At 44.4% G+C, this 144,179-nt stretch overlaps 1 protein-coding gene across 1 annotated transcript; it reads left to right on the forward strand.

The window, feature by feature from the left end:
- The first annotated feature begins 52,842 nt into the window (after positions 1-52,842).
- On the forward strand, positions 52,843-121,495 carry GABRA2 (gamma-aminobutyric acid type A receptor subunit alpha2). The gene is made up of 9 exons (XM_075422045.1): positions 52,843-53,132; positions 55,623-55,738; positions 81,484-81,551; positions 92,863-93,083; positions 95,424-95,506; positions 98,614-98,757; positions 100,144-100,296; positions 110,093-110,295; positions 114,386-121,495. The coding sequence occupies exons 1-9, from the start codon at positions 53,062-53,064 to the stop codon at positions 114,692-114,694; spliced, it is 1,368 nt and encodes a 455-aa protein (XP_075278160.1). The 5' UTR covers positions 52,843-53,061; the 3' UTR covers positions 114,695-121,495.
- Positions 121,496-144,179: the final 22,684 nt, after the last annotated feature.

Raw genomic sequence — 144,179 nt, forward strand, 5'->3', positions numbered from 1 at the left:
GGGGTAGAGCAATACTGGACATTGTGCAGCTTGTCTTCTTGTTGTGTTTATTATTAATTGAGAATGCAGGCAGGAAAAAAGCTCTTTCTCAGAAATAACCCACAGTTCATTTCTGGTAAGACAGAGTTAACAGGAGAAGAGTAAGAGTAGTGGTGTCTGTGCATTAGGATCATGTTATTCCTCACAGGCTGTGATCTTGCCCGCAGGAGACCCGTAGCTGCTCCGTTGTTCCAAGCCAGCTGCTGAAGAGCAGGCTTGGCCAAAACGTAGTTGCTGCTGCTCACGATGGGTAGCCCCGTCTGTCTGTCTGTCTGATCTCACAGAGTCCCAGCGTCAGAGATGCTGGCCACCAGGACAATCGCAGCTTTTGACTTGGCTGTGCTTCTCTCACCAAAACACGCAAGTGCTCGCTGGTGAGTTTGGAAGAACATGGTGTTGACCGGGTGACCAGGTGGCCAGGCCTTGCGGCCACTCCAGCCGCTGCCTTGGGTGGCCGATTGCCGGCTGTCTTCACACTGAAGTACTTCACCTGCGAACCCGTGCTGCTGGTGGCTTGACCCACTCTCCTCCACCAAACAAGTTGTGGAGGCATGACGTGTCCTCCTCACCATGGAACACCTAGGCTGCATCTGACTGGGTAAAATGAGCAGGGTGCTGCTGAGGTATCTCCTTTCTTGCTGGTGTTCTGAGCGTAGCAGCAGAAAATTGGCCTTGACTGTTTGCCTCTCACTGTCCCTTCACAGTGTCACCTCTGTCACTTGCCTCACCGGTTTTCATAGCTCCTTGTTCCAGTGAGTCAGTCCACAAAGCATTTCACTTGGGTCCATCTGCATTAAATCAGGGAGAGAAAGCAGCTGCTATAATTAAGAGAGATCAATTTTTTAAGATTGCTTTTTCACCAGTCTTTTCACTTAAGCTCTGCTGAACTCCTTCCAGAAGATGGACATTTCCTGGAAAGTAGGGAGAAAGGATGAAAGAGAGAAAAAAAGAACCAGTATTTTTAAAAAATGTGCTCTAGGGGATGCCAGTGACAACTTGAGGAGTTGGAAACCGTGCTGGGGAGTGCAACAGAATGGGAAGGTTGTGCTGAGAGACCTGAGACCCAGGGAGAGGTTGTGCAAAATAAACATCATAAGAAGAACGTCAGATTATTTTTTCATGGTGCATCTTCCACTGACAATCTTCACATGAGCTTGAGAAACAATGTCAAGGCTATGATGTTTGATGCTGGCACTACATGTTCCTGCTGATATCTCTATTCCCTTTGTATTTGGTGTTGATGAGGTTGCTGAAAGAATGCTACGTTCAGTTGCGAAGTCAATAATTTACCAAAAAAAGAAAAAAGTATTGGAGAAGGTTCAGGGGAGAAACAGTGAGAGAGTGACTAGAAAATAGGCTTTTAATGAGTTCCTGAAGAATCGCAGTCTGTTTAACTTATCAAAGAGAAACTTAAGGGCTGAAAAGTCTATTTATAACAGTGAGAACAAACTTTGATAAGAGATGTTCGGTATCTGACTTGTGAAAAAAGAAATATTCAAGCTGGAAAGAAGTGAAAATTCTTACTAAAAGTGACTATTGCAGCAGCTTGTCAGAGTGGAGCAGAGCCCTCAGCTCTGGAAGGTCTCTAGGGGTGTTTGGACAGGTTGTGTGCGTGTTGTGTTTGTTTGGTTTGGCTTTTTTTCTTTTTTTAACTATAATTTTACCCTAGCATCTTAATGTCAGTCCTAAATGTTAAACAAATCTTAATTAAGCAGATACTTGCTGTTTCAACCTATCGGTGCTAGAAAACAAAACCTTTCTTTTTCAGCACGCGGGGTCCAAAAGCAAAGCGGTGCTGCCCTCCTGCCGTGTGCTCCTCGCGGATCTGCAGAAACCTCTGCTGGCTGTTGGCTACACTGGAATCTCTGTGAGTGACAGGACTCAAAATGTTACCTATAAACTGTCTGGGGGTGTTTCAGACCAGAGCAGCACCATCTGACGCTGTATGTGTGCGTGTCACTCGAGCCTCCTCTGTCATTGCGGTTTGGAAGCAGCTCACACGTCCACGCTGCTGATGTAACCCTCCACGAATCGGTGAGACGGGGAGGGGGTGAGCAGCGTGGTGTGACAGACCGTTCTGCGTGGGAACAGCTTGTGGCATTTATCTGGAGTCCACGCAGAGAGCAGAGGACAGGACATAAAAGCACATATTGGGTGCTGTTCGTGCCGTGAAGGTGTAACGGCTTTCACCTCTGGAGCAGGAAAGGTCTTGGAACATCGCTTGAACGTTTCTTGTGCCATCTTTTTCTTAAGGATCTGTTTTATCTGTTTATCAGAGTTAAGAGGTTTCTTTTTTCCTCCTCTGCAGTGGCCACAACATGGAGCAGGAAAATATAATTCATTTCTCTAAATTACTTTCTGTTCAGCTTAGAGTTTGGCTGTGTTTTGCCTTCTCCAAACACCAACGCTTAGTGTTAGGACCGATAGCTTTACATGCCTGTTACGGAAAGGCAGTGCTAGGAAGAGCCGGGCGTAAGGGGGCTCTGAGGGAGTTACAACCACGAGCCCCCCGCACGTGCCCTCCCGGTTATCTGATGTGATTTTAGCCAGGCAGCTGTGCAAAACGACTCTCCTCCCTTCCACATGCTGTGGCTTTGCAACACACGCCACACAACAAAGTACTTCCTTACACACCTTAAACTGAGATCACAGAATCACAGAATGGTCAGGGTTGGAAGAGCCCTCTGTGGGTCACCCAGCCCAACCCCCTGCCCAAGCAGGGTCACCCAGAGCAGGCTGCACAGGACCACGTCCAGGTGGGGCTGGAATATCTCCAGAGAGGGAGAATCCACAGCCTCCCTGGGCAGCCTGGGCCAGAGCTCCGGCACCCTCAGAGGGAAGAAGTTCTTCCTCGGGTTCAGCTGGAGCTTCCTCTGCTTCAGTTTGTGCCCATTGCCCCTTGTCCTGTCGCTGGGCACCACTGGAAAGAGTCTGGCCCCATCCTCCTGACACCCACCCTGCAGATATTTAGAGGCATTTCTAAGGTCCCCTCTCAGCCTTCTCTTCTCCAGGCTGAACAAGCCCAGCGCCCTCAGCCTCTCCTCGTAGTGGAGATGCTCCAGTCCCCTCCTCATCCTCGCAGCCCTCCGCTGGACTCTCTCCAGTAGCTCCTCATCTTTCTTGAACTGGGGAGCCCAGCACTGGACAGAGTACTCCAGATGGGGCCTCACCAGGGCAGAGCAGAGGGGAAGGAGAACCTCCGTCGCCCTGCTGCCCACACTCCTCCTAATGCACCCCAGGATCCCATGGCCTTCTTGGCAACCAGGGCAGATATTTTTCTACATGGTAATACTTCCTTTCCTTGCTGCTTTACCTTAGAAAACAGCAGTAAGGTGACATACAAAGACTGAATACAGCAATTCTAGGCAGTCAAATAACCCTCTACTGAAGTTAATATGAAAGGTTTTTTCTTCTGTTACAGCTATTTATGTAGATAGAGTTGCCTTGGTAGAATATCATCGTTTTCTACATAAATGTCAGATCTGTCTCAGCAATTTCAAAGTCAGTATGTCTGCCAGACAGGAGCCATTAAGCACTCCAGAAGTCTGAGAGCAAGCTAGCAGAAATGTTCTTTATATCCTTTCTGATTACGAGGATTAACTGTATGCCTCCTTTCCTTTATCTCCTCCAGTCATACCACCTTGCTGTGTGTTGTATGGATTAGAGCAACCGCAGAGTCTCCGAGGAACTGTGCTTCGCTGCTGGGTGGGAGGTGAGACACACACTGCGGTCTTTGCCGGTGGTCTCCTTCCACTCGTTTGTACTGAGGTGAGATGAAGCACCCAAGTGGCCCCTGGGTGCCTGATGCTGGAAGGGTCCACTCCTGGTTTGTGCCAGGTGACACCACTGCTTTGGGGATTTTCTTTTTAATTTTTTTTTTTTTTTTTTGTCTGCATCAGGGGAAAACCCAAGTTATGAAACTGCATGCAGCTTGCTTGTAGAGACCAGCCCAAAGCAGTCCAACGAGCTGCGAGCACATCGGCGGTGAAACACAGCAACCTGAAACTCCTAAAAGCAGTAGGGGAGTGGGAGGTTGCACTGGGTAACAATCTGTTCTACTTAAAAGAGATCCAGTTATCTATATTGCATAAATAATGGAAAGAAAATGAGAAATATATGTGGAAAGTATAGTAAATGTTAATGATAGAGATGGCTGATGAGATTGTTTAAAGGAATAATCAAATATCATTGTGGTTACATTGGCTGAACACCATACAACGATTCTCTGATGTATCTGAGGGACAAAAGGGCTTCAGTCAGGAACAGCTATGATTAAAAGTCAACTAGAAACAATAACGCAGAGAGGCAAACGGTTCAGTAGCCAGTCCTCTTCTGAAGCAGGGTGATGGCTTATCATATACGGTGTGGTAGGTAGGTCACCAAGGGTAGTAAAGGGACCTGTGAGGCATTATCTACTAAAATTAAGCATTTTCAAATCTGCAGGTTTTGACGACATATTAAAGGTTATGACAACATTTAAAGGTCAGACCTTTCAAAGGGACTCAGTGAGGATGTATATACATTTTTTTTTAATTTCAAACTATACTTCTGCAGGCACAAACCCATGAGGGTGTTAAAACAATACAGCCGGCTAATATTAAAAAAAAATGCCAAACAAACAGAGCCCCCAAACTCCACATTCAGAAATGTCTGTGACCTGATCAAGAAGAAAGCAAAACATACCATTGTTGAGAACACTATTCCAGTCTCCACCAACGGGCCTCCAAGCTGGAAAGCATTCCCCATCAAAATCCAGAAGAAGTAGGCTGAAGTTAGAAATCTCCAGTTTCAAAGAGACAGGCTCCTTCATGTGAGGATAATTCAGCGTTTCAAAAGCGTAGTGCTGGGGGTATGATACTGCTCCACTTTCTGAAACCTTAAAAAGGAGGCAAAATATTTCCTGGAAGCATTTTGTTTGTGCTGGTCTAGATCATTATACAATTTGGGGGGCTTTGAAACCTGTGGGTTTATGATTTCTATTTCTCTTTTTTGAGGACCTACAGGAAGGACACGTATTGCACGCAGCATTGCTTTTCGCGTTTGCAGCTACACAACAACACAGTAAGTAGAACCGAATGTCCTGCTTCAGCCAAAGCTCCAGCTTCAGCTCGTTGCTTAGGAGGTTCTGCAGAATTTACACATTTTATCTATTTATTTGTCTGAATTTGGCCAGATGACAGGGTAAGTTAGGAAGGTTGTATTCAGGTTGTTAAGTAAACCTGAGAACCCTCTGCTTGGTGTCCTTACAGGTTAAGGGTCACGGCAACCATCACAAGCATCTGGGAAGCTGGAGATTACAATGAACCATGACAGTGGTTACCCAAGTTTTGAACACATGCATGACTGAAGCTTTAGATTTACTTGTGCTCTACCATGAAAGTCATTAAAAAATGAAGAATTTCTACATTCCGTGGTTTAGTAAGCTGTAGATCAGCAATGATCTGCAGGACAAACTCTAGCTGTAGATAATGCAGTGGCTTCATCTTTTTTTAAGCTCTGAGAACACTGTATTAAATTGGAGTCTTCTTTCTGTCTCTTGTTTAGCCAGTTACATTTTTATTAGTTGGCCACTTTCTACTCCTATTTCAGTCTTCTTTATTACCCTTCTTGCCATCGCAAGAGATTTCTGCGTAGATAACTAAATCAAAATTGCTATTGCTAAGAAAATTTTACTGCTCAAGGACATGCTCTCAAATACTTCTGCTATGTTCATAGAGAGCAAAGCAAAGTGACTGCCTGAAATAAATTCATTTGATTTCTTGACATCTTGTAGAAAAACCAGTACTGAACCATCTCTGATCCTAAGGGCTCAGTTTTCAACTTAGCTGTAGTGTGTGGGGGAAGGCATTGTGAAAGATTTATTGCCCGAGAGACAAGAAAATACAGAGAAAGCTGTGATCTAGCGTGATAGTAGGGAACACGAATCATGGTGGTTTTGGTTGGTTTTTTCCCCAATCTAGTATGAAATAAGAGAAACCAGACAGTCTTCTTGTTGGAGCCTTTGGATAAGCTTACTCTGAGTGCCAGGCTTCTGGGTAATTCTGTAAAAAATCACTGCAGCTGGAAGAGTGTGTAGAAACACTGCTCGAGTATTTGCGTATCTCACTTGGCACAGGAGAGAAAGATCTCCCAGAATGACTTCACATCAGCTACTGGTTATTGAGACATTGTTCCAGTTAAAAGAGCTGCCTACAAAAATGGGTTTGTCATTAGAAGAAAATATTGTCCTTTCTCCTTACTTTCACTGTTCACTGAAGTATGTGAAAGTTATGAATTTTTTTTTTTCCTGTTGAAGGTGATATTTGACGTACCAAATTACGTGGACGATCTTTAGATGGTGTGATTGAGTGTTTTGTCAAAAAGAACTCTGCCCACTGTATACAAGCTGCTTTACCTTGCATGCTTGATCCAGATATATTTTAATTTAGGTACAGCTAAGGGTAACTGCTTGACTACATAAACTCTAATTGATTGATGCATGTATTTATCTTCCTGGAACACTGATCAAGGGCAGTTAATTAACAAGACAAAAGTCTTGCCTAATTTGAGTCGGAGAGTCTGAACCATGTGGTGATGGCAAGCCCTGCCCTCCCCTGTGGCTCAGCGTGTGGCTGCAGCTGGGGGGTTTGCAGCCGCTATGCAGGGGGTTGGAGACCCTCATTAGAGACATACACTTGAACCAGAAGAGAGGCAAATTTTTCAGCAATTTTGGAAGAAATCTAACATAGGAGGGAAGCTACGACTTGTCCGAAGCAATTTTTTGTCTGCAAAATGTACAGCATACTTGGTGCTTTAGTGGCTTGGGTGGTAAATTTTTTTTTTGTAATAGTAGATAAAGACCTGTTTTATGACACCAGCTCCTGTGAGGCTGATGGGAAGGATGTGATTGTGGTATCATAGTACAAGAACAGTTTTGGTGATGTTCAGCACAGTGTGGACTGAAGCATCTCTCCTAAGAGGAGAGGCTGAGGGAGCTGGGCTTGTTCAGCCTGAAGAAGAGAAGGCTGAGAGGGGACCTTAGAAATGCTTATAAATATCTGCAGGGTGGGTGTCAGGAGGATGGGGCCAGACTCTTTCCAGTGGTGCCCAGCGACAGGACAAGGGGCAACGGGCACAGACTGAAGCAGAGGAAGTTCCAGCCGAACATGAGGAAGAACTTCTTCCCTCTGAGGGTGACGGAGCCCTGGCCCAGGCTGCCCAGGGAGGCTGTGGAGTCTCCTTCTCTGGAGATATTCAAGCCCCGCCTAGACAAGGTCCTGTGCAGCCTGCTGTGGGTGACCCTGCTTGGGCAGGGGGTTGGGCTGGGTGACCCCCAGAGGTCCCTTCCAACCCCGACCATTCTGTGATTCTGTGATTCTGTTACAGTCCTGATGCAATGACGTTAGCGGCATGAACTTGGCTTTGGGGCTCGTAGATGGGTGGAGCTCATTCTGCAAAGCAGTCTTCTTCATGAGGAGACCTCGCCTTTGGCAGAGTGGTTGCGCCTGTGAGACTCTGCTGAGCTCGGGGGGAAAATCAGAGCTTTTCTGTACTGATCTCCTTCGGAAGTTTGCCTTATTCTCTTCACCGGCAGATTTAATTTTAAAGAAAATGTCTGTTACAAATGCTTATTTCTCCTCCCCACTTTTAAGCACCAAAGAAGGGATCCAGAGGAAACATACACTAAACTAACATGAAGGGGCTGATTAAACTTGGGAAATGCAGGGGTAAGACTCGATCAAGCAATCCTCATGTTTGTGCTGAAACTTTGTACCTCATTTGGTGGGCAAGATTTTCCTCCCTGACAGACCATACCAGCTGCGATCGCAAACCTTGGATGAGGTAAGGACTGGTTTAGCCTTGGATGTAAATAATGCTTACGCTATGCTCCTCTGCATCAGCTATGTCCTTGAGATGCATCCTTTCATATAAAAGAGGTTTAGAGAGTAGAATGAAAAAGGACAAGCTAAAATGTATAGAAGAACAGGACTTTAAATTTCAGCCTCAACAGTTTTGCTAGTATTGTGGTTGACGGAAAATTACACTTGAGCACTCTCACCACAAAAATGTTTTTTGACTAAACAGAGTTTTTGTATGAAAATAGGTGCTTTCCCCAGGAGGAGAGACTGGCATGCAAAAGTCAGCTAAAGAATCAGGCACACAAATTATGCTGGAAAAGCAGTGTTTCCAAACTTTGACCGGAACATTTAGATTTTTATATTCTCTTTGTCCATGTGTACGACCCAGCATTTTGGTTATGGCTATCACATACAAATGAATTTACAGATTTATTGGAAAACTTAAGAATGAAATAAAATAATGCATATACCTCCCCAGAACCCAGGCAGCCACTCATTCCACTGGAAGTGACTGCTGTGCACCGTACTCCGGGCATCGCTCAGAGAGGCTGGTGGAGGGCAGATCAGATACGGCAGTGGAAAGCTGGAATTGCTCCGAGTGACGAAGCTACCCATCATGACGATGAAGTTCTGGGTATGTGCATTGGTCTGACCTAATAAACGGTGCCAGACTATGAAACTCGCTCCTGCAGGGGCTGTGATTTGTCTCAGACTTCAGTTTGCTTGGGCACAAACATATGGGGAGATTTGCTTAACAGCTCCTGATAACCCAGGGCTTGTTCGTCTTGTTAGACCAGCAAGGAAAGTGGCATCTCCCTGGTGCTGAATGGGCTTTGACCCAGCAAGTCACCTGCGATTCAAAGGCTGTTTAAACACTGAAATGGAGCTATGCTCAAACTCACAGTCTGTTATCTTTGTCTTACCTGATGTCCTACCAGAGATTTTCCTAGGAAGGTTTTTTTTGCTCTTCTTGAGGCCAGCCCTGTCCTTCTGGCATTCTTTTGTAGAAAAGCCAGCAAAAATTTTCTACACATAGCAGGAATTTGTCCCTTACGAAGAATCGTAGTAATGACTTCAAAGATGTCAGAATCAGGAGCTGACATCGTGCTTAGCGACAGCCAGGAATCGTGGAGTGGCACGGTTGGTGTTGCAAAGGTGAGGGATAGCTTCTGTTTGCTGTAACGGCCCACTTGTGCAATAATAAGCTTAATAGGCAATATTTAATGCTTCCTGAATTAAAGAAAAGATTTCATTTTTTTTCAAAAAAGGATTTTTTTAGCGAGTGGTGTTTGCTCACTGTATACAACTTAAAACTGAAAAGTCACTGACTATGGAGCCATTCTAGCTGAGGTTCGTGGTATTTATGCTGCCATGGGTCTCTGAGAGGCAGATTAATCTAGATGGGGGTCTCTTCTGCTCCTGCATGCTCACAGTTCCTCGATGCTGACAGCAAGAGAGCTTTCAATCAGCTGAACATGAAGCTGAGTGACAACAAAATATATGCTTTTTTGCAATGGATAATTAGCATCTTTCATGCATTGCCCCAAGATATCATCGCAGACAGGTGGTAAACAGGAGTCTAAAAAGTCTTCAGCTTTCAAACTAGGTCTCTTCACAATATTTACAGCTGCATTAGAAGTGGGAATTATCACAGGGATATAAACATTCATACTGCCACTTCTTTACAAGATGGGAAGACGAAATAAAATCGGTTAGTTTCAAATTGTCTTTTTTTAGAAAACCATACATCATTCTATACGAGACAAATGCTCAAGGTCTGCGTGCCAAATTCTGCGCTTCTTCACTGAGCGATGGCTTTTGCCTGACAAAGGCCTATGGAATGCAGCCCAGTTACGCTGGGGTTTTTTTCATGTGCTGCTGTGTGCTGTAAATTGGGACGCAGTAGTACGACAATGCAAGTCCTAAAAAATGCATCTGTTTTCACGGAAAGGAAATGATATCTCTCACCCGTCATTAACCAGCAAACAGCCGCTCCCGGTCAGTACCCAATCGCCGCCGAATAGTTCGACACGTCTTTAAACAGCCATTTTAGCGTGTTGGGTTTGAAAGGCTCCGTGTTGCTGACGGAGCAGTTGCACAGCTGGCTGGCTGGCTGTAGCTGGAGCACAGCTGCGGTGAAGTAAGTCACGCAAAAATACTGACTTTTCCCTCTGAGGGTGACGGAGCCCTGGCCCAGGCTGCCCAGGGAGGCTGTGGAGTCTCCTTCTCTGGAGATATTCCAGCCCCGCCTGGACGCGGTGCTGTGCAGCCTGCTCTGGGTGACTCTGCTTCGGCAGGGGGGTTGGACTGGGTGACCCACAGAGGTCCCTTCCAACTCCTACTATTCTGTGATTCTGTGATTCTGTGATTAAGGATAGTCTGCGTTGGGATAGAATGAAGAACATGTTCCCATAAGTTTAGGAAGACAGAGATTTGTATTGCTACAATAATGAAACAGTACTAGAGTTCATGGAAGATCCATGAAAATCTTCCGTGATGAATGCTTTCAAAGACTTCGTTCTGAATGTTGCTGATATAAATATCTGCAGGGTGGGGGTCAGGAGGACGGGGCCAGACTCTTTCCAGTGGTGCCCAGCAACAGGACAAGGGGCAACGGGCACAAACTGAAGCAGAGGAAACTCCAGCTGAACCCGAGGAAGAACTTCTTCCCTCTGAGGGTGACGGAGCCCTGGCCCAGGCTGCCCAGGGAGGCTGTGGAGTCTCCTTCTCTGGAGATATTCCAGCCCCGCCTGGACGCGGTGCTGTGCAGCCTGCTCTGGGTGACCCTGCTTGGGCAGGGGGTTGGACTGGGTGACCCACAGAGGGCCCTGCCAACCCCGACCAGTCTGTGATTCTGTGATTCTGTGATCAAATTTAGAGGTGTCTTGTACATACACTACCCGTAGCGTATCCGAGTGCTGCGTGTGCCGAGTGACAAATTCCACCAAGGACATCACTGCACTGCTTCTCGGCGAGATGTTTCGCGTTGAGGGGAACACACACTGCTGAGAGAAGGATCGTTGCTGTTGTGAGGAATCAACAGGGACAAAGCAGAAGGGAGAAGAACAGATTTTTAGCCCAGGGCTTATTGTAAAGGAAAAAAAAGGAGGCAACTGTTTCTTACTGTACTATTTTGTAACAGAATGTACAATCTGCCTTAGGCTTAAAAAACTTTATATTTTCCAAAGTATGTGATAGTTTTGATGATTTTGATGCGTTCCCAGCATTTTAGGTAACTAAACTGCTAGAATCTTTTTTAAATCCCTCAGGGCTCTTCCATCAACTCAGTGACTATCCCACGAATCAGTCAGGGAACGTGTGAAAATAGACCCAGATTTTGGAACAGAGAGAAGGTCCCACTGTAATTTCAGAAATCCCCTTCGGATCTGGGGAACTATTCTTGAGTCTGAACCAAGCCCTTTTGACTTTTTGCAACCTCATATCGTATTTGGACGTTTTTTTTTTTTTTTTTATTGTGTTGTAGATGACCCAAAAGCAATAGAAATGCAAGGAGGTCTGTTACGAGGATGACATACGACTCACTGGGCTGAGGATGGCATGGCACTGAAATCTGGTTAGAAAGCAGAAAAGTGCCCCAGAGGGCTCTAAACAGGTAATAAAATCAATATTTTTAAAGTGGAGAAAAAGCAAAAAGTTTGTGTTTCAGTTTTCAGCTCCTGTAGGAGTACTTCAGCTGTAGAAAAACAAATGGCTTTTTTCAAAATACGACGTGAAGTCTTAGTCTTGTTCTGCAGCATGCATAGAACTCCCAGCAGAAGTGGTTCAAGCAGAGATGATACATTGCCAGCCCATACCCGCCCAACCATGAGAACAGGATGGCATTTGAGTTGTTATTTCTCCAGCTATAATGTCTTAATTAGATATAAGTGATGAACTGATTTATACGTGGAAAACTTAAAATGCTGACTTGTTCCACATATCACTTGAACTGCCAGCACTTCATATTTTCACGTTTAATGTTTTCATACAAAGTAGTAACGTTTTCAGTAATCCCTACTGAATTTCTTTAATAGCTATATAGAAGAAAAATAAAAACATTGCATCAGAAAGAACTGAAAAAGCACTACTCTGCGGTTCGGGTTTGAAACTTTCCATCTAGGAACAATGAAATTTGTTTAACGACCACATAACTGGACTTTGTTCTGGTAACAAACCGTGCTTGGCAGGAAAATGCTGCCATCACCCTAGCAATGTGTGGTACACAAAGGCTGTCCCTTCTTGGCTGCTTCCTGAAGCCCTCAGAAGAGCTGGAAGCAGCAACGTGTCCCTTTGGTTTTGCTGCTAGGTCTACGCAAACTCGGGCCGGTGCATATTTCCATGCCCTTTTCTTGCCTTATCCTAAAATATAAGATGAAGCAGAGACAGTGAATTAGTTGCAGGGACAGCACAAAACCGGAGGGACCTCAACAGCAGGCTCCAAGGAAGGCTGTGTGCGAGTACCACATGAACAAGAATAGGAGGAAGGGGGATTTCAGTTGTTTTCTTCCATGGACAGCAAAAGTGGGAAGGCAGCCTGCTCATGAGATGGTTGAAGTGCAGTCTATAGTGGTAATCTCATGGAAACCAACCAAAAATGCTGGGGTTTGGTGTCTCTGTTCCTCAAAAATTACCAAAAGTTGGGGGAAAAGAGGTACTGCACTTGCAATACCTTGCTTGCACTTACGCGCTTGATTTTCTACAGGAATGGGCTCACGTTCCTCATCAATTTATTTCTTATATCCTTTCTTGACTTCAACACTGAGGAAATAACAAAGTTTCCTTCAAACACATTAGCACGATTGATGGTTTCCTGCTCTAGGTAGATACAAATAAAGACCCATTGACAATTGTAAGTATGAATTGACTCGAATCTTAATATAATTCTAATTTAAAATGTGGATTTCAGGGCACAGTAACTTGTTTCTTTACCAGTGCTCCACTCTGAACACAACTGCAGCATTCTGCTCTTATACTCCAGGCTTTGATTATAACACTGATTCCATCTTTGTGTCGTCTCCCTCCTATATTAATGTGTCAATTCAAGTACTCTTTACTCTTGTCCTACATTTGATTAAAAAAAGAAAAGAAAAAAGAACCATCTGGGCTACATAATTTTAGAATAGGCTCCATTAGTAAAGATGACCTTGGTTGATCTTATTTTTGTTTTATAAATGTGCATGCCACACAGTCGAGTGAGCTAAAGACCTATTTTCCAAGAGAACACAGAAACGAGAAGGTAATGTCAGCGAAAGAAGGGTGAGGGTAATTTGAAATCAGTGTGTGGCATGCCGTCACCGGAGAGAGCAGGGACAGCAGGAGGCATGGTAACCCAGTAGTTGTGCCTGATGACACGCAATATTCAAAAACTTCTCTGAAAGAGGTATGAATCACAGAATGTTAGGGGTTGGAAGGGACCTCTGTGGGTCACCCAGCCCAACCCCCTGCCCAAGCAGGGTCACCCACAGCAGGCTGCACAGCACCGCGTCCAGGCAGGTCTTGAATATCTCCAGAGAAGGAGACTCCACAGCCTCCCTGGGCAGCCTGGGCCAGGGCTCCGTCACCCTCAGAGGGAAGAAGTTCTTCCTCATGTTCAGACGGAACTTCCTGTGCCTCAGTTTGTGCCCGTTGCCCCTTGTCCTGTCGCTGGGCACCACTGGAAAGAGTCTGGCCCCGTCCTCCTGACACCCACCCTGCAGATATTTGGAGGCATTTCTAAGGTCCCCTCGCAGCCTTCTCTTCTCCAGGCTGAACAAGCCCAGCTCCCTCAGCCTCTCCTTGTAGGAGAGATGCTCCAGTCCCCTCATCACCCTCGTAGCCCTCTGCTGGACTCTCTCCAGTAGCTCTTCATCTTTCTTGAACTGGGAAGCCCAGAACTGGACAGAGTACTCCAGATGAGGCCTCACTAGGGCAGAGTAGAGGGGGAGGAGAACCTCCCTCGACCTGCTGCCCACACTCCTCTTGATGCACCCCAGGTTCCCATTGGCCTTCTTGGCACCCAGGCCACGCTGCTGGCTCATGGTCACCCTGTCATCCCCCAGGACACCCAGGTCCCTCTCCGCAGAGCTGCTCTCCAGCAGGTCAGCCGCAGCCTGTACTGGTGCATGGGGCTGATCCTGCCCAGGTGCAGGACCCTGCCCTTGCCCTTATTGAACTTCATCAGGTTCCTCTTTGCCCAGCTCTCCAGCCTGTCCAGGTCACGCTGAATGGCAGCACAGCCTGCCAGTGTATCCCCTGCTTCTCCCAGCTCTGTGTCATCAGCAAACTTGCTGAGGGTACATTCTAACTCTTCATCCAGGTCGTTGATGAAGAAGTTGAACAAGACTGGGCCGAGTGCTGATCCCCGGGGGACAACACTAGTTACCAGCCTCCAACTAGACTCAGCACCGCTGACGACAATGTATGGATAGATTGTCTTCACTTACCTGTGTTTCCCCTCAGCCTGCAATATATTGCCCGTAGGACTCAAAGTGTAGCTCAACGTCGTGATGAGACTGTACAGCGGATAATTCGGATGCGTACGGTGTGAGCCAAACCTGCACAACTGTGCTGCTCCCACGTGGGATAAGTTGTGCTGGGACATAGGGTCTGCTCCGCCTTTCTGAAATTCCTGCACTCGACCCCTGAAATCCTGAGCTTTCCATTCCAGGATGCTGACGATCAGAAAAGGTAATTTGTATTCGATTGCAAATGATTGCTTTCCTGTTCCTCAGATAATAAATGCTATCCCCAGGTGGGAAGGTGGGAGGCACATCTTCCGAAGCTGTGAAAAACATTTTCTCTGAGGGTGATTACAGAGGAATGGTTGAGGGTTTTATTTTTGTTTTCCTCCTCTAAAGAGACTAATCAGACTGACAGGGCTTGGAAATAAGAGGCAAACGCAAAACCCAAAGCGAATGCCAGGTCCCAGCTTTCCGAAGCGTACGGTGTCTGTTGCTCCTTTCTAGGGTTTGTGGACTCTTCTCGGCAGCAGGCCACCAAAACCTGCTGCTTGACGGGCCGGTGGGGGACCTCCACGTGCTGAAAGAGTTCTGCCTTTTTCCTTTTTGAGTAACTTTAACCTTAGCAAGAAATTAGTTCATTAATAAATGAAGAGGAGGAGTGAATTAATTATGAATTGAAAAGGGCAAAGACTGAGATTTCCTGCCAGATTTCTTTGTCATATGTGCGCACACGAGTTAGGAAGAAGGTAAGGTCATGCAGAAATAATTTCAGGGAAGGACGAGGGAGCAAGCGAGGAAACACTCGAAGGAGCAGAGCCTGGGGGAGCTGCTGCTCTGGAGAATTATGGCACACGGTTTTTGGGGGAACACTCTACCAAACAGACGTATCATGAGCTATTTTTGAGGCCCTCCAGGGGCAACTTCAGCTGTGGACTGGGCATGAGCTTCTCGCTTTGGTATCTCTTTTCCCCTGCCTCTCGCCCCGTGCTGCGGGGTCGTGCGGACCAGGCATCGCCCGCACGTGGTCCCGGGGTCCCAGAACGCGGGAGTGGAAGCGGCTCGGCAGCCACGAGAAGGTGCAGCAGCCCCTGCCACTCGGTTAAAAATGGGAGAAAACACAGCCAGCTGCACCGACTTGTAAGCTGGGAGTAGAGAGGAACGGGGAGGGGGGCAGGGGGGAAGATACGGGACTTTCTTACATTTAACTTCTGCTTCTAGAAGCAGAATAGAATAGTAGGGAAAAATGTGTTTCTAAACCCATAAAAACACTTCGAGCAGGAAGTATCGTGATTCTTATAAAAGCTATTTTTTACTAGGCGTGTTTTTAATTGTGCTTTTACATTGCAAGTGCAACAGAAAATCAGTGGCTGAGCAGACCGCAGCCAATGAAATGTCTTTGGATTTCATTTCAGAGTTTTATCTCACCCTGTGAAGTCAGCTGACAAAAATTAATTCTTATTTACTTGCACAAAAGTAGTTCTGCTTGTTCCAAAAAAAGCGCTGAAAGACTACCAGATGTAATAAAAATAACAACGTGTCAAACAAGGTAGGAGATGTTTAATGAGCTGTCTTAGAGACTAATAATTAGGCAGCTAAAGCAACATATTTCTTAAGGAAAAGGTAAAGCATATCCAGGAGTTTCAAACAGGCAAACTAAATGGCAGAGAAAATACTGATTTCGAGTCAAAAGACTGGATATACAGACAAAAAAAACCCAAGAGCACCAGTGTGGAAATATGCCTGTTAAAATGGGTGGAATAATTCTTCAGTTACTGTAGACACAATAAAGTATAACTTCACCCTCTCAAGAGGGTCTTTAAAAAGGCATAAAGTGCACAGGGGAATGTGGCATGAAGGAAAATCTGTCCGGAAACAGGTTTCTCTCGGCACATTTTTGGCCTTAGGGATTGTATTATTTATTATGTTAAATCCACAGGATTTAGAGGGCTTTTTCCTAGAAGTGGTACACTTAGCAAAAAATATATTTAGGGGAAATTGTGAATTATTCCTCCTCCGAACTGTCTCGCTTAAAGATTTCATCACGGAATCTGTCCTTCTGCGGTCAGAGATGAACCAGACTTTAGTGGAGAGCAAGTCACCAGATATATAATTGGCTTACAGGTGAAGAAAGGCAACAGAAATAGAAGGAGTGACATATGGAAAAAGATAAAATGGCGTTAAAAAATGCATAGCTTGACTTCAGAGATGACTTCAGCTGTGATGGGCTTTGATGATAGTGTGCAGCTATTGAAAAAGTGTGAAATAAAAAGGAGGAAAAGAAATTGTGTGATACTTTGAGTATTTTTGTTTACACCAAGACTGAAATCAGCCATATGTTTTCTGTAGAGGTGGCTGTACGTTCCTTTCAGCCTATATCCACTAGATTTTTAACCAGGCACCTTGCGCTCCATGAATAAAGAGGATATAGAATCACAGAATCATTCAGGTTGGAAAAGACCTCTGAGATCATCAAGTCCAACCATCAACCCAACAACCCCATGCCTGCTGAACCATGTCCTGAACTGCCACATCTACGTTTTTTGAACCCCTCCAGGGATGAGAACTCCACCACTGCCCTGGGCAGCCTGGTCCAATGCCTGACCACGCTTTCAGTGAAGAAACGTTTCCCAATGTCCAATCTAAACCTCCCCTGAAGCAACTTGAGGCCATACAGACCTAATACTTTCCTAGCTCTTTGCTGTCCTTATCTCTGCCCAGATCACATCTTTACAGGACAGGGAAGATTGCTCTCCACATCTCATAGCTGGGAGGGCTTCCAGCGTGGCTGCAGGAGCACGTGCCCATCCCAGCACAGGCTCGCACATCGGCTGCCAAGCCCCATGGAAAGCAGTGCCCCAGCTCTTCGAACCATAGGCTGCTGGAAGGAGCAGGCTTGCCTGAAGCCACTCCTAAAAGTTTACTTCAGAAGCACGTGGCAGGGCAGGGAATTGAGCCTGCTTGCCTTCTCATGGCCCGTGCCAATGATATTCATAGAATTATAGGATCATAGAATGGCAAGGGTAGAAAGGGATCCCAAAGATCATCTGCTTCCAACCCCTGCCATGAGCAGGGACATCTTCCACCAGCCCAGGTTGCTCAGAGCTCCATCCAACCTGGCCTTGAACCCTGCCAGGGAGGGGGCAGCCACAGCTTCTCTGGGCAACCTGGGCCAGGGCCTCCCCACCCTCATGGGGAAGAATTTCTTCCTCATATCTCATCGAAATCTTCCCTCTTTTAGTTTAGAGCCGTCCCCCCTTGTCCTGTCACTGCACACCCTTGAGAAAAGCCCCTCTCCATCCTTCCTGTAGGCCCCTCCAGGCACTGGCAGCTGCTCTAAGGTCACCCCGGAGCCTTCTCTTCTCCAGGCTGAACAGCCCAGCTCCCTCAGCCTGTCCTCGTAGGAGAGGTGCTCCAGCCCTCGGATCATCTCCGTGGCCCTCCTCTGGACCCGCTGGGTCATCCTTCCTTCCTCCTCCTCTTTAGGTAGAGATACAGTTTTATTTGGGACTTGGCATGACGTGAAATAATGCTGTGGTATGAACAGAGTCCCATCCTGTGAGTAGAAATACCACTCAGCTGAGCATTTTTACAAACAGAAATGGGTAAGCAGTTAGTCAGAAGAAGTAAGTGATCCCGTTAATGCGATGATCACTCATTTTCTCCAGCAGGAACAAAGATTATTTAGCACTTGGCAATCAGTCCATCTCCTTGTGAATGCTGCGTTGCAACTATGTGAGGCTGTAGTCAGAACTGAATTCGTTTCGGATAATGACCGTGGTGTGGCCAAGACCTTCCTGCAGCTTTACCTTCAGGCTTCCGCTCTTTCTGCTTGCTCCACTCCTCGATTCTCCTAATTTTGTCAGCATGTGCAGCTGGGTGTTGTTTTCTTTTCAGTGGTGCCAGGTGGTCATCTTAGCTTTGTGGTAGCTTTATTCCAAGCAGCTGGCTTCCCGATAGCTGGGTGTCTTTCCCCATTAGCTGGCTGTTGCTTCTTGGTGATTGAGCTGCTGCTTCTTGTTTACTGCTTTCTCTTCACAGCTCTCAGCTGGTTGCTTCAGTGGACGTGTCAGTAGACTCCGTGACAACATCAGGTATCTCCTTTTGTTACCTCTCTTCCTCCTGCTGCTTCTGCTTTTTGTGATGCCTGGCACTCTGGTTCTTCTTCATCGAGACTATGGTTTGGAATCAAAACCAGCATTTCCTTGCTGATTTTATTTATGAGTTTTTACTGATTTATTACTTTATTTCCTGTTGTATTGTTGGCCTCAAGCTCTAGAATTTTACTGAAGACAGTTGAGCTATTTTGAGTTGTTGTATTGCATATTTATTGTACATACTTAGGCAATAGATAATTCTGGCTACACCACGGTGGTGAGTTTTGGCATGTTCTATAGGTGCACATCCTTTGGACTCTCTAAAATGAGGTTCTGTTCCTAACCAGCTCTCTGTGAATCATGTTGGTTAATGGCATTAACAAAGACTTCAATTTGAGACTGGACTTTACCACCTATTTCCAAAATGCAATATAGGTAACATAATTATGCTTCTTGCTAAAGAACCAAGATCTGTTTTTAATTGAAAGATATAGGTTAATTAGCGTGGAATGTGGATCAGAGGCACTGAACAGCAAGAATTTGTGTTTCAAGCCCTGATCTTCAGAAGCTGATGTGTGCTTTTCTATTGGCTGTGCCAATGGATGGATGGGTAGATGGGGTGTTTTTCAAAACTGGACTTTACAGTAGCCTGCTGGCAATGTTGAACCACTTAGAAAAAAATTGAACCTGGAGTGTTTACCTCGGTGTAGAGCATTAGTTTTGCATTAATAACTTCTCTAAAATGGTGTCTGTGTCACACGGTTCCATTTTTGTCAACAAGGGCTCAGACTGAGAGCTCTGCCTACCCTCTGTTTCTGAGAAAGGTGTCACAAGACTATGACTGCTTCATAGCTGCTTCTAATTATTTCTGTTCAAAAAGGCACATCGTGAATGTTCTCAGGCCACTAACAGTTTTTTGCCTTTGATTTGACCACATTTATGAGATGAAATAATTTACAAATAGCAGCACAAGAGAAAATGCTCTGGATATAGCGAGGTTTATTTTTTTATTTACTTGAATTTCACCAGTATTGTGTGTGTACTTCGTTGTATTGCCACTATTTATGGTAATGATATGCCAGCAATGGCTTATGCTAAGTGCTTACAAACGCCAGGTTTACAAGCTGATCCGCAGTGGCAGGTTGAAATGGAGGACAGGACAGCCTTCACCGTCCGTTGCTTTCCTGATCACCATGACTAAAAGGTTTAAGAGCATAAATCATGTGACACGCAATGTCCACAGCCAGTGCAGCTGGTGGGACCTGGGTGACAAAGCCACCTTCGAATGGCTGAGCCTAACTTTTGAACTGGCTGCTAAGCCAGAAGGAGCCTTGGATTTCTGCTGAGAGGCAGAGTGGTTTTCATCTTGAGTCGGTGGGTACCAGCCCATGACTTGGGTGTTCCAGCGGAGGGCTACGAGGATGGTGAGGGGACTGGAGCATCTCTCCTACGAGGAGAGGCTGAGGGAGCTGGGCTTGTTCAGCCTGGAGAAGAGAAGGCTGAAAGGGGACCTAATATATATTTACAAATATCTGAAGGGTGGGTGTCAGGAGGATGGGGCCAAGCTGTTTTCAGTAGTGCCCAGTGACAGGACAAGGGGCAATGGGCACAAACGGAAGCAGAGGAAGCTCCACCTGAACATGAGGAAGAACTTCTTCCCTCTGAGGGTGACGGAGCACTGGCCCAGGCTGCCCAGGGAGGCTGCGGAGTCTCCTTCTCTGGAGATATTCCAGCCCCGCCTGGACAAGGTCCTCTACAGCCTGCTGTAGGTGACCCTGCTTGGGCAGGAGGTTGGGCTGGGTGACCCACAGAGGTCCCTGCCAACCCCTACCATTCTGTGACTCTCTGTTGGATGGCTGTGTCCCTCTCGCCCTTCTGTGTCCATTCTCATGCTTCAGACCGCTTGGTGTTCCCCACCCTGTGAAAAGTAAAATCCCAGCTACCCTTTCGAGCTGTTCCAGAGCTCTACCAGGACGCAGGAGCTGTCAGAGCTGTCTGCCGGCAGTTGTGTGGGAGGAGTGTGAGGGGACTTGTGCATTAACTGTGCTGAAATAATTTCTGTATTTGACTTGACTAATAATCAAGTGGTATTTGTTGCCAAAAAAAATTTTGGACAGAGGATATAGAGGAGTATTTTACTAATTAAATTCTGTACTCAATAATTCCATAAAGATGAAAATATAAAATGCTTTAATGAAAAGAAGCAATTACTTCTAAAAGGCGTAGGAAGCACTATTTATGAAATAGGCACTGTTTGTTATGATTTTTTTTGTTCAAAGTTTAAACTCGGAATACCCAAGTCTTTGGGGAATAAAATGTTAAGCAATTCTGCAGTCTTAATTTTTTTTAGATGCCGCAGTTTCCCTGTGTTGCCATGGTGACACACTTTCTGTATAATTGCCAGGCTGCCTTACAGTGATGCACAGAAGTAAGATAGCTGTCATATGGCATGACCCGGGATTATATTTGAGTGGAGATTTATTGCCCGCAGAGCAGCAATAACACCACGATATCTGTCGCCGGCAGGGTAAGGAATTACTTACTACTGAAGTGCTGCAGAAACAAATGGCAGTGAAGGTGAAGCGCTGGGCCTAGGTGTTATGCAGGAGGACTAGAAGCCCTCCCCCATATTATTCTACTCATGCTTTCCGTGAGTGGTGGATCAGAACGTCTACAGCTAACATCAGCCCTAAGCACTTTATTTAGAAATGTCATTTGCCTTGGAGGTACAAGAAGTCTGGAGGAACGAGATGGCTGCGCAGACGGCCGTCATCCTCCACAAATGAGCTTTGCAAAAAAAGGGAGTCATAGCTCTGACACTTACCAACAAATTCTGGCCCCTTTTCCAAGAGAAATTTGTGCTGGGATCCAAAGAACTCCTCTCAAAAAAAGGGGAAAAAAAACCCCAAAACAAAACCAAAGTTAAAAAGGAAAAAGAAAAGGGACATTCATGTCTTCCTTAGTCTGAAGAAGGCAGGTGTTATATCTTGCACACTTCTTCGGGACATTTTTGATGTGAACCACAAATGCCAATAGTTCCTGGCAATGCCCACTGCAGAAATCCTTCTCTTGGCCATGCTTTCTCCCCTCCGCCCTCTCTGTATGTTGATGTCTTGCTCCATGAGGAAGAAAGCACCTGGGGTAATTTCTTAGGGATAAGCCCTGGGCACTTCTGACGAGCAACTGGAGAGCAGTCATCACCACATCCAGTTCAGACTGGAAAAGAGAGAAGTATCTTGAAATAAATTTTTAAAATAATTTTTCACTGCCTCGGCATCTCAGCTAGGATGGGTGCTGGGGGATTACCCCATTCTTCCCCGTCAGACTGTTTTTTATTTGTGTGGGTTTTATTCTTTTTAGTAGCTCTTTCTGTAAGACCTTTTTGTTAAAACTATAGTGTCTCTAGCGTGAGTTTCCCTCTTAGCTCTCAGTAGACTTTTCTTGGTTTTCTTAAATCTGGCTTTGAAGTTACTTCCTCCCATGTGAGGCTACCTTGTAGTAAGCAGGATGGATTCTCATCCCTTGCTACCAGGGGCTTGGTTTCATTTCTCCTTCCCTCCAAACTGACCTCTAACTAATTAGAATTGAAGCAACCTCACACAGATATTTCCACTGTCTTCCTTAACTAGTCTTTCTGGCTTCTGGCTCTTTCTGTAAATTATTTTAAGGCTATGACAGAACTTTTTCTTCCCAGATTAGGAGGAGGATTGATTGCTCGTGCACAACAGAGGGCTTATGACATCCATCTTACCATTAGCTTCTTTCTCAGAGACCATATGTGACAAAATAGCAAAAATAAAAAATCTGTCATTCGGAGTCTTGTTTTCCAAACTGACTCTCTCCTGCCTTCTGTCTGTCTGGGAAAGGTCTTGTCGTCGTGATATGTAGCATTGCAAATTGTGAGTTAGTAGGGACAAATCACAACTGGTTTCTCTATATGAAAAGCATCATAGAATAAAATAATAAAAGTGCAAACTGGGGGAGCTGCTATCCATAAAACCACAGGATATATTCAAATTGCTTATAGCCCATAGCCTCATGGGAACCATATTAATCTTCTTTCCCCCCCCCCTTTTTTTTTCTTTTATTTTAGAGGAGAAAACTGTGGTGAGTGAGTGGCTGTATTTCAAATTGTGATTGAATTTCAAGAGTTACTTTTTGCCCTTGCAGTACGGCTGGTCTTTGTTCTGCCCTTCTTGCAGGGATGGATTGCTGGCTGGAAAGGCAGCATACAAAAAGCAATGACTGAACATATCTGATAGAGAATATTACCCAAGAAAAGCTGTTATCCATCACTCCTGCAGCAACAGTGAAAGCATCACTGTAAGCATCCTGAGCATGCAAGCTGAAGTCCATAGACTTCTGCCACTGACACTCATGGCAGGATAATTTAGTTTTTAATATTCAGGATACTCTGCTGTATCAGAATCAGATTCTTCCTATTTACTTGTTCTAGAACTCTCATGTTTACAAAGATGTTACTAATTGTCACTGAATAAAAATGACTAGGTCCATATTCATTCTTTGTTAAGCTTGCTTTAAAATTCTGGTTATTTTAGAGGTAAGAATTAGAAGAAAAAAAATTGTCTTTGAATGTTCTATACATGCCACCATTCAATCAGGAAAAACACTGCAATTCAGAATGGTTCACATTATAAAATTTTACACATCCCATTAAAAAGAACATCTAAGCTGTTTGAAGGAGGAATGATTTTGTTGTCGTCTTTATAATGGCATGTTGGTCTATTACTTCTACCCAACGCTAGTAATAAAAATAATAGTCTATAATTGGGTTGTCCAATAAAATGCTTTTAAATGGGATCACATAAAATTATTTTGTGAAGGCAATAACCTTGGTAAGGCAGATGAAGACTTGCTGGTATGAGTCTGTTGGGGGGGGGGGAAAAGGAGATTGTTTTGAATATATGTGATACAGAAATTTTAAATTACAAGCTAAATTCCTTTTCTTCCCATTCGGTTTTGTCCTTTTTCATATTCTCTCCGTTTTGTTTTCCGTCCTCTGTTGCTCAAATGAACCAGTGACACTCCAGGGACAATGCGAGGCATTTTCAGCTCATGCCATTTCTTGTCTCATCCTCAAAACATGAGCAAACAAATACCCTTCTCTCCTACTATTTCTGGAAGTAAAATAATTTGGTACTTTTTTTTTTTGCTTTGTTTTGTGAAATCAACCTAAATTTCTACTGGTCATAGCATTGAAAATCATGAAGTAAAACTATGGATTTCCAGCCTGACAATCACACCAATGTTTTTCCACATCTCTTTCCCCAGGACTCCAGTGTCTGAGCTCCACTGTTAGGCAACACCATGCCCAGACACACACACTAAAGAAGCACGCGTGCTTCTCTCCCTCATCACTCTGGTTCTGCGATGATGTGAACGCAGAACAGGAATCCAGAACCTCAGGAGCTCCTGCCCTGCTGTTCCCGTCAAAGGGCTCTCTAGTCTTCAGCATATCACAGTGACAGCTTGCTTCCACACTTGTAACCCCTTCCATAAACTGTTTCTTACCAAGCCGTCTCCGTGGGGTGTCCTAAGGATTAATTGCTCTAAGTGCGGTTTCTGGAACGCTTCAAGTTCCCTAGAAGTATCCATTATTAAATGTTATATCCCCTTAAGTACTTATTCACATTAGTTTTCCTTACTTAAGTAGCCCCAGTGACATCTGTTTCCATTAATTATTTTAACTGTTTGCCACTCTTCTCCAACACAAGCTAAATGGCTTTGGCTACGGGAAAGCAAATTCACCAGATGGCTGTTTTCTTCTGTATTTAAAGTATACATGCCACTGTCTTATTCTACTACTTTATTCAATTATATTTCTCTTTACCAATTAACTTTTCACTTTAGTGGTTTTCTGACTCATTTTCCTTATTAGGCAAAGTACCTAAGAATATTGGACATTAAAAAAAATGCACAAGCCAATAGCAGAGAAGCAAAGTAGAAGAGAATCCAGAAGTGTCATACATTCTTCCAACTTGCAGAGGTCTCGCAATTTCCGTAACAGTCTGAAGAACGAGAAAGGAGGAGGTGGCAATGAAGATTTCAGGAAGCTATGACTCGAGCTGGCATGCAAAAAAATAGAGATGTTTTTAAAGCCAATTCCATTCACATCTAATTAGTTTGGCATCCAGTTAAAAAAGTGCTTGGACGGCTGTTCTTAAAACTCGCATTCCTTATCTGCCTTTTTCCTGCTCCTTCCACTCACTGTAGCTGCCTCCTTTATCCATGTGTAGTCTTACCTAGGCAGACATAGAAGTTGTGTACCCTGGAGTCCTGTAGGCAGAGAGCTCCAGCTCCCGCATTATCCCGATTTCCTATGAGCATCCCTCGTGTATTTACAAAGGTGTCTAAACATCATTAATACAGTTGGCAAAAGTGAGTCAACCCGTCCTCTGCTCTCCACCGCCTTTCCACTAAACAAATGTAATGACTCTCTCTATTAAGTAAACAGAATTTAAACTACTCCTTCAGTTTAATCTGCAAGGATAAATAGGTAGAGAGACCCAGTGTGGTGACTTCAATGAATTCTTCACCAACAGAGAAGTCGCTTCATTCTTTCTGCTGATGTGGTTGCATTCCTATCTTAGGGGGTTTCTTTGTTTCATTTTCCATAACAATTTATTTTGTAGCATTAGCAATGTTAGGGTAACTCCAAATTTGGGAATCTTGTCCCTCTCCTTATTAAAATAAATAAATAAATAAGTGCCATCATGGAGCTGGTTAATTACTTAGAACTTTCATGGCTAGGCCAAGATAACCCTGGTTCCTGCTGAGTTTGAAACTTTTCAATCAAAGTGCACTCAATATCTTCCTTGTCTTAAAAAGTGCTTAGCAGTATTAGCTAATTAAGGCTGAATTCTTCATTATGCCTGAGCGTGTTGCTTAGCTGGGAGATACAAGCAGTGCTCTTGACTCCATGTTCTTATTCGTAGGCTTAAATTTGAGTACCTTGCTGATTTAGAACAAATTATGAAGATGGTAAATGGAAAAAAATGTCTTTTGTTCTAAATAAAAGAATATACAACACATTTTTATTCCAGAAAAAATATGCAATCCTCTTCCACTCTGCTGAAAAAACCCAGCATATTATACTTGCCAAGTACCAAAGTGATATTAAGGATTTATTACTTTCAAATTTAAAAGACACCTTTGATTTATCTTAGTTCGAAGCCTTGGATCGGTAATAAATTTTTGAACGCTCTTATCTGGCTTCTGATATGTCCTTAGCAAGGACATACATACCAGGGAGTTTAAAATCTTGGGCTTTTTGTAGGAGAAATCTTGTCCTGGTATACTGTAAATAAAAATCTTTTGTAGGTATTTAAACCTGCCTATACTCATATATCAACCCATTCGTGTACCAGATCTGACAAAATGTTGAGCAGCTGGAGCTGCCCAGAAACTTACTGAAACTATGAGTGTTTGGTACCCCAGGGATCACAACCCACCCTTTTCTGTACAAGCAGGGATACATAATCATGCAACCAATGCCCAAGGCTCAGTATTACAAAGCAGAAGGAGAACCTCCCCACCCCGAAAAAATGGCACAAAATAATCAGAATATCTCAGCAGTTTTCCCCACCCCCCATCCACCGCATAACACTGTTCTTTACCTGAATTCCCTCCCGTTTTTCCATTCAAAATTATCCCGTAGTGTAGCAAGGGCGGTCATCCTCTGGCTCCCAGCAGTAAGGAATGCAAAGCAGATGGAAGCCAGCAAGTTACCAAGGCCAGCAAGCGTTGGCCTGGGTGAAAACAGGCACGGTGTCTCATTTACTACATGCTAAGGTGGCCATGCCAAGAAACCAATTATAGATGTGCAAGATGGAAAACTCTGTGTCCTTCGTGCCTTTTGGAAATCTTACCCACAGCTTTCAAGACTCACATAAGACCGTGAAATTAAGCTTTTAAATTTGTCTGTGATGCTTCCATGAAAGCTGTAAAAATGTCTTACGTGTACAATTTTATTGCTCTTGGATCACCTTATTTGAGCGTGGATGTGGTTCTCCCGTGGCAGGATAGAGGTTGATGAAAAGAGCATGCAATTCACAGTTCTTCCACAAATTTTAAGCTGTAAGTTTAGTGGCAACTCTGGCAAGTTAGGTTTTCCAGTAGGAACCTCTATGGATTCCAAACATGTTCATACTTATTAGCAGAGGTGAAAGATGTTGGATAAAGAGTTTAGCAACGTGAATTTGAATTGCTGCATTATTTCTGAGTGTACAGTTTAAGCCTGTGCCCTCATGCAGATTTACTGAAGAGTATTCCATTGGTTTTGAAGGGCACTGTAATAGGGTGATCTGTTCTCCGTACATCTAACGGCATTTGGGACCAGCCAAACGTGTTCAAGACCTGTCATTTCTAAGAAAACGAATTCTGGGAAGGAGCACCAATCTAGGCTGGTATGGTGCAAGAAAGGGAATACAGGTTTCTCTAATGGCATCATTACCTGGCCATGAAAAGGCATGTTTTTACAGCAGGAGGTAGTTTAAGATCAGGAGAAATCTTGTGATGGCTTTCCCTTTGAAGTACTTCGTGCGTAAGCCACAGTAAAGCTGAGGTCATAGATGATGAATTATCCTGATCCTGCCTAATGTACTTTTTTTAAATTTATTTTGTAAGTTTAGGTATTAGAAACTTCTTTTCCTCTCAGTCTCTGTGACTTAGTCTTCACAGTTGTTCACTAACTGATGGCAATGATTGTCTGTCAATCTTCAGGCACAGAGCCACTCTGGAAATGTGTATTTGCTGGCTTCTTAAGGGAAGACCAATATATTGAAATGGCCAAATAGAGAAGATGGGGTAACGGCTCTTAACAACATTTCTTAGGTTATCGGTAGGAGAGAAATTATGATTCTGAAACTTGGAGTTGGCATCCCAAATAACTTTCTCCTTACAAAGTATTAACTCAGCCTCTGAACTTCTCCCTCTGGGCCACTAATGACTTGCATTAGGATTCTCAGACACTTCCATCACCAGCCTTGCAAGTTCAGTAAACTCAATCATTAGCATTAACCAGAAAGTGCAGACAGATTACATGTGATTGCCCATGAGGCTAAAAATTCCTAAAATTAAGCAAAAAAACCCAGACAGCTGATACTTTTGAATAACTAATAAAGAAGAACTGTGGACTGTGGTGGTCAAACTATGGTCCAGCCATTTACTAAGTCTACAAAAAGTGGATGCCATAGTACTCTTGGGGCACACAATCCCTTCTGGAAAATGGATGTGTTTGCTACTGGCTATGCTAGAAGGCATTCCATCCCATGGTTTTTCTCCTGGCAATAGATAAAATAAGCTCTTACTATCCATGTCTTATTCCTGGCTATTGTGTAAGAAAGGGTTTGCTGCCAGCTTTCCTCAGTCTTGGACGCCATTCACAAATACATTCCCTGGGCCCAATAAATTAAACATAAGATAAACAAAGCCAGCAATGCACACATTCAGGTTATGAATGAATCCTGTTTCTGCAAGGTATGGAGTTCTTTTCTCAAGCTGCCAGTATGCGAGTCAGTGGAAACATAGGATCATCCTAGGTGAGATTCTGTCCTGATATCAGGGTCTTATTTGTCGTTCTAAAGATGAAGTTCACTTTGGCTAGCAATTTGCTAATAAGAAACAAATTCTTTAAATAAAAAGTGAAAAGAATGACTTGGTAAGTATGTTCCTTTTTTACACAACATTTTGTGAACGCATAATTAAACATTTACTTGACTGTGGGCTTGATTTATGGCACACCAGCTCAGGGATATATAATCAACTTCCAGTCCTGACTATTTAACTGATTGATGCAAAGTAACTTGCTGTAATTTACTAAAAATGAAAGCATCAAATGTTTTTCAGTGTTATTTGTCTTGGAAGATTGATTGTATGGTCACATATATGGATTACATATATGGTCACTCTCAAAGAGTTGCAGTCAACAGCTCAATGTCCAACTGGAGACCAGTGATGAGTGGTGTTCCTCAGGGTCGATATTGGGACCGGCGCTGTTCAACACCTCTGTCGGTGACATGGGCGGTGGGATCGAGTGCACGCTCATTGTTTGCTGACAGCACCAAGCTGTGTGGTGCGGTCAACACACTGGTGGAAGGGATGACATCCAGAGGGACCTGGACATGCTTGAGAGGTGGGCCTGCGCAAACCTCATGAGGTTCAACAAGACCAAGTGCAAGGTCCCGTACCTGGGTCAGGGCAATCCCAAGCATAAATACAGGTTGGGCGGAGAATGGATTGAGAGCAGCCTTGAGGAGAAGGACTTGGGGGTGCTGGGTGACGAGAAGCTCAGCATGTGCTCACAGCCCAGAAGGCCAACTGTCCCCTGGGCTTCATCCCCAGCAGAGCGGCCAGCAGGGTGAGGGGGGGGATTCTCCCCCTCTGCCCCGCTCTGCTGAGACCCCCCCGGGAGTCCTGTGTCCAGCTCTGGAGCCCTCAGCACAGGGCAGACCTGGAGCTGTGGGAGCGGGGCCAGAGGAGGCCCCAGCAATGATGCGAGGGCTGGAACCCCTCTGCTGGGAGGAAAGGCTGGGAGAGCTGGGGCTGCTCAGCCTGGGGAAGAGAAGGCTGCAGGGAGACCTTAGAGCAGCTGCCAGTACCTGAATTGGCCTGCAAGAGGCTGGAGAGGGACTTTTGACAAGGGCCTGTAGTGGTAGGACAAGGGGTAATGGCTTTAAATTAAAAGAGGGGAGATCTAGAGACTGGATCAAGGAAGGAATGTTTTACAAGGAGGGTGGTGAAACACTGGCCCAGGTTGCCCAGAGAGGCAGTGGAGGCCCCACCCCTGAAAACCTTCAAGGTCAGGTTGGATGGGGTTCTGAGCAACCTGATCCACTTGAAGATGTCCCTGCTTACTGCAGGGGGGTTGGACCTAGATGACTTTTAAAGGTACCTTCCAACGCAAACCACTCTATGATTCTATGAATATGTAAGATGACCCTCGGTACTTTCTGGATCCAAAGGTCCAAGCTGCCTTTTATCCTTGGCTTTTTTTTTTTTTCCTTCCCCCATAGCACGTCTAAAAGCCTTGTCTTGCTTTCTTTTTCAACAGAGAGGCTTAACAGTTTCTGGCCCGAAGTCTTACACATTGTGAGCACTCAGACTGCTTTATTGTTTTTTTTTCCCCAGGATTCCCATCACTTTCTCTCTCCCCAGAAAAAACAGTATGGCTTCTGATGTCATCTCCCTGCTCTGTCTCTGTGAATCTACTGCTATTACTCTTTCTTGGACCCTCCGTTTCCACTGATCTCTATCTCACCATCCAAAGCAATTCTTTAATGGGAAAAGTAGCAAGGAGAAAAATCATTACTGCTCTTCCTTTCTTCAGATATTTGTAAATGTTAACTTAAATCCTTTGTGCAAGCATTTTATTATATGTGTACGTAAGGCTATGACTAATGAAGAAGTCATTCAGCCGAAAGAACCCTTGGAGCAGAAAATGTGTATCTCTGATGACACAAAAGTCGTCGTGTCTCTTAAGGGAACATGGCACAATATCATTAGGGCTTTATTGCAAAACGTTTCTGTATATTGTTCAGTCATAGAGAAGGAATATAAATACTGTATCTAGAGAGAAGTAGCTGAAGGACATTTTCTGCTTCTTCTTGCTCTTAGAGAAAGGTACAGAGAAATTCGTTTGCTGCCGTCACTGCCTTTTGGAAGGGATTTGGTGCTGAGGTATTATTTTTACATTCTAAATTTCCTCCTTACAACAAATTTCATTGTTAAAATAACATGGTGATAGAGGACAGCCCTCGTGCTGGTGGCTTTCTCAAGTCAGAATGGCTGAGCGTGCCTCATGTGTCTTGGCGGTGAGGATACCCTGCAATCTATGCTGGCATCCAATGGAGAGTTAGCAGCGGCAGAATCTGTGGTGGGAGGTAGTAGAAGTGGGAAGGCAAGACTAGGGAAATGCAACAACCCAATTTCCAGATGAACTGAAATAGCTATTTTAGGGAAAAATCCAAACAAGTGTGACAATAAAATCTCTACCATGAGAGTAGCAAGGATTAGCATTGCCTAGCAGCTATTTGTTTTGGTATTATACAGATAATAGGAATTATAGCTGCGTGGCAAACCATGCACAGAGAGCAATTCGTGCTAAAGATAAAAATAACGTAAATCCAAGAAAGGTGGTTGGAATCCAGTCTTACTTTAGAAAGCATTCTTCTAACCAGCTAAATTGAATCTGCTATGAATAATGCAGCGACCTTCTGAGAGATTCAGCCCATAGATGTGATTTACTCTCCGTGTGCCCAGAAAGCAATGTTCTAAAAGGACAAGCAAAAGTTTCAGACTAAGGGATTTTTGCTGCTTGTGTACTCATGGATGTCTCACTGGAAGAGGGACAGCGGGTATGTGCTGGGATCTTACTTTGATACGAGGTTCGAGGTAAGCCTGGATATACATCAGAACCTGGGAAGTAGAAAGTGCTTCAGTTTCAGACTGACCCGTGTGTCTGAGTCTATTTATTAACCATATTTTCAGGTTTTAAGGATTTAATACTGCTCCCTCTTACAGGTAAAAGAAAAAAAAAAGTATCTATTCCTGCTTGTATAATGATATATGTAATAGTAGAGATTGTTATGTCAAACAAAACTCTGTTGAGTAAAAATCTGGATGGCTGGAAGTACAGCTGAGCCTGCCAGATAGCTGCCAGCTCATGCAAAGGCCAGTCCTGCTCCACTTTCTCTCTCCCAGTTAAGCACCTTCCTTTTTGGGTTCCAACACAGTCTGGGTTCTCGTTCAATGGTGAATTTGCCCAGGGATCTGAGCCAAAAGAAGCGAGTGTGCAGATGTGCCAGGTTAGTGTACGGGACTGGAGATGGCACAAGGAAAATGGTGGGAGTACGTGGCTGCGGCCAGGGGTTCGTTTTCCTTAGCTGCAGTATGAAACTGCACCTTCATCGCTTATAAACGATTTATACATGTATAAATAGATAAGATCTGCTAGCAGACTTTACGGAAACAGCTGTATCACGAGAGCTGGATGTTAGATGGACATAGCTTTTCTGCCTTTACATTTACCGGCATCTGCTGTCATATCCCTTTTGCTGTTTTCTTCCTCTGTGTCCCTGTGACTGGTACATTTGCCAGAGGTATGACCCAAACATTAGAGCAGTGTCCTGAGCCAATTAATCCCTGAACAGTCTGGGGAAAACGAGGGAGCCCTGTCCCATCCACTGCAGAGACGGCCGCTGCAGAAAGGCAGACGTTGGAAGATGGTGGTCCCGTGCAGTGGGCGTACCAGAGTAGTCCTAGCGTGCCTCTGCTTCACCAAAAAAATGCCTAGAGATGGAGATCAGATGTTGGTCTGACTGTCTGCATCACCTAACAGCTCGCTTGCTAGCTGGACCTGTTTCGGACCACCCCTTCTCACTGTCTAAGGCTCTGTCAAAGCATCCTTAGTCATGCGGACACGTGCCTGTCTGGTTCGGTTTAGAGAAAAATCTCCAGGGAAAATTGCTCCACCTATCCCATAGCAGTAATTTAATCCCAGCCCTTTTAAGCGATAATCTCCTTTCATACTCCCTTTGATGAGCCAAGTACTTAGTTCCGCGTGCAGGGCTAGGGAGAAGACCCCCTCCCCCATGTCCTGCAACTGATGCGAGCAGGTCCTGCCCCTGTAGATGCTAGGTCTCGCTTGTCCGTGAAGAGGCTGGGGTCTTGGGTGAGGACCCAAGTCACAGCCAAGACCAGTTGATGTATGCAGAGGAAGAGAATGTTGCTTAGCAATTAGCTAACACTCCTGATGTTGGCATTTAAATTCCATTTACTGTCAGGTCTGTGAATCTGGCTGAAGTCTGGGATCAGATCATGGAGCGTGTTTCCATGCTTACTTTTCTTCAGTCAGATCAGGTACTGATAGACAAGGGAATTTTGCCAAGCCACTGCTGAACAAACCCTCAGGTCACGTTCTGGCACCCCGGCAAAGCAGGTACCTCTGTGCTTGTCCAGCAACCCTATTGCAGTTAGATTAGTAATGAGGACATGACCTCAGGGAAACCAAAAACATCTGGGTGGTTGTGGGTCTTTGGAAGAGCAGTTCTCTGAGATAAAGGCACCACTAAACAGTGAAAGTGCTAAAAACTTTGAAACAGCATTAAAGTGAGTATATTGTCTCTTGTTCCTTTTGTAAACCTCCTGGAAAGGGTTGTGTGAAGAAGCTGACTTTGGTTTAATGGAGACGTAGCAGAAGGCAGTGTTCCTCTGATGTTACGTTAATTATAGCAGAAGGAAAAATAGCAAGAGCAGAAAGTACTTCAGTAGTAGTTTCAGCAGGTGCATCGGCAGTAATAAGAAAACCCATTTTTGCTTATCATTTTCAACAGGGGGGATATTGTTCCTTCAGCCCGTCGCAGTGAATCACCAGATTATCACAAATCAGTCCCTGAGTGCCGTTTCGATAGCATGAACCTAGGAGACCAGCAATTTTCTGATGTACTGTCTGCTCATTTACAAATGGCTCTTTCCAGTGGAGAATATGGGAAATTAACTTCCTACATCCTCCTGGTGCCAGCACAGACACGTTATTTGTGGGGAGAAGTATCTCCCCGACGTACACAGTGCAGCAATGTTCAACCACTGCGTGTCACCATGAAGACTACAGTGCTAGCCATGCTAGTGCCTGTGCGATCGTGAACGTGAAACAGGGAACCTGAGATGTATCTAGAGGTCAGAAATGTTTATTACTTCTTGTCCCATTAAAAGGAGGTTCATTTAGACTGGATAGGTATTGTAGACGGTTGATAGATGTATGATAGGACAGTATTTCTTGAGAAGCTATTTGTTCATTCATTTTCTTGGAGAGGCCAAGGAACATATGTCTGATGAGAGGGAGTTCAGCCTGGTCACCAGCGCTGAGGGTTCAATCACAAGGGCGTGTTCCAGGCTGGCACAGGGTTTAACAACAACTGAGCACAACAAAAGTACAGGCTCATCATATCTTGGCTGACTTTCCTGATTCTTTTAAGAGCTGAAATTAAAATCCCAAAGGATTGGAGTAATTATCCTTTTTAAGCTCAAAAAAAAATGTTAATATGCTTGTGTGAGGAAAAGTAAAGGTTTGCTATTCTTAAGAGTATCCCCACAAAACATACAGCATGGAAAATACTCCAACCGTACACTTGGACCTCTGCATAGCATTTCTGTGTCAGGGCTGTCTAAAATACATTTGAAGAAACAACATTATCAGTTAGACAGCATTTAAGTTTTTAAAAGTATTTTAACAACTACAGTGTCTGGTAGGATCTCTAAGCACCGGGATCCACTGAGGTGAAATGTCTTATCAGAAGTTTCTTTCTTTCTTTTTGAGATAAATTAGTTTCAAGGCAAAAAAGATGATAGCTTATGTCAATAACTCAACGTTCCTATATTCACATCTTTTTTCTGGTGTTAAAGCTAAAGTTATATCTTGCAGAACAGGTAGTGCCTTTTGAGCTGGAAAAGAGCAGTGAACAAGCTATTGATGTATTTCATGGAGCAGCTGATGTTGCTGAAAAAGACAAACTTCTCATTCAAATGAATTCCCCTTCCTCCCCTGTCTTGGTACCCAAATAGTTAATTGACTCAGCCATAGCTATTGTGAAGTGTCAATCAAAAATGCTAAAACGAGATTATTGGAAATGTTCTTTTAGATCTCTGGAACAACAGTGGGCAAGATAACCCAGGCTATGTTTTTCTAGCACAGCATAGTGGTAAAATTTGTCCACATGTATCTCATATTTCTTTAACTTGCATAACTAATGTGACCTCTGCACAGCAATCAGTGACTTATTTGTTCAGTGGTGCCTGCGGGCTGTAACGAATACCGCATACCAGGGCTGAAAAGTGCAGTCCGTATGCAAGAGTTCGCTGGTGAAGATGCCCAAGAGGTGGAAGAGCTGTTGATTGCTCTTGAAACCAAAGAGAGGAAAGTTTCCTGTTGGGCCATGATGGCTGAATCTACTAAACGACTTTTAAGTCTACTTGAATAAATTAATACTAAAGTGACCTTTAAATGTTGAGAAAAGCCCCAAACGAACACAATTTATGAGTGCAGCTGGCTTCAAATAGAATCTGACATATTTGTGTCCCTGGCTTGATGAAATTGAAGAGCGGTTGAAGCTCTAGCTGTCTGTTTAAGCCTTTATTTGGACTGGAACACTTATTAAAAAAAGAGATCTAGTTTCTCTTTGCCTGTCTTAAAAAATTTATATATCACAAATGCACCATAAACATCTTAGAGGTTAATAGCAAAGCTATATATATATTCAGAGCAAGAGGAACACAGCAATTGCTTAGTTTGTCTCTTCCCTCACTTATTTTAAAGGCTGACGATTTAATGCACTCGTTCAACCTTTTTAGGCATATTAAAGCTTTACACAAAGTCATCTGCACGGCATCTTAGGGTATTAAAATAACAAAGGATTAAATCTGTTTGAAATGGCTGGGGAGACATTTGCTTTATATTCTAAAATGAGCTTTTATGAAGTTCCTACGTGGGAATGAGAAGTTGGGTTAACGGCTCTTTTAAGTACTGTGGTGAGCTAGTTTTGAAACCTAGTGCTCACTTTGCAACCACCTCTGTATAAAACTGCTTCCATTTCATGCAACGCCTTCCTCTGTCACGTTGCATAAGCCATGGGTTGTTGTACTTTTACCCCAAAAAATGTTTAGTGTGACTTGGGTAATAGACATTGTTGGCACTAGGAAGAGAATGGTATTTTCCTGCAGCACAAGAAATTAAAACACCACTGCTTGGAGGTTAAGTTCCAGTGAGCATTTACAGATTTTGATGTTTCTGCTTTGCTAGCTGCTTACACATTTTCTGCTCTGCCAAAAATGGAATAGATGCTGAGCTTTTAAGTACAATTGGAGCAACTGTCCCTGAAAATCCACAAAGCCCACCCACCACTCTTCATCCAAATTAGACAATTCTGAAGCATATGGGGAAAACGAAACTGTAACCTAACTTTTCATACAATTTTTTTTCAAAGCAGTTTCTTCAGCAGTGTGGGTGAGAATTACACAGAATAACAATTTTTTTTTTTTCTCCAGAACACATAGTTTCTGGAAATAACTTGTATAAAGTTTCTCCAAGCTCACTTCTGAACTTGTCTTGATCGCAATACTCAGGAACCTTCTTATCATCTCCATCCCTCTTTGGTCCTTCCTTTTGTTTCTACAAAACAGTGTGAGAGCTCATAAATGAGATGGGGTTTGTTCTGTTGTTGTATGGTGAGAAGTTTCCCTAGTGTCAAAGGGACATAGGACAGTGACAGGGGTGCCATCTTGGGAAAGGTGGGTCACAATGTCTTTGGCAGATAAATATCTGCCTACAGAGTAAGAACCAAGTGCCTTGGTATTCTCAAAAAATGGATCCCAGCTTGATTCCTGAAGTAGCTGTAAGCTCAGGAGATGTAAATGTGTAACAACTAGGTGGCTGTTCTGGACGTTATTTGAGATCTCTCTCTCTGCATGCCCTATGTATTGAGGTATGTAACACGGGGTCTAGGCTCTGCGTAAATCCATGTTTGGATAGAGCTTCAAGGCCTAGGACCTGGTGGCTGTGTACACAACAACAACAGGGATGATGAGGTTCAGGCTGGGCCATGACAGGTCCAGTTTCTTCCCAGGCAGCACACCTGAGGTGACAACTGCACATGCAGAGGTGGAGTTTGCTCTCCAGAATACTACTTGTCTGGCGCTAAAGAACATGCATGGAGATAACTTGATACCTGGAGTTTGTTGATATGTCTTCTCTTTCCTGATTGATAGGAACAAAGAGACTCTAGCTGACTGAAGGAAGAAATTCTAATATGTATACCCCTTTAAAATGAATCACCACTGGCAAAGGTCTAAAGATGAAATTCACAATTTTATTCAATATATGTAACCCAATTCTCACAAACTTAAGGTTGTTTAAATGGGAACGATATCCTCCTGCCTCCGGGCAGACCTGTAAAATTGAATGGTGCAATTAGAGCTACAGGACACATTTGCTCTTTGGTTGCAATCAAAATAGGGCTTGGACACTGGTGGTTTGGAATTTGTGAAGCCTATGGATTCCTCCCCTAAGGGTCTGAGAAATGGAACCATGAAAAGCATTCTGTCAGTAGTCTTAAATTCACTCTGTATCTCCAATGGGAGGTTTTTGGAGGTCTGCAAGTTGAAAGAGGTTGAAACCATTATATAAAAGGAGGGAGAGAAGGATGATAAAAATATGTATTTCAAATCTTTATTTGGAAAACCAGGCCCTTCACTTAAAACACAAAAGTGTATAGGTTAGAAAGGTGATCATTGTGTTTTCATGGGTATCAGAAGAACTAGTGGTCCAGTCTGCATTTGTTAAATCAAACGGAGCACGTGTAGACAGGGCCAAAGACTTGCCAGGCAGGTGTGGAGGGAGAGGAAGGGAGATGAAGGCTGGCCACTAGCTGACTACCCATGCCAGCCTACCTACGAACAGCCTGAATGCTGCTGAGATTTAATTGTATTGTAATTGCTGTATAACTAATTAATTTAAGCCTTGAAGAAGTGCCTTTGTCATATTAAATCTAAATAGATCCCTCCATCCACGAGCGGGAAATGCAGTATTTGGGGTGGGTGTGCATTTGTTGAAAGCTTGGACACTTCACAAAGCATGGACAGCCTTCTTGCTGCGAAACAAGCCAAATCCTTGCCCTGGCAGCAGCACTGCCCCAGAGGTGCCTTTTCTGCACAACCGGGGCCGCTTCTGCCGGGCAGAGGTGGCCCAGCCTCCGGCAGTCCTCTCCTGGCCGAGCCTGGGAACATCCATTCTGTCCGCTCCGGGAGACACTCGTCCTTTTTTTCATTCTGATACTTAATCGCTTTTTGCTGCAGAAAGGAATATATTCTAGCTCCAAGCTTTATGAACGCCCTACTGCATTTATCACCAGATTTTCTTCTTTCAGATAAGGGTACTGCGCTTTCTGAAATCTGAGAACACTTTGCACAAACTTTTCTGTATTTTTGGTACTTAATTCTGGATAAGGAACTGGAAGTGAGTTGTTACAAGCTACTCTGCTAACTGCATCCCATATAAATAACAGCCCAAAGTCATTGCAAACTGGTTTGTTCTCTGTACTGTCTTACCTATTTACCTTATTTTAATTAATCAAGGTCAAAAAGAAGGCTGTGGACATCTTTGGGGAACATGTCCCCTTGTATTAGGGGACCTAATAAATGCTTATAAATATCTGAAGGGTGGGTGTCAGGAGGATCGAGCCAAGCTCTTTTCAGTGGTGCCCAGTGACAGGACACGGGGCAATGGGCACAAACGGAGGCACAGGAAATTCCGTCTGAACATGAGGAAGAACTTCTTCCCTCTGAGGGTGACGGAGCCCTGGCCCAGGCTGCCCAGGGAGGTTGTGGAGTCTCCTTCTCTGGAGATATTCCAGACCCGCCTGGACAAGGTCCTGTGCAGCCTGCTGTAGGTGACCCTACTTCGGCAGAAGGGTTGGACTAGATGACCCACAGAGGGCCCTGCCAACCCCTACTATTCTGTGATTCTGTAAGAAAGGAAGACAGAGAAAATTCCTGGCCATTGAGAATGGCTTTATGAGAAGATCACATTGCAGGAAACCTGGAAATGTTAAATCCAGCTTCAATATAGCAGAACAGCAGCATCCAGCCTAGCTAGTAAAGAAGTTTTTTCAATGGGTTAAATACTTCTGTCCCTTTTCCACCTTTGTAAAACCGACTTGCCTCTACTAAAATGCATTTGTGTTCTACATTTGCTTGTTCATGACATACAATTCTACATCCAGGTATCTCTGAACCTCCGGTTTCTACTTTTAGCTTGAGATATCAAAGTTCCTAACTGAATTTATGAGACAATTTTCTTTCCTTATTACAGTCTTCCATTAACCTCTCTCATTTCTCTGAGATTGATTATCTATTCTTTGCTTGCCAGTGGCTGGAATATATTTGCCATTTGCTCTTGAAAGGTCTGGGTTTAGTAAGAGGGATGTGGATTCTAATCACAGCAATTCTTAAATGACTTTTCTAACCTTTTCCATTAATTTTTACTTTCTCGATCCCTTTTGGGATGGAAATGAACAATGCATACCTGCTTAATCAAAATCAGGCTTAATCAATCATAGTTTAGTAGAGTGTGTGTACATATACAAAAATCATGACTCTGATGGAAAAAGACTATATTTGAGGGTGCAGCATTTAAAAGAAATTACAGTGATGTTGTAGGACCAGTAATTCTTACCATACAGCAAAATTATAATTATTATATTGTTTTAAATATACTTTGGCAGTTTTGTAAAAATACTCTCCCATTTGGCAGAAAATCACCACACTTCATCTTCACCCATGCACACATTCTCCTGAAACTTCAGAAACCTCACTTCTGATGTATGTAAGCACTTATTTCACCCTTCTGAGGCATTCAGAATATATATTTTTAGAAAATCTACAACTGTGATGTCACTGAATCCATACCAACCATTAAGGGGCAAATCCTAAGCTTATTAAACAAGGGAATGAGCTGTAGTCTGTTCCCTACATTTTTTGGAAGAAGATAGATTTTGTCTCAAGCAGCTAAGAAATCTTAAAACAAAAAGTCACTCTATGTTTAAAAAACTTTAGAGAAGACACGGTAAATTTTTAGCATAACAAAAGTGCTTACCCAACATATTTTAAAATTGAATCTTTTCCTTACCCACAACAAGCCGACAGTGAGGTTGCTTGGAGAAGGGCAGGTTTCAGCTGCGTGTTTGAGATGGAATCAATACACATTATTTGTTCTACTAAAATACAACTGTCTGCAAAGAGAGCTCTGCCCCAAAACTGGACAGCAGTGGTGTTTAAATATCTCTGCAACAGACATTATCATCGTTGGCAGCCTGACATCCCTCAGAAGTGCCTGTAGGCTCTCACGACAAAGAGACCTCCTCAGTTTTGTACCATGTTTATTTTAATGTGATTGCTATCATTAACTAGTTTTTATCTTTCCTCTACCATGAAGAAATAGTGCTGAAACTTTCAGGGTGTACAGAGGTGGAACACTTGGCTCTGCTCCTGCCCAAAGCTTTCCCAGTCAACCCTCTCATTCCGTACTCCGTACCGCTGAGGATGATGAAGGAGGGGTTCCCAGTGCTGGAAACCCTCTAATGTCCTGGGTACCTCTGTTCAGAACCTGTGGACACCCACCCCTTTTGTCCTTCAGTGGTGATCTCTCTTTTTCACTTCGGTGTTTTCCAGAGACACCGTATCGGAGCTCCCTTTCTCTCTTTGTGCCTCCTTCTTCAGTGTTCACTACAGCAGGCACAAGGAGACAAGTCACAGCTTTCTTCTGCCACACAAGGAGGCCCGTCATCTCAGTGGCCCTTTTGGACACGTGTTCTGAGTTTCAGTTCCTCCTTCTGAAACAGCAATTGAAAAGCTGACCCTTAGGATTCCAGACAGGGTCTCACAAGCGTCTTACACAGAGGTACTCAAGCTTTATTTCTCCAGCAGACAACTTCCCGATGTGTCCTAAGATGGCATCTGCTTTACCGTGCCACTTTACTTCAGTGATTCAGAGCCATCTTTCTTCTCCGCTCCTGACTAACGAACACCGAGATTAGCAACGTTATAAAAGGAGCTGCTTTATGGAGGTGGGACACAGAGTACCCTGAAGACCCCACCGCGGAGAAGCAGCCCCCAGACCCACCACCTGAGGAGAACTCGGCATGCCCGCACGTCTTCCTTCAACCACCCCGCTGTGGCCATGGCCCGGATCGTCGTGCAGCAGTAGTGGTTACTGTCTCCTGAGCAGACTTTGAGGGTCTTCACAGAATCACAGAATAGTAGGGGTTGGAAGGGACCTCTGTGGGTCATCTAGTCCAACCCTCCTGCCAAAGCAGGGTCACCTACAGCAAGCTGCACAGGACCTTGTCCAGGCAGGTCTTGAATATCTCCAGAGAAGGAGACTCCACAACCTCCCTGGGCAGCCTGTTCCAGTGCTCCGTCACCCTCAGAGGGAAGAAGTTCTTCCTCATGTTCAGACGGAACTTCCTCTGCTTCAGTTTGTGCCCATTGCCCCTTGTCCTGTCACTGGGCACCACTGAAAAGAGCTTGGCCCCATCCTCCCGACACCCACCCTTCAGATATTTGTAAGCATTTATAAGGTCCCCTCGCAGCCTTCTCTTCTTCAGGCTGAACAAGCCCAGTTTCCTCAACCTCTCCTCGTAGGGGAGATGTTCCAGTCCCCTCATCATCCTCGTAGCCCTCCACTGGGCTCTCTCCAGTAGCTCTTCATCTTTCTTGATCTGGGGAGCCCAGAACTGGACACAGTACTCTAGATGAGGCCTCACCAGGGCAGTGTAGAGGGGGAGGAGAACCTCCCTCGACCTGCTGCCCACACTCTTCTTGATGCACCCCAGGATCCCATTGGCTTTCTTGGCAGCCAGGGCACGCTGCTGGCTCATGGTTAACCTGTCATCCACCAGGATGCCCAGGTCACTCTCCGCAGAGCTGCTCTCCAGCAGGTCCGCCCCAAGCCTGTACTGGTGCATGAGGTTGTTCCTCCCCAGGTGCAGGACCCTGCATTTGGCTTTGTTGAACCTCATCAGGTTCCTCTCTGCCCAGCTTTCCAGCCTATCCAGGTCAAGCTGAATGGCAGCACAGCCTTCTGGTGTATCTACCACACCTCCCAGTTTGGTGTCATCAGCAAACTTGCTGAGGGTACATCTTGCCCCTCTGTGAATGCAATGAGAACTCTTCCTTCTCATCCCTATCATTTTCTACACACAAATTTATTCTTAAGCCTCGTGCCTTTTATGTTCCGTGCCTTCTGAAAAGAATACAGTCATTCACAAGGTCTTAACTGCTCAAGGCCATAAATGCTGGATTTTAAACCGCTACTCTTGAAGCCTTTGAACTACCTTCAATTCAACATTAATTTTCCTGGGTTACTTGCCTCGAGTTAATTAGTCCTCTGTACTCTCTGCCCACATCTTTGATTTGTTTTAGAGGTTTCCTTACCTGCACAGAAAAAGATTTCTTCTTTCTGCATGTGAGAGCAGTGAAATAATGGTCTTTGGTATTCTGCAGGATTATTAATTCAGGAAGTTGAAAATCATATTGTCATTCTCTATGGGGAAACCTATTATTATATCACCATTAAGTACTGATTAAATATACATTGTCCTTGTATAAATATATTCTGTTAATAGTCCTTCCATGATCTTATAATACTTCAGGATTATTCCAACACCAATACATGTATAAAATGCCATTTTTTTGAATTAATAGTGTTAATTTTCCTCTACATAGTCCATCGTATAAGAGGTGTAGGACAGAGATTGTGGAGCACAGGCTAAACTTTGGATTTTGCAATCTGTTTCATAAAAACTGTATTGGCACCACAAAGTTTTTAGGGGGACTCATCTTGATACAGCCAGTAGAGAGTAATCTGCAGGTGAACCTGAATTAACAGCACCAAAACCAGGGTCAGCTGAAGTTACCTCCCATCGTGTCTTCACCCAGCCATCTCAAAAGTGACAATGCTATTCAGCAATTTTGGTTGTTCCTACTGCCAAATTCTACATTCTGTTAACAGAATCTGAGCCACTTCAAAGCTTCTTCACATTTTTTTCCCAAATCACTGCAGTACAGGGATACCCTCACTCAAACAGAAGTTCATTCAAATATGGGACAGGTATTTGGACGGCGTAATGTGCTGGTCCCCGCTATGCTTCTGTGAAGGTTCTCCAGAGGACTCACCTTAAATCAGCCTCCAAACTGAAAATTCTGGACAAGAATTATGGGCCCTGTGGAAGCCAAGAGTGTTGGTTTCAATGCAATTGGGATTTTAACACTGCAGTCTGGCTTGCTGCATGAGTGGGACGCAGTGATAGGTAAGAACTTGAGGAGGCATAGTAACAATGTGGCATTGGATGCATATTATTAATATTTTATAAAGTGGATTTATGAAAGAGTTGAAATACAAAACATAGAAAGTCATGAAAATCGCAAGCAGGCAGAGTTTATTTAAATAACGTGTGAAAGTAGTATGCAGAATCAGCTTACACTGTGGTTTTCAGCTGAATAAAGCCATGTTGTGTCATCTGAGGAGAGCTACATGGCTTTACGAGTACTGGTCACTCCTTTTGAGACATATGTTTTCAACACTCATGGTGTATTAGTACAAAATTCTTCATTGCAAGAATATTTTTTCAGTATCTTTTAACTGATGGAACATGAAAGACTCATTTCCCATTTAAAATAATGTACACAAAATTAAAAATGTAAAGTGTCGAATAGCATTTAACTTTGAAATATTGTTTTTTCAAAATTATTTGTGATGCAACAAAGGAGCAACTTGAAGCCTGTGATCTCTTTCTTAAGTTGGAACTGGCTGGCAGAAAATTCAGGAAGCTGAGACGGAAACCACCCTGAAGAGGGAAGGCTGTTGGGTAAGAGGGATGTATTTAAAGAAAAAAAAGTCTTTATGGACTCTTTGGATAACTCGACCCATTTGAGTTTTGTTTTGGCTTTTTTTTCTTTGTTTGTTTGGTTTTTGGTATAGTATAAGAATGAATTTGAGGAAACACTATGTTTACACCCAAATTAAAGATAGACCTTCTGCTGTGCAGAAAAACCGGATTTAACATCCCACATTTCCTGAATGTGCTCGAGAGGGCCTGGGTCAAGTGACACCAGACCAGGGACACCAGCTGCTCTCTGCGCTTCAGAGTGACTGGGAGAGCTGCAAGGGTGCCAGACTGGGCGGCTGGTACATCTCTAACAGAATTGGATAAACAGTGCACAAACATGTATTTTCTTCCATTTTTTGCACATAGGCTGTTGGTGGTTTTTGGCAGATCGGTCTCTTAGCTGAGGACTGATTCTACTGTAGTCCTTGGGCTCGGAGCAACAGAAAGGTCTCTGTGCAGAGCCCCCCACTAGTCCTTTAAAATTTCAAATATTAAGTAAGATTCCATCACAGACTCACAGCATGGTCGGGGTTGGCAGGGACCTCTGTAGGTCACCCAGCCCAACCCCCTGCCCAAGCAGGGTCACCCAGAGCAGGCTGCACAGGACCACGTCCAGGCAGGTCTTGAATATCTCCAGAGAAGGAGACTCCACAGCCTCCCTGGGCAGCCTGGGCCAGGGCTCCGTCACCCTCAGAGGGAAGAAGTTCTTCCTCGTGTTCAGCTGGAGCTTCCTCTGCTTCCGTTTGTGCCCGTTGCCCCTTGTCCTGTCGCTGGGCACCACTGGAAAGAGTCTGGCCCCATCCTCCTGACCCCCACCCTGCAGATATTTATAAGCATTTCTAAGGTCCCCTCTCAGCCTTCTCTTCTCCAGGCTGAACAAGCCCAGCTCTCTCAGCCTTTCCTCGTAGAAGAGAGGGGTGGGAGTTAGACGGGAAGGACCATCAGCAGGAGCTCAGAGCACGAAGCCAGCTACCACATAACCAGTTAGAAAGGCCATAACAAGTTCTCTCCTCTCAGATAATCTCAGTGAAGTGGAACAAACTCTTGCCCTGGTCGCTCCACACCGTGTGGCAGATGTGAACAGCACCATCCAGAGCTGGTGGGTAACTCAGGGCTTGCTTTGCAGACAGCAGTGTAATGTTTTCCTAGCAGCCACTCGCTTGCTCTCTCGGGTCAAGCCGTTGCTACCCAGATGTAGAATACAGCGGTGACACAAGTTATCTGCCCTGTGCAACCACGTCTACGTTCTCACTCAGTGAGAGACGTCACCTCCGTTGCGTTGGTGCTGCCTCGCAGGAGGGAGGAGAAGCAAGATCAGGCCTATTCGCACCAAGTGCCATCCCTTCACCTGGTTATTTCTTTATTCCAGCCCAGGGCATTCTCAAAATTACAGATTCCCCGAATATGAAGATTATCTTTCCCCGAAGTGCGGAGCAGTGCGGTAAGGATTCACACCGCCATGTCCCGTGGACTCTAGGACCATTCTGGATTTGTGCATCTCTGGGTACTTCAGCCTCCCCCAGCGGGGCTGAACCCAGCAGTTGGCTTATGCAAATGTTTTTACTCTGATTTAATTTTCATCCTGCACAACATGTCATCTGCAGCATGCAGAAAAGCGAAATTCTTCCCTTAAATGTATAAATATACTGTAATGGCAGTTACTTAACCCAGATATGTTTATAAATAGCTCAATGTTTTTTTGGAAAATGCGAGCACACTGTCGCAGGCTACAGCTCCATCCACAAGCAGTAACGTAGCCCATGGTTTTACCTAGCAAGCCCGGGACACAGCACAACGCTCTTCCTCCTACCTCCTACTGCCGAGACTCCACAGGCAAAAAAAAAGCTACTTTTGTGTCGACTCAGTACGGAGCAACGTGATTTTTCTGTTGTTCTTGTCGAATCGAGGCAAGCTCTTTCGTGTTGGAACTGTCTTTGGATTGCTTGTTGTTAGTGATGGAGGAACACCTTCTCCTGTGTTTTAGCTGACGTTAGTCACCGGCAGGAAACCCTTTGAAGTGCCGGGAGGCAGAATCGTGTTTAAAATGCAGATTTTTTTGCCACCCAAGATAAGGTAATCTTGGATCGGCAACAAAAGCTTTCCTGACACGGAGCAGTTATTGAACAGACTGCTAAACGGGTTCTGGCCGTTCTCTTGAACAGCACTGGAATTGGGACAAGGGTTGAAATTGTTGATCAGGACTGCAGAAAAGCATCCATCTTTTTAAATTCCAATTTTCAATGCAGTCTTAATAGGAGTAATAATAATAAAAAAAACCAAACATGATTTTTTCTGCTCGAAATCTGTCACTGCCAGAACCGCCAATTCCAGCAGTTTTCAGGCAAGCTGACGGTCTGAATTGTGCTTTTTGTTCCAAAATGGCTTGTGCTTGTTCACAAAAGGCAGCACCTTTTAAACCAGTTTGTCTGGGAAACCCATCCCTCAGTAAATCCTTTGTTTGTCATGCTGTATTCCATTTAAATTTCTGCTGGTTTTTACTAATCCTTCCTGCTGCTGACTAGCTAAACGAGGAACTGACCGAATTTATTAATTACCGTAGACACAGAAGGATCACTGCTCAGCTGTGTCATCTGCCTGCAGACGGCACCACGGTGCGGGAAGAAGATGTGTGGAAGCACCTCCTCCCGGGAGTCATCTGAGGCCCCGAGGCTTGGGCAAGGAGTCACTGTGTGCGTTGAACGTCTTTGAGGATGGCCAACATTAGCCAGTGAGGAGGGGAGATGAGGACAGCTCTGGACGAATGATTCCTGGTGTTTCCAGACTGCAGAATCACAGAATCACAGAATGGTCGGGGTTGGCAGGGACCTCTGTGGGTCACCCAGTCCAACCCCCTGCCCAAGCAGGGTCACCCACAGCAGGCTGTAGAGGACCTTGTCCAGGCGGGTCTGGAATATCTCCAGAGAAGGAGACTCCACAGCCTCCCTGGGCAGCCTGGGTCAGGGCTCCGTCACCCTCAGAGGGAAGAAGTTCTTCCTCGTGTTCAGCTGGAGCTTCCTCTGATTCAGTTTGTGCCTTGTCCTGTCGCTGGGCACCACTGGAAAGAGTCTGGCCCCATCCTCCTGACACCCACCCTGCAGATATTTGTAAGTATATATTAGGTCCCCTCTCAGCCTTCTCTTCTTCAGGCTGAACAAGCCCAGCTCCCTCAGTCTCTCCTCGTAGGGGAGATGTTCCAGTCCCCTCACCATCCTGGTAGCCCTCCGCTGGACTCTCTCCAGTAGCTCCTCATCTTTCTTGAACTGGGGAGCCCAGAACTGGACACACTACTCTGGGTGAGGCCTCACTAGGGCAGTGTGGAAAGGAAGGAGAACCTCCCTCGACCTACTGGCCACACTCTTCTTGATGGACCCCAGAATGCCATTGGCCTTCTTGGCAGCCAGGGCACACTGCTGACTCATGATTAACCTGTCACCACACGGCAATTTCATGAGTGGCACGAGGTGGCAGAAGCCCAGTGTCTCTCCTTGCTTTGGATTCCTGGCAGAAAGGTTGGTCGTAACTAACCCTGTATCTGCAGCTTTTTGTCTGAATATCAGTATCGTCGCAGCGATAGAGGAGCATTTGTCCTTGAACTTCAAAATTAATTCAAAGAAAATGAGCCTCAAAGTAGCTCCGTGCTGTCATGCTGACAGTTAGAAAAGCTGGGTATTTCTGTCCCTCTGACAAACAAGCTCTGCTTGCCTGAAGCCGGGCTCCTGGAACACGAAGCATCACAGATCCGCGTTGCTTGACATGAGACAGGCAGTCCAAGGGATACTTGAGCGAAGAGCTGAAAGATAAAATGGACTGTATCTGTACAAGTAGCACAAACGGAAAGACATTTATAAAATTATTCAATATACACTTGCACTTTCTGCATTCTGTCTTGTCTACCCAGAATAAAGGTCTTGTTTTTCTGTAACTCACGTTCAGCCAGTGACAGGACAAGGGGCAATGGGCACAAACTGGAGCAGAGGAAGCTCCAGCTGAACACGAGGAAGAACTCCTTCCCTCTGAGGGTGACGGAGCCCTGGCCCAGGCTGCCCAGGGAGGCTGTGGAGTCTCCTTCTCTGGAGATATTCCAGACCCGCCTGGACGCAGTGCTGTGCAGCCTGCTCTGGGTGACCCTGCTTGGGCAGGGGGTTGGGCTGGGTGACCCACAGAGGTCCCTTTCAACCCAACCCAGTCTGTGATTCTGTGAAGACTAAAAGCCCTCACGTGGGTTTTAAGTTTTAAATTTAGGGGAAGTATAACCCTGGGAAAGAAAACACGAATACGAAAGATGGGAACTTGTGAACACTCCTCTCAACCCCATGTTCTGCAGAGCTTCCCGGCGCATGTCGGGAGGTGACCGGTTACAGGCAGCTGGAATAAAGCCAACACCGGCTGGTCACGTCTCCTTGTCCATCAGGAAGCCTGTAGGATAGTCAGAGCTTTTAGACAAGCAGGATAACTCTTCCCGGTCTCGGGGTGCCGCGGTTTGGTGGAATACCCGAAAGATAAGACGTTGCCCGGGCACGTACAACAGTGGGTACCGCGTCGGGCTGGTAAATTTTTCCGGCTTCCTGGTTTATTCTGCTGGCATCTACTGTTGAATGGTGCACTTCAAAATAGTTTCACCTGTTTGAGGAATCTGGGGAGCAGAAAATCAGTGACTAGAGGGGTTTTGGAGACCTGAGTCCTCGTTTCTTACAGCAATCTTCTTTCCATCCTCCATTCAATGGGACAAAACGCGGAGCTGCTCCTGCAAGGAGCCAGCTCTTCCTTTCTTTTTGGTCTTTTTAGCATTCACGTAGCTGCACGATGAACCAGTCTAGGGACTGACTCGGTCAAAAACGAATTCTCCCATCAACTTTTCCTTTTGCCATTATTCACATTAAAAAAAACCCATACAAAAAATCCCAAAAACCAAACATACGTGTTTAAAAATACCTAGGCATTGTGTCTTGGTTACAGATCTCCAACACTTGCATTTATACATGAATGGTTAACTATGTAATTCATATTAATATATATTTTTAAAGGATAAATAAAATAGTCTTTCCAATAATGAATAGTCTTTCCAATAATGAATATCATATTGATTCAGCGATGTGGTTTATGTCTTTATAGACACCGAAACACTTGTAAAAAGAGCATTTTATACTGAAAAAATCCACTGTTGTTTCACGAATAATAATTTCTAACCTATCACTTTGATTTCCACGCACATGCCTCATACCACTGAACCGCAATGCCTGTCACTGTGTTTATTCTTACACCTAAGAGAGCTGCTGGCCTAGCTGTCAGGGTGAGGAGCACTCTCAAGAAGCACGTAGCACGTGAAGATTACCTCAACTTGCCCAGGTTTTGGTCTGGAGCTGGTCTGCTGCAGCGGGTCCCCCAGCCCAGCACACCGCCTTCAGCACTGCTTGGCGTCACACCACCACGTCCACGACAGCAAATGGTCGCTGCCCCCTCCCCGAGGGCTACAGATGGGAGACATCGTTTCCGAGCCATTCCTTCTGCCTGAAGGATGGGGTGACTTTGTCCTCCAAACCATTCTTTTGAGCAAAACGGTAAAGGAACCACCCGACTTCGTATCCTGCAGCACAGAAGATGACTTGCCTGGGCTTAACCTCCCTTGTGATTCTGTTACCTCCGAACTGGAAGAAGCGCTTTGGAAACGCCACGCACCTGCCCTGCTGTCCCGCTTGTCCTTGCGGAGGAAGGCTTCAAATCTCAACAAAATGTGGTGAAACACCTTTTGTCAGCATCAAATCTCAACAAAATGTGGTGAAACACCTTTTGTCAGCATCTACCGAGCTTTGAGACCCTCCGCAAGGGGGAATGATAGCTTCGCAAGGTCCTTTCTTTCAAGATATTTTTAAATATCAAAGTAGGGATTGAATTCGAGTTATGTGTTTCATAAAATATAGCAGAAAAGAAACAAAACCTTTTGAGCCAAACAATGTGTTTATACGTTGAAAATCCCAACGTGCAGCCCTTTGGTGCCTTCCAGCGGAGCGGCTCAGGTTGGGTCCAGCGCAGTGGCACCGCTCCCCACCTGCCAGTTATATATTTCATAAAATATAGCAGAAAAGAAATAAAACCTTTTGAGCCAAACAATGTGTTTATACGTTGAAAATCCCAAGTTGCAGCCCTCCAGTGCCTTCCAGTGGAGCGGCTCAGGTCGGGTCCAGTGCAGTGGCATGACTCCCCGCCTGCCAGGGCACCTGCGCCGGGACTCCGGCGAGTCCGACGAGCCCAGGCGATGCATCGGACCACGCGTCTGACTCATCACTAAACGAAATTCCTCAATGCGACGTGCGGAAACAAGCTCCACAACTCACGGAGAGTTCTAACACAGATGATCTTCGAGGTCTTTTCCAACCTATGATTCTATGATTCTATGATTCTATATGATTCTATGTTGTATTACGGCGCCGGGTGCGAGGGGGATCGCACCGGGGATCGAGGGGGATCCTCCTGACTTGCACCCCGAGTCACCCAGCGTGCACCTATTTATTACGAAGTTTATCGAAGCGAGATGGATTATTACAATTAGCTCTGGGAATAGGCGTGATCATTATAATCATTTCCAGGAATTCATTACCATATTCCGCCCCTCTTTAGCGCCTGCGCAGTGTCATCTGGTGGTCGTCTGGTGGGGGTCCTCTGGATGAAGGCTCGTAGTCTTCCTCGCTGCGTGCTTTTCACCTTTGGCCCCAAACTGCGGAGTTGTCTGCGCTGGCGGAGTTCCGAGCCACCAAACCCTTTTCAGCTGGGGAGGGGGCTTCTTCCAGACAACAGGGTTAAGCTCAGGAGGTCTGGGCTGGATGAGTGGTTGGTGAGGTGGATTGAGAACTGGCTGAATGGCAGAACTCAGAGGGTTGTCATCAGCGGCCCTGAGTCTAATTGGAGGCTGGTAACTAGCGGTGTCCCTCAGGGGTCAGTACTGGGCCCAGTCTTGTTCAACTTCTTCATCAATGACCTGCATGAAGAGTTAGAGTGTACCCTCAGCAAGTTTGCTGATGACACCAAACTGGGAGGAGTGGTGGATACACCAGAAGGCTGTGCTGCCATTCAGTGTGACCAGGACAGGCTGGAGAGTTGGGCAGAGAGGAACCTGATGAGGTTCAACAAGGGCAAGGGCATGGTCCTGCACCTGGGGAGGAACAACCCCATGCACCAGTACAGGCTGGGGCGGACCTGCTGGAGAGCAGCTCTGCGGAGAGGGACCTGGGTGTCCTAGTGGATGACAGGTTGACCATGAGCCAGCAGTGTGCCCTGGTTGCCAAGAAGGCCAATGGGATCCTGGGGTACATCAAGAGGAGTGTGGCCAGCAGGTCAAGGGAGGTTCTCCTTCCCCTCTACACTGCCCTGGTGAGGCCTCATCTAGAGTACTGTGTCCAGTTCTGGGCTCCCCAGTTCAAGAAAGATGAGGAGCTACTGGAGAGAGCCCAGTGGAGGGCTATGAGGATGATGAGGGGACTGGAGCATCTCCCCTACGAGGAAAGGCTGAGGGCGCTGGGCTTGCTCAGCCTGAAGAAGAGAAGGCTGCGAGGGGACCTTAGAAATGCCTCTAAATATCTGCAGGGTGGGGGCCAGGAGGACGGGGCCAGACTCTTTCCAGTGGTGCCCAGTGACAGGACAAGGGGCAACGGGCACAAACTGAAGCAGAGGAAGGTCCAGCTGAACCCGAGGAAGAACTTCTTCTCTCTGAGGGTGACGGAGCCCTGGCCCAGGCTGCCAAGGGAGGCTGTGGAGTCTCCTTCTCTGGAGATATTCCAGCCCCGCCTGGACGCGGTGCTGTGCAGCCTGCTCTGGGTGACCCTGCTTGGGCAGGGGGTTGGGCTGGGTGACCCACAGAGGGCCCTGCCAACCCCAACCATTCTGTGATTCTGTGGTTTAAAAGGTACTGCCTTTTGTGAACAGGCACGAGCCATTCTAGAGCCCAGCACTGGACACAGCACTGCAGATGGGACCTCCCCAGCTCCCTCAGCCTCTCCTCGTAGGGCAGATGTTCCAGTCCCCTCACCATCCTGGTAGCCCTCCGCTGGACTCTCTCCAGTAGCTCCTCATCTTTCTTGAACTGGGGAGCCCAGCACTGGACACAGGACTCCAGATGGGGCCTCCCCAGGGCAGAGCAGAGGGGGAGGAGAACCTCCCTCGTCCTGCTGGCCACACTCCTCTTGATGCACCCCAGGATCCCATTGGCCTTCTTGGCAGCCAGGGCACATTGCTGGCTCATGGTCACCCTGTCATCTACTAGGACACCCAGCCCGCAGAGCTGCTCTCCAGCAGGTCCGCCCCAGCCTGTACTGGTGCATCTGGACAGCCCAAACACTTCTCCTCCTCCTTCTGCCTCTCCTGCTCCGCCGTGGAGCCGTTCAGCCCCTGGAGATGGGAAACGAGGGGAGCTCCAGCTGCGAGCAGGAGGCGGGAAACTGAGGAAACACAGCAGAAAGGAGGAAAAAGAATCCTCCAGTTTTTCCTTTTGATTCTATAGTTAACTGAAGAAAATAATGATTTTTTTCTTCTTTCCCCCCCTGTTATGTCTGTGCACGCAACTTCGCGTGCTCATGTTGGAGCCGGTGATGATTCAGGAGGAAACTTCAGCCCAAACGCCAGCAGCAGGCGGGCCAGCGGCGGGGGGTTGGGGGTAACCGAGAGCCAGGTTTTCTGCGATCGACGAAATGAAAGGAAAGGAGATGGATGGAGATAGGGTTTTTTTATTTTTTAAAAAAATTAACAGCAGCAATAACATTGCAGCTTTTTTTTTTAAAAAAAAAGAGATTGTTTTTTGTTAAAAAAGTTAACACTAGCAATTACAATTTAGCTTGTTTTTAAAAATAATGGAGATTTTTTTTTTAAATTAACATTGCAGCTTTTTTTTTAAAATGGAGATTTTTTGTGGTTTTTTTTTAAATTAACACTAGCAATAACATTGTAGCTTTTTTTAAAAATAGAGATTGGGTTCTGTTTTTTTTTTTTTAAAAATGAACACATTAAAGCTTTTTTTTTAATGGAGATTGGGGTATTTTTATGTGTGTGTTTTTGTTTTTTTTTAAATTAACACCAGCAATAACAGTGTGGCTTTTTTAAAAAAAAATGGAGATTTTTTTTTTTAAATTAACACATTGCAGCTTGTTTTTTTTTTTTTAAATGGATATTGGGGTTTTTTGGGTTTTTTTTTGGTTTTTTTTTTTGTTTTTATTTTAAATTAACACCAGCAATAACGTTGTAGCTTTTTTTTTAAAAAAAAAATGGAGATTGGGTTTTGTTTTTTGTTTTTTTTAAGTTAACACTTTGCAGCTTGTTTTTATTTTTTAAATGGATATTGGGGTTTTTGGGGGGTTTTTTGTTTGTTTTTTTTTTTTTTTTTTTATTTTAAATTAACACCAGCAATAACGTTGTAGCTTTTTTTTAAAAAAAAATAATGGAGATTGGGTTTTGTTTTTTGTTTTTTTTAAATTAACACATTGCAGCTTTTTTTTTTTTTTTTAATGGATTTTTTGGTTTTGTTTTTTTTCAAATTAACCCCAGCAGTTCCATTGCAGCTTTGTTCAGTGCCGGGATTATTTCATCACTCCCGAGCCGACACTGCGAAACGAGGGGACGCTAAATCCAAACCCCCGGCGTTCATGGCCAAGCCCGCCCTGATCTCCTTGCGCTGGAAAACCCCGAACCGGTGGGAAGGGACCGAAAGCTGCGGGGGTGCGGGGCGGTGCGGGGCAGCCCCCCCCCCGGGCGCGGGGCTCGGTCTGGGGGGGGTGACAGCCCTCCCCTCTCCCCGCGCCCCAATTAGCCGGTGTAATGAGGCACCGCTGATGAGGCAGCCTCGCGCCGCGGGGGGGGGGCTGCTCCCACGGGTGTGTGCGGGGTGGGGTTACGCGGGGGGGGGGTGCGCGTAGGTGCGCTGTCTCCTCCCCCCCCCCCCCCCGCCGCCGTGCGCCGGCGTGAGGGCTGGCCCGACCCCCCCCCCCCCCCCCCCCCCCGCACACGTTTTTGCGGGTTTCGCCGCTTTTTCGCTGGGCAGCGCCGTCGGGGCGTAAGATGGAGGCACAGTGAGCGGCTGGGAGCGGGCCCAGGGACCCAGCCGTGTCCCCCCTCTCCCCCCCCCCCACCCGCGACGTGACATTCCCCCCCCCCCTTCCCCCCCAACCCCCCCCCCCCCCCCCATTCCCTCGGCCAGGTCCTGCGGGGAGCGGCGATGAGGAGGGAGCCGGCGCGCTCCGGGATGCGGCTGGTCCTGCTGGTGTTACTGGTGTGGCTGCCGGCGAGGTGAGGGGACGGGCTGGGGGGGGGGGGGGGGGGGGGTCGCGGTCTGCGGGGGGTGGGCGAGCCCCTGCGAGGGGCTGCGGGAGCCCAGCGTGCGGTCGGGGAAGAAAACCCCGTTTTTTTTGGCTGCTGGGGTGCAGCATCGCAGCAGGGGGTGGTCCGGGGACCGCTGAGCCTCAGCTCTTGTCCCTAAACGTCCAGCGAATTGATCATTTATTTCACCATTTAAAAAAAAATAATAATAATAATTTCTTTAAACGCCTCGCTGGATCTTAAAGATTTGAGTCACTCTGTCGCTGTGCTGCCGGACCGTGCAGCCCGGTGAAGATGGAGAAGCAGGTTATCGCGGAGCCAAATAGCGAACCACGGTCCCTGGAATAACGCTCGCGTATTTTTTTTTAATACGGGCATGCCTTTTATTTTTTTCCCTTGGTCTTCTTTTTTGATCAACAGAATTCAGAATGATGCTTGAGCTGCGAACCTCTAGGTGGAGATAGCATACAACTTCCCAACCACGTCCGCTAAAACAATAGCCTCCTTCAGCCATCAACTTTTCCTACCTTGCTTAAAGTTCTCCATTTCTAAAGGGCCAACGCGAGAGAAAGCGATTTTAATCACGTAATCATTTGGCGTTGCCCACAGCCCCCAAATCCTGCCACTAATTCTAGTTTGCTACTTTGCTTTTACTTGCTTTGCTTCCGACTGCGGTCGATCTCGCCCTAATCTGGTCAGGGCAGCAAGCTAAATAATGCGAATTTCCTGTGATTTAACGAGGCTGCATTTATATCCGTTTCCTAGCGAACAAAATATTCCCTGGAACTGTGCTTCCCGTGTCACTGGATGCTGTGGTGCAGCGTTAGTTGAGTCACAGCGGGCCAGATCCTGCAAACCCGACTCGAGCGAGTAATCCCACCAACGTCAGAAAGGCTCCGTGTGGGGCGAGGGAGTTGATGCCCGAGTAGAGTTGGTGGGGTCCGACCCTCGTTTGATGTAGTTGTGTGATCTAATTTTCTGCTCGCGTCGAGTTCGAAAAACTGTTGTATTTCGGAAAGAAGCTTCAAAAATGGCCGGGACTTACAGTACAGAAATACAGTGTAAAAATGAAAAATGGGCCATCCAGTAATGAAAATCGAGAAAAATCTCGCAGGTCAGTAAAACCACGCGCGACGTGTTGGTGTCTGCTTTAGAAGGGATCCGATCTGGGTCGGCGCCGTGGCTGGCGTGATGGAGGGCGCCGACTGCAATGATTTACATGCAAAAGCTTCCTCCCTGCTGCCGAACCGGGCGCCGAAGCCCGGCGTTTCGTCGCTTTGTAGCTGGCTTTAGAGAAAACGCCACCCAAACCTGCTTTGGGTTTGGAGGAGGAGGAGGAGAACGTGCTTTTTTCACAGCGTTCAGCATGCCTTGATCAGTAGCTCGGTTAGATATGATAAATACTCTGAGATTTCGTGTTAAAAACGTAGGTGGCTGGAAGAGGCGTGGATGGAATTGTGCGTAGCGCGTGGTGCTTGGCTTCCTGGGCGCTGATATTTGGGTGCTGGGCAGGTGAGACCCATGAGCTGCCGCGTTTCACACGCGCTGCTGCAAACTGCTGGCACGGTGACATCTGCCTGGGTGCCCGGGGAGGGGGGGTTTCCCCAGCACGCAGACCCCTCGGGCCGGGCATCCCGGTCCGGACGCCCTGCTCAGCACCGCAGCAGGTTGGTGTGCCAGCCCCAAAGCGTTCCCCGTGGAGGTGGGACCCATACGGGCTCTCATACCTCTTTATTCATCAGGGGGGACAATCTATAGGCTCTTCTTGACCCTTCACGTATGATTTTGATCCTGCCCAACTTTTATAAGGTTTTTCTGCGTCTGGTGGGACATCAGATAGTGCTTTTTCTAACAAAATAGCGTTTCAGAGACGCAAAGTCGATCCCGCAGCCTTGCTAGTCAGCACGGCTGTTCCCACCCACCGCCCGCTGACATCAGAGGACTCCCCGAGCATGATCGCTGGAGCTTTCCCCCCGTTCCCCGCTGCTCATGTGCATCTCATGACCATTGGGTGGAAGCAGATCCACAGGATTTATCCGAAGGTGGGACGGAGCTGGAAGGAGCCAGCTCTGCGTGGGGAGCCCGGGGGGCGTCGCTCCGGGGGTGAAGCTCTCTTGGGCCGTGGCACCTCGCGTGGCTCAAAGTTGGGGTGACGCAGCTTGGGCTGGATGGAGGAGCTGCCGGAAAATGGATGGAGGAGCTGCCAGAAAATGGATGGAGGAGCTGCCAGAAAATGACTCCCTGGAGATTTTAAATAGTGTATCGTCAACTGTCATGTTTCTGGACATGTTTTATATATATATATATATGTATATATAATATACAGTGCACTCACATACTCTACACCCTCCCAGTTAGAGGGCAGCAAGCTAACCAGTCAAGGCCAGCCTGCACAAACTGCGTCTTGAGCGTGCATTGAAACCTATTTAGCACTTTCTAAAATGTGAAATGTCCATTTAGGTCGGTGCTGGCTGACTCCCTGGAAGACGAAGCTAAGAATAACATCACCATCTTTACAAGAATTCTAGACAGGCTGCTGGATGGCTACGATAATCGCCTCAGACCTGGATTAGGAGGTAATAAAAACAGTTAAAGATTGACTTGGAAAAAATCAGGTTTAACGTTCGGATTTTATGCAGTGATATTCTTCCTTCTGCGTTTTTTTTCCCCCCCCCCAACAACTGGTATGTGTCTTGATAAATTATTTATAACTCTGTATTCACCCAGCTGAATCATCTGAAGTTTGAGGAAGATAACGTCTATGAATAGAGGGGAGACACTTTCTCACACATTTATCTGAAGTAAAAAGGGAAAAAAAAAATAAAAATCTGGTGATTGAACGTAGTAAACCGGAATGGGAACAAAAATAACACCGAAAGCTGTTCTTCCAGGCGGGGGATTTTGGTTCAGTGAGGAATGCAGCCTTGGTTCCCTGCAGTGCGATGAGTGCGTGTTTGCAGAGGTCTGCACATGCGTTTTGCGTGGTGGGTGTCAGATCCACAGTCTGGATTCGTTCCCCATCCCAGTAAATTCCAAGGGAATGTTGTGTTTTTGACTCCTTTGGCAATTAGCAGTTTGTTTCTGGGCACCTTGCATGGATCTGAGCAGTTGGGGGAGGGAAAAAAAAAAAAAGGGAATACCGGAGGACAGAGGTGGCTGCACTCTTGTGCCACGACTGTCAGTTATTTTTCAAGATGTCAGCTCACATTTTCATTTGAAAGTTGTGTGAGAGCAAGAAATTGAAATGATTTGTTTGGCGTTGGAAGCGTTACTGTGCAAAAAGAGCTCGGTGGTATGGGGAGGGGCGGGAGATCTTGGGTTTGAGAATGTTTTATCTACTGTTATTGTTTATCTGCTATCGATACTGTCCAACAGAAATATTTATGTATGGAATGTAACACTGTTGCTGCTACTGTTATTATTCGTAGCAGTTTTGGTAATTGTAATTTTCACCCTGGAGGCTGTTGCAGCTGGCTAAAGCTAATGGCAGTGCGAAATTCCCGGGAGCCGTTGCTGTTGGTTTCGGTGGGATGGGGTCCAAAGCCGAGGGACCTGCTCCAGCTCCCGTGGGACAACTGGGCTCCATCCGAGCCGGGAGGGTCCCGGCTGCCAGCCGATGCTCTCCCCTCCGACCGGGGGCTCCGGTGCTGGGGACGCTCCCGGCGCAGCCGAAAGCGGGAGCTGGCAGCAGCCTCCTGGCCTGGGACCTCTTTTCCATTTCTGGCTTCTGTACGGTGGAGGCTTGTGAAATATTTTACGTTTCAGGACATTTTTATCAAGATGATCCAGAAAATGAGACGCGCAGCGCTGTAGGGGTGAGAATCTGTAGAGCCATGTTTTACATCGAGATCCAATCTCTTTGCAAAATACCCAAATTTAAGGATTTAGACACAAAATGAGCGTGCCGTCCAGCTGGCCTGCAGAAGCGTTTCGTGTGACAAAGCTCATGTTTAGTTTGCAGGGCTTTTAAAGCCGTGGGGTTTTATTAGAAAAATAATGAGAAATTCTTTTCTTGTTTACTAAAAGGAATGTGCCGTTTAATGAGAGCAGCCTGCAGTTCCTTTGCACGTCATGTGTTCTTATGAATATTAAAATTCATGTTGTTGATAAGATGAATTTTAAAAACTATTTTTCTGGTGGATTTTTAGTTTAGATTTCCCATTAAATCCGCTTCAAAATACCTCCCTCCTTCTCTTTGCCAGGCCTCCTAGGTAATTAAAACATACTTTGGGAGCATAAAAATTAAAGAATTAACATCTGTTTGATATTGGCATACATGGCAGTCAACCCATGCAGAACATGTGCGAAATGAAGCCGTGTCACGCATATTAAAGCGCGAGATTCGTGAGGCGTTAGTGTCCATCTGCAAGAACGCTTCAGCTGTGGAAGGACAGATTCTTATGCTTTAAAAAACCGCTCGTAAAAGTCAGTTGTGATAACCCATGACATGAGATTACGAAGCAATGCTTTTGTACATAATGCTTAGTAATTAGGGAGTTTCATATTTTGGGAATTTTGTAGCGTTTTATCCCTTTTTTTCTCTTATTAACCTGTACTCTGCAAAGAAAAATGGAAGTAGTATTTTTTTTAAATTTTTTTTTTAAAACCGCGATGTGCCTAGTGTGTCCTGATAGTCTCTAGAAGCGTTTTTGCATGGCCTGCTGCGTTTTGGCCATGCCACCTGCCATTCACTCACTATACCGAGTCTCGTCTCTGCTGCGTTTGTGTGAACCTGGAATAATTCCGTGGGAACCAGGAGAGCGTTCACCTTGGCACGGCAGCTTGGGTGGCTGCACCACCGTGACTGAGGTCACAACCTGGCCCAACACCTGCTGCCACAGGGCTAGGCCAGGGTCTGGGATGGGTTCTGCTGAGAGCAGGAGTTGTTCACCAGCCCACTTTCACCTGTTACAGAATCAATCACAGACTGGCAGGGTTTGGAAGGGACCTCTGTGGGTCACCCAGCCCAACCCCTGCTGAAGCAGGGTCACCCAGTCTCTCTGTTGTGACAGACATTTCCAGAGATGTCTTATAGCAGCAGTTCAGCTCATTGGAAAGAAGTATTCATCTCGAAAATTATTTTAGTCATGAAATGTCTTAGCTTAACACTGGCATTTTAGCTGGTTATTGACCAACGAGACTGGAAACGTGTAGGCTCCTTCAAAGACTGGGTGTAAATTCAGCGGAGTCATTGTCTGTTTGGGAATTCGTTCTTGAATTGAGGGTTGCATTCATAATTAGTTTTCCTGGGAGGCTTGGTGGGAGCATTGACAGTAGGTGTCATTAGGAGGAGTGTGGCTAGCAGGTGGAATGAGGTTCTCCTTCCCCTCTGCTCTGCCCTGGTGAGGCCTCATCTGGAGTCCTGTGTCCAGTTCTGGGCTCCCCAGTTCAAGACAGGTGAGGAGCTACTGGAGAGAGTCCAGCACAGGGCTACGAGGATGGTGAGGGGACTGGAGCATCTGTCCTACGAGGAGAGGCTGAGGGAGCTGGGCTTGTTCAGCCTGGAGAAGGGAAGGCTGAGAGGGGACCTTGTAAATGCCTCTAAATATCTGCAGGGTGGGGGTCAGGAGGACGGGGCCAGACTCTTTCCAGTGGTGCCCAGCGACAGGACAAGGGGCAATGGGCACAAACTGAAGCAGAGGAAGCTCCACCTGAACCCGAGGAAGAACTTCTTCCCTCTGAGGGTGATGGAGCCCTGGCCCAGGCTGCCCAGGGAGGCTGTGGAGTCTCCTTCTCTGGAGATATTCCAGCCCCGCCTGGCCGCGGTGCTGTGCAGCCTGCTCTGGGTGACCCTGCTTTGGCCAGGGGGTTGGACTGGGTGACCCACAGAGGTCCCTGCCAACCCCAACCAGTCTGTGAATCTGTAGGTACCATGATGCTTTCCTGAGACATCGATACACTTCACAACCAAGCACTGTTTTCTACAGACTGCTGAGGCAGAGTGGACTTCTCCTGGCAGTGCAGTTCTGCCGTGTGGACAGGCTTTGGCTGTTGGCGATGAGCGGTGGTAGCGGCTGGGGTCCCGGAACGCTGCTTGAACACCACAGTGATGCAATAGGCTGCAGAAGGGGTGTGGGCAGGGAAAAGGAGACACCGGACTGTCCCCTGAAGGCAGAGACATCTCCTGTGGCTGGGGCAATCCCCCGACCTGCGGTGCTGGTACGGATGGGTGTGAGGGTGTTCAAGGGAAGATGAATTTTTCTCTGCACTGCTGTTATGCTAAGGACAGGGCTGCAGCTGGAACGCTCTTGACTGCACTGTCACTCCTGACAGGAGCTGTTCTACCTAGACACGCCACGCCACTTCTGTTTAAACATCAAAATAAAGTACAGGTTCGCTCTCAGAACAAAGTCTGTCTGTCATTAGCACTCATTTGTATGCAATGCAGCCATGCAAATGATAAGTCATAATGAGCTTGATTGTCTGTGATTTTCTTCAAAATCACGAAGGGGTTTTCTTCTGTTTATTTGCTGTAATGTTTGCAAGACGCTCAGGGCAGCGCTTTTCCATGAATCTTATGATTTTTGTTAGCATATAGAAAAAGAACTCCACAAAACAACAGACACTAAGACTAAGCAAGGGGCCAAAAGAGAAGTCAGAGCTTCAAGTAATGAAACAGAACGCTGAAGCTGAGATGCCTCTGCATTCGGATCTGGAAGGGGTTGAATGATCCCTCCGCTCTGTCTGCTCTCCTCTGCCCCGTGCACAGCCGTGATTAAAGGAAAAAGGGACACAGATTAAGGTGCTCTCTTTTAATATCTTGATGTTCTTGTGCATTAGGTGTATCAGCAAGAACATACAGAATCACAGAATGGTCGGGGTTGGAAGGGACCTCTGTGGGTCATCTAGTCCAACCCTCCTGCCGAAGCAGTGGTAGCTTCTTTTTAAAGATGAAAAAGAGGAAGGAAGGGAGCAGGAATGGATTTTTATGGGATTTTGATATTGTGTTTGGGTACTGCAGTAGTCTTACCATCTCTGTAAGGTATTCAGCCTGCTTTTCCCTCTCGCCTTTGGAACTGATCATTCCCAGCGGCTATAGCAGCTATAGAACTGCTTTCTGTTCTACTCTCCCAAGTTGGTAAAATATAATTGAATACAAGACTTAGACAATATAAAATTTAAGTCTTGGGAAAAAAAAAAAAACCCACAAAGGGAAGCCACAAGGACAGAGGACTGGGCTTCGTAGCCCGAAGGCCAGATTTTCCGCTGCCGTATTGACATCAGAAAGCGCTGTGCAAATTTGTACGATTTCAGGGTCTTTCCCCAAGCTGGGGTCAGTCTCCCCAGCTTCAGGAATGGCATTCTCACTGTAACCAGAGAGGTTAACACTGGTTATTAAAAAAAATGAGAAAGATCTGATGGTAGGTGGGCGAAAACTAAATTGTTGTGGTTCTGGTTTGAGGGATCCATCTCTGCTGCAAGGTGGCTTTCGGATGTTCCGACTGCTTTGAACAAGAATCCCCATCGTGTTTCACTTGCAGACGCACCAAAACCTTTTTTCCCCCCAACATTTTATAAATGGGTTGAGCGGGGAATTGGACGGAGAAGGATGGTTGCTGGTGATGGCTAGCAGAGCGATGGCGAGCAGTGGGCACGAGCGAGTGTGACCGTTCGTCTTTGCAGTGCTGGACGTATCATAATGTTGTAGTGCAGAGAATCAGTCTGCCATTAAAAGTGGGGTGATGTGCTCGCCAATATGAGCTGAAAGGGAAAAAAACATTTTTTTTTTTGTATTATTTTCCCCAGAGCAGAGCTCTATATATATATATATGTGTGTGTGTTTATCAAAGAGCTGTATGTCTTCCGTTGCCAGGAAACAAGGCCACCATCATATGCTGATAATCTGGAATATGTTAAATTTAGGGCGGCGTATTCATTTATCTCTGGTTCACAGAATCACAGAATGGTAGGGGTTGGAAGGGACCTCTGTGGGTCATCTAGTCCAACCCTCCTGCAGAAGCAGGGTCACCTACAGCAGGCTGCACAGGACCTTGTCCAGGCGGGTCTTGAATATCTCCAGAGAAGGAGACTCCACAGCCTCCCTGGGCAGCCTGGGCCAGTGCTCCGTCACCCTCAGAGGGAAGAAGTTCTTCCTCCTGTTCAGCTGGAACTTCCTCTGCTTCAGTTTGTGCCCGTTGCCCCTTGTCCTGTCGCTGGGCACCACTGCAAAGAGTCTGGCCCCATCCTCCTGACCCCCACCCTGCAGATATTTATAAGCATTTATTAGGTCCCCTCGCAGCCTTCTCGTCTTCAGGCTGAACAAACCCAGCTCCCTCAGCCTCTCCTCATAGGACAGATGCTCCAGTCCCCTCACCATCCTTGTAGCCCTCTGCTGGACTCTCTCCAGTAGCTCCTCATCTTTCTTGAACTGGGGAGCCCAGAACTGGACACAGGACTCTAGATGAGGCCTCACTAGGGCAGTGTAGAGGGGAAGGAGAACCTCCCTCGTCCTGCTGGCCACACTCTTCTTGATGCACCCCAGGATCCCATTGGCTTTCTTGGCAGCCAGGGCACACTGCTGGCTCATGGTTAACCTGTCGTCCACCAGGATGCCCAGGTCCCTCTCCACAGAGCTGCTCTCCAGCAGGTCCGTCCCAAGCCTGTACTGGTGCATGAGGTTGTTCCTCCCCAGGTGCAGGACCCTGCAGGCTTTTTAATCAGCTTTGGCAGGGTTTGTAGCTGTAGCAGTCCCCCAGCTGGGCATTCCAAACTGAATGGGGCTTGCCAGCCTCGTCATGCCTCGTGCGCATCCAGAGCGTCCCAAAGAAAGGTCCTGCGACGAGTTTTGCTGCAGAACGCTGCGGGAAAGCTCTCGCTCCTGCTTGTGAAGGGAAAAGTGCGGTTGCCCTGACTGGTTCTTGCTGCTTCCTCAGCCCTGCTTTGCTCCAGTTTCGTGTTCTGGAAAAGGGAAGGTCTCTCTGGCAGCGTGGCGATGGCGGGGCACGGAGGGGTGAGCTGCGGGCTGCTCCGCCGTCGGCATCCCTGGGAGGGCTGTGAGGAATCGGGCCGTGGTGGTGCTTTCGGAGGAGGCGGCGAGGAGCTCGGCTTCTTTTCTGTTAGAGTTCTGGGTAGTGCATCCTGGCAAAAAGCATTCCTTGGGGAAAAATGGAGAAGTGATGGAGAGGAGGATCTGAAAATCTTGTTGAATGAGTTATCCGGGGCACGCAGATGGTGCAGAACTCCAAGAACAGAACGGACTCGGTAGCTACAAGCATTCTAGGGAATGAATCATCAGGAAAGCCGAGGGATAAAAAACCCTCAGAAACTGTTGCAAGACTGAAGAGCAAACCAGCAAAAATGGCATCGGGTAGGGTAGTGGCTGAGGAGCTGAACGAAGCATGCTTATTTATTTCGTTATTCGTTGGAAGTCTGGGGATAAACCAGCAGCGACGATATCAAAACAAAATGAACGTTACAGCTGCCCCCAAACAGAAAGCACTGTGAGAAGAAAAATGATGTATTTGTTATTTGCGTAGTTTTTGGCAGATAATCTGCTTATTGACACTTCTTTTCTCACGTGGCATGCCCAAGTACATCAACCTGGTCTATCTTTTCTCTCACAAGAGACTCAAAATCAGCATTTTGTTTCTAGCACAGACTGAGAGAAATAGGTAACGGAAAGGGAATGATGGTCTTCAAGTAAATGAAGTATAAACATTTGAATATAAAAATATAAACATTTGAAAGCATTGAAAAGACAAAGTTAAGTGGAAGTGTCGCACTGTGATGGAAACCTATAAAATGCCTTGACATCAGAGGGACTATTTAGGTCGTAATACACAAATTATAACATGATGACCTCAAAAAAAAGTCCTGGACAGGATGGCCTCCCAGTTCACTGAACATGTATATTCAGTGGTTTCTTTATTTTTTTTTTTGTTTTGTTTCCTGGCAAAGCTTCAGTGTTTGCTTTTTTACGCTGGAAATACTGCTGATGCCGCCGAGGCTGAGTTCAGGCTGTGCTGGCCGCTGCCTCGGCTGCGAGGGAGACGTGAAAGCAGGCGCTGCTGTTTCTGTGGAGCTCGCTGGAGCTCAGCGTAAATCAGGCCGAGGGGACGGTCGGATTCTTCAGCCGGATCCGATGGGCTCAGGCAAACATCGCCTTTTTGCAGCAGTACGTTTATTCCAGGCTCTGCAGAAACCGGTCGAGAAGCGGTGGCCTTGGTGGTACCCGAGGTGTTCTGCTGGCGAGGGCTCTCCCCGCGTGAGGTCCATCCGGCAGCGGGTCTGCAGTCGGAGATGCGGAGCTGCTGCCCACGTGGGCTGACCAGGTTTAACAGCCGGGTGCCAAAGGCTTGCCAAACGATGGCTCCAAACTTTTTATGACCTTTGCAAAATGATACGATTCGTGTAACGCCACCCGGATTGGAAATATGATTTGAATAACCTAACTATGAAACGTTTTCAGAAATATTTAAGCGCGTTAGGAATTCATCCAAGATATTTTTGGGGGGATTTTAATGGATTTCCTGGAGTTTCAGTAGTGGACTTTAAAACCAAGCAAAAAGTGAATTTATAATGTAGAAATCAACGTGTATTTTGCTTGCAATGAATAAGATGTTGGTCATTCTGTAGCAACAAAGACACATTTTGCAATAAACAATTAATAGTATTCTGGGTTACACTAACAGATGTACTGATAAACAGTATCAGGGAAATCCTTTAGTGTTGTAAAATATGTACTTATAAACAGTATCAGGGAAATCCTTTAGCGCTGACTGCAGCGATGTAGCCCTGGAGTACTCAGTTTTGTATATTTTTTGTATAGGAGGCACACAGAAAGTTACGTTTCAAATCTTTTCTTTGGTAAGGTACCCCAAAAAGAGAGCTAACTAAAGAATGTAAGAAGGAAGCTATAAAGAGCCCTTATTCAGTGATATAATCACCCAAAAGGTATGAGGAAAGTTTTAGTGCGGATGTATTAAACCAGAAGTTTGAGTCTCCTTCTCTGGAGATATTCAAGACCCACCTGGACACAGTCCTCTACAGCCTATTGTAGGTGACCCTGCTTCGGCAGGAGGGTTGGACTTAGATGACCCACAGAGGTCCCTGCCAACCCTGACCATTCTGTGATTCTGTAATGAAAGCATTGGTGCTCTTTGAATTTTTGGGTTTACATCCAGAGGACACAGGTAACGTTTGGAATACGCTCTCCTTCGCAGAGCTGGGAAAATGGACCTGAGGAGTGCGTTCGATGTGACGAAACGGTGGTTACATCCCACTGTGGTGCGAGTGGGCATTACTGTCGCGGTGCTGTTGATTGCTGCTGGTGTGACAACCACCAATATTTAAGCAAATAGTTGTGCGTAACTTTCTTGCAAGACAATTCATTGCAAGTTTTGATTTTTTTATTTTCAGTGGAAACTTGGGAACTTGGGGTTAAATGAACATAGAGAACACCCTCAACTGCTTTGCATGGAAAAGGTTGGGGTTTTTTAACCTTAGTTCTTGCAGCCCCTGATGGCAAATATGTACTGAAGTATATTTCCCATATTTTAGCACCCCATAAATAAAAACTGCCATAAGACACATCTCTTACTATGTATTTATATTCTGCATAGCACAACAGGCTTCTATTCAATTCAGGGCCTGATTGTGGTGAAAACAATGTAACAATATTTATGAGACATGATCTAAAATGATTTAAAAATGAAGAAATATTACTCCTCCCCTTAGGTTTACTGGGCGAGCTCATAACTATTCGGGCAATGACGGTGATTTCCAACACGGTTGCAGAGGTAATGGCTGCTCAGAGCAGTGGTGGAGTCTCCAGCTCTGTAGAGACACTCCACAGAGTATGGCCTGGGCAACCCAAGCTGTCTTCGGAGCTGGCTCCACTTGGGGCCTTCCAGAGGTGCTTTTTAAACTGATTTATTGTGAGATTCGGTGACTCGCAACCATCAAGACGTTGAGATAATGGCTGAAGTTTTCCATCTTTACTGGCAACTGCGAAAAAATTAGATTTAGAATGTCAGTTGTGGAAGATAGAGCTGAATAAAAGCACCCGTCGAGATGAAAGGTTTAGACTGCCCCGGGACAGCGGAACGCACCGTGCTGTACAGCTCTTGAGCTTGTTATTGAGAAACAATCCGCTGTGATGAATACAAGATTTGGGATAAACGGGAAAGGTCTGGAAAAATGTGGAGGACTTATCCTTTTCCATGGTCTTTGCCTTGGATCTTCTAACATTCCACAGAACCTGGGACTTGATGAAGAGACGGAAAGTGACTCTAGCCACCTTTTTCCCGCTAACTCTATAACCTGGAGTCCTGAAAAGGGTTAAATATGGCAAAAGACAGTACATTAAAGTTTACTTCGTCATCGTTAGATGGGCAGCCGACCGGGAGCGGAAAAGCTGTGCAGCACTGGGTCTCCCAGAGCTCAACACCTCCTCGGGAAGCACCTGGGAACCTCTAGTCCCTGCGCTTCGGAAGGGTGCTGACGGAGGTCTTCCTTTTGCTTTTTTCCTGTTTTCATAGTTGCCTTTTCCCTTTCGAAACACCCCTCTGTTGCATACGTCGTTCTAGAAAATGCCCAACTCTCTTCTTTGGCCAAAATTCCATGAGTTCTTTTCACTCCCAGATATAGCTTTCTCCAAATCCAGGCTGGAGGTGCCATGTAGACACAGCTGTCTCATTTTGCAGGTCTTTTTTTCTTTTTTTTTTTCTTTTGTGTTATGAAGCTCAGCCTTGCTTTACTGTTCTTCAAGGTGCTGTCTCTTACGTCTAGCTGCCTGAAAGCTTTCGGAACTAATGCAAATGGACTGGGGAGGTTGAAATGACGTGAAGGCATCTCCTGGGTAGGTAGGAGGCAAAGATCCTTCTCTACCCATGGGTAGTATGGCCTTCCCTCTGTGCCAGTACGATGTTGTTGGTGTCATTGGGTGGTCTGAGGTAGACCTTGCTTCTGGCAGTATTCCTGACCGTGTATTCCCGCTTCTGTTTTCTTGGAGTGCCACCATTTTGTGGCCTTTTTTGACAACAACCTTTTCAATGCGCGATCTAGTGCGTCCAATTTTTAGAATTAGTAGCGTGGAGAGAGAGAGGTGTTTCATCAGCAAGGCTCGTGCAGAAGGACATTGTAATTGAACATTAGAACTGCAGCTGCTTTGTCTTTTGCAGTAATTTGGTCTGCATTAATTGTTGGTATTAGTAGCTTTTATTGGTGGCTACTCTTAGTAGCTAACAGTAGCTTCTGAAGGCTCCAAGAAGCAGATGTGAAGTAGAATATAGCACAACATGGGGTTTGTTTTTTTTTCAACAACCTAGCGTTAAGGTGATGCAAGCCAAGGTGGAAAACAGCTATGGGCGAGGAAGAGGGGTCAGGGCAGGAGGGCAGGGCAGAAGAGATGGAGCGTGTAGGAGCGAGACAAAACGGCGATGCCAACCATCGGTCACTTAAACGACTGGCAGATTAAGAGAGCTGCAGGACAATTTTTTCAAATACCCTTTGGAAACTTGAAAGTAGAGTAATGTAAGCAGTTTTATCATGGTGGTATGTGCATGTATTTAAATTTCTGACATTAATGTTTTTCAATAAGGAGTCATCTGTCTTAAAAAGCAGCTGTAGAGGATATACCAGATAGAGTCTTGTGTTGCTGTACAATTCACCAGCCCGCTAAATTAAAGCATCAGCAGAAAATTTTGAACTAATACTGTCAAAAGTCTAATAAATTGTAATGATAAGAATAAAAGCACTTTAGTATGCCAAGGTTAATCTTTAAACACATTTTTATGTCTGTTTTTTCAGGTTAATGCTCGAATTAAATTAATCACCAGCTAGAGGAAGTTTTGTTTTCCGCTGTCATCCCGATGATAGTGTGCTTTATAATGGGGAGTATGTCAGCACTGTTTTTCTGAGCTTGTCTGTACATGAGGAAGGTACAGTTCTGCTCACCTTCTGGAAGCGGCGTAGCTATTTGGGAACGATTTGTGTGCTTACTTTGTAGCACGTGGCTCCTGATTTACATTCCGTAATTCCTCGCCATATGTTGAGGGCTATTTAATAATTAGAGCAGTTAACTCTGTGAAAGCAGCGTGAATCAATTTCCCTCTTGCCTGGGATTCTTGTGAACATCAGAGGACACGAAGAATTTTAGTAAAGTTGTGTAGCTGCAGTCAGAGATTGGATTTAATTGCATCTGACAAAATGATATTTATTTTCCATGTCCATACATGCATGTTTGGTCCTGCACATGCATTTTTTTATTGAATCAGTAGAGGTCATGCATCGTAATCTGCAGTTTGCTTGGGGAAAACATGGATGCCCCATATTCCGTCTGCTTAACCTGTGCTTGTTACAAACTGTAAGTTAAGCATCTTGTAATCTTGTAGAGTTGTGACTCATAGAGTTGATTGCAGTCCAAATTCAGTGCCATGGACCGCTGACCTTCACGATGTTCTGACACGTGTAGTTCAGTAGGAATCAGTTCAAAACTGATGTGTGCTGTAAAACCCACGTGTCCATTATACGCACATCATGGCTCTTCTCACAGCAGAGACGCTGGAAATGTGTCGGAGAGCTCAGACTACTGTGCAAAAGGGCTGACTTTGAGTAAATATGAAAGGCATGTGAGGGTGAGGTAACCGGGAGGTATGACCCGCTGTTGGTAATGGACCAGATCCCTGTCTCCAAGCCCCTGTACAGTGCTCTGTTTCACAGGTGACATCATTTCTAGCCCAGATTTGACCTGAGTGAAGAGGGTTATACAGAAGATATATTCCACGTGGAAAGATGACTTCTAAATAAGCTGATTTTTGAAACTTGTGTTTTTTTTCTTGAAGTGTTTATAGACTGCTTGCATTTGTGATCTTTGATGTGAATGTAGTTTCCTGGAGTTACCTATCCACGTTTAACATCATCTTCTGTTTTAATTTTAAAAATTTCATCCTCTTGACCCCTCAAATGCCTGAATGTCAGAAAAGCAACATATCTTCTGACTGAAAGATTGCCCTGTTGGTAGGAGTTCTTCTTCTCTTGGGTGGTCTCCATTGCTCGGTGCCGATCCTCTTGTCCAGGAGAGGTAATTGTCTTCCAACACATTCCCTGCTTTCTCTTTCTTGTATCCATCCTCGGTTGTCCTAAGGTACTAGGTTCTTCAGACCACTGCTGTCAGGAGATTTGGAGTTGTTAGAGCCATCCTTTTCTGTTCCCTCACGCGTGTGAGCCTTTCAGCACACCACCAGAGAGCAGAGAGGGAATGGAGGGGTAAGGAGAGTTTGCGTTGAAGTATGTAGGGGTGAGCTGAAGGGACAATTCCTGCCCTGAATACACCAGCCTAACATTCTAGATAGTTCCTTCTGATGGACAATCTAAAGGCTTCTGTAGAAGCCTTTTAATTTGCAGTATGTGAAGTAAATTATATTTTTCACAATTTATGGGCTTACTGAATGAGGAGCTAAGTCCCTCGGGATGAGGAGAGGCTGAGGAGAAGTCGTAGCGTGGAGTGTGTCAATGAGGAGGAACAGCAGGTTGAGCCTTAGATTCAGCACTGGGTGCCTGAAACCCCTCGGCCCTCCGGAGGGGCCCTTATCACGGACTGTCCTCATCGGTGTCCGTAGCCTTCACTGAGGGCCAGGCAGCAAACTGCCTTTTTCAAGGGGCAATGGGCACAAACTGAGGCACAGGAAGTTCCGTCTGAACCCGAGGAAGAACTTCTTCCCTCTGAGGGTGACGAAGCCCTGGCCCAGGCTGCGCAGGGAGGTTGTGGAGTCTCCTTCTCTGGAGATATTCCAGACCCACCTGGACAAGGTCCTGTGCAGCCTGCTGAAGGTGACCCTGCTTCGGCAGGAGGGTTGGACTAGATGACCCACAGAGGTCCCTTCCAACCCCTGCTATTCTGTGATTCTGCGAGGTCTTTAGATGCGAACTTGGTACCGCATTGCCTCACGCAGTTTCTGAACAAAAGGGAAGACATTTCCTCCTGGAAAAATAAATAAAGAAAGAAAGATGAGAAGGGAGAAATATAAATGCCTGTTGTTTGAGATAAGGGAACGGTCACATCCTTAATAATCCCTTTCCATCTGCTGGGTGCTAAAAGCTGTCAGAGAATTCTTTGTTTTTTTAACCAGGCATTTTGTCTTTAGTTGACCGTAAAGAGAATGAGCAGATAATCTTGTTTGCTGCTGCACAGTCTGCTGTTTTTAAAACAACCAATTGTTTTAAAATATGCTGTCTGCATTTTCACAAAGCCGTAGTGTCTGCTTCGAAGGATATGCACTTTGAGAAACTGGATTCTAATGAAACTCATATTAGGCATTGTTGCAAAGGAAAAAAAATACTGTTTTGTATTAACTTCCTGTAAAAAAACAACCTATAAATTTAATATTAAAAGCAGATTCTTGTCCCAGATATATAACCTTTCCACATATAGAAGCTTGATGGGTCCTGAAAGTCCCATGGACAGCTGGAGGGGAATTCTCTTGTCACAGGCAACCGTACAAGACAAATTTGGGGCTGTTTAATCCAAGCTCTGGGAGTATCCTGGGAGTATGTTTTAGAGGAGATTCTGGGAAACACTGCTATCTGTAAAGTAGCTTGGAGACATTGAAGTGACTCAGCTGTGGGACTGTTGAGTGCTACAATACACTTCTTGTAGGCACATTACACAGCCTTAATCGAAGACTGTTTTTTTTAAATCATTAACTAGATAGCAGAAGAGTAACCAACAGCTCGGCAACGTGTTAAAATGGGATTTAAAAAAAGATTACCCCATTACTGACCATGTTACTATTTATTGCTCATTTGTGGGGGTGCTTGTTAACTATTTAAGTATTAATATGATTCTCTGTTAGGTCAAGCTATGAACTTGTTGTCAGGACTCCTGTTTAGCAAAAAGCTTGTTATCCATGACCATCCCAGGGGTTGTGCTGCCAAACAAAGAAATGCTAATAATAAAAAAAAGGCAGCTCGTCAGCCAGTCTGTTTTGTGCTGTGTCTCAAACCCACACCTCCATTCCTTCTTTCCCTGCATTTCAGCAACCCTGGGGATCAGGGGAGTGTAAAGAAAAATCTGCCTACCTGTTACGCACCCTGGGTATTTAGGGTGTTAGCATACGCACAATCTCCAGGTGATTTTAGTAAGTCCATGCTGGCTTTTTTGAGAATATCAGAGTAGTCTGGATAAACATTAATTTGCTATACTCCATAATTATTTCACCTGGCTTAAAATAGGAACTGCTGTCTAGTTGATAGAAGGATTAGAATGCTGTCGGGTTTTTTTGACAGTGTGTCACGGTCTTCCGGAATGGTATTACAGAATTTCAAACAACATTATCCATTAAAAATATATTTGAGGCTCCTGCTGCAAAAAAATGCATTGAGTGCCCCCTAATACACAGCTCTATTAAATAAAGGCACTACCTTTCTCTACCATTGGTTCCTGTCACGCTTGAATGCAGAATACAAGGCTAGCAAAAGAGAAAAGAACTGTAGCTCCATTTTTAATGGCTGTACGATCCAGGACTGTAGTAACCAGGCACTCTACACGGACAGTAAAATAATCTGTCTGAAAGGATCACGATTTTCAATGCTTCCTGAAGTCTGTTGACCTCTAGAGTTGCTCCATATGCCTTTGGGGCTTCGGAATGTGTGAATTTTCCTCAGCAAGCCTTGGGAAGATGCTGAGCTCTGGTGGCAGGGAGTGTTTGCCACTGAACAAGCAGGAGTGTTCTTCCCAGAGCTCCATCCCGGTTCCTGTCCACTCCAGGGTGCCAACTCTTTTGCCATGGCTGACCACAGAGACAGGCGTTTTCCGAAAGCTTCCTCTGAAGCTGGCCATCACCAGGGGAAGCCTTTTTCGCTGACTTCAGTGGGCTCTGGCATGCTACCCAAATCTTCATTAAATAATTAGCAAGGGTAGTAAGCACTGTGACAGTGTCTGTTTTAGCTTACTTTTTCGAAGTAGCGTGTGGCCAAAGGGTGAAATTCAGTATGTATATGTGTGTGCTGTCACACAGTTCCTTGGCCACTCCAGGGTGAGTTCTGCAGCTGTTTCACATCTTTGATGTGGGAGGACTTTGACCTCTCATCTTCTTCCAGGAAGTTAGGAGAATTTGTTTTTTTCACTAATGTTTGGAATGTGAGAAGGTCCTGAAGGAGAGCCGCCTCCTAGCTTGTACTTTCACTGGCAAGTTGACATGTCACCAGCATAAGCCAAAGTGGCTCCTGAGATCTAACCTGGAGATCCTTCTCTGGAGATATTCAAGACCCGCCTGGACAAGGTCCTCTGCAGCCTGCTGTAGGTGACCCTGCTTCGGCAGGGGGGTTGGACTAGATGACCCACAGAGGGCCCTTCCAACCCCTACCATTCTGTGATTCTGTGAAAATCTAGGCTGAGTGATCTTGGTTAGAAAAGTGGCTGGGCCTGTCTGAGAGGAGATGAACAAGCAAATAAGCTAGCAGTGAAAATCAAGCAAGGCAGGAGCCGCTGCGCAACAAAGGCGTATCTTAAGAAGCCCAGACTCAGCCACTTCATGACTGTAAAGAGAAACTTGAAGCGTCTGCTTTTTCAAAATGATACTGCTGTTATGGGGAGATGTGCTTTGGAGTACAGGAGGGGGCTGGAGGAACGAGTCTATCAAATGGGATGGTTTATAAATGCTGTGACTAGGGATAAAGCACAGAGACTAAACCTGAAATTAGCCTAGAAGAGTAATGCAGCAGAATTTGACAGGGTGTTCCATGACTCTAAGGTCATAAAATTCAGACGTTAAAAAAAAAGAAAAAAAGAGAGAGACTTCCGATTATAAGTTTCTAAAGTCTGAAATAATTATGGGAATTGTTCTGCCTTACCTGCATGCTGTGGTTTCCTTTCTCATAGTACGAGCCTCTAAGCAGAGTAGGTGGGAAGGCGGTTGTATGGGAATAATGACTTTGCCATCCCTACTTGTGTGATGACACTGATTCTGGTCAGTCCAAATAGAATCATAGAAAGTTTTGGGTCGGAAGGGACCCCTAGAGGTCATCTAGTCCAACCTCCCCTGCAGCGAGCAGGGACACCGCTAACTAGATCAGGGTGCTCAGAGACCTGTCCAACCTGGTCTTGAATGTTTCCAGAGATAATTACTGCTCTATTTCATCAAGGTCTACTCCCTTTGGTTTCCAGACTTGTTTGAGTGTCTGTGTTCTCTTTGTCTTCCTCCGTCTCATTCTTTAGACAGTGTTGGGGCAGTCTGGGTCATTTTAGCTTTGTCATGCGCATCCAGTTGATCTGAACAATGCAGTAGTCCCATTTGTTCCTCAGCCTGGTTATTATATGCAATTGCTCTGCAACCTGATGGAAGCTGTAGCGTCTAAAGGGAGAAGGTTTAGTGCTGATGCTTTATTTTTCATTTGAATGCCATGTGGTGTTTCATTTGAATGCCGTGGTTTGCTGCCAAATGTGTTGTGTGTTAGCTAAGTTCATTTTACTTCAATCTTTTAAGTAACCCATCTCTGTAAGATCACATTTCATCCAGCCAAACTCAACTATGTTTTCACTTTCATGTTTCTATTGAACAGTTTGTTCAACACTATCTAAAAATGACTCATTTTGTTTGTTTGTTTGTTTTTTGTTTTGGAGACAATCGCTTTTAAATTCTTTTTCCTTTTTTCTTGGTATGTGAGGATGTAAGGAAAAGGGAAAAATTGACATTTGGTGGATTACATGGTAATCTGGCTTTATGGGAACAGGTTTCATGTTACCCAGGTGTTTAGATTGCCCTTCAAACAGCCAGGTCTCCTTTGTGGAACACGGGGAAAGCTAGGCATGCTGGTGTACCTCAGAAATAGTGTGGACATGGCCTTAACTGTGCAAAGGCGGTTCATAAAGTCAATAAAATGGGTGGGGATTTGTCAAGCTGACAAATTAAGAAATACTGGAGAGGCATGCAGGTGAAGCCTTTCCTTGCCAGCATAGGTGAAACATCTAAGTTTACAGAATCACAGAATGGCAAGGTTGGCAGGGACCTCTGTGGGTCACCCAGTCCAACCCCCCGCCGAAGCAGGGTCACCTACAGCAGGCTGCACAGGACCTTGTCCAGGCGGGTCTTGAATATCTCCAGAGAAGGAGACTCCACAGCCTCCCTGGGCAGCCTAGGCCAGTGCTCTGTCACCCTCAGAGGGAAGAAGTTCTTCCTCGGGTTCAGCTGGAGCTTCCTCTGCTTAAGTTTGTGCCCATTGCCCCTTGTCCTGTCGCTGGGCACCACTGAAAAGAGAAGAGTCTGGTCCCATCCTCCTGACACCCACCCTGCAGATATTTATAAGCATATATTAGGTCCTTCGCAGCCTTCTCCAGGCTGAGAAAGCCCAGCTCCCTCAGCCTCTCCTCATAGGAGAGATGCTCCAGTCCCCTCATAATCCTCGTAGATCTCCGCTGGACTCTCTCCAGTAGCTCCTCAAGTTTGGGTGGGAAAACATCATCACCAGCCTCCACTTCATCTGTTCACAGTGGCGTGCCCCTGCTGGAGCTCATGGCATTCCTCCTTTCCTGAAAAAACCCGTGAGAGCAGCTTGTTGCCCAGGATGATGGAACCTGGTGTGAGAGAGTGAGCACCTCTCATGAAACGCATGCTCTGGTTGAAAGCAGAGATGTGAACTCAAGCTGCTGTGTGCCAGGGTCTGTCTTGGCCACGGAGGTGAATTCTCTTAAGATAGGACATGCTTCCTCAGTCGTTGGAAGGAGTTGTTCTGCTTTGTGTAAATAATTAGATATCGAGCAGAGACTTCAGTTTAAGTCGGCCACATCCCGTGAGTACTGCTGGGCTGTGGGGACGGTCTCTTGCTTGTTTTCTTGCTTTCTCACTCAAAGCCTTTCTGGCCCAGTAAATTTGTAATTATGTATAGTTTGAGGAACTCAGTGGGACTTGGTTGAGAGCCAGTTCTTTAAGCTGCTTGGCAGCACCAGGATATTTTTGCCTTAAGGTGGAAATATAAGCAGCCAGGGAATTTTAGGTACTGACAACGTTAGACAGGAATTTGGGACTAAAGGGGATTCAGACAAATGTCAGTGCAAAATTTGGTCATTATGGTCTGGACCACAAAGACATTCAGATTAACTTTTATTGATTTAAGTGGAAACTTAGAGCTTAAATAACTTTGTGGAGCTCGTCCAATATGCTTAAAGAGATAATTAGGCACCAAAATCAGTCTTTAGCCCTACCCTTGAGTGACTTTCTCAAACTTGCAGAGGAAGCTGTAACAAAGTTAAAATTGCACGTCAAACGTCACTTGCATCCAAGGCTCTGCATTCGTAGGACCCTTTGGATATGTGTTTAATTTTGTTACCTGAAGCGATAAGGTTTGCAAATTAAAGGTGTCTTGGGAGAGAGATAGAGAAGAAAAAGTAGTGAAGATGAAGTTTGTGTATGTGATCTGCACTGTTTTCTTTGAGTGAGAGTTAAACCCCAAATCTGTCGTATGATTGAGAAATTTATGGTAGTAATGTGTAAATGTATCACTCAGCACAGAGAGAACTTTTTACTTTTCCGTTTGCTAGCTGGAAACCGTGCTCTTACAGTTTGCACCAGCGTCTTTTACACACAGGACAAATCTGAGTAATTACCCGACTGTGGAGATATATCACATTATTTGAGTGGCAGATATGCCTGCATTTCATTCTGTGCACATTTTGTGGGTAACCTACACGTAAAAAAGACATTAGCTGGGCTAAAAAAACATATCTGAAAATGTTTTCCCAAGTCATATTTTTTGCTACAGAAGAAGAGGATGTTGACAGTTTATATATTAACTCCAGAATATGTTCATGTTTCAGTCAACACCGTGAGAAATCAAGTACAGCGCCCGATTTGGGTCTCATTTACACCAAAGAGAATCAAGAGAGCAACTGTTAACAGTAACGCTTACAAGTAGTGCTAGGTCTTACTGGTAAGGTCACTCTGCATACGCTTCGTTAAAGATGGAGGTTTGAAGGAGAAGGTTACTTATGGCTCATATTAAGAAATTGTGGTTCTGATAGATGGAGGACAGAGTGAGGCTAACAGAGCTGAAGCGTTGATGTCAAAGAGGAAAGCCAGCTTGTTTCTTCTCAAGGTTGGCTTCAATTTACGCACTGGAAGTGCATTTCTGTAGGCACACGTGGCTTCGAAACTGTTCTGATTTAGCAGTGGGTAACGACTGAAGGTGCTGAGTGGTTGGCTAGATCAAACTGTCACGTAAAGCACCAAAACCAAGCTTAAAGAAGAACTGCCAGAACGGTATTCGGAAATATCTGCGTTCCTGTGGATTTTGCTGCTCTTACGGCTCCACGTTGCGTGCCCGCCTCTGGCCCCCATCCCCTGCCAGCCGGCGAGTGTCTTGAGCTGTCAACGGGCACACGAAGGAGCTGGTCGGAGAAGGGCAGCGTGTGGAGCCGACACCGTGTCTGATGGATGGAGACCCTGGCTGCTTCACCTGTGCAATTCCCGACTCGTGTGATGAGTGGCAGTTTGACAGCCTTTGGGCAGCGTTGCCAAGCATGCCCTTGGAGACCAGATGACAGTGTCAGAGCAATGCCAGTTTCAGTTAAATCATATTTTGTAGCAAAATAATTAAAGCAACATCAAGCTTTTGACAGCATTTCCACAAAAACTCGGAGATCCTCAGTTCAGGCTCCCACAGCACTGCTGCTTGACCTCCTTTTTTATTTTTGGTTGGCATAATTTCAGAGCAGTATTTTATTTTCACTTTTTGGTTTTTTTGCATACTGTAGCAGCCCTACAGTCCTACAGCCTCGCAGTGTTCTCCTGGGTACTATTTACTCTACATTTAAAATAATGTTTGTAAGAATTTTTTTCATGCTGTGCGTTAGAACTGCATATGTATGTTTTGAAAGCTCTGTCCCACCAAGAATACTTTTGATGGCTTTGGATTATCTCAGACAGCTTGGCTTTTATTTTAGCTACCCAAACCCTGGATTTACAGTTTTATTGGCTGAAAATTCAAATTAAAAAAAAAAAAAGTTCCAGCCTGTTTTCTTGTGAAGATAGCCTTGATGTGTTAATGGATAATGTCGCCAGCTTCATGCAAGCGAACATCTGGAACCTTGCTGATGATCCACTCTGAAGGCTTCACAATGATCACGCTCCTTTCTTAGCTTCTTTTAAACATACCTAGAGCAAGCCATGCGTGTTTTGTCCATCCTCTCTGTGAAGAAAAGATTCTAGATTATTTTGGTGAGTGGAGAGAAGGAATGAGCAAAACACAGATCATCCTCAAATTTGAGAAATATTCAGAAGGTTTATTTCAAAAAAGATAACTCTGCCTCGGAGTTCTCCAGGAAAGGGAGAACTCTCAGTTGCACCCAGCTACGCCGTGTTGCAGACACTGGAACTCTCTGTACTGCTTCAGAGGTGCAGGCAGCTGGGAAGGGACATTCGAAAGAAGGCAGAGAAGTTTTGAAAGCTGCCTGGTGGGCAACAGTCCGAAGGAGCTCATTCAACATTGAATTGCCTCTGTGGAGATTTCCAATATTGACAAACTGGTAAATGCTGGTGAGGAACCTTTTCATCCGAATGTTCTGACCATCTCCGTTACTCAACCTGTGATTGATTTACTCTTTGGCCACTGCAGATTCTCTGCCAAGCAACCTACTTCTGCTGAGTCAGCTCTTCGACTGAGGAACGAGTCACCAGGACTTCAGACCGTCAGAAAGCTGCCATAGTGGAATGGACAGAGCACTGATACCAACTCTGACTAGGCTCTGAAACGTCTTCTAATTTGTGATGAGTCAACAGTGGTGACATTTTCCAAGGTGGATACTTGATGTTGGCCAGCTGAAGCCAGATTTGGTAAATACCTGTACTTCACATTACTTACACTTCAATTTAATTCTTCTGCTTCAGCTTCCCAAGTATGGAAAAATGAAGATAAAAATTTATTGTCTTCAGAGAGAGGTTATTATAATTAATGTCTGTAAAATCCTAAATATAATTAAAGCACACAGTAAACCTTCCAGCTAGGATAGATAAGGATCTACAAATCTTCTGAAATTTCATATATTTATTGCTTTTTCTTACTTTTTAGGTTTTATTGGTATTGATATTGTGACAGTTCAAGTAGGGACAGGGAATCAGAAGAAACCAGTGCTTAAGAACCATGTGAAATGTGATCTTAATAGTTATTACTTTTACTGCTTCCATGAGATGTGTTTTTCTTCCTCTATTCTTGCTTGACTTTTTTTTTTTTGTCAATATAGCTTTGGCTTCCGTCTTCTGAGAAACTGGCCTAAGCTAAGTCAGATAAGGCTTCTCTTTTAACATTTATGACCAAGGCAAGTTAGAAACGGTGCTTTAATACCATTTGCTGAATTTCAGAGCGCTACATCTGATGTTGGCGTCTACATGTCATATTCTTTGCCCGAGATCTTTTTCCCCTAGAAGAAGCATCAGAAATAGAAACTATAACCTTACCCTCTCCTGTTCCTGTTTCTTTGTTTAACCTTCAGGGGCAGTGATTCAGAAGAACTTAAGAGCTCACAAACACAAATGAGTCAGCCACCCCTCCTCCCAACAGAGGGTTCTTTTCTAAAAACCAGACTGGTTTTCAAAAGCACTGGGCCTCCATTGATTTATGCGCTTTTGAGAATCAGGCCTTGTAGTTAGGTGTTTACACGTCAATAGAAGAAAAAGGTTTCATAATCCTAGTGGAAATAACTTGTCCTTAATTTTTTTCAAAAAAAATGGACTCTAGGTTTGTGTGTGAACATGTGTTGCGTTGACCAGTTGTAACGGAGTGCATTCCTTTGGCTCTTCCATCACCCTGAACTGGTTGAACCTCCAGTGGGCATTCACAGTGTGATGACTGGTGCTCTTCTGGCCAGAACATGAGCTGGAAAAAGCCTGTACCTGCGGTGCCTGCTGGCACTGTTCTGATCAGAAGGTCCACCTGAAAGTGCACTTTGTGCCTCTGGATTGCTGTCCGTAAGTTACTAGCGGGACAAAGTGCTATGTGCTAATACAGACTTTGTTTGGCGAGCATGTGGTCTTTCAAAGCGATAACCACAATATTTGTTGCAGAAAAGGAGTGTTTGTTTTTTCTTTTCATAGACACTGGTTCTGAAACCCGGAGTTCAAATTTGCAATTCAGGAGAATTTTTATTGTAACACTATGGAAAGTAATAAGAAACAGACACAAGGCTTAGGCTACTAACGCTAACGGAGGGTAACAGGAATAATTCAGAATTTATTACATTTCAGTTTCTTCTTTAAGGACCAGTTTCCTTGTATGTACGGTGTGAATAGAGACTCACAAAATATGCAGAATTTTGAGAGAAAATAGGAGGCAGGAATAAAATCTGCCAGTTCCTCTTTTGCATACTTTCCTCTTTCTTTTTTTCCTGTATTCCTTTCTTCTATTTTCTTATTCTTCCTTTTCCCTCAGCCTCCTCACCTCTAACTTCTCAGCTTCCCTTGTCCCCGTCATACCCTATCTCCCACCGCGTTCTGCCCGGTGGAGTGCCTGCCGTCGGGGCGAAGAGAAACTCGCTGCTCTCGCCACTGCCGGGAGCCGTGCTGCTCTGAGGATGTTTTGGCAAAAAAGAAATAGAAGTGCAAAATTAATGTGCATCCATTCCCATTCACAGAATCACAGAATGGTAGGAGTTGGAAGGGACCTCTGTGGGTCACCCAGTCCAACCCTCCTGCCGAAGCAGGGTCATCTACAGTAGGCTGTAGAGGACCTTGTCCAGGCAGCTCTTGAATATCTCCAGAGAAGGAGACTCCTCAGCCTCCCTGGGCAGCCTGTGCCAGGGCTCTGTCACCCTCAGAGGGAAGAAGTTCTTCCTCATGTTCAGACAGAACTTCCTGTGCTTCAGTTTGAGCCCCCCTGAGGCTATCAGGGATGAATTCGCCCCAGGACTTTTTATATACATTGAAGTGCTTATCTTAATTAAGACAACCTGAAATGAAGCTCTTGCAGCTGAGGATCTGTGGGTAGCAAGCCTCTTCTTCTTCTTCTTCCCCTCCACCTCCCTCCACTCCCCAGGTCTCGATCCTTCACTCCAAGGGTTTGGACCGAGTAGCGCACACCAACAAGGGGAGTCTACGGACTGTGGTAACAGCACTCAACGATATGTTGCAGTCAATTTGTTTGCTCGCAGCTCTCTCTGCTCGTTTCTTACGGGAGGGTGGATCCAGAAGTATGTAGAAATAATAAGACAGAATATGGGAATATTTAAAAACTAGAACTTAAAATGCAAGGCAAGCCTGAAGATTCCATATACTGTAGTTTACTATATTCAAATCGTAAAGTCATTCCCCTGTGTCAAATAATACGTCAGATGCAAACAGCTGACAGCAAGAGGTTAGAGGTTCTGAGAGGACCACGCTTCTGACTATCTAGTTGAGATGGTTGCCAAATGACTTTGCTACCTGTGGTAGGGTTCCTTCAGATTTTATGAATAGAACCGAAATTAGCCTTCGTTCGCTGCGGTTGGGATACTTAATTGTCAGTCGTATATTTGCAGCCCCGGTGTTTTTCATGGAATTGTAATTAAGATTTCGTGCTGTCATTATCGTGCAGGCCAAATTTCACAGTGCCCGCCAATTTTCGCAGTTAGTCCCTGCAGCACTGTTTTACCCCCTGAAGAGCAGCTCTCCTGCCACTTCTCCATTTCATCTCAGCCTGTGCCAGGTGACCATTTGGAGAGACTAATCTTTTTTTTTTTCCTGGACGGTCTCCCACAAGCAATATGCAGTCACTGGTCTGATCTGTTCCTGTGGCTTCTGTACGATATTTCGGCCAGACCCGTGCTTTCTCCTGGTTGAATACTAAGAACGGTGCAGGCTCGGCACCTGTTGTTGGCCACGGACCTAAAATTGGTTTGTAAGGTGTTCGGAGTAGAAGTCAACTCGGCTTGTGTGTGGATGCTGCACATGGGATCGCGGAAGTCTCTATCACACAAATAAACATCTCTCGGGACACGCAGGGGACGTGTGCTTTTGAACTTCCAGTGGCGCACAGTAAGGATCCACCTTTATTTATCTGCTTAAAAAGCAAAGACGATCCTGGAAAATAGATTCTTTTGGATAGGAGAGACTTTACGAAGTCCTATATTGTGATAAGCGCATGTCTAGTGTTCGGCTGGAGCGAGGAAATTCCAGTTCTGCTGAAGATGAGAGCGCAGGAAAGTGCCTACACCATGCTCCCGGAGTGTTCTGGTGGTGCTGTCTCGCCCTGCCTCTGCCTTGGGTGCAGCTGCATCCCTCTGGGAACGCGCTGCTCCCCACGCAGCCGCCCACCCACGCGTCCTGCCTCTCCCGGCCGAGGGCACTGGTTCTGCTGTTGGCCCCAGGACCACGAAAAGTAGAATCTGCCTGTGCCACGTATCTGTCCAAAGGTAGCTTTTAGGAATGTAGAACCTATTAACTATCCGTATTAAATTATGATTAAATATGGAAACCATAATATAGCAGCCGGATCACTCATCTAACAGGCAGCCATGTTATTTTTAGGGATGGGAAATTCTGAGGTGAGTCAAACTGCACCTAGTTGTGTTCAGATATTTCTTTTCCAGCCAGCAGCTGGCTTTCAGGAGGAGAACTCCTCCTGTTGACAGTCTGGAACGCAGACGGTAATTGGCAACCGCGGTAAGATATTTCCTGCAAGTGCGGCTGTCGCACTTGGTGAATGTCGTTCCATTTGGAGCCTAATTGAAAACGGAAGAGGGAAAACTCAGCAATTATTTTTCCCTGCGGTACCATATTTAATATTCTGATTTCATGGCTGTCTGGCTACAATGATTAGGAAGAACATTTTTTTCTAGTATTTACAGTACCACAACAGTGCGTCAGGAGCATCGTGTAACAAGGGAAGGAACTATTATGTTAAAATACACACCGCTTTAAAAACGTACCCAGTTGAAAATAGGATGCTGTTGGGTGTTGCATTTGGTGTAGTCAAGAAGGTAAGCTTTGCCTTGGCTTTGGCTTTGAAAAAGCTGTTTGGGATGAAGAAAACAGCCTGGGACTAGAGAGGCTTTAGCAGGAATGATCTGCAACAGCAGAGATAACTCTGCAGCAAGGGCATTTTATTCCTAGAGCTGTACTGCCGTGCGACGTCCAAGACACTGTGGTGATTTTTGCTGGTGGGGAAATGGGAAATATGTGTGTGGTTGCTCATGGTTGTATAGTCCTTTAAGTGAGAGAAACTACTGAGTGGGACCAACTCTCGTCTGATAACCTCTGTGTTAGGTGGGGTGGAGAGCAGCGGTATTTACAACAGGATGCTGCTCAGGAGAAGTACGTAAGGACAGAAATTTGTTCAAAATGTCCCATAATTTTGCACAGAGAGTTTGAAGAAGTACTACAAATTTAACATGTTTGCTTGTTTTTTCTTTTTTCATCAGACAGTATTACTGAAGTCTTCACTAACATCTATGTGACCAGTTTTGGACCTGTTTCAGATACTGATATGGTGAGTTTCCGAATCTTTTGTGTATATGGTAAATAGTGTAAGATGTATACTATTAACTTTCTTTAAACCTGTATTCTGCTTTTACTTATTGTGGACAAATTGGGAATAATTTCACTGAGGTCAGGAACCACCAAATCCCAGTAGTTCTAAAGATGGAAATAGGTTTATAGACCTTACAGGAGAAGTACGCTTGTATTAGCTGTTTAGTTGGGATCAGTCAATCTTCTGATTGTCCCCACTGACTGCACTTCTGTTCACATTGTGGAGAAGTCTCGAGATGGGTGAGATGGGTTCCTCTTGGATGAAACTAGAGCGAGAAGTGCCCTGTAGGAGCACGCTGAATGTCAGCAACAGCCTGAGGGACCTGACTGGAGTCAGTCTAAACTAAACTCTGAAAGGCGTTGCTTGGAGTTTGGGTCATCAGCATGATTGTGGTGTTCTACAGATCTGTCCTTCAGAATGTGCACCATTTAGTAACTGTTTAAAGGCAGTCAGTGACATTAAAAAGAAAGAAGCTGTCAGAATATTGCTCTGGTTTACAGTTTTTCGTGAAAACAGCAATGGATAAAACTCTGAGGTGCTTTGTAGGCTCCCTGCAAGTCATACACTGGTTAGGGAGAATGTGTCACATTCAGGAGAAAGATCTTCATGGATAGAACAGCTCTGAAAGGAAAGAAGGGAAGGGCAGTCTGAAAGTCACTTTAGCTTCCCTCGCCATTCCTGCAAGAAATTATTTCCTGCATGAAAGTATTTTTTGAAGTGTTTTGAACATCAACAATTATATATCAGATGTATAAAATGCTACCTACGTGTATCTATAGGTATTAAAAATGGATATTTTTGAAAACAGGCAATATTTACTTCTTCTGTGAAAACTTCCAGGTTATGCATCATACCAAACAGGAAAGATCTTGCTGTTGCAAGCTAGGTTGCAACAAAACTAAATATTTCATGGTACGGTGTACTTTTTAATAGCTGCTTGCTCACTGACTAACGGGTAGTCATAGCTGTGGGGAGTATATTCTGGATTTTTGTGTTCCTTTTTTTGTGTGTGATAGTTTCGGTTTCCAAGCTTTGCGTTGATTGTGATGAATACATGACTGAGGCTTCACATAAAAAGCCATTTTGTAGGAAAATGAGCAATTTATTTTCTTTCTGTCGCTATATGTGTTACCGATTCTCTTGAGGTGGGTTTTCCTAACGATGTTAAGTTTCTGAAATTATTCTTATTTTAATACTGATTATGATAAACAAGTATCCACTGCTATGTACAGAGGTGATATGAACATCTCCACCTGGTTAGTCTAGTACCTCGAGACTTCTCAGTGTTCACACTCCCAGTATTCCTGTGAAATGGGGAGATGATATGAACGTTTCCAAGACGTGGTACTGAGGCATGAGTAGACTTCCCTGAGGCCGTGCAAGTCATCTGTGCTTAAATGGGAATTCAATGAAAAGCTCCATGCGCCTCATCCCAGACTCCAGAAACACCTCTGAGGCCGGCGTGTAGACGTGTGCAGGGCACAGACGGACGCGACGGCGCGGTACGGGGTCCGGCCGGCCGATGCCACCGCTCCGACAGCTCTGGGCAGGGGTGTGGATGGAAACGGAGGGCCGTGCGTCGGAGCGGCAGCTGGTACTGCGGTGGGCAGATCTGTTTGCAGACAAGTAGATAGGTAAGGAAGAGCAGTTTGATACTTACTCCTACAAGTTTCAGGGTTAATTTAGGTTGTTCAGTTGATAATTATAAAATCATTTTGAAACGTATGAGCAGTCAATTAGAAAATTTCAAGAGATGAGTTTTGCAATAGTAACTTCCAAGCTATCACATATTCTGTGGAACATGAAGGTGACATTAGAGTTTTTACCGTGAGTACTCTTTCATTTAGGTATTGCATTACTGAATTGATAACGTAGACTACTATACAGAGGGTTTACTGGTATTTTCTTCTGTAAATGTTGGAAGCCCTGGAACATTCTCATTCTATAAGCTTCCTCTGTAAAAAGCTTCACTGGAAGAATAAGTTTGACTCTTGCCCATATTCTCCTAAACCTCCAGACGATCCCAAACTAAATCTGAGCTCTTTTCAGGAAGGTTCGATCCCAACCTCTGAGCTCCTCTGCTTTCACGGTGTGAGCAGTGAGGCCCTCGGTCACATCAGGATTTTAGACTGAACACCGTGGTTGCCCAACACTCTCATTGCTGCCAGTGGGATTCCTTCCCCTGGGATTTTTCATAGCAACGAAAGTCAGCAGATGTATGACTGTACCCCTGTGCGTTGTGTGTTTGCCAGTTTGGGGTTTTGTCCCCTTGGTCAGCATCTTGTGAAGAAGAACAGCGCTTAGGTGAAAAGCCGGTTGAAAATGGGAAGAGGACTCACTGCCATGGGAGATGGGTAGCATGAGTTTATGGTGTGCAAGAGGGAGGCAGCCCACTGAAAATGCTGGGTGGATCAGAGCTAACGACACAGTGGTCACATAGCAGTGTTGATCCACAAAGTCAATAAAATGTCATTCTGACCTTTGCTGTTGTTGAACTGATAGCAATTTGTGAGGTTTCTGTTTTCCTCACCAGGTGTAGTAGTTCCCATTAATGATAATACAGCATCGTGTGCAAGCTGTGGCTCAGTACGTTTGCTAAAATGGAGGGTTTTATTTATATTCCAGTATCAGAATTTTGCCAAAAAATTATGAAGTCCGGGTGGAATTGATCTTTGACTGATTTTAGGCTAGCTGAAGTTGTCATTGGTAAGTTTAGGAGGTAAAAGCTGAGGCTGAGACTTTTCTCCGAATAGGTAAAGAGTCAAAAACTTTTGATCCTTGTTGCGGATTAACATTTTGACGAAGTTGAGAAGATGGTACTCTCAGTTCTGCCCCAGATAGTCAGCTCCCAAATCTGTTGACTCTTGGCCAGAACTCTGCTGCCAACTGTGCTTCAAATAAATGACTAAAATGTTGATGTATCTATATTAGCTGTGTCTTAAAAATGTTCCTGTAAGTCAACCACGGCATTTAACGTCGAAGGAAATGCCAATAGACAACGGGAATTTTCAACTTCATTTTGCAAACTGATGAGAATCAAGGAAGGCAAACCAAAACACGGGATTAAATAGATTTTAATTCCACTGTTCTGTCTGTTTGAGCTGTTCTTTCTCCGAAATGTTGGAGTTCAGTGTTGTGATGCTATGCCTTATAGGCTTCCAGCCAGATCAGTGATACAAATTTATAGTGACATTAGCCTGAGAGAAGAAAGGCTGAATTGTTTAGAAAAATGAACGAACCAAAAATTGAACAGAACAATTGAAAAACAAAGCATATCTGAATTTTCTAGAGTTGTAAGGCTAAATTATGATTAAAGAAGGTAATTAAAATATTTGAAATTAAGTTAAAATATTTACTATTTGAAAATTCTGAGGTGAAGGATAATTTTGGTTGGTTTATGATTTGTAGGAGAAAAAAATTAATCAGTTTTAATGTTTAATTTATTTTACTTCACTGTTTTTTTCAAAATTAACTATTTTAAGTCTGGTAGATTGATGTATCTCTATGAATATCTATGCTGCTAACTCTGAGGTACTTCTGCAACTTTTTGTCAGACTTACTTTCATTCCAGGCTCTCCTGACACTTTGGCTTCTAAAATTTCCCATTCAACCTTAAGTCCTGATGTCCTTGATAGGAAAAAAAATATAAAAAATTAATGAGAAACATATTTACTCCTCAAGCAATCGTTATTGTATGGAAGACAGAGCATACAGGCATTGAGAGGTCTGCTGCGAAGAAGGCTTTGCCAAGATTTGGCCAAATCTTGCCTCGGAGCAGCCTTTCCAGCTGTCACTGGAACCGTCTTTCCCGCTTCCCTACAACACGCAATGAGTAGGTGGCAGGACCTGAAGCAGTTTTGCTTGAATATTAAAGCTAACAAGCTTTCTAACTTTCAACCTTAGTTTTCATTGTCTCTGGGGAGTTTAGTTCACTGTGGTGACGTCTTTGGTTTCCCCTGTTTGTCTGCACACAACATTTTTTCCTAGTTTCTCGATGACAGACCTCTATATTTTCACTCTAGAGTAAAGAAACGGGAACATTTCCCTTTAGAGATGGTCATACCCAGCTAGTTCATCGCCACACACACTTCCATCTTGCCAGTTTTCGATTAAACTTTCAACAAGCACTTCTGATTTTTCAAAGATAGCCAGAACAGAAATTTTCAATGAAGGCTGAAGGTCGAATCTAGCAATGACCGAGAGGATTGTTACAGCATCTCTCATACAGCTGAGAACGGCTCTTTGGAGAGCGTGGCTGAACTGGGAACCATGTTTCTTTTCTTGTGTCTGTTTTTCAAATTTCCTCATTCCATTTGGTATTGCAGATTTTGCTTTTTTCTATGAAACTTATTTTTTAGCTATTTCAAAGTCTAATTATTAGCTATGGTTCCTTAACTGGAGAGAAGCTTTACAGGGTATGATATAAGATTCAGGACAGAATAAGGGAATACATGAAAATATATATATTTTTTAACAAAGATTGAAAAAAAGCACTGCAATCATTTTACTGTAGCTTTTGTTTTTACCTCAGTAACAGAAGACTAAAGAGTAAAAGGCAAACAGAAATGATAACTACATTAGCTTTCTTGGGTTTTGGGGAGCATTTAGGTTGTGTTTTTATCATTGATATGTTTCTGAGAAGTCAGTAAATTGGCTGCTCCATTCCCTTTTATGATAGGTTCAGGTCATTGCCTTTGCAGGTTAAATCTATAGACTGGAATTTGGAGGAGGAGATCGCTTGCAGGATTTCTGTCCTTTTACCCTGTTGAGAAGGCTTGTTCCCCTGTGCAGCATCCCACCATGTGGACCAGTATTGGAGATGGCTTTGTCCGAGCCCTTCACCGCCACCAGCTCTCAGCATACCTCTTGTCTGGATCCCTATCCCAGACACCAGGCGTCTGTTGTGTCTCAGGGCTGCTCTTTCTCCATGCCTGAATAAAAAAGGAGGAATGAGAAGTGTTTGTATTTTCAGCGAGAGCGGTGTGAGTAATATCCTATAGTCTCTTTTGTAAGTAATCCCTGTTCGTGTCTTTCACCTTCCTCTCGCATCCCTCCTCAGTGCTTATTTCAGACTCGGAGTTCATTCTGCATCAGGTCTATGGAAAGAAAGAGAGAGAAAATCATGCAGAGAAGGTCCTTTTCATAAGTGGGTATGAATAGGAAGACGTTCTCTTCCCTAGACACTATCATTCAAACTGGTTAAACACATTTTTTCCAGATTTTTTCCAAATACTTCGTGTTTAGATTAAATGCTTAGACAAAAACGACTGAAGTTGGCAGACGAAGCAGAAATAAAAGGCTTGAAATGGCTTCATCAAATAGGGGAAAATCATGTTACAATTCCCTAGAAATATACCACATATTCTTTGTAGTATTAAAGGATCTGCATACCTGGCAGGCATTACTTACGTGTTTAAAAATGAATACATATTCCTTTGAAATGCAGTGATGGGGTAGTGTTGAAGTTTTTAACAGGGCTGTTAAGGGTTTTAATAAAAAATAACCAGCAGTGCAGTTTCAAACCACAGCCCTCCTTCATCAAGGAGTTTATTCAGAATGTTTTCAGGATTTCCATTCACCGGTGTGTAAGATCTGCACCTCCCAAAGACCAGAAAGGAATTTCTGGCTGTCTGCTGTTTCCTTCTGTGTTTTGTCCGCATCGGAAGGTAGGTTTTGGAAAAGAGCGAATGGACTGGGTTGATACATCTGTGCGGTGAGACTTGGAGCTAGCGAAGCGCTTTTACAGAGCTGGAGGAGTCAGTGCTTGACATGGGAGCGTTTGGGTGCACCTGCACCTGGGGAGGAACAACCCCATGCACCAGTACAGGCTGGGGCGGACCTGCTGGAGAGCAGCTCTGCGGAGAGGGACCTGGGTGTCCTGGTGGACGACAGGGTGACCATGAGCCAGCAGCGTGCCCTGGGTGCCAAGAAAGCCAATGGGATCCTGGGGTGCATCAAGAAGAGTGTGGCCAGCAGGACGAGGGAGGTTCTCCTTCCCCTCTACACTGCCCTAGTGAGGCCCCATCTGCAGTGCTGTGTCCAGTTCTGGGCTCCCCAGTTCAAGAAAGATGAGGAGCTACTGGAGAGAGTCCAGCGGAGGGCTACAAGGATGATGAGGGGACTGGAACATCTCTCCTACGAGGAGAGGCTGAGGGAGCTGGGCTTGTTCAGCCTGAAGAAGAGAAGGCTGCGAGGGGACCTAATAAATGCTTATAAATATCTGAAGGGTGGGTGTCAGGAGGATGGGGCCAAGCTCTTTCCAGTGGTGCCCAGCAACAGGACAAGGGGCAATGGGCACAAACCGAGGCACAGGAAGTTCCGTCTGAACATGAGGAAGAACTTCTTCCCTCTGAGGGTGACGGAGCCCTGGCCCAGGCTGCCCAGGGAGGCTGTGGAGTCTCCTTCTCTGGAGATATTCAAGACCCGCCTGGACAAGGTCCTGTGCAGCCTGCTGTAGGTGACCCTGCTTTGGCAGGAGGGTTGGACTAGATGACCCACAGAGGTCCCTTCCAACCCCTACTGTTCTGTGATTCTGTGATTCTCTGGGTGTTTTTATTTTTAGAGAAGAGATAAGCAGAAAGTGAGATGGAGATGGTAGAAACGTTGCCCAAACTGGGAGGCAGGCCTAGGTGAAGTCAAGCGGTACGGGAGTGTACGGTTGAGAATGATGGGGTTTTATGGGCTGTGCCATTTGCACCGTGCAGAAATCCATCCCACAGAGAACGAAATGACCAGGACAACAAACTCATGATGTGATCTTCCCGCTGTAAAGCTAATTTCAGCATTCACTCCAAAGCTAGATCCATATGCTTAGTGAGGAAGTTGGGCACATCCGTTTGCAGGAGTTCCATCACAACCTTGCACTCATCAAACCCACAAGTACCAGATTATAGCAAGAATGCATATACTGAGCAGATTGTTGTGCTTTGAATAATTGCATTTTTTGAGACTCCTGCCTTAAACTCCTGCTTGGTTTTCTGGGCAGTGGTTCTCATACTTAGTTGCATACCAACCATGTATTCAACAGTACTAGTTACCCACTAACAGTGTTCATGTTTTTAAGCTAAACTGGAAGAAAAATTGCACATTGCCTTAAGGTATATGTGACACCATGAATGTGCCTTTTAAGAACTAAAATTAAGAGATTACACTAATGGAAAAATAAATATTACTATGAAGCCCCTGTATTGGCTAGGTGAGGTTTAGGTCCATGAATCTTATGTGTTTGTTTTGTCAATGTATCAACCACAGTATTTCGTTATGAAATCAATAGAAAGGTATGTGTGCCATTTTCCCTCTCCTTATTTTTAATTTTTTTTGTATTTGCCCTTTTAAAGTTTTACATTTTACAGTGTTTAAAATCCGCTTTCATGGTTGTATTTGTGTGTCAGTTAATGGCTTCGACGATGGTCGAGAAAAAGCCAAACTTTCTTTAGAGAACTGACTGAGAAAAATCTTTGCAAGTTGGGAATCAGGAACTCTGGCCTGAACTATTCGCTAAGCAGAACGCTGTGTTCCAGAGGGTGATTAATAAAATGTTCAGTCTGCTCCATGACAGTGCTGCTTGCTAATGGCCACTGACAATTCTGGAGATCTTTGGACCACTTCCATCTTTACTCCCGATGCAAAGGCTGCCCAAGTCTGCCAGCCACGAGCTGAGAGGGTGAGGGCACATTTTCTTTGGTCTGAACGTTTCCCATGCAAACCTGGCCTTAGCAGAAGGGATGACTGCCATGTAGCGAGGAAGGGCTGATCATTCTCAGGTCGGTTAAAGCTTGTCCCAGAGTTACTAATGTCTTTCTTCACTGTGCTTGCTGTTATGCACAACAACTGCATATTAAAAGAAGAATGAAATTCCTTCACCATTTCATTTTTCTGGCCATTGAACTGGCAGAGGCTCGAGTGCTTAGCACAGGAGTAAGAATCTCATCGTCTGTGCCTAAAATTTTGTATAACTGGTATAATACATATTTGAAAGATTATTTTTAATGGTACTGTGTTAGAGTCTGGCTGTGAAGGCACCATTTCAGACACAAATCAGTAGGAAGCATTTGCTTGGCTAGAAATGATCACAGGAGCCCTTTGTAGCCCTGGAAGCATGCTCTCGAGATTTCGTGGAGATCCTACACCACGCACTGGCGAGTGGTTTGCCAATGCCCAGGTGCTTTTTCTAGAGTCCAGATTCATGTTTCTAACAGAATGTCAGTCTTGCTTGGAAAGCTAAAAATACACAGCATTTACCACCAAGTGGGGTATCTATGGAATAAGAAATAGTTGCCCAAACTTTCTGTAATATCTTTTGATAAATGCTGGCTTTATAGCACATTGATTGTATTCAAAATGCTTTCATAGTTTCCTATTTTTTCATTTGTTTTGTATGATAATCATCGTAGGGTTATTCATGATCGTGAGCAGAATAGATTTGGCTCAGGAGGGAAGACGGGATCAGGGAGCATAGCACTGGGATGCAAAAGGCACGAGTTGTATTTTGCTTTTCATAACCACTCTGTAAATGGACTGGGGCAAGTTAATCTCATCTCTGTGCCTTGGTTTCCCTTCATAAACAATTGAGATCCCAATGCTTCTCTGAAAAATGCACTGAGGTCTACAGAAAGGTTAGTTATTTATGAACTCTGTGAGATTTTACTGCTGTTGTGGTAAACAGAGGAAGGTGCTCATGCTCATTCACACCAAGCTTTGGTTTATTCCCTGTTTCCATCTTCTAAATGGGATCTTCTGCGAATAAAGATTTCCAGCATGGATTGGATGGAGAGATTAGAATTACTGGTGGATCAGTCAGGGGTTTATCAGTGGGATCATCCCAGCAGCAGCTCAGATTCTCTCCTGCTCCCTCCGCTTCCTGAGCAGCTGCCATGCATCAGATGTGGTTTTCTGAAATGTTGCCGTTTTGATTTAGTGGCATTTCATCTCTGCTTTTTTCCTATTTTATGTCATTTGTAATTCTTTTTATATATGTTGGAAGACAGTGAAGAAGCAGGACCTTTGAAATTCTTTATTGATGGAAACATTACAAAAACTTAAGATTTATATTCTAGTCATTTGTGTGCAGGGATATTTGTCAAAGGAGCCTATGGGACTTATCACTCACTCTGGCTGGATTTCAGCAAGATTTCAAAGTCTTACTCCCTCAGGCTCTTCTTTCCACTTCTTTGTACCTCCAGTATCAATGTCACGACACATGGCCATGATTTATTGGCAAAGCCCCTCAGACAGAAACCACAAGGAGGCTTTTAGGGCAGGTGTCTTCCTTGCATTACCTGGTATTTCTAGCCAGAAACTCAATATTCTACCTACCTCAAGCACACTGCTCCTGCTGCTCCTGATCCTCCATGATTTTATGCTTTTTGTGACTTTCCCTTGTCTACAGCTGAACTGATAGATAACTTGGAATTTGTAAATGGAATTTTAAGTCACGCAATATTTAGCAAATAAAGCAACATATCAATCAGCAAATGGAACAGGACAATTCAATGTGATCTGTCACAGAGAAATGGGCAAATTATTTGTCATGAGTCACTGCCTCTGGCAGTGATGAGAGACGGTGGAATATCAGGTATAGTGTCAAAGAAATACATGCTTTAGAAGTGCATAATTTTGTATTTCACGGATATATTTACTAGAATATTATTGGAGAGAATAGCAATTGGCATCAAAGAAACCCAAGGAATTTAATTTTCAGTGTGCTGTAGTGTTACTTTTATTTAATATTTCTTTGAGTAACTTTATTTAATATTTCTTTGAGTAATTTTTAATTAGAAAAATGACTGAATTGTGTTCTAGTAATGTAAGACCTCTCGATACAGCTACAAATTGTGCTTGTGGTTTATGCCAGGTTAGTTTAGAAGTATCCCGCTGTATCATTCTAAAAAGATCTCCGCAAGAGCCTGTCACAGTTCCTAGTGACGACTGCAGTCTCTCCTTCCCCTGCCAGGCTCCTGCAGGGAACAGAATTCTCTTTCCTTCGTTCCACATGCTCCTGGACTGCGGCAGGTCCTCGCAGCTCCCTGGCTGGTGGAGCAAAGGGGCTGAGCAGGGCTGTGGCTTCTCCCCGCCTGCCCAGCATGCCTGTTGTACCACCCGGTGATGGGCTGAGGGAAAAGCCAAGCCTTGCTCCGCAGCACGCAAGGGAGCCGGCAGAAAGCGATGGGGGCTGAGAAGTTGGTGGTGTTGGGTTGACGGTTGGACGTGATGATCTTAGAGGTCTCTTCCAACCTTCATGGTTCTATGATTCTAAGTTCCTTGAAATCATTTTTATATTGAAATCACTCAAATATTTTATATTGGGTGAATTTTATCAGGACTTGTCCATTCAAAGATAATTTACTCAAAAATGGTTTACCTAAACTGTAGCGTTTGCAGAGTAGTTGCAGTAGTACAGACTGTCGTAACATAATAATGTTTGAAAATCATGGGTCCATCTTTCACCTGTCCAACGAAGCTGAAATTGCACCGAGGCAGCATTTGCCAATACACAGAACACAGTTTGCTTCCAGCGAAGTTCCTAAGCTCTTCCATTTCCAATTTACGTGCTGTGCTGACAGTGGCAAACCACTAAATCCATTTACAGCTCCAATTTGAAGTTAGCTGATGCATTTACGTCATCAATGTTTAATCAGTCTCTTGCTTGTTTGCTTGTTTAGAACAGCGGCACGGCCCAGCGGATGGGACCCCCAGCCCTGGGTGGCACAGGGCTTTGCTGGCATCCTCATCTCCAGACCCTGCTTCCTGCCCAAGATTAGGCAGACAGCATGTGTCACCCCTTACCCTCAGCTGTTGTTCCCTGCCTATGTACTTCTGTGAATAAAATCCGAACATCTACAGAACCTTACTTTCTCCTTTGGACAAAGCTGTCTCACATCATTCTGCCTGGATGTGTCGTACCCTTTCTGGGCAGCCTTGTTTCCTTCCTCCGAGTCTCAGCTGTTCGCCGTGCTCTTGGAATGCGGGGTTACTCGCCTTCACATTCCCTGGGTCACACGTATTCTGTGTATCAGGTACAGAAATCTAAAGATTGGAAGGGTTCGATGTACAACCGACAGCTAGCAGTCATGATGGAGAATGCCATGCCCTTCATAAATTGACTTCCTATTTATCATTCTCAGCATCATAGAAATTTGTGGGATGGTTGTTCTCCCTTGGCAGTTTTACCCAGGGAACTTTCACAACTGTAGCTTTTCTGTTTTGGCCCTCGAAAGGTAGATGAATGTTTCATTGCGTTGAAAAAAAGCCCATCTTTGTTCCATTACAGGAATACACAATAGACGTTTTCTTCCGCCAGAGATGGAAGGATGAGAGGTTAAAGTTTAAGGGCCCAATGAACATTCTTCGACTGAACAACTTAATGGCCAGCAAAATCTGGACCCCGGATACTTTTTTTCACAACGGGAAGAAGTCAGTGGCTCATAACATGACAATGCCAAACAAGCTTCTGCGAATCCAGGATGATGGGACTCTCTTGTACACCATGAGGTAAGCCTCTTCGTCTCTACTCAAGCTATTTCTCGATGGGATTTTTCTAGATAATGATTAAATACAGTTCCAGGAGGACTCTCCTTTGTTTCATTTCTGTCCCAGCAGGAAGAAAGCTGGGAAAACATACGCTTTGTTTCCAGCTCTGTTGCAAGTCTGTTGGCTGATTATGAGTTAGGTCAGTTTTGCTACGTGCTCCTTGGTTTTCATACCTCTATAAGGTATTAAAAAATACTGACCACCTGCACGGAGGGCTTTGAGACCTTCAGGTGGGAATCACTGTGTGAGGATCGTTAAGGCTGCTCCAAATCTACCAACTCCATCCTAGAACAATTAAACCAGTAGATGACTTTTGCCTGCTGCGTCACCCATTGTACAGACCATGTGAGCCCTTAAGCGAATTAATGATTAAGATCAGTGGCAATAAAAAATAAAGAGGAAGAAGAAAGGGTTATTAAGGCCTCAAATTCTTTCCAGCAAGAACTACAGTGAAAATATTTCTTACTCTATAATAACTGTTTCTTTATATCTAATTACAATATTTTACTTAGAGTTTTAATTTTTGTATCCTGTGCATGATTAGCAGCTAAGATAAGCATTTGGCTGGTAAAATGTATTAAATTTCCTTAAAAAATAATTTTTGAAAAATTGTAAATATCACGTATCCATGGGCATAAGCAGCATTTTGCTAAGACTGATTTCTTCTTCAATTACTCTTTTTGCAGTAATACTACTTATAGGAGTTCTTTGGAAATTTTTTAATCCAAATTTCCAGAAACTCCTGGCTTAGTTTCTTTTCTTGGAGAATATTTAGTAAATTGAATTTGTTGTGAATATAGACTTAAAATCCCCAGCCTAAGTAAGAAATAAAACGTGAGCTGTAGAGCAAACATGCACGGTGCGCTTTTTGCCATGCAGCCGTGCCAGCACCCCGTAAGCCTGATTCTCCGTGCGACACCCAAACCCTTCTGCCAGCGAGTGTTGGTGGGCAGGCTGCTGACGATGTCGGATGACGTGGTGATTGGAAGGGCTCAGAAAAGTTTGCTGGAAATAAATAGAGACCTTCATTTATAGTATTTTTGCTTGGCCTCAAATCAATATTTGAGCACAGGTCTGTATAAACTGACTGAAATTCTCTCCCTCCAGAAGGTGTGATAATCATATGCTCGCAATAATAAGAAGAAATAATGTTTGAAATCATTATGAAGAATTTTCTTTTAGAACATGAGTTGGGTCATGTCAGCTAGAATTAACTGAGCATTTTCATGACTTGTAAGTCTGTTGCTTCTGAGGGTAGGAGATTGATGTATGAACTGTTTCCGTTGCCTGGATTTTAAGCAGCCATTTTTATCCGTGGCTGTTGAAAATGAGAGCGTGGTTTTTGTTGGAGGCTCATGCAGCTCTTCGCTGACTCTTCGCTCCCCTGCCCTTGACTTCAGAACGACTTTCCTGGGGAGTAGGGGAGCAGAAATATGGAATATTTCTGGGTGGGAGGGTGGGAGGACATCGTGGGGAATACAATGGCTGTGAACCACTGGGAGTACCGGAGGACGTAGCTGGTGTTTCAGGCTGGATGAAGAGGAACGAAGACATGCAGAAAAAAATGTCCACTGAGAGGAGACTTACTGGATAGGAAGGAGAAACAGATTTATTTTTTTTTAATTAAAAATAATGGGAAAGAAGAGTCTGTCAAAAACTTTCTTCAACTGTTTTAAATTATTTTTTATTGCAGTAATCCCCATATTTGATGCTGGGATACTGCTGGGATTTTTTCGCAAGATGAGCAAAAGTGAACGCATGGTTAACATACTGTCATGCTTACACATAAATAAAAATAATAATCACAAGTAACATGGAGAAGGAGTAGTAGCAATCTTTTGAAAGAACACAAATTGTAGTTTTTCTACATATTCCATTCAAGCTGTAAAAGAAATAAAAATCAAAAAACTATGGAGCACAGTACTTTGGCAAATTAACTGTATTTGATGTTCTTTTGTAATGAGCCTTGGAGAGCCATATAATCACACATGTACCTCAGAATATTATGAGAAGAAAATGACTGCTCGTAACAACCTGCAGTTACATAATTTATATTTTCATTTAAATGGCCTTTCCTCATAGTTTTGAGGTCAGCGCTTTCAGGTTTTCGATGTGAGAAGTCAATGCCTTCCAAAGGAGCACATCAAAGGGAAGAAGCGAGAGCCGATTTAAATTTTAATTAGCTTAATACAGCATTGCAGCTTCATCTCCTCGGTCAGAGTGAACTCGACTCGTTTCTGCGGAATTGATTTCCTTGCCCATCTAACTGACTTCAACCCGCGGCCATCTCTTGCCTTGCAGGCTGACGGTCCAAGCTGAGTGCCCGATGCACTTGGAGGACTTCCCCATGGACGCTCACTCCTGCCCGCTGAAGTTCGGCAGCTGTGAGTATAGAATGAGAAGCGCAGCCCTTCCTTGAGTAGCGAGCATCGGACGCTGCTCGCCATCGCGCCGGTCCGTCGGCTGGTACCGGAGAGCTCTAAAGCACAAGATTTTTGTGCTTTGTAAAAAATTTGTAACCCGACACGTGGAAAATCTCTTTTCTCCGTTCAGTGTGGCGTCTTCTAATGTGTTGTAAAGCTTTCTTGGCTCCAGGTGACCCTAAGCAGCGTGCACCTGGTTCAGCGCTGCACTGCTCTGCTCTCGTTGGAGCCTGCAGACCTGGGCGCGCGTGGCCTGCGCCGTATTAAAGAGGATCACATTAAAGACTCCAGAGAACGTTTGTTTTCATCGATAGAAACGTTTATTTTCTCTTTGTTGTTAATGATATTTGGGTTTGCAGCCTTGGTCAATGAGGGCAACAGCAAATGGCTTCTTGCGATAAAAAATCCTTGATAAAAAATTCCACTCATTAGCACATCTGCGTGGTATAGACAGGCGGGCTTCCATCTCGCTAGTTTTAACAGCAGCATAAATGGATTTACCTATATTAAAACCTTTATTCTTCTTCTTTGTGAATTAAGATCACGTTACATCTATTTGCTGCATTTTGTACACTGAACAATTTTCTCCTTTTCTTTGGCTGCTGCCTACGTTCGCGGCTGGGCCCAGGAAAGGAAATTTTTTTTTGAGGAAACCAGTTAATACCTTTAAATTCTGGCTGATTTTACACCAATTGCAGCCACCACAGGCCACAAACCAGGTAGCACGCTGCCGTGGAGGCCATCATTAATGTGACGAACGCTGGCAGAGCGCTGTGCCCGCTCTTGCCATAACCCTGACGTAGCCCCGCTGCTTGGAGCAAATAAAACCAAGCCTGTGTCTCTGATGATGTTTCCGCACTAGAGGGAAATCTTAGCTATGGAGAGAACAGATCATCAGAATTAATGCTGTTTGTAGCATGGAGCCTTTTTTGCCCCCTAAATAGTATATTCATAGTACATAATACATGCTTAACTAGCTAACAGCAGAGATGTTAGATGAAATCGGGTGCTGACTGATAATATTTAGATGTACGTGCACAGAAAGGTAGGTTTGATTTATAAAGTGTGGGAGGAAAAAAGACTCATATATAACCTCAAAACAACTTTAAAAACCCCGTGATAATGAAACGGATACTCAATCCAAGAGTATCTTTATATTACTTTAGATTATATTACTTTATATTACGACTTCGTTTGTGTTCCTAAATTGGAGACCCTTCTGACTAGGTGTATCAGACTTTGTGTGAACGGTTTCTTTTTTTCCCTTTATTTTTTATTTCTCTCGCCTGTTATTTTGTGTTTTTTTGCTTACTGATTTGTTCTTTGTCCTCTGCCCCTACTTTCAGGTTTTCTAGTTAAACAGGAGAATTCACAGTGAGGAATGTGATTTTCGAAGAGATGTCTTTGGTTCCCCCCGTAGCCCCCTGTGCTCCAGACTGGTGGCACAGCCAGGGGGACGCTGATTTTTGTTCATTTTGAGCAGCTTCGCACTCCTTTTATTTCTTCACCTAGAACTCGTTTCTAGACGACTGTGCATTTTTCAGCTTTTGTTTTGGGATTGAATTTAAAGGATGATGAGTGGTGGCAATAAGCAGGAACCCTGAGGATTTTGGATTGGCTAAGGCAAGTCAGCCAGCAGTATAGATTGGTCACAGCTCTTCATGTGCTGCTGATCTTGTATTGCTGGGAGGGTCAGCAGCCTGGACGAATGTCTTGGGGGGGGTTATGTGTAAGAGAAAAGCCAAACTCAATGTACTAGAGAACCTGTGGCTTAGTGGATTGCCTTGCTTTATCCTTACCATAAAGTCTAGCCAACAGCGAGGAGGATGGGGACGAATAGACCCGCCTGGACGCGGTCCTGTGCAGCCTGCTGTAGGTGACCCTGCTTGGGCAGGGGGTTGGGCTGGGTGACCCACAGAGGTCCCTGCCAACCCCGAACATTCTGTGATTCTGTGAATCAGCAACTGGCGGTGCTGCTGGCTTGCCCCAAGCAGAGGTCTTGTGGGAAGCTGGAAAGATAGAAGGGGAGTGGGAAGAAACCTCCACACGCTGCCCACCTGCCAGATTCTGTTAGGCGTGCCATTTATGGCTGCTTGCATGAAGAAGCCTCTTTCTGGGCCTCCAGAGATTTCTCAAGTGAAAATGTTTGCAGCCCGACAGAAATGTTGCTTTTCCTTTTCACTTCACTCCAGTTATGGTGGAAGACTTCAGATGTTCTTGTCTCAGTCAATCAAAATGAACACACAGTTTCTTCCGTCAGTGGTTTACCCTTTTCCTTTCCTACTCCATTTGTTAGTAGGGTATTAGACTGGAAAAACTTGCAGGACATACTCTTCTTTTTTTTCTTTCTTACTTACTGAAGAGGCATTAATACTATTTAAAATACAGTGTTGATTTGCTTTCCTTCTAGCTGCTTTTGACAGACCCTAGGCTAAATGTGTGTTTGATTATGAACGCAGTGAGAGCAGCCTGCTTCATGCCCCTGTGTCCCAGAACAGATGCCAAGGAGCAAAATTTAAGAGGGTACGCAGGGCAAGGTACGGAGCCTCTACAAGGTAGTTCAGGGCGTTGCCACTGAGCCTGCCTCCCCATATTTAGGTATGAATTTCAGCTAATAACAAAATGCTTGTGACACGCTCCCAAAGCGGAGCGTGGGGACAGTGGAAACTGGGAACAATACAGGAGGGAATTTTCAGAGATGTTGTGTGTCCTAAATCTTGCGAATTCTTGTCCCTTTCATCTGGTTTACCACAGTTTTAGGACACTTATAATTTCTAATCTCTGGCAAGTGTTTTTTTAACAGGGTAGAAGAGAGGTTGTTTGTAATTTAAGAGCATTAAATTGTGGTTAATAAGATCACAAATGAGTGCCCTGTTCCCATGCTGCGATAGGCATTTACCCTTCAGTAAAGCTATTTCAAATGGCCAAACATATTTTTTACCATCTCATTTTGAGTTTTTGTGGTGGGTTTTTTTTAAAAAAAGAAGTAGCTCTTTTAATTCTACGAGTTTTGATGGAAGCAGTTTAATTCAAATTGCTGACAAGATATTTTGTCTTCTTTCCCACAGATGCGTACACCACTTCAGAAGTGACATACATTTGGACCTACAACGCTTCAGATTCAGTGCAGGTGGCACCCGACGGCTCCAGGTTGAATCAGTACGATCTTTTAGGCCAAACAATTGGGAAAGAGACGGTTAAATCGAGTACAGGTTAGTAAAAGATATTTTGAAGGAAAAGGCACTCACTTGGCTGTGAAGAACACGGGCACTGCTGGTGGTGTGAGAAGGCTGCTGAATAAACTGTTGCAAAATGTGAGACGTGGATGTGTTGGAGCGGGTCCAGAGGAGGCCACGAAGATGATCCGAGGGCTGGAGAACGTATCCTACGAGGACAGGCTGAGGGAGCTGGGGCTGTTCAGCCTGGAGGAGGCTCCAGGGTGACCTTAGAGCAGCTGCCAGTACCTGAAGGGGCCTACAGGAAGGATGGAGAGGGGCTTTTCACAAGGGGGTGTAGTGACAGGACAGGACAAGGGGGAAAGGCTCTAAACTAAAAGAGGGCAGATTTAGATCAGATATCAGGAAGAAATTCTTCCCGATGAGGGTGGTGAGGCCCTGGCCCAGGTTGCCCAGAGAAGCTGTGGCTGCCCCCTCCCTGGCAGGGTTCAAGGCCAGGCTGGATGGAGCTCTGAGCAACCTGGTCTGGTGGAAGATGTCCCTGCTCATGGCAGGGGGGGTGGAACCAGATGATCTTTAAGGTCCCTTCCAACCCAAACCACTCTGTGATTCTATGATATTAGGCATAATGTATTAAGGGGTGATACAAGTAACACACAGCAGCATTTAACTGATTCTTTCAAGTTACATGGCACTTAGGGACATGGCTTAGTGGTGGACTCGGCAGTGTTAGTTTTATGGTTGGACTCGATGATCTTAAGGGTCTTTTCCAACTTAACTGATTCTATGATTCTATTCTAATAAGTAACCGGTGACAGCGGAGCTGAACTTGTCCCCAGTGACTGTTTTTGATGCAGTCTGGAGCTCAGTCTTGATTCCTAGTGTTTGTAACCCAAGACCAAGATAATTGTTCAATTTCATATGGCAAATGGCGCTTTTTGTCTACTAAATGGTGAAGCGTGCAGGTTTCAACCATTTTTTCCTTCCGTCGTGTTTTTGGCATTAAACACTGGATTATCCTACCCCACTCTAGACCGTGTTCCTACAAGTGCCAGGCTGTGAGGGACGCCCGTGATTGCCCCCCGACTGTGGGTTAATTCTCAGCGTGCCTTTGTGGGAACGTAGAGAGCTGCTCTGTGCAGAAGCCTGCAGGGCTGAGGTCCTCATCAGGGCATGGCAGGGTTCCTGTAAGCTCCTGGACACTGAGCTTTCCTGGAACTCGGTGGGAGTAAGATGGAGTTGTACTCCAAAAGTGTCTGATATCCTGTAGGATGCTTTCTACCACAAAAGATGTGCTGTGCAGTTTAACCCTAGCACATTTGGTTCACATAAACGTAGCAAACATTTTTTCACCCAAGAAATGGGCTTTCTTAAGATGATAACCTTTCTCTTCGTTGTGTCTTGTTTGTTTGTGGCACCTAGGTGAATATACAGTAATGACGGCTCATTTTCACCTGAAGAGAAAAATCGGTTATTTTGTCATCCAGACTTACCTGCCCTGCATCATGACCGTCATCCTCTCCCAAGTGTCGTTCTGGCTGAACAGAGAGTCCGTGCCTGCCCGGACGGTCTTTGGTGAGTCCGGCTTCAGCTTTGCGCGCTCCAGCTGAAGCTGTTGGGAGCATCTCTGCAGCGAGCTGGGCAAAGGCCCTTTTCATTCACGTTGGGGCGTGTGTGGAATGTGATACTGTTCCTGGTCCAAACAGCTTCCGACTGCAGCTTGCAGATCTCCTGAGAATCACAAAGTGCTGGGAAATTAGCACATATGAGACAACTGTTCGTATATCCTTGACTCTTTTAAGAGGAAAAAATTTTCATAGAATGGAAAAAGACAACAATGTGTTCATTGAACAAATAAATTTACATTATGTTCTGGAATGCCTTTCTTACCTTGACATTATCCAAATATTTTGATACTTGGTAGACGATCGCATTTCTAAATATATTTGTAAATGAAGCACATTAAATTTGAATTAGTTGAATTAGTTGAATGTGCTAAACTTTGCAAGCTGCGGTTTTATGAAAGAAATCCTATTCTGGGGGTCTGCACATAACTTGCTCACTAAGTCAAACTGGAGTCTACCAGGAGGCAACGAGCAGCTTCAGCAGGGCTACAAGGATGATGAGGGGACTGGAACATCTCCCCTACGAGGAGAGGCTGAGGGAGCTGGGCTTGTTCAGCCTGGAGAAGAGAAGGCTGAGAAGGGACCTTAGTAATGCTTAATAAATATCTGAAGGGTGGGCATCAGGAGGATGGGGCCAAGCTCTTTTCAGTGGTGCCCAGTGACAGGACAAGGGGCAACGGGCACAAACTGAGGCACAGGAAGTTCCAACTGAACACGAGGAAGAACTTCTTCCCTCTGAGGGTGACGGAGCCCTGGCCCAGGCTGCCCAGGGATGCTGTGGAGTCTCCTTCTCTGGAGATATTCCAGACCCGCCTGGACAAGGTCCTGTGCAGCCTGCTCTGGGTGACCCTGCTTGGGCAGGGGGCTGGGCTGGGTGACCCACAGAGGTCCCTTCCAACCCCTACTATTCTGTGATTCTGTGATTCTGCGAAAATGATGGTGTTTCTCTTACAGTGAGGTTTTGCTCTCTCTATTAAAGCAAAGTAACAGGTGTATTTCTTATCTATGTAACTTAAAGTTCTTTTAATTCGTTTAAAGAAGAAGAGACTAGCCCAACAAAAAGAAAGGGATGTCTGTGTGGAATCAGCCATCAGAAACGCGGCACAGAATCGTGGGATTAGTCATCAGTGAACACCACGCACGCTGCAAAAAGCAGACCAGACTCGAATGCGTGCGAAGTGTAAGGCACAACAGAGCACGTGCTGTCTGTCCTGGTAGGGAAAATGTCGCACAAAGCATCGTGAACATTGCAGGTTGGAGTCTGACTGAAGCCAGAGGAAAGGGGTCAGTGGTCTCAGTGGGACCAGAATTCTGCCGGGTTTTCCCAGGCAGTTATCAAGCCAGTATTTTTTTTTTTCTTTTTCCAAAATCCTCTCTGAATTTGTCAATTCCTGCTTATCAAAGTGCACATTCCTGTGTTCCAGCCCTACAAGCGCACTGTCACAGAATCACAGAATCACAGAACGGTAGGGGTTGGAAGGGACCTCTGTGGGTCACCCAGTCCAACCCTCCTGCTGAAGCAGGGTCACCTACAGCAGGCTGCACAGGACCTTGTCCAGGCGGGTCTTGAATATCTCCAGAGAAGGAGACTCCACAGCCTCCCTGGGCAGCCTGGGCCAGGGCTCCGTCACCCTCAGAGGGAAGAAGTTCTTCCTCGTGTTCAGACGGAACTTCCTGTGCCTCAGTTTGTGCCCATTGCACTGTCAAATCCTTCTATACCTCTGTCTCTGCCCTTTTCTGTACCCCCTCCTGGAAATTTAGCACAGTGTAGCTGGTTTGTCCCAAAAAAAGTCTCATATCTTCTCCTCCTAAAATGCACTTTCTGTTACTGCGTCATCAGCAGCAAGGCACTACATCGGTAACAAAGCACAGGGAACATTCCTGGCAGGTTGTGTCCCTTCCTGCATACCTCTTTCTTGTTCTTGATTTATTTTTTGTTTAATTTATGGACTTTTTTTAAATGAGTAATATCTGCGTGGCAGCCTGCTACTTTACTTTCCTGGGGGTTTAGCATAACATGGGCGATGAACAGCGTCCTGTTTCAGGGGGTGTTGAGGGAACCGAGTAGGATGGCCGTGACAGCAGAACCGCACCACCCAGGGACATAAAATCTAAGCACAGTGGGTGGATCAAGAAGACAGCAATTTCCGTGCCAGTATTTTATTTCTGCCACACCGACGTGCACCTCACGCGGCGGTCAGGGCTCCGTCCCCTCCAGGGCAGCTTGGTCCGGCACCCTGAACCCAGGGGAAGAAGACCCGTCCTGGCTCTGCCTGATGGAGCATTGCACCTCAGGCTTAGCCCTCTGCGTTGGGTTGGATGTCCCCTGAGGAGCTATTTCTTACCGTTCTTGTAACTCTGGATGAGATTGTCAGAATAAGGTGCCAACGGCCTCTCTAACCACGTAGCCCCAGGTGAATCTCCCAGCCTTTGTCCATATATAGCCAAGAAGGCCAATGGGATCCTGGGATGTATTAGGAGGAGTGTGGGCAGCAGGTCGAGGGAGGTTCTCCTCCCCCTCTGCTCTGCCCTAGTGAGGCCTCATCTGCAGTGCTGTGTCCAGTTCTGGGCGCCCCACTTCAAGAAAGATGAGGAGCTACTGGAGAGAGTCCAGCGGAGGGCTGCGAGGATGAGGAGGGGACTGGAGCATCTCTCCTACGAGGAGAGGCTGAGGGAGCTGGGCTTGCTCTGCTTGAAGAAGAGAAGGCTGAGAGGGGACCTTAGAAATGCTTATAAATATCTGACGGGTGGGTGTCAGGAGGATGGGACCAGACTCTTTCCAGTGGTGCCCAGCGACAGGACAAGGGGCAATGGGCACAAACTGAAGCAGAGGAAGCTCCAGCTGAACCCGAGGAAGAACTTCTTCCCTCTAAGGGTGACGGAGCCCTGGCCCAGGCTGCCCAGGGAGGCTGTGGAGTCTCCTTCTCTGGAGATATTCCAGACCCCCCTGGACACGGTGCTGTGCAGCCTGCTCTGGGTGACCCTGCTTGGGCAGGGGGTTGGGCTGGGTGACCCACAGAGGTCCCTGCCAACCCCGACCATGCTGGGATTCTATGATATCTACTGGCAGCGGCCATTGCTGGGATTTCTGATGCCCTCTGGTCTCCTGCCTAAATGTGGTACGAAAATGTGAAGTTAGCTGCAGTTTCGTAACAAAGTTAATCTGTTGCTTCTTGCTGTTTTCTGGCTCGCACTGGGTTAGTCTTGGTGGTTAGAGCTGGGCAGGCACGCGCAAGGTCCCACTGGGGTGGTGCTTTCAGGTAGACTCCACACAGTGGCACATGAAGCCCAGACTACAGCTAAAATAACAGAACAAGCTACTTCCAGCAGGGAATATAAAAATTGCAGGAGATTTTACTTTACATTTTTATTGATAGTACTTAATTTTTAGTTTCTGTGTGGAGTAGTCACTTGCTGGATACCCATCTTGGCATCGTATAATAAATATATCAATACTAAAATCTGATTAAGTAGGAAGTATTAGTTTTGATAATGTGTTTTTCAGACTCAATGAGAAATTTATTTCAAGTATCTTCTTGAGAGCTACCAAGTCCTGGAAAGGGCCAACGACTGGAGTACTGCTCCTTTGAAGGAAACAGAACTCCCAGTTATTCAAAACACCGCTTAGCATTTACTGTGTAATGTCTGCAAGAAGTTACTCTTCTTTCCCCTTTCTGTGCTCTCACAACGCAGTTTCAAGTTCTAGGTTAACATTAAGGGCTTGGTATAATGAGGCTTCTTTTATATTTGAGCTCTTTAATCCCTTTCCGTCGTGGATTCTATTTAATATTGTTGACCTAAGCTATCCTGAATGAATTATGGTGTAATATTATATTGTTTCAACATTGCTTTAAATTATTGAAAGAAGAAAATTTTATCATCATTAATTAAATGTCTTCAATGTGTTTTCTCTGGCAGATAAATTTGAAAAGCATTTGATTGCATTTTAACGAAAGGGAAGAAGCCTGGCTCATAATACCTTCATTTAACGCAAGATTACAATCTGTTTCATTTAGTAATGTGTTTATTGTTACGCATTTCACGTCAACAATATTAGCAAAACTAATCTGGGGCAGCTGATTGAATCCTCGCTTCACTTTTAATGGGTCATAACATTTGGAAGCATCGCACATATTTAAATAGCAGCATTAGATGCAGAATCACAGAATCACAGAATAGTAGGGGTTGGAAGGGACCGCCGTGGGTCATCTAGTCCAACCCTCCTGCCGAAGCAGGGTCACCTACAGCAGGCTGCACAGGATCTTGTCCAGGCAGGTCTTGAATATCTCCAGAGAAGGAGACTTCACAACCTCCCTGGGCAGCCTGGGCCAGGGCTCCGTCACCCTCAGAGGGAAGAAGTTCTTCCTCATGTTCAGACGGAACTTCCTGTGCCTCAGTTTGTGCCCATTGCCCCTTGTCCTGTCACTGGGCACCACTGAAAAGAGCTTGGCCCCATCCTCCTGACATCCACCCTTCAGATATTTGTAGGCATTTATAAGGTCCCCTCGCAGTCTTCTCTTCTTCAGGCTGAACAAGCCCAGTTCCTTCAACCTCTCCTCGTAGGGGAGATGCAGGTGGTAGAAAAATCAGAAATTCGTTTTCTTAGTACTGCAGTGTTTCAACTCACGCACAGTAGGAACGAGAATGCTAAAATACGTGAAGTTAGATATATGGTATTTGATACCTAAAGCAGGCAAGAACAAAAATTAATAGTGGTATTATTTTTTAGGACATTGTCCAAGATGCAGAACTTTATTTTCGCATAGCTCTGTTCTTGTGTCAGGACTCTGTTCTCTGTGATCATTTTATCCTTATGCTGCATTCCTGTCCCGGTGTTGTGTTTGTTCTTGGCTTATCTTTCCTGAATCTCTATTAATGGATGTGCGTTTTGAAGAAAAAAGCCATTTAGACCTGAAAAAGACAGACTTTTTCATTGTGCAGCTACAGAAAGGGGAACCTAAGAGAAGCTCAGATTTGTTCTCTGGTTTTTTTTACAGGGAGTTGAATGACCTAGACCCTTTCTTTTGAACAATTCTGTATATACAAAGTACCTTTTCCCATTTTGCTGAAAAAAAATCTCCGCTGTCTTTGTTTACTTCTCCTTTCACACACTGCAGATTGTCTTTTGTGCCTTTAGAGACATCCCACCAGTCACAAATTCCAGTCTCTAATTTCTTAATTGGGAATTTCGGCTAACTGTAGACATGAGACTCTGGTGGCAGGCACCGGGCAAGCAGACCTGGAAAACCGTAGCCCTTAGCTGGAGACTGAGCCAGCTGCAAACAACCTACTACGTCTTCTCAGCTCAGTGTGGAGAGTTCTGACTGTGGCATAGTGGCACGCAGTTTGTACTGGGGCTGGGGTGAATGGCACTTGCCATTCAGCATTTAGAATTAGCTTGACTGGAGATCGCTGGGGAACTCCATTCCATCGCTACGTTGGTCTGTTCCAAGCTACATGGCTCTGCTGTTACGGTGAAGCACCATAAGCACCAACCTCACCAGATGTCTACCTAGCTTAGCCGACCCACTCAATGCAACTTTTCTGGAGATAGATTATGTTATGGTCCTTGGCCTCCCTTGCTATTTAAAAAGGCTTCTGGCCTTTTGTGTTCTTTCAGTAAAAAGTGTGGGCAGAGCAATGCTCCGTGATCTTTCTCTCAATGCTTCTTCAGACTTATCTCCTGCTCCCTAAGCAGGATCAACGTACAATCGTTTGGTTTTGCTTCTCAAGTAATACACAGCCATTATCAGGCTGCCCAGGGCAGCGGTGGAGTCCCTGTCCCTGGAGGGGTTCAAAAAATGTGTAGATGTGGCACTTCAGGACATGGTTTAGCAGGCATGGGGGTGCTGGATGGATGGTTGCACTTCATGGTCTTAGAGGTCTTTTCCAACCTTAATGATTCCATGATTGCATAATTAAAAAAGAAACTGTGTGATGTGTAGCCAAATGTTATAGTATAATACTTTAAAACTACTGGTTTTAAGCTTTTGTTTCGACCCCCAGCTGTTTACTATAGGAGTGAGAAAATGAGGTGGTAATCCATGTCTTTGTAAAAGGGACAACAGTCTTTATTTTCTGCTGTGGTATTTGTATTTATAAATCTGTTCAGGTTTTGGACCAGGTTGAGTGATCTAATTACCTGACAGCATTTGCAATTAAGGTGAAGAAAAGAGGAATAGTGAAATAATGGAGCAATGAAATTAGCTCCCTCCTGAAAAAAAAAAAAGCAATTTATCAATCCTTTTGTGATAAGTTCTTCAGCCATTATGTGTATCTTTGCCAAGTGCTGTGATGAAAAGATAAAATTGTGGGAGGAGTAGCATGACATTATAAGAAATGGAACACATTTTAAGCATTTTGTACAAATTATTTGCAACGCTGAAGTACCTCTTTAGTTACAGAAATGTCCTTTAGTAACTTGTTATTTAGGCCTTTATTTTCATTTTCAAAGGAGATGTCCACATTCTAGCATGAGAAGGCTAGGGCATGATTTAGTTTACTAAAATATGTTCAAATGAGAAAAACTCATACAGGAGAGGTGAAATTAGTATATTTACTGGCAAGTATAAAATGCTTGGTCCCCTTCGGAGAAGGGAAATGTCAGCAGTTGATTTTTTGGATCCATTCTGAAGACAAACTGATGACTGCTCATGGTCTCCTACAAGACGATACCTGTCCACATCCTCCTGGCACCATTCGGTGCCACATCTGCTGGGTGCTGGGTGACAGAAGATCGTTCTTGACCTGTACGTAAGCTGTGGTCTTTTTACATCATGGCGCGATATCACCCAGTCTTTACATACCCTCCTAAATTATTTAGGCTCTTCAGAGTAGTATATGATTTAGGGGAGAAGATTGTTTCCTCTAATATTTGAACTACCTCATCGTAGGGGGACAATCTGCTCACTGTTTTTTATACCAATTTTAGTTCCTTGGTGTTATGAATTAGATAATGCCATGAGGAATGTTTTCGATCTGGTCGGTGTATGGATTTTGCGGGGTTTAAAGTTAAATCTTTGTGAAATAAATGTGGGTTGTTTTACAGGTTGACCATATTCCTCCACGTTAATAATTTTTCAGGTTTTGCAGTGGCAAGGAGGCAGGTTATTTCCATTCAGTCCTTTTTTTGTAAAGAAGTCTTGATAATACTGGTTTTCCAAAATAACTATAATGTGCAAACTCATCTGTCCTTTGACTGTGGAAGAATAGCAACTATAAAAATACTACAGATTCCTAAACTGACAGGTATCATGGATTAAATCCTCTGCCCATTTTTTTCCCACCCACTTCAGGTTAAATGACTGTGGTGGCTGTAACATCACTGAATTTGCAGAGAGAGAAGGAATAAATAAAAGTGCGTTGGCAAGCGTCTGACAATGTGCTGTTTGGTTAGCATTTGGGTCACAAAGCGGTGTGGCTTGCTGAACTTCGTAGAGAAATTGTCAACTGGTAGCAAGATGCAAGATGTAAATTCAGGATGCTTTAACTGAGACTAGGAAAGGTCAGCAGTTAATCTTAAATTAGATTTTTGAAGAAGCCAATGGGGCTTCCAGAAGATTAGTTTATTCAAAAAGGCAGGGCTTAAAGAGAAGAGTATCTTAGCAACTGTATACATTTACATGTGGATAAGGTCACCTTATCTATGAGAAACAATCACTTTACTGATACGTCTGTATAATTAAAATGATTTATCTGCAGCTCAGGACCGGTGTTAAAATTTGCATGGGATAATTTTAAATGTAAGATAGGACTGTCTTTTCCCTGAGGTGCTGAAAATAATTAAGCCATATGTTGTGTAAGCGTTAGGAGAGAAGAAGTTCCTTACAAAATATATTTATATTGCCTACACATTGTTGTGCAATGTAGTATGGTAGCTGCTTCCTGTGCTTTGTGTGGATCCCAGCAGAGTCACGACTGATTCCAGACCAAATCCACTTCTTTAATTTACGGAGGCTGAAAAATAGCGATTGGGGAATGGTGTTTGCCAAGGTGGGTGGACGCAGGATGCTCTGTGCCTTGCTTTCCCTGCCGCGCCGGCCTTTGGAAGCGCGTCAAGGGAGAGGAGCGCTGGGGCCGAGTCCACCCATCTTTGCTCCGTCACCCTTTGCGGCATCCTCAGAGATGGAGATGCTTTACAGCATTTTTCTTCCCTCTGAGGGTGACGGAGCACTGGAACAGGCTGCCAGGGAGGTTGTGGAGTCTCCTTCTCTGGAGATATTCAAGACCTGTCTGGACAAGGTCCTCTACAGCCTACTGTAGGTGACCCTGCTTCAGCAGGAGGGTTGGACTAGATGACCCACAGAGGTCCCTTCCAACCCCTACCATTCTGTGACTCTGTGATACAGGAGGACAGAGGATGCAAAGCCTGGAGAAGTCTGAGTAGGTGCAATTGGTGCCTCTCTTCCCTCTCCCCCTGGTTAAAAACCCTTTTCTTGTAGCAGAAGGAACATTGGAGCCCGGTGGATCCCATCGGACCCAGGCGAGGGATGGCTGACGGTGGAGGACCTGGCTTAGGGCAAGTGACTCAGCTTTCCCTCGGGAATCCCCTTACAGCATCCTCATGGCTACGTGGCTGTGGAAGCTGTGATGTGCTGTTATGGATATTTCTGCCCTGGCACCGCCTTTGCCTGTCGTAACAGGGTGCAGGTTTGCCAATCTGCGTGAAGTGAAGGACTCGGGTGGCTTTTCATTCCGGGGCCGTGTCTAACGGCGTGCCGGAGAGGGAAGAGTTCGGTTTGTCGGAGTGGGACTCAGCCGGCAGTGGGAGGACTGAGTTACCTCAGGCTGCGTTTGTGGCTGTGGGTTTCTGCTTGCTCAGACCAACACAGGAAAATGTTCTTCTCTTCCTTTCCTCCCATGTATCTTTTTTCTGATTTTCTGGAGTGTAATTCCTGGTTTCCTACTGCGTCTTGGTTATGTACAAAGCACTGTCAGGTGCTTTTAAGAACTGCCACAATGAAACAACAATCTTCCTGGATCATCAACTCTTGTCTTCTGACAGATAATACAGAGTTATGATAATCTGACTTTTCAAATTAATACGCTGTTCTGGAAAAAAATCCATGCTACCTGAATGAAAACTTGACCTGTTTATGTCTTCAACTGTGTCACTGGATGGTTAGTGAGACAGCCACTGGGGAAAAAACAAAATAAAATCATTACTTCTAATAACACAGGTCAATTTGTGCGGCTCTGGCAGTAAGGTGGGTGCCAGACCTGCGGCTGCTGCAGTGAAGCCAGCCACCAAGCATTAACATGTGCCTCAGTATTACTGTAATGCTGCAAAATATTGTGATTCCATGGTGGACTTGTTAGTTCTGTCCCCTACCTGTCCCAATAGCTAAAAAAAATTTTATATTATATATGTAATATATATATTATATATATATAATGTATTAATTTATATCGATATATTTTATATATATTCTATAATTATATATAATTTATATAATTTTATATAAAATTATATAAAATTCGATATATTATCTCTCTCCTGTAAGTAAAATCTTCAGCTGATTGCAAAAGGAAAGTTTAGTGAACAAAATAAAACTAAAACACTTCAAAGGAAGTATTTCCTCCAGGTGCAGCCCTTAGTGTGGTTCTGGCAGTTTGGCACCGACTCAGATAAGCAAATTTTTGATGGCTTTTCACAAACATACCATCATAATTTTTGGTTTATCTTTTTGTTAACATTTAAATCCCAGGCCAAATTGTTGACGCTCTGGTTTTTTGTCCCCTTGCAGGAGTAACGACTGTGCTGACGATGACAACGCTGAGCATCAGCGCTCGAAATTCCCTCCCCAAAGTGGCGTACGCCACAGCCATGGATTGGTTTATTGCTGTCTGTTACGCCTTTGTGTTCTCCGCGCTCATTGAATTTGCAACTGTCAATTATTTCACAAAACGAGGATGGGCCTGGGATGGAAAAAGTGTGGTGAATGATAAGGTAAGTCCTGAGGAAATAGCCCTATTTCCAGTCAGTTGCACTAACACAGCTGTAATGTGTGGCCTTGATAAAATTGGCTATATAAAAAAAATAAAAATACATGATGCTTTAAATCAAAAGAATGGAGATATATTTTCTGTCCTGAACAAAAATATATATCTGCCTTGATGTAGCTAATCTCACTTGGTCTCAATAATCCAGATTTACTTATCAAGCACATTGTTTTTTTAAGCTGGGAACTGTCTGACTTCTTTCTTGGCTCCTCAGATACAACTTTTTATCTGGTTGTTCAGAAAATTCAATCCAGATCATATTGGTTGATCACTTTTTTGTTATTTAATCCACTTGAGTTGGAAAGAAGAACAATATTACAGAAAGATACAATGTATTCATTTTCCTTAACATTATTTTTTGTTCTTATTCTTAATATAATGGATTAATTTTCCTGGTAAGTAAGGCTCAGAAAAACAACCAAATGCCCATGTATATAATAACCAAAAAACCCAAAATCTAGACGTTTTGACCATTTTTGGTATTCTGAAACTTATCCCTAATGAAATGTAGACATTAATTTTTAAATTAATTTAAATAGCAGTTGTACTACAGTCTGAGTACCTCTTCGCTTCCGATGTATTGATGCTCTGAGTGCGCAGAAACACAGTCACCCCTTAATTTTCTGGTATTGGTAGCAGTGTAGGTGTGATAGCACAAAGAAATTTTAACCTGATAGAATTTCTTATTTTGTGAACAAAATGAGCTGCTGATACGCCTAAATTTGTGTGAAGCTTTACAGTTTATAATTTTAATAGCATAGAACAAATGTTAAAGCTAACTGGTTGTTTTGGCTGGCTCACTGTATTGTGTAATTTTATCCTGTCCCAGTTTCTGATTCTACCAAAGGGAAAGGATTTCTTCTGACAAAGAATACTCTTGATTTCTGTGGTTCTCCTTAAAACAGGATAGAATATTATTTGCTTCCTAGATGATAATACTAGATGTGAAGCAAGGTTTAATTAACTGATGGTTTCTCAGCACTTTGAATGTCGAAAGCATAAATGAGCAGAATGTTCAGTGAACGGTAAAGAAGAATTAGAGGAAATGAGGACGCTGTTTGTCGTTCTCTGTGGCTTCCGGAAGGACACGAGCTCTCTGTAGCTTCAGGATCCATTCCCTCGTGCTGGAAGTAGACACAGAATCACTACAAGTGATGATCAGGGGTGAAGCTTTTCGGGCTGGCACGCTGCCCTGGCATGGCAGTAACGTGGGGAGCCCTTAGAGCTCTCCCATCGTCCTTCGGCTCTTCCTTGAAGGTGATCTAGCGGTGTTGTCTCGTGGTCTTCAGAGCAGCAGCTGCTGAACCGCGAGGTCATATTCCTTCCCCAGGAAAGACCAGATCAGCCATTCCATGTTGAGATTGATGTACCATCTGTGTGTCCAGCACGCTGTTTTCTTCAAACTGACTGAACAAAAAGCGAAGCTTTTAACATGTTCATGGTTTCTCCTGCAAAAATAGGGTGGTTCTTGATTATTCAGGTCTCATTAACAGTATTACGGATACCTTTAAAAACACACTAAGTGTGTCTGAAAGAAAGGAATTGTAGATTAGTAAGGGTGTTCTTCTCATAATTTGATGTGGTACTTGCTCTTATTTTCGCCAAATGCACCTGTACACCTAAAGCCAGGTGTACTCTTCACCAGATAAAGTGAAATATGTTTCCTCAGTGACAGTCGCCTGCGTTCACCTTATAGGAAATTCCCATCTAAGTGCTGTCAGCATGGAATTTCTCTCACAGGAAGGCAGGTGCAGGGCCAAGCTATATGTTTGGTCAGCCCTTTTTCACACGCCAGTCAGCAAGGAACAATGCTGAACTCCCACTCGATCCCAGATTTTCTTTTTGTGTGACGCCATCTCCTGAGACAAGGTATTTGGGGCACAACATCTAACCGTGAAGTTCTTATCAAGATTTGTAGATGGCCCTGATAAATGTAAAATTGGAGCTAATTTAAAATCAGAATTAGAAATTGGATAGATGCCTCCCTGTGGAAGTAAAAAAATTAGAATGCACCTGTAGGAGAAACATCACAACATTTCCTTTACTCGTGCCACTTCCATTAGGTTAAAAATCAAACCAAACCAATAAAGCAGCAGATTTCTTATGTGAGCTGGAAATTAACTATTTCTTGTTCTGTTTAATTCTGTATTTTGTGGAGGAAATGGACTGAGTCTAATAATTATTTGCCTGCTTCTAAATTATATATAGAGAGCCTTGCTTCCTGAGAAACTGAAATCCTTCCATTCTTTCCCATAGGTTAATAGAAGTTCCTTAGTTTGGGAATACTGCAAAACAGTGAATCAATTTATACCATTGCAGTCTTATTGCAGAGCTAGTCTGTGTACCTATATATATGTCTAAAAAATTGAGCCTATACTTATTACCTGTTCATCCCTGCATCCATCTATAGACATGGCCTCTCCGTTGGACTGCCGTTGGCTGAGCTTTAGCTGTCTGAAAGCATAGAGAATCCTGTAAAAACATGGAATTGCTGAGGTTGGAAGGGACCTCAAGCGATCATCAAATTTAACTCCCCTGCTCCAAGCAGGGTCAGCTAGGGACGGTTGCTCAGGGTCGTGTCCAGATGATTTTTTTAATATCTCCAAGGATGGAGAGTCCACAGCCTGACTGGGCAACCTGTGCCAGTGCTCAGTCATGCTCACAGTAGAACAGGGTTTTTTGTATGTTCAAGTGGAATATTCTGTATTTCAGTTTGTGCCCATTGCCTCTTGTCCTTCCACTGGATATCACTGAGAAGAGTCTGGTCTGATCTTCTTTACCCTTTCCCACCAGATGTTTCTATATGTTGATAAGATTCCCCCCCTGAGCCTCTCTTCTCCAGGCTGAACAGTCCCAGCTAACTCAGCCTTTCGTATTTTGGATGCTTCAGGCCTTAAATCATCTTTGTGGTCCTTCACTGGACTCACTCCATTACGTCCATGTCTCTCTTGAACTGGGGAGCCCAGAACTGGGTCCAGCAGTCCGGATGCATCTCACCAGGGCTGAGTGGAGGGGAAGGATCACCTCCCTCGACCTGCTGGCAACGCTCTTTGCGATGAGTCTGGGAGGGTGTTGGCCTTCGCTGCTGTGAGAGCACGTTGCTGGCTCTTGCCCAGCTTGGTGTCCACCTGGACTTTTGCTGCAGAGCTGCTTCCCAGCCTCTTAGCCCCAACCTGTACTGGTGCAGGGGGTTATTCCTCCCCAGGTGCAGGACTTACACATCCCATTGCTGAACTTCATTAAATTCTCGTCATTCCATCTGCCTTTTCGTATCTTCTGCTATTTTTTAGGTTCTAATCCCCATTTTCATCACTGTTACGCATTTTTAAACAATAATTTCTGAAAAACAGAAAAAATTCTCGGGCTAGTTCTCAGCCTGCTTCTGCAGCTACCAGGCTGCAGTCCTCCTTTCTCTTAATCGCAATCTCTTTGTGACCTCTCTGTATGTGTCTATGTATATATACACGTAAACACACACAGATTTCTCCAGAATCTCTTAAAAATGTAGACCGTTACTGAAATTCCTTTATTTATTGGTGGAATGTTATGAGATGTTCAAATAAAAGCGATGCTAGATTTATGTGGGAGAGATGGCCTAATTTTCATTTTATTGCAATGCCAGGTAATCTATTTTTTTTTCAGTCCACCCATTCATTCCTGCTAGTTCTCTTAACAGAGAACATTTTAAAGACCTTGAAATTCTGTTGTAAGGAGCCAGATACAAAGCAGCAAGAGAAAAACAACTCTTCCAGTTATCCTTACAATGGCAGTAACAGACCCTTACTCATGTATCTTCAGCAGGGCGTTTGATGGTGTGAGAGTCCGTGTTTTTAGAGCATTCTTACATTACCTATAACTTCTTTTTGGATAGACTAGAAGTATCTTTATGTTTGAATTTATCAGTGTGATATTCCTGGTATTTATTTTAGCGTACTCACACATACTCGCTTGTTTCTTTTACATTTGAAGTGATGTTTTATTAAGCCTATACTGGCAAATGCACGTTAAATATTTAACTTCATGCTGTCTTCCAATAGAAAAAAGAAAAAGCGTCTGTCATTAAGAAAAACAATGCCTATGCAGTGGCTGTTGCCAACTATGCTCCAAATATTACCAAGGACTCAGTGCTACCAACCATCTCCAAGAGTGCTACAACCGCAGAACCCAACAAGGCAAAGCCCGAAGCGAAGCCGCAGGAAGCAAAGAAGACGTTCAACAGCGTTAGCAAAATTGACAGAATGTCTAGAATAGTGTTTCCAGTCTTATTTGGTACTTTTAATTTAGTGTATTGGGCTACGTATTTAAACAGGGAGCCTGTCTTACTGGGCTTTGCACCATCAACCTAGAAGCCGAATTGCACTGAGGACTCACAGCATCATTCTAATCAGATAAGTTGTTCGCTATGTACAGTACGACTAATAACTGCTAATCTGTGAACCATTGTGTACAGAGTGTATATAGGTGTCTTATCTGTGTATCTCCAAAGGAGGGACACAGTGTTAATTCGTGGGTCTGTAAACAGATAGCACCCGTGGCAAACACAGCCAGCTCTTTCAAAGTGATACCCGGGGGAGTTCTGCTAAACTGGGATTCAAATACGCAGAATTATATTCTCTCCGTACAACGTAATGAAGAGATGATCCTACATAATTATTTAGGAACAGTATTTTTTTAAGTTAAAGTTAAAATATTTTTCTATAAAGTAACTAATTCTACTTTAATGAAAGAAACTGTCATTTAAAAAAGTGATTTTTTTAGGAAGGTGTAATTGTTTCATATAACAGCAGTCCCCATGTACATAGCAGAGTCCGGAGGCCGTACAGTTCTATTGCTCACAGACGTTCTGGCTACTCGTTAGGCTGAAGAAGTAGTAAAGACAAAATGGCAAAGCCACAAGTTTCTTACTTCTGTCCTGTTCGAAGCTGTTAATAAACTCTTCTAATTGATTTCAGGGAAAAGCAGGCATTAATCAAATTTCCAATACCAACCAACTTCCACTAGTGAAACTCTTATTCTTGTCGCTATTTTATTTATTTGATGTTGCTAAACTAGGTTGTCTGGTTCAGCAAAGTTGGATTTTTTGCTTTTTGATTTTTGTTCTTAATTGGATTATTGTCAGGTTCATAAAAGCACTCAGAAATTTTTCAGGGTTAAGTATATCAGTAATATAATACACTCTTTTTCTTTGCTTAATGTTGTCCTAAAACCTGCCATCAAAATATTTACCTCTATTTCTCCCAGAGCGCATTGTTTTCGAGGGAAGCAAAAACCATGAATTTAAGTTCAGGAAATTGTCCATATAATAGAATTTACTGCTGCTTTTGTAAATTGCAACTTTACATTTCGCTGACATAACTTTACAACAACTTTGTATACTAGAAATGGTTTTGCTAAGATTTGAATGTTATTTTTTTAATAAAAGGTCATGCATCATCAGTAGGTATCAACTGTATTTCATATATAGAAAGATAACAAAATTGGAGCTGCCATTTGCAATTTTATATGAATATTTAATACTGATCAGTAAAATTGTTTTTCGTCTGAGCCTTTGCAAAGATTCTTTATGCCCCTGAAGGCCTGGTAAATCATGACATAAGAAATTGTGTAGTGTATCTAGATTTTAGTATACTTGGCCGATCAAAAATATTTTGATTCACACATACATTAGCAGTTATTAGTTGACCTTTAAAAAAAGATACACCTTTATGATGGTGTCTTCTAGTAGAGACATATGTAGTCGTATAGTGTCATTTATTGCAGTTTTGTACAGTACTTGAGTATAGTGCATACAATAGATATGTTCAGAGTTTAAAAAAGTTGTACAAATATTTCTAAAATCAAATAAAAGAGTATCTTAAGACATGGAAATGTGCTAAAAACAACAGAGAAATACGGATTTCATTTGCTGTTTTATTTTCTTGCTTTTTCTTCGCTTTTAATGTGATTCTGTTTTGTACTTTGTGTGACAGTATAGATGCCAAGGTCACAAATGCATATTATGAATAGAATTAACAGTTAAGAGAGAGTTGACATCAGTAAAATAGAGACATTTTGTAAGTTATAAATGAAAGGGAGAAGCATGGACAAGGTGTGTGCACCTTGAAGTCCCTCTGATTAAACCGTCAGATTAAACCTTTCTCATCAACAGTAGTTAAAAAATGAGCACTTTACTCAGAACGTAAAAATAGAAATATCCTTATTTTCATATATATTTATATATAAATGTAGATCTTCCATGTAACATGGAGATGTGTGCAATAGTGTGATTACGAGCATAAGGCTGGAAGGCAAGCAATAACAAAAAAGGTTTTTTTCGTGGTATAATTATACATTTTAAAAATGTTTCATTTGTAAATTAAATTATCCCTTTAACGTCACAGTGTCCAGGTACGAATAAATATATAAATATGTACATATGTACAAATAATTGTAAATACTTGAACTGTAGAAAAATCCCTCCGCTTTTAACTCTGTTTTTGGCAAAGGGCTCTGACTGCGTAGTTTAATGGAGGCCCCATGCTAAACTGCTCTTGAACGTCAGTAGCTCGACCACGTTTGCTGTGCCCGAGGTCTCCTCCCTGTGACCTGGTGGGAGTTCTCACCGCCGGCTCACGTCAGCGAGACCTGGGGACGCCCCGAGCCTCGCCGGGCTGGGCGATGAGCGACAGAGGTTTGAGATTCGCCCTTGGCCGCGGCCCAGGTGCCCCGCACCCTTCGCGGTGTTCCGGCAGCGCTGTGCATGGCTCCGCGCGTGACGCCGGGCGGTCCCAACTCTCCCCGCGACAAACACGAGCGCGCTCCCGGGCGCGTCGGGTTGCCTGATAGGGAAGGATGTAGCGTCCTGAGCCAAGAACGGGGCACCTCAAAGGTTTTTAACAGCGCAAGTCTTCTCCAGCGAGACTTCTGGGAGATAACATCTGTGTAGCTCAGAGCTGAACGCGAGGAGCGTGTCTTCAGTTTGCACGAGAAGCCTGGTGCTCTCTCATGTTGGTCAGCTCTGCTGCTGCTGCCTGTGCTGAGTATGATTATTTTTTCATTCACTGACCATTTTCTCTACACTTGTTAGAGTCAGAGAAAAGCACAGGTGTTTGTCACACGCTAAAGACACATTTATTGCACACTCATATAGAAAAATAGACACGATATGAATTCGCTTGGTGAAAAATAAGATGTTTTCAATATCCACGTGCAGCTATTGCGGGCGTGAGCAAGGCTTCGGAGGGCGGACCCTCGAGAGAAGTTTCCCTTTGACATTTAGTTCGGTTGCTCTGTGCTAAAGCAAACTCCTCCTGCGGGAGGAAGGAGCCTGCTTTACTACTGAAACATTGACAGTGAGTAAACTGACTACGCAGCGGTCGCAAATTTTGAAGGCTAACAACTGGAGAAGCGAATCTGAAAGTAAAGATGTAGGTGAACATGAGCGTCACGAAAGGAACACCGGCATACAAGCGTTGGGCCGTCTTTCCGTTTAGCAGTGTAGAATCTGTGTCTGGGATTTTAAAGCCATCGTCACAAATTCATGTGCCAAATACCTAGAAGTTTCATTTAATTTGAGTAAAACTTGCTGGTCTTAAATACTTAACGCAGGGAGAGCGAGCATGAGTGAGCAAACGCAAGTCACTTCACTATCAAAGAATTGCACGTGGAATCCACCACTGAAATTTTTGGTTGCCATGTTAATCTAATTTATTTTTCCCATTATTCTTGGATCAGGGTGTCATCTTTTATGTGACTTAAGAAAGGAATACAATAAATACAATGCTATAACACTGTGGTAAACTTGGATTGAAATTACCATAATTCTGAACGAGGTTTATGAAATGGGTTTCCAGTGTAGAGCTGGGGCACGTAGCTCTGGATGCATGTGGTCAGTAATTTATAAATCAGCATGAAGAATATAGAGATCAGCAGGGCTTGTCAGCCAGGGTTCCCTGCTGGAGGCCTTTTAACAGATGATTGCTTTCAAAAGAGTGGCTTCCCAACTTCTGAATTACGTTGTGGGCAATGAAGTTACCCTCACCTCCTGTGGCTGGGTTAATACGACTTGTAACTGCTGCGTTGTTGAGCACCTCTACAAAAATTATGATGGTAGATGTGCTGAGGTGCAAGTTTCGGCTCAGGAGACTACTCGTACCAGTGAATGTTATGCTGAATTAAGGAGTTAGCCTGCCGGTGTGGTCACAGGAGAGCGCATGGAGGAGCCTCTCTAGACGCCAGACAGGAGCCTTGGTGAATGATCTTCCCTTCCCCATGATTAGAGATAAGGTATGGGGTGGGGTCACCATGAACTGCCTGCGTGAAAGCAACCAGGAGCAGCTGGGAGGATGTAGGGATGTATGGGGGAGGACAAGGGGAAAGAGAAGAAGCTTCATCACTGTGTCAGTGGGTTGTGAGATGGAGCCATGGAGGGAGGTAGTACGTATTTTTGTTTCTGCTTCAGTTCTGAGCCTTCATTATCATACGTGAGTTGTGAGATACTAACTTTTAGAGAGTGTGAAATTGAAATACTTGTAGAATTCTGATGAACTTGAGGGACATGCATTGTGCCTTTGAACCTGAGAGGCTTCTGCTGACGGCTTGATGAAAGCCACGAAATGTTGTGTGCTTCCTCCGTACGGGACGGCGAGGGCGGAAGGGGAAAGGAAGCTGCAGGAATTAAGTAGAACTTAGTTGATTCTAAGGGGTTTTTTTCTTAAGAGGTGTGACTTTCACTTAAGCACAGATAGTCAGCACCCATCCTCCATACCTCTCATTCCTGTTCTGAAAGCTTAGTGCTGCACCAGTTTTTGCCTTGGCCTTGCACAAAATAGATGAAGTCTATGCTTCTGAACATTGCCATTTGTATGAATTTCCGTGAAAGATGGTTTCAGTATGGATATGAAGCTATCATCAGTCTATGCCTGCTTATGTGTAGACACATAATGCTAAAATTCAGAAAATGCAATGGGTTTTAAAGCAGAGGAAGAAAACATCTTAAAATGAGCCCAGAAAGTTAGCTGGCTTCATTTAAAAAACACAGAGCGTTGATAAATGTACAAATGTCTAAACACATCTAAATAGAATCTCTGAGTGGGCTATAATTTGATGACATGTATAAAGTTTTTATCTTAAAGAGTTTGAAATGTTAAAGTAATTAAGTGAGTTTATATGAAAGTCAGCTCACTCTTCAGCCTCCAGTGAAGGGAGTGGTTCTTTAGAAAGCAGAGTTTTAGGATTCCTTCCACCTTTTCCCAGCGACAGCCTACCTCCTGCTAGAACGCTGCCAGTTTCCAATACAACTTTGAGTTATATCCCTTTAACATTATCTTCTCTTGAATTTTTTTCAGTCAAGGAGACCTCCTCCACCTCATTTCTGTAGACAGCCCAAACTCCCCAACAACTAGAACTTTTAATTCTATTCTGAATCCAGTTGTTTATTCCAGCCATCTGAGAACCTGACTTCATCACTTTAGACCTTTAGTGATAAAAGCTAAAGGCCCAATAGTTTATTTCAATGAATGTTAATCACGTAGAAAGTTTGCTTTCCTCTGCTTTAAACCATTTAATTTTCTAGATTCAGATCTCTCTAGGCGAATCCTTGAACTCATGTTTTGGAGTCTGTGATTACATCTTATTGGAAGAGGCTAGACTTTGAGGGCTTGATGTCTCTGGCTGAGATCAGGGCAAAATTTGCACTGAATTTAAAATAAAACTGATTAGCATCCTCAGGATATTTGTCTACGTCACTGAAGTCGGTAAGGAGTTTTTACAGAAGGGGAGTACGCCTGAGAGTATACCTGGGCTCTCCTTTGGCTAGAGGTGCTTTAACCCATGCAAAGAAGCCCTGAAAAGAAGAGCCAGCCATACTGAAATACAGGACTTGAAGTCTCTTTCATTCCTGGTGTATATTAATGCCTTTTAAGAATATTGTGAAAGTGTTACGAGTTATGGGTAGGTGACAACACTCAGAAAAAGGAACTTGGAGGATGTTTTAAAATATGCAAGATGATGTATACTCTTCCTCTAGTGTCAGTGTCTACATAAATATATATGAATATATTTTTATTGTTGGATGATTTAAAAGTTCTATTTTGCTTTCAAATTTTATTTCCTTACATAATGTAGTGAATAATTCACTCGATCAGGTGGCCTGGAGCGTGTCTTTGCGCATCCCAGGTTTTCAGTGATTGCGCTGAGTGCTTTCATCCGCCTGATGCTCAACGAGGTGAGCTTCAACAGGTTGAAGTGTTACGTTGGTTTTCCGGTACTTCATCCGTCTCTCGACACTGCTGAGGATGGATGGAAACAGAGACTGGAACAAGATGTTGCTTTGATCAACCGCTTTTGATATTCTTTATTAGATGTTCATTTTGGCTGAATTTATCAGTTTATAGGCTACTGTAGCTTAGCGTTAGCACGGAATGCAATGTAGTACTTTACATCTATTAGAATACATATGTACAATATGCACCGTATCTATAAACTGTTAAAAAATCAGTTCCTGAACAGCACCCCTTCACCCTCTGCCCTCCAAATAGTCACTTTATTAGGAAACACTCGAAAGCACTTCAATGTTAATGGAAGTGATTACGCTAAATCTTGTTACACTTGATTTAAAAAACAGTAGTAAGAATAGCGTGGAGTCTGGTTCAGACGTTGTTAGCGATTTCTCAGCTGGGCTGGAGTCAGAGAGCATTTGTGCATTGGATGACAAATCTACTTTAGTGAGTCACTTCGGCGTGAAAATGTATAGGATTTTGAAAATAGATGCTTCCAGGATATCAAAAAGAGCCAAGGAAACAGGAAGAATGGAACCAATAATTTTAAAGAAAATTAAACACCAATCCAATATGCACAGTAAGAACCTGCATGATAAATGTAAGTATACTTAACCTTGAACATCGACGTCATATAAAATCTTCTGGGTGACAGTTCACTTATTTAGTAGGTTTCATAGTTATAAATAATTAAAGAAGATGATAATATTCTGTAATTTGTGACCTTGTTTTAACTGGAAAAAGTTGTTACTTTTCTAAAATGTAAAAGAAATAACTGGATTTATGTTTGAATGTGTCACTGCTTGCTGTTGAAGAATATTTATTAACCACATGCAAAATATTGCTTAACATTATCTTTTTGTACTTCTTATTAAAGTTAATTTAAATATAGCACATTTTGTATTTTGGTTTTTAATGCTTTGACAGCACAGATATTTAATTCCCCTCATAGCCTTCCTCTTAGAATGCGTGTGTGGATTTTTGGTTTGGTTTTGTTTGCTTATTGTTTTTATTAATGATAGCATTTCCCAAAGGAAGCAAACAATGCATGGTAAAGAAAATATTCCTTAGCTCGGTGAGAGTTTAACGGGGTTTGCTATGTGTAGAATGAGAAAGTCCTTGTGTATGTGTCTATACACACGACAATGTTTCATGTTTTCAGAAGGTTATAAAACATATTGCCGCAGGGCACACACTAACCCCCGGCTGAGGTGGAACGTAAGAAACCTTCTTCTGGGCTGCTTGGTGCATCCATGGGAGTGGATGGGATGACAAAGCTTCCTCACAACAACCCCAAATGCATGTGCTGTTAGCAGGGTGTGGGTCTGGGTTTTCCTTTGGTTTAAAATGAGAGTTCTGAGTTCCAGGTCTTGGAGTGGAAAGGCTGTAAGTATGTCAGGGATGGCCCTTGCTTTTCCTGTATAGCTGCAGCTTCTTGTGACAAACACATAAATGTTCTTCATGGAAAATGGAAGGTATTTTGCTTATCAGAAGGGGTATGGGGCTTTTTGTGGTTGGGCTGGGGCTGTGTAATGCTCTCATGGAATACCTGGGAATGCTAGGACAGAGTGTGAGCAATCTTTGTTGCAAATAGATAAATGTAGTAGAGTTGTACTAATTTACGTTGGAAGGGATCTCTGGAGGTCATCCTGTCAAGCCCCTCGCTCAAAGCCCAGGCACGTCCCGTGGAGCTGTGTGAGGCCTTGCCCAGGGAGTGCTGAGCACCTCAAGGAAGGAGATCACACAACCTCCTTGGGTCCCTGTTCTTCTGTCACCACCATCACGGCATAAAGACACTTCTTTGCATTTGATTGGAATTTCCCATGTTGCAAATTGTGCCTGTTGCTATTTGCTCTATTGCTTTTCGCTTCTGAGAAGCCCTGTGCTCCAGTGCCAGCACCTCCCTGGGGAAGGTGGGAACCCATCAGTGCACGACTGGGTCATCGCAGTTGTGGTCCCAAGGCTCCTGCTTGTGCTTTGGATTCTGGCGACTGCTGGGAGGACAGGCTGCACCAGAGAGGTGCCTTCTGTAGGGACCAGCGACAGCCGTCAGTTCAGAAACTGGTCTGTCAAACCTACAGGCCTCTTCATGAGCTCCATGGCATTTCTCATAGAGTTCAGGGTACCGTGTTGCCTGTAGTTCAAGTTGCATTGGATGGTTCCTCTTGGATTTCAGGCATGTAAACTCTGAGCGTTAAAGATACCAACTAATACATTCCTTGGGGTTGTCTAGTGGAAGATGTCCCTGCTCATGGCAAAGGGGTTGGAACCAGATGATCTTTAGAGTCTCTTCCAACCCAAACCATTCTGTGATTCTATGAATATTTGTCAGAGAATACAGCCTCCTTCCAACCATCATCGCGCTCTCCTGGATTTGAAGGGAAATTAAAAACATGAGGAGTAAAAGAATGTCAAAGTTCATTTGAGATCTTCAGGTCAGATTACTCTTCACAGCGTGTCTCCAGCTGTATCCCGCACCAGAATGGACACTCCATCCGCAGACTGGTGCGGGCTGAGTGAGGGTACTGCCTGCCCATTGAGGGACTAGCTTTTTTCTGGGTTGCTTTGTGATAGCTCAGAAGTGTCTTTTTTTGTCGTGGTTGTTGTTGTAGCACACCTTACGCAGTCAATCTATTCTTGATCCCAGAGCTGCAGAGAGCCTTGTTTACTGTGTTAGAGACCGACATTGAAGTACAACACTCTCAAGCAGACTCCAGTCCTACTAGAACACCGTCCCCAGTCCTGCTCCCAGGGAAAAGCCCATGAACGGCACACACGCTGCATCTCGAGCAACATACGGGGCAAAGTCTGGAAGGCTGGACACGGTTGCTCAGACATGGTGATGGGTACGTGCTGGAGTTACCCGGGCATCGCTTCCTGCTGTCCTCTGGAGCCGTGAATCAGTGATAGGCTCCAATCTCACTTGGACGACCACTACATTTCTTGGGTACCTCTTCAGGGCATCTGCTTATTTAGAGATTTACTGACTCATTAGGACACCGCAAATAACACCTCCAGGAGCCACAGGGTGAATTTGGCTTCCTGCTCATTTCTTCCCCTTCAGAGAGAGCATTGTCAGATAAAGTGAGGCAACATCCTAATGCCAAGATAAAAATAAGGGTGAAATCACTGGAAAAGAAGCAGTCAGTTCTGTTTGTCTCTATAGATTTCCTTCTTCACAGATGCAAAAATGTATGCAGACAAAATATATTTGGAGGGCAAAATATGCCTGTAATGCTCTCTTATTAGCAATTGTCCAACGACGGCTCTTATTCCGCTGGAAAATGTTTTCCTTTAGTTAGAATATTCTTTTCCTGAACATTTCACCAGTATCAAAGAGTGCTTTTATGCACTTATGGAATGCTGAGGGACCAAGAGCAATGCAGAAAATGGTCTATAATATAGTATATTTTCTCAGGAAACTTTCAGTCTCAAAATCAGATTGTAATGAATGAGGATTTCTTTTCAACAGAGTGCTTTAGCACGGGTATGAAGCAAACAGGGGGCTTGAGCAGTGTTTGCAGAGCTGACGGATCACATGGGAGAAGAGAAGCATTTACCTCGATCCAGCACGGAAAACCTTTTGAAGAGTTGTCCTTTGCAATTGTGGTGGGTAGGAGCCACAGCAAAATGAAAGACGAATATCCAGAACATTTTAAATATTGAAAAGCAACTCTGCTTTCAATTTCTTTGCCGATCTTGGTGTAAATTATTAAAGGGGAAGGTATTTAATGTCTCTTCCGCTTTCCAAAGACTAGCATCATTTTTTTGCTCATGCTGGACACGAGTGGCAAGTGCAAAGAATGTGACTGAGCTTTGTGAAGGTTCCTGTCCCGTGCAGAGCAACTTCTTTCACTGCTGCACTCCGCTCCCTCCCCCCCAGGGCAGTTGTTAATACACTGAGATAGTCCGAACTGGCAATGAAAATTCCTCTAAGCCACCACGCTCTGGGTGGGGTTCAGCTGCTTTTACTGTGGCTGTGCATGGTGGGCTACGTTTCTATTGAAGAAAAAGAAAAAAAAAGAATTCTGACAGCATTAACACATTAGAACATGTGTCCAGTGGTGAGGCAGTGACCAGGTGGTACTGGGAATATCAAAGACTAACACCAGCTGGGATGATAGGGTTAATTTTCACCAGAAGCTGGTTGGCTGACCCACACCAGCCAATCCAATGGGCTGTTCTACACCATGTGATGCCATGGTCAGTATTTAAGTGGGGAGCTGGGTGGAAGAAGGACATTTGCTACCCAGGAGAAAGGTGAGCATCAGGTGGTGAGAACATTACATGCTGTATATTCTTTTTATTGGTAGTGTTGTTATTTTCTTTGTCTTTTACTGTTCTGTTAAACTGATTTTGTCACAACTAAGGAGTTTTGCCTTTTCCGTCTGTTTCTCCTCCCCATCCCTCCAGGGAGGGGGGAGTGAGAGAGCAACTGCGTGGCTCTGTGTTGCCAACTGAGGCTGAACCACAACACCACATAAAAAACCTGTCTTGCTGTGAGAGTGACTGAGCACTGGACAGGTGGCCCAGAGATGATGTGGAGTCTCTGACCCTTGAGATACTCAAAAGGCATCTGAGCATGATCCTGAGCAACCTGCTGTAGGTGACCTGCTTGGAGGAAGCAGTTCAGGCTAGATGATCTCCAGCGGATCCTCCTAACCTTAGTCATCCTGTGACTATATTCAAAAGCTGACAATGCTGGTGTTGGATGGAAGAATGAACTCGCAGGTATTAAATGGCTTGCTAAAGATTCAAGCAGCATTATCTCTTATAGCACAAAATTAAACAAGCTCCAGGTTTGATCTTATTTCCTCTTCTGCAAATGTGTTCTTGGCTTTCTGCCTTGGAATTCATTGACTCCAAGTTCTATGTTAAACCTGACCAGCACAGATCCCTAAGATGGGGCTTTTCTGCCTCTGAAGATCTCTGCTAGTGGTCAGAGGAGATCATTTTGGCCTCTTGGATTGTGAGGTTCCACTGAAGACTCCTTGCTGGGGTGGACTGTGCGGAAACCTGATGCCAGCAATGGCATTCCCTGTAACACATGGCTGCAAATTAATGTCCTCTTCCCCTCTTCACTTTCAAACCCAAAATCTGTAAGAACAGTGGCCAGGTTTTCTTCAGATCCCGCTACCCAGGGAGGCTATATAAAGAAAGTATGAATAAGTTAGAAGTAGCAATGTTAGTCCTTTAACTCTAGAAATAGATTGATTTGAATATAAATCTATTACAAAAAGAATACCTACCATTTTAAAAAGGAGCTTATAGATACATTAAGAACTTAATTTATCAAACTCCCAAAGATATAACTAGCTTTACAATTGAGCCTGAGGCAGTATGTGACTGATAGGGCTTTCTGTTGCCCTCCAAGTGACCTAGCTAATCTGAAAAGTTCAGAATTCAGTTCTGGATGAATTACATGGTAAGTTAAGAATAGTCTTGATTTAAGGGGAAAAAAAAAACAAACAAGCAAACCCAAACAAAGAATCAAAAAACAGAGGTAGGAAGGCTTATGTGGGTGTACATAAATGCAAGTGTGCATGCGTGTATTTCAATCTTTGAGTCCTAGAACACTGAAAGAAATGACTGTGCACAACAGAAGGAATATAGTTCTTTTCTGTATGGGAGCAAGCACAGATCAGAGTCCAGCCAGTGATTCACTTGCTCCTTTAGAAAACAAGGAGCCTGGTATGAGGGGAGCACTGAGTGTGATCAAGGATAAAGGATTCAGCACAGCTGGAGTTAAAACATGCACCTTGCTGTTTTGCCAGGCCTGACCAAATTTCCAGCCTTCCATAGCCTTCGGTTAGTACTTGCCTTCTGATCACACATCATACCGCAAACAAAGCGTACACGACGTCAGTTGGCTCAAACCAGAATTTAATGTACTCTGTTACAGCTGTAAGTCAGTGCAGATCCATGTGTTTCTCTAGAACCAACAGTCTTGTTTTATGAGTAGGATACAGCCTGGATTTGGTTATGCAAGTCATGAGTGCAATATCATGGTAAAATGTACTCCAACAAAAAGCCTGACGCACGCTGAACGGGGGATATGAGTTATACCCGATATTAATGAACCATGCATTATTAGAGAAGTGTTCTGCATAAGCTATGGGGCTAAGCCACGGCTTTATGGCAATTATATTTGTGTTGTAATTTGTGAAGGACTAAAAATTATTGCTTGGATCACATTTTAAAGCACCTAGAGCAGAACCAGCTAACGCCTTTTGAACCAAACTGTCACATCAGTGAGGAAGTCTCCTAATCTGGAGAGATATAATAGTACGAAACGTTTAAACGCTGCTACTGATAGTGATGATAAATGCTGATTTTATTGATTTATTTTGGGACAGAGGGGCTCCTTAATGTGACCAGTTGAGGTAATACAGAGAGCAAGCGCTAGCCAGAAGGAAGGCATGGGAATGGGCATCCAGAGGTGAGGGAAGGGCTTAGCATCGCTGTGAGCCCGCATCCCTCAGCTCTGCCCGCTCCGTGGCGGTGCGAACCCTTAGGTGAAGTCCTGCCCTGACTGCTGCAAGCTGTAAAGCACCTTTTGGCTACAGGGTTTGTCCCCCACCTTGGTATTAGCGTAGATGTTTGTTTGTAATTCAGCCTTTGGGTAAATGTCAAACTTGTGTGATATTTTTCATAGTAGGCACCTTTTCTGTCCTTTTTTTTTTAATCATCAACCGTGTTCTCTTTGCATTTGGTGGCACAGTCCCCTAGCCTGCTCGGTTCACCAGCCAGAAAAGTAGAGCTGGCTGTCTGAACCGCACGGCCCACGTCCTGCTAGAGAGAGGAATGACTTCCTTTCTGTTAGCAGAACCACTGAGCTCCAGGGACAGTTTTGTCTCTGTGACATTACGCGTCAAAGAGTGGCATCGAGGACCGCATCTTTTCCAGCGTTAGCTGCGTGGTAGTGCTTTACTTTTAGGGGTGTTAGGACTATTGCTAATCCTGCAGATACTTTTTTCCTAAATTAAAGGTATTTAGGAAAAATTATCTGGATGTCTTGTGCTCCCACAGCAGTCAGCACAGTATGCAGCCCATCACTGTTGCCCCGTTTCTTACCTTGTACATTGAAGTCTGATTTTTCCTTAGAACAGCAGCTTCTGTTCCTTGAAGTTGAAAAGAAAGCCTCTGAGTTGTCAAAAGTCACAGCACTCCCTGAATCTGCAGCCAACCTGACTCAACAGATCACTTCTGAGAAGTGTCATTTCAGTGTGTTGTGGACTAATCAGTTAATCACCTAATTGGTACTCCAATTAAGGCAATTTAAGTCATGTGAGCAAGGAGGAGGTTTGTTTCCTCAGCTAGGCTGCAAATACTAATCTTTATAGTGCTTAGGAGATGGGAAAGAGGAAATCATAAAAGAGAAAATTGAGATTTATGCAGTGCTAGGCCATTATGAATCGGAGAAATAAGTATTATTGCAGGTTGTAAGGCAAGGAGGAACTTAGCTGAAAGTACCTACAAAAGTTATGAGAAAGCTGCAGGTCTTACTAACAATACAAACACTTGCCCTCTAAAGAGGACCATTTCCCATGGTGGGACGCAGACTGGAATTGCAGCTGCAGCTCGTTTTGGTGGTGGCTGGGAGAATTCTTCTGCCCACCACAGAAGAGCCAGTGTGTGAGGGGGCTTTTCATGTGGTCATCTGTTTCCTCTTCACTGCATGACTAAATCCTTTCTGACACTTTGCTATCTTACGTTAACCAGTCTGAAGCTGCATAAACCCGCCGTTTTTATGTTAAGATCCCGCAAATGAATGGATGTGTTTTCTGCTATTCATTCTCCATTTTCACAATGAAAATTTATACACTGTCCATTCACTCTTACCGAGCATTAATGGCAATCGAATGGTTTCCATTTATTCTGAGCTTAGCACAACATCACAAAGAGCTGACTCCTTGAAATTATTGCCTCTCACTACTCACACATTAAATTTCTTGCTAAAGCCGAAGCATTTATGCCTGAAGTGTGGTTGCTTTGTTGCCAAGTTATAAGAATGGCAACACATGAGCTTTCAAGGCCAGTATGACACACATATCAATATAGTTTTGATTATTTCACTGTTGATGAAATAGTGGTCATCAATGCTAAAGGAATGATTGCAGTTAAATGAGAGTTTGCTATGAGCGATATTGTGTTAATTTTACCAGTGTATTAGAAGTATGTCTTAGCTCTGACTTCCCAACCTAACTCCCATCACAGATCTTGATCTTTTCTGTTCAGAGGTTCTATCTGGTTTTATTAACTGGATTTTTTTTATAAAGGTGGATAAACTATTCCCTTTCCACGTACAAGAATTATTTCTGACATTTTTTATGGATGTTGGCATTTGATTTCTCATGGTAGCAATTATGCTTGAAACCCTTACACCTGCTCAAGCACCAGTGGACTATTATATCCTTGCATCCAATTACATTTTCCAGTGACAGTTATTTTTTGTTTCACTGTGTTATGTGATGCAATCACAGATTGAATACTGCTGTTCAGAACATTTGTAAGGCTCCTTCGTGGGGATTTATTTTGATCAATGGTGAAGGAATTTTATAAGTTTTGGATCTCTAATTAATACAAGATCTGTATATTATTCACACTGATTAATGGTTTAATTTGCAAGTTCACATATTGATTACAATTTCTAAAATGTAGACCATGTATAAAATCTGAAACAGAAGGCTCAATCCACCTAAAGACTACTTCAGTGGAGTAATGGGTCACTGCATATCGGAATTGCATACCTGTATTAGAAGAAATTACTCCCAAATCACTCCAAAATTTCTCTCCCTGCTCCCCACCAGGGGCTCAGGGGGACTGGGAATAGAGGCTGTGGTCAGTCCATCACACATTGACTCTGCTGCTCCTTCCTCCTCACACTCTTCCCCCATTCCAACGTGGATCTTTCCCACAGGCTGCAGTTCTCCACGCTGCTCCAGTGTGAGTGCTTCCCATGGGAGACAGTCCTCCACGATCTTCTCCAGCGTGGGTCCTTCTCACGGGCTGCAGTTCTCCACGAACTGCTCTAGTGTGGATCTCCCACAGGGTGCAGTCCCTCAGGAACAGACTGCTCCGGTGTGGGCCCCCTGCGAGGTCACGAGTCCTGCCTGCAAACCTGCTCTGGCATGGGCTCCTCTCTCCATGGGTCCACAGCTCAAATTCAGTAACCATAGCATTCATTTGCTTTTAGAATTAAGTACAGCATGATGCTGCAAACAGCCAAGGGGGCTGGAGTTGCACAGGCAAGCAGGCATTTTTGACCTGGTGAGCACCTGACTTTATGATCTATGTGAGCTTCTCATATGCAATGAGCACAGCGGGAAGGGTAGGTCCATGGTTGTCTCTCCATCTGACCTGCTCGTTCATAAGCTTAATTGCAGCCCCAAAGGAAGCAGGACAACGTTGCAGGGAGGGTGAGGCCATCACCCTGTCCTCCTGTTGCAGAGGTCCACAGTGTGGTCTTGTTGCAGGAATGACAGTGATGTTTCTCATAGGAATCGTGCCAAGAATTATGTTCAACCTACCTAATCAAGGAACATTGCGAACAGTTCAGCCTGAAGGCATTATCTCGCCTTCAGGGACCGTTATTGTTCATATTTTGCCATTTTGCCTAAAAGCATTTGCGATATAATGCAATGTTGAGGCTGTGAAATAACCTGGATGTCTGTTCAGCATCCCACTCAAATCAGATCTCAATGAATTCCGTAAAGAAAAAAAAGGAAAAGTGGCTTAAATGAGAGAGCAAAAAGCTATGGAAATCACATCTGTCGTATGGTACAGTACCATAGGGAATCAAAGAAAAGGAAAATTTGCAAAGCTGCTAAGAAAAGCACTACTTTAATTAGGAAATAATTGGAAGGGGGGAAATGATCTGAGAAGAATACTGCAGAACATGACTCACTATTTTCATAGCAAGTTACAAAGAAATTGCTTAGAAATTTGGTATATTATTTTTATGTTCAAATATTTGGAATGGATTTTAAAGATAAAATCTTAGAAAATGTTCTTATTTCTTATCCAGACTGCCTCCCAGCCTGACCTACCTTTAAAGAACTGATGCTTTTCATTTTCTTTTGCACCTCAGAAAATCGGACTACATGAAGGTGCATGATTTATTGATACATTTGTTTTAAAAAGTAATTCAGTAGAAAGCACAACAGACATTTTTCTGGCCAAGCCAGAAATATGACCACTTCAGTAAAAATGTTAAATTAGGGTTAAAAATGGAGATTGCACAAACCACATTGTGTACGCAAGCCTGAAAGCAAAGTTTCTCCCTTATCGGAAGCACCTATAACCAAAATTAGTGAGAAAACTCTTCCGTGAGAGAGATCACTGATGCTTTAAGGATTATTTTTAAAGGAATCATCACTGAGATTTAGAAAAATAAAAAAACCTGTATAAATTCTCCATCTTCCCTGCTCATGCAAGTGTGTAATACTCTTTAAAGCATAAAAATATTTAACAGGCACCTGGACTTCAGTAAATTTAATGTGGGATGAGAGCTGTATTTTCATTTCATGGTATATTTCCCTCATTGTGAATCTCAAACTCAGCCTAGGGAATTGTCGTTAGTTTTAGATAATTAGGGAGCAACTCAAAGCTCTCTCGCACCCACTGCAGCAGAATATGAATATCAGTACCTGTATTCTTTGTGAATAATTTAAAATAAGTATTTAAGTGTCTAGGAAAAGGTATTGCTAACTTCTGTGGCAACTCACGATCTGTTGAAAACTCTGAGTAAATGGACTGTTGATTCCGTGTCTGCCCCAGGCAGATGGCAGTGCAAAGGGGTAGCTCCCGCCTGGGCACGGTTCCTTCTGCCACGGGCACGCGTGCGGGAAGAGAAATGCAGATTCTTTAAGATCCACGTGAAACTATTCCACGTGGACTATTTTTTTTGTCTTTATGAATTACTCTTTCTTCTTCCATCCTTTTTTCTTCCCCCAAAGATTAATACTGCGATGTGCTTTTCATTCGGAAGCCATGCCGCTGAGGTTTGGGGAGAGGGGGCTGTGCTGAATGGGACTTTACGCTTAACACGGAGCTCTTGTTGCAGCTGACTTTTAGCAAACCTTCATCTACTTAAAATGCCTCCCTTTCTGTTCCAGCAGCCTTCTGTCAGGTTACGAGAGGCTGTATAGCAAAGGGGAGATTATGTAATAACGTACCGCTTCAACTAAGATGTATTTCATATTCATTCCTCAGGACTATATATCCCTTTGATAGGCACGCTTGATAGTCACCATAAATAAATTCAGGGTTAGATTGTACCTCTCAAGGTGATTTGTGCAGGATAAAGGCAGCTGTTATTGTGTTTCAGCTCTTTGTAATGCATGTAGAAGGCAAGGAGGGTTTTGTCAAAAGAAAAATATTTCCGTTCGGTGCCTTTTTTTTTTTCCATGGCAGAAAGTCAGCCAAACAGAAAACTATTGAACTTGAGCTTTGTCAAAGAATGCTTGCTGAGCAATTGAGGGGGAATAGCTTTTTCCAAAATCGGTTTGTTTAAACTCCATTTTCTTAACCAAAACCTTTTTGTTTGGTTTTGGTTTTTCCTAGCCCATTTCATCTCTGAGTTTTCCCGTAGATAAGTGAAAAGAATTTTTCCTCGGTGTCAGTGGATCTTTTCCAATCTTTTACAGATCCAAGCTTTTCCAAAATTGATTTTTTTAAATTCCATTTGTATGGGGGTTTGGTTTTTGGTTGTTTTCCTAACATGTTTCATTCTAGTGAATTCCTTCTCGGCGTGGTGAAATGAGTTTTTCTTTGGCTTCAATACCTAACATCATTTCTTTCTATAAAAGTGCGAGAGCTTACAAGAGCATTTCCGAGTACCCCCTCTCCCCGCAAACCCAAGGAAGATTGGGCTCAAGGCACCTTTCACTCCTGAGGCACAGCACTCTGGGGAAGAAATGCTCATTTTCAGGAACGTCTGCTTACGTTGGCAAGTGGTCAACGACAAGAAAACCAACTGCAGAACACCCTTTGCAGTTAGGCTGAAGGCATGAAGAAGTAAGCATTTATAATATATGCAAAGCCATCATCCTTTGGTTGGCTTTTCTGAATCAGCTGAAGAGTTCTGCCTGGTTCCCCTGGGCTGGCTCGGCCACAGGACCAGGGAGGGGGGCCAGCAGGGGCTCTCGGTAGCCGGATTGCTCACTGCCCCCGATTCCTTCTCTGCAAACTGGCTTCAAACTGGGGTGCTCGTCAGGGCATCCCATCCTTCTGCAGCAGAAGGCTCGAGTAAGGTGAAGCAGCGATAATGAAAGTTATTCCAAAAGTGGGTGGTGGAGCATTATGGTGAGTTTCTTGGGGAGAGAGGGAGGACTTACCAAGACATAAAAGAGAGCATGCATTTAAGTCAATTAGAGGACACATATCATCAGATATTTTTTTCTACAGAAACCAAAATTTGCCCAGAAAGGGCCTAGAGATGATTCAAACCCTTATTAATTCCCAGCAAATCCCATGCTAGTAGTCTGTAATGAAAATGATCGAGTACATTTGTTCTGATAGCAAGATAGTACGTGCCTTAGAAAGGCCTTTGAGAATAAAATTCCCTCTATGCACATCAGATGTTAGCGATCATTTTACCTGATGTATTTTGGCAAAGTGGCTTGCTATATTTTTTCCATTAAGAAGCAGCTGGGATTGTATAAGCATTGGAATAACGTGGGAGACAATTAGAAATTGTAACAAGTATTGAATAGCCCTAAAGGAGCTTCTAGGCTCATAAAACTCCCAATATTCTGACAAGGGATATTTAACTTAAGTTTATTTAAGGTATCTTCTACCTCCTCCAACTTGCCTGGTGTCTCAAATTATTTCTGAAATGTAGAGTGAGAGTGTGTATTAATTCTTGAAGCTGAATGCCTTGGACGGATCTCCAGGGAATTCTCTTCAAGCAGATCACGCTGGAGCTTTTGATACAACACAGCCCAGACTTTTACAATTTCCTTTCCTTCAGCATTTCCATTGCCAATTCAGTTAGTCTGAATTGTGGGAAAAATCACAGAATCACAGAGCTGTAAGGGTTTGAAAGGACCTCTGTGGGTCATCTGGTCCAACCCCCTGCCGAAGCAGGGTCACCCAGAGCAGGCTGCATAGGACCTTGTCCAGGTGGCTCTCGAATGCCTCCAGAGAAGGAGACTCCACAGCCTCCCTGGGCAGCCTGGGCCAGTGCTCCGTCACCCTCAGAGGGAAGAAGTTCTTCCTCATGTTCAGCTGGAACTTCCTCTGCTTCAGTTTGTGCCCATTGCCCCTTGTCCTGTCGCTGGGCACCAGTGGAAAGAGTCTGGCCCCATCCTCCTGACACCCACCCTTAAGATATTTATATGCATAAAAATAATTGTTTTTTGCTTGTCCTTTAATTTGCCTCACGAGAAATCGTCTCACTTACTTTGTGGGCACGAAGCTCCCATCTGTGCTTTCTTTTTTTGCCTGGGCAGGACGACTGAAACGGTCCCGTCATTTCCTTCTCTAGAAAAGAGAACAAAGAAAGGTTATCTTCAAAATCTCAACCTCTCGGATATCTCTTCTTAAGGTTGATTCTGAGGTTTACCAGGCTTTGAGGCTTTCGCTGACCCGTGAGGCTTTTCCCTCTGACACTACAAAGCTCCTAGGAGTCTGCCCACAGGCAGTGCCCAGCAGCTTGTGCTTCACCATCAGAGTAGATATTGGGTATTTTGTCGTAAAATGTCATTCCTCAGCTCTGTTACAGATTTCTATTACTGGTAAATTTACCTACACAGCTTGCATCTTAATTGTATTTTCATTGGCACGAGCATTTTCTGTTTATTGGCAAAGGAACGTTTAGAACTTCTTGTCTGCAAACAGCCAGAGTTTTGCCAGGGTGCTGGAGATGCTGCGCAATACCCAGCACCACGGCATCTTCCAGACGCGGCTTTCAAAGCTCACCTGGTGACTTTGCAATGAGTTTTAAGCGGGAATGGTTTGCAGCCTGCTGTAGGTGACCCTGCTTCGGCAGGAGGGTTGGACTAGATGACCCACAGAGGTCCCTTCCAACCCCTACTATTCTGTGATTCTGTTTTCCATTAGGGCAGCCTTTACGCAGCAACAGGTACAGCTGGGAGATGACTAGCAGCCAAGTTCAGTGCTGCACAGTGGAAATGAAGAGCGAGCACAAGCAGCCTTTTCTTATCCCAGGCAATTCCATTTGGAGGGTATGAAAAATGGCTTCAGACATATTATTAATACCTAGGTAGTGACTGCGCTCTGCAGCAGCTGTCTTTTTTTAAAAAGACTTGTTTGTCTACTGTAGTATCCAACGGTTCCTTTTTTTTCCTAAAACGAGCTTCCACACTTGGATGTCATTTCAGTCTTGAAGAACTACTGCTTTAATCTGCTGAACGCTGGATGGTCTCTAAGGGATTTTAGGACACCACTTACAGTCAGCTTTTATAGCTCTTTTGTGCTTTATGACTAACATAGCTGTTTTTGAAGTGGAAACAATGCCTACAAAGTAGATACAGGGCAAGAAAAATAAAATAATTATGCTTAGGCAATTCAGAATAGGCAAAGGAAAGAGCAAACACATTAATAATTTGCGATATTTAATCGTAAGCTTCTGTACTACTCCCTTAAAGGGACCTTTCCTGAAGATATTCTCCTTAAAGATTATTGACTTATGCTAGCATGATAGATTATTTAAGAAATTCTGTGAACTGAAGGAATCAGGCACATCAGGGAGGTAAAAGACACTGATTTCCTGGAAAAGACTTTTTTTTTGGGGGGGGGGGGCTGTTATGTATTTAGGGGGCTGCTATATTTAAAGCCACATTATTAAAACTGTGCTGTGGCATACGAAGCGATTTGTTGTTCTGTGTCTTGGTCTGATCGACTGTGATTTTTATTAAGGATTCCAGCTGCTCATTTCTTAAGTATTAACCACTATTTTATAAACATTTGTTTTCCTGAAACCGCCTCTACTCTTGAAAAACTGTAATCACTTCCAAAGAAATATCACAGAGAGAAGGAACTTCTTTGTCTGATTTTCTCAATTCTGTCCCAGAAACCTTATAATTGTAAGTAGAAGCCTTCTGCAGTCTGGAGGAAGTAGGGAAAGTAGTGCAAAGGGAAGCGTTTGACCTCTTTGGGTGCTCTACGGCAGCATCAGGAGAGCAGTTGTGTCTGGACAAGGCTTAGACAAACCCTGCATCGAGATGGGACTGCCTGGCCATTTGCCGTTGCAGCATGAAGAGCACGCGGGCATTTCAGAGGTGGCCAGGAGGTCTTGTTGTGTTGGCACAGATGAACTGAGAGTAGGGTTAACTTGTCCATGTGTGACAAGAGGCTCCATATTCAAGTGATTTAGGAAGCACTGCTCAGTGACTGAGGGTAGCCAATGCTATAAAGGCTCCTTCTTTTAGCTCTTGCTCCTCCTGCGTGTTTCCAGAGCACCAGGGGCTAGGGGCCAACCATGGCAGCCTCCTCACCAAATCGCCACTAGTCTCATTTTGACTGTCGTGGCGTAAAAGTTGATGAGGTAGACCTACTCAAGAGGCCCTCGTATATGCACTGTACTCCATTGAAAGAAAAGCTATCTGATTAATCTGTCAACGATTGCGTTGGACGTGTGTGTGAAGAAGCAAAAGAATAAGAGATATCGGAGATACGCCATGTATCTCTGGAGCAATGCATCCAAATTACCATCACACCTCGAGGGCCGGGTACCAGACCCAATGCTCTGTGCAGGGTATGTGGGCTAAAGAAACACCTTAAGCAAAGTCAAGAATTTGTTATTAGTCAAATTAAACTATTAGAAATCTAATCAGACTTATTACTGATCTAGTTACCATGATGCTAATATGTACAGTTGAAATTATCCAGTTACAGCTATTTCTTATTTATAATACAAATGTTGAACACAGACTTCCCAGTATCTATCTTTGTCTCTTTTATGATCATCTTTTTCATTCTGGGTCAGCAGATCGATGGTGTTACTGTTCCTTAAGCAGGACATAGTAGCAGAGGGGAGTTACACCAATGATCCTGCATCTCAGGTGCTTCACTGGCAGGAACATGCTGGTTACAATAAGCCTTCTTCCCCATTTCTGGTTTCACTTGGCATTATTTTGACATGTTTGCTGGCAAACTTACTTTGTCTTTCTTCAACACTCTGCAAGTTCCGTGTTATCATTGGGTTTTAGTATATATAGTTTGTTTTCATGTGTTGGATACCTGCCTTTTGCTGTCTTGATTATCCCTAAATCCAGTACTACCCGGGTCTGCAGCCCTAAGGCTTCTGGTGTCCCTTTCGAGGCCCCTTATGTCATCTTGTGCTTGAATTTTGAGAGGCCCCTGTTTTTCTTCAAAAGCCTTGGAGCTGTTCTTTCTCAGTAATGTAATTAACGTTCTATTCGCTCAGCCTAGTCAACCATACATCTTCATTCAAGGGTTATTCAAGAGTTCACAAAAAGAAAGCTCCCCAGGCGCATTTCTTTGTATACCTACGTGCATTGGTAACTACTTGTTATTAATAGGTATTAATTAGGGCAGTATTACTGTTATCAAAATTGCTTTACAACAGGAGGGATTTCAGCCACTAGAATTGGACTGGCTATTTAAAAAAGTTGATCGGGTGTTACTTTTGGTGACCATCCTAACGCATAGTTACAACTTGTTGGTGTGAGTTAGTGGCTTCTGGAGCTCAGAGCAGATTTGAACAGTTGAACTCAAATCCTTAGTGTACTTTACATCATTGTCAAAAGCTGTGTAGGATTAAAAATTCATTGGTAGGTAGCACTGGCCATTCCTAACTCACTGATTCCAGCTCAATGGTGTTAAAAACATGATTTAATTCTGGAAATAAACTTAACAGTTGTTTAAAATCCATTGATGTTTTGCCCAGGTAATGGCACCACCTTAAGCAGGTTGGTAACGTAGAACAACGGCAGCCTGGTATGGCTGTTACCAAGTCCTCTCCCATCCAAGATCAGGCATTTTGGCAGTTACATATTCGAAATGTGATCTGGTTTTCCTTACCGAAAACTGAGGAATGGCTCCTTTAGGACAAAGTGCTATAAAAATAAAACCTCCCAGGTACCAGGATATATTCTGGGAAGAAGTAAAACTTGCTGCAGAAAAGAAGGGCAACTGGGAAGCACACTCTTAAGTGCTGTATTAGTGGAAGCTCTCCAGGGGACAAGAGTTTGAGCTGATTTTTGGAAAGAGTATTTGAAGAAGTTCAGCAAGGAGTTGAAAAGGATTTAGTGGAAAACTTAAAGGCATTTAAAGGTACTAAACCTTACAGCAGTTGATGGAAAACTAGTGTCTGAAGACCTGGTGGTAAAACACCCCCCTGGTGTTTTGAGAATTCTGTTCAAAAAAGTCAACCCTTCTTCAGACTGTCAGGCACCAAACATCAATTCTCTCAGTCCAGCAACAAAAAATTCGGAGAGCCACTTAAGCCTTAAATTCTCATCCAGAAGCATATTGCAAATGGATCATTAAGCCAATCTACCTCATCTCCTACCTCCTGTAGTTCTTTGTTGAACAGGTGCTAAGTGCTCGTTGCTTTCTACTTGTCTGTTTGATGAATACAGCTATGTTAAAGCCAAAGCAACTGCACTTAATCTCTGCTTTGCTTCGAATTTTTCACAATTTTTTCGTACTTAGTGAAGACATCATGTACTTGCAAGCTTGTATGCTTTCTTCAGCTGTTTCAGCTGCTCTCATACACTGGCTTACATTTGTTTCTCCCAGAAAAGACAAAAATCGTTACAACAGATGTGCTTCTGGTATCCTGGGTGGTAGAGCAACAGGGGGAGAAGGTTGGACAATCTGCATGCAACATGACATTCCAGGCCTGCAAACCTGAGCAATATTTTAATTTAACACAAGACTAGAAGGTATTGGCAAGTCACCATTATTCAGAGGGATGAGGGCTATAAACACTTCTGTAGCCAGGGATGAAGGACCAAAACTGGAAGCGGGCGGGAGCGTATCTCCATCACTTAGCTTGGGCGTACCTATCTCTGAGGTAGGAAACAGCAAGGCTGTGATCAACTGTCTCTCTAGAGAGGTTAGATGGACTGCTTCTTGCTTGCTGTAGGTGACCCTGCTTCGGCAGGAGGGTTGGACTAGATGACTCGCAGAGGTCCCTTCCAACCCCTACTATTCTGTGATTCTGACAAGCCTGGGACACCCCGAGGCTGGCGGCTACTCGCACGCTGTGGGCTTCCCCATACACCTGAAGAGGAAGGCTAGGCTCGGGGTGGGCAAGGTTGTGCCAGGAGCTAAGGGGTATTCAATGGTGGAAAAGGAATAGGAGTTTAGAAGAAATACTTTAAAGGAGCTATGAAACAAAATAGATGAGAAAATTAATGTTAAATTACCTTTTGTTTTATTAAATCAGATGAAATGATGATGATATTTTTCAGACTAAATAAAGAATCTGTTTTACACGGGTAATGCGGTGTGGTAGCTGAGGTGAAGCTTCACAGAAACATGTGATGCTTTTAACAGCTATTAGGGAAATCAAAGGCTCTAACATCCAGAGTATCATTCACAACACAGCTGAAGCAGAAGATAATACGAGTATCACCAGTCTTGTCAGTGGAATTATTTTAGGAGATGCTTTCAAGAGAATGGTTGAATTACCCCAGGGAAGGAGCATACTTAAGAATAATAGAGTCATCAATGATACAAACTGGAGCAGCTGTCCCATTAGTCTCCAATCAAAAGGGTGAATTCGTATTGATAATCATAACTTATAATGACTTTCCTGAAAGCATACGATAAACCATAAGATAATTCTTCCACTTTTAAAAATAGTTGATTTCTATGTCATTCACTAGAATTATCTTCGCACAGCAACAATCTTTTTGTCGTGCTAGAATGATGAATTTTCATCATATGCAGATGCTGGAATGTGCAAGTCAGTGATTAAAGACAACTGCAGAGGCAAGAGTTTGCCTAGGAGCAAAAGACTAAGGGTCTTCTAGGCCTACTTGCTGGTACTGTTTGAGAGAAGAATACCCTTCTCTGGGACATGCTAAAAACCAAAATCAAAGCATGTTTATACTGACGATGCAATGAAGTAGCCTTGAAAACACACTGTGAAATACACCTTTAAAAGATTAGCAGACCTCTGCGTTTTGGCCCAGCAGAACAGGCATTTATTCTTTAAGCTCCGCGCCATCTCAGTGCTGCTGAATGTTGACATGTTTGATATCAGCAGCAAATGGCTGCTGGTAATTAACAGCATTTTCTTCACGCAGTCTAGTGAGGACCTGTCACGACGCACTGCTTGGGAAGGTTGGGTTTTTTCTTTTTTTCTCCATAATTAAGCTTGGAAGAAATGCTGGTTTTACATGAAGTATTTTGACCTATTCCCGTCGCTGCAAATAAATCTCTTGACCTGACAGCTGAGTTTACACCCAGCTGTATTGTAGCTGTTTGGTTATGTAGCGAATACTCAATAAGAATTAAAACAATTTGAAGCTCAGCCAGATCTCTGCTTCTTCCCCTAGTAGCACAGGAGACACTGATGATTGTGATGTATTCAAAATGGAAATTAAACTTTTGGTTTTTAAAGTGTGCTATAGTAACAAATAATAGGAAAATGGAAGAAAAACCTTAAGAAGAAAGAGGGAGATGCAACAGAAAAGGAGAAAATTAGTGCAACTTCAGAGAATGAATACCTTCCGTAAAAGGCAGCAAAATACAATCTAATACAGCAAAAAGCAATCTCTACAGATCTCAGGCTTTTGTTACACTCGAGAGGTCTGGAGGTCAATTAATAACAATTACAGAAGTCCAGCAAATGACATTATATATAGCAGAGAGAGTGCTAACCTTCTGGACAGCAATTACATCACCCTTCATTTGGAATTGTTATGGGATTCTGGTACCACGAGTTTAAATCGGCGTTCTGGCAAGAATGTTTTTCAACGATCAGACAGACTGGTCTTCTGAAGAGACCTTTTTATGTCTTGTGCTTTGCAGATTAAAAAACTCCTTAGACTCTAAGGAGGGCTGGGCAGGATAGAGTATCCTGAAAAGCCACTTTCAACTTTCAGCAAAGGCTTAGCCAAGTACGAACTGAATCTTTTTGAAACTGGAAAAAGTACAGACCATGGTCTTTTACCTGCCCCATTATTTTTCATTTTCACATGTCTTTGTCCTCCTGGTCTGGCTGGAACAGAAAGTGCTCCCACTAGTCGGGTGGAATAGCTGCCCTGTTAGCCTCTAACAGAATAAGACCAAGCAGGTAATCAAACAGTGTTCTCCTGAGATCATCCTAGAAGCTGTGAAACAATTCTTATTCTTCCCATTTGCGGGGAATTTCCATCCTACCAGGAGACAAGAGGAATGGGCAAAAAAGAGATGAGTGCTTTGCTGTATGATTTCAAAGTCTGGGAGCACCTACACTGGCAGGCTGGTGTGCCATGATTCACGCCATGGTTCCTGTCCTCTAATAATTCACCGTGGTTTTGTCTACGTTGGCAAACGTGGTGGTGAAATAGAAGCAGGGCTTCAGAGAGAGGTGGCTGGAACCGAGAACCCAACACCCACAGTAAGTGTGCTTTTGGGGGGGTTTACTGTAGACTAGCACCAATCTAGTCTAGACTAATCTAATCTCATCTAGACTGAAGACCCATTAGTGCTGGAGCACAGCAGGTTCCAGCGCTCCTGGAAAGCACCACCAAGAAGATGCTGTGAGCATCTTCATGGGCTCCAGGGCCAGCTAAGGCTCTGTGAGTGGAGATCACAGAATCACAGAAAGGTTGGGTTTGGAAGGGACCACTGTGGGTCAACCAGCCCAACCCCCTGCCCAAGCAGGGTCACCCAGAGCAGGATGCACAGCACCACGTCCAGGCGGGGCTGGAATATCTCCAGAGAAGGAGACTCCACAGCCTCCCTGGGCAGCCTGGGCCAGGGCTCCATCACCCTCAGAGGGAAGAAGTTCTTCCTCGGGTTCAGCTGGAGCTTCCTCTGCTTCAGTTTTTGCCCATTGCCCCTTGTCCTGTTGCTGGGCACCACGGCAAAGAGTCTGGCCCCATCCTCCTGACACCCACCCTTAAGATGACTGTGAGGCTCCTCATTTGAGCTGAAGTGTATGTATATAATGTATATTACATACATATATATATAATATACTCTCTGTACACCTGCACCGCTGTGGTTCACTGGGTTGAACTACATCACTTCCTTGCCAGCGAAAATGGAGCACAGAAGAGTTTGAATGAGTGGTCGCCTCCTGCCCATGATGTTGAGGTAGCCCCAGATGGACTTAGCATCCAAAACGAGCTGGAGTGCATCTTGGTGCTCCAGCCCCTGTAAGACTCCTTGCCTTGTCCACAGCATGCGCGTGCCTCATGCTCGCAAGCATCCCTCTTCTCGTTGGTCGCCCAATTCCCTAGCAAAGTCCGCTGTCCTCGAAGAGCTGTCTCTGCAGGTGGGAACTCCAGGCTCCTCAGAAATCTGTGCTCCTGGTCTCCATTTTCCGGGAAATTGTCTGCACGGTAAGGGAGAGGCAAAGGTAAAATGGTAAAACAGGAAGGATCAAAATGTGTTTACCTGCAGTTTCGTAACTCCTGTCGGAAAGGCCAACGGGGCTGGTGAAAGGTGATGACAGCAGTCATAGACCACAGGAAGACTTGTGCCTTTCTGTGCCGAAGTGCTTCAGCCTAGCTGCCATAGATCTGCCCACACTTCCATTTGGTTTTCATTCCTTCACAGCTTCAGTGGAGAAGAACGGTGACATGCTAAATGCAGAGGAATGTCATCTCCTCTGCTCGAACCCATCCCCTCTCCCTCAGATGCAAGCATGGGTGCAGTCTGCTCCTTTCCTACATCCACCGTTCCCTACTAGAGATGACTTCTCTCAATTAATTTTTAAGTGCTGCTGAAGTCGCACTGTTAGTAATCATTTTAATGAATAACATAAGTGAGCGAGCAGTTAAATCAATGTATCGGAGATGAAATCTTAATTAAAATGGTATTTAGCTATGGGAAGTGAGAGTTTTATAATTTATTTTCTATTAAGGTGTTGACTGTTCCAATGAGGGCAACGATTTTGTGGTTTTGATCACAATGTGAAAGCGGCACTGAAGTGATGTTCCTGTGTCTTTCTGTTCTCCTCCCGTGGATCTCCACCGTCCTCGTGTTTAAAGGCCAGTGCCAAAATGCTTGCGTTTGTTTTCTTTGTTCTTGAGATGGTTTTTACGTCTATTGAAGCAGAAAGATGCTGTGCTGTTTAGGATACCTTTCTTGAATTTTATTAAAGAGTAAACATTCATGTGGGATTAAGCACGATTCTGCACATTTCAAACCACTTTTTCTGAATCGCCCTGGGCATGGAACTGTTTTCATTTGGGCTGCAGGTTTGAAATACGGTGCCTGTGACTCGGCATTTCCATTTGTGCTGACTCAGATGCCAGCACGTAAGTCACATGTATGTGCAGGCTTTTTGAAGACGTCCCTGCTCATTGCAGGGGGGTTGGACTACTGGGCGGCCTTTAGAGGTCCCTTCCCACCCCAACCACGCTGTGATTCTATGAATCTAGGGGCAAGAAATCGCTTTGTGCATCCACAGTTGAGATCTGCATATGTAACTTCACCAAACAAGTGTTGTGCAGAGTTAAATCTACCCTTTTTGAAGACACGGCTGCAACGGTCCGTGAGCTCTTGCTGTTGTATCTGCTTTGTTTTGGTGGAGGACAGAACACCGTAATAATGTTCTCTTCCCTCTCCATGCACGGGATGACTTTGGTCATATATCTGAAGGGTGGGTGTCAGGAGGATGGGGCCAAGCTCTTTTCAGTGGTGCCCAGTGACAGGACAAGGGGCAATGGGCACAAACTGAGGCACAGGATGTTCTGTCTGAAGATGAGGAAGAACTTCTTCCCTCTGAGGGTGACGGAGCACTGGAACAGGCTGCCCAGGGAGGTTGTGGAGTCTCCTTCTCTGGAGATATTCAAGACCTGCCTGGACAAGGTCCTGTGCAGCCTACTGTAGGTGACCCTGCTTCGGCAGGGGGGTTGGACTAGATGACCCACAGAGGTCCCTTCCAACCCCTACTATTCTGTGATTCTGTGATTCTGTCTCTGCAGGATAAGCGCTCCTTACAGAACTATGGGAGGGAGGTCCACCAGCTTCCCTGGAGCACCATGACTGAAGGTGGGCCACCCACCAGGGCTAGATTTTCAAAGCTCTTCATACTCCTGACGTGGTATGCAGGCTTATAAATATCTGCAGGGTGGGTGTCAGGAGGACGGGGCCAGACTCTTTCCAGTGGTGCCCAGCGACAGGACAAGGGGCAACGGGCACAAACTGAAGCAGAGGAAGCTCCAGCTGAACATGAGGAAGAACTTCTTCCCTCTGAGGGTGCCGGAGCCCTGGCCCAGGCTGCCCAGAGGGGCTGTGGAGTCTCCTTCTCTGGAGATATTCCAGCCCCGCCTGGATGCGGTGCTGTGCAGCCTGCTCTGGGTGACCCTGCTTGGGCAGGGGGGTTGGACTGGGTGACCCACAGAGGTCCCTTCCAGCCCCTAACGTTCAGTGATTCACGTGTTCCTGTCAGGAAGGTAGTAGTGTCCAAGAGAAG

The sequence above is a fragment of the Opisthocomus hoazin genome, chromosome 5 (assembly GCF_030867145.1).
Source record: "Opisthocomus hoazin isolate bOpiHoa1 chromosome 5, bOpiHoa1.hap1, whole genome shotgun sequence".
Lineage (NCBI taxonomy): Eukaryota > Metazoa > Chordata > Aves > Opisthocomiformes > Opisthocomidae > Opisthocomus > Opisthocomus hoazin.

What these genes read in the sequence shown, in the direction of transcription:
- GABRA2 (XM_075422045.1), top strand. Translation starts at nt 53,062, where the DNA reads ATGAGGAGGGAGCCGGCGCGCTCCGGGATGCGGCTGGTCCTGCTGGTG. An exon ending in CCCGCTGAAGTTCGGCAGCT is followed by an intron (nt 95,507 to 98,613) that starts GTGAGTATAGAA and finishes TCTTTCCCACAG; the next exon opens with ATGCGTACACCACTTCAGAA. An exon ending in GACGGTTAAATCGAGTACAG is followed by an intron (nt 98,758 to 100,143) that starts GTTAGTAAAAGA and finishes TGTGGCACCTAG; the next exon opens with GTGAATATACAGTAATGACG.